Source organism: Sesamum indicum, linkage group LG1 (genome assembly GCF_026168435.1).
Source record: "Sesamum indicum cultivar Baizhima isolate 11 linkage group LG1, ASM2616843v1, whole genome shotgun sequence".
NCBI classification, from domain to species: domain Eukaryota; kingdom Viridiplantae; phylum Streptophyta; class Magnoliopsida; order Lamiales; family Pedaliaceae; genus Sesamum; species Sesamum indicum.
The window spans coordinates 4,057,286-4,190,941 of record NC_142657.1 but is presented as its reverse complement, the minus strand read 5'-3'; the positions used below and the strand labels follow the sequence as shown (position 1 = coordinate 4,190,941).

At 35.4% G+C, this 133,656-nt stretch overlaps 4 protein-coding genes, 1 long non-coding RNA gene and 3 pseudogenes across 11 annotated transcripts; 5 read left to right on the top strand and 3 right to left on the bottom strand.

The window, feature by feature from the left end:
* Positions 1–19,675: 19,675 nt before the first annotated feature.
* LOC148789347 (uncharacterized) lies at positions 19,676–20,494 on the bottom strand. The gene has a single exon (XM_088879782.1). It carries the CDS (start codon positions 20,492–20,494, stop codon positions 19,676–19,678), a length of 819 nt encoding a protein of 272 aa, XP_088735908.1.
* A 4,058-nt stretch (positions 20,495–24,552) lies between these two features.
* Positions 24,553–47,944, bottom strand: LOC148789346 (NADH-ubiquinone oxidoreductase chain 1 pseudogene; annotated as a pseudogene). 6 transcript variants are annotated; one of them, XR_016066756.1, is made up of 2 exons: positions 47,527–47,944; positions 24,553–24,699 (listed from the first exon to the last, which is right to left on the bottom strand). The product of XR_016066756.1 is annotated as an NADH-ubiquinone oxidoreductase chain 1 pseudogene, transcript variant X3 (transcript). The 6 variants fall into 6 exon arrangements; XR_016066754.1 differs by lacking the exon at positions 24,553–24,699 and adding an exon at positions 24,716–25,022 and having other exon boundaries at positions 47,527–47,910; XR_016066758.1 differs by lacking the exon at positions 24,553–24,699 and adding an exon at positions 27,161–35,486.
* A 14,009-nt stretch (positions 47,945–61,953) lies between these two features.
* LOC105156943 (geraniol 8-hydroxylase-like) lies at positions 61,954–62,694 on the top strand. The gene is made up of 2 exons (XM_011073218.1): positions 61,954–62,091; positions 62,170–62,694. Exons 1-2 carry the CDS (start codon positions 61,954–61,956, stop codon positions 62,692–62,694), a joined length of 663 nt encoding a protein of 220 aa, XP_011071520.1.
* Positions 62,695–77,074: 14,380 nt separating this feature from the next.
* On the top strand, positions 77,075–79,365 carry LOC105156935 (geraniol 8-hydroxylase-like). Its single transcript, XM_011073207.3, has 2 exons — positions 77,075–78,017; positions 78,537–79,365. The coding sequence occupies exons 1-2, from the start codon at positions 77,124–77,126 to the stop codon at positions 79,146–79,148; spliced, it is 1,506 nt and encodes a 501-aa protein (XP_011071509.2). The 5' UTR covers positions 77,075–77,123; the 3' UTR covers positions 79,149–79,365.
* A 25,410-nt stretch (positions 79,366–104,775) lies between these two features.
* On the top strand, positions 104,776–105,910 carry LOC148789345 (zinc finger BED domain-containing protein RICESLEEPER 2-like; annotated as a pseudogene).
* Positions 105,911–108,717: 2,807 nt separating this feature from the next.
* Positions 108,718–109,800, bottom strand: LOC105156919 (PR5-like receptor kinase pseudogene; annotated as a pseudogene).
* Positions 109,801–119,213: 9,413 nt separating this feature from the next.
* Positions 119,214–120,149, top strand: LOC148789344 (uncharacterized). Its single transcript, XR_016062857.1, has 2 exons — positions 119,214–119,336; positions 119,467–120,149. It is a non-coding gene; the product is annotated as an uncharacterized LOC148789344 (long non-coding RNA).
* Positions 120,150–126,343: 6,194 nt separating this feature from the next.
* LOC105156908 (rust resistance kinase Lr10-like) lies at positions 126,344–127,504 on the top strand. The gene is given in 3 exon segments (XM_088879753.1): positions 126,344–126,393; positions 126,578–127,386; positions 127,389–127,504. Coding segments are annotated over 3 exon segments (975 nt in total).
* Positions 127,505–133,656: the final 6,152 nt, after the last annotated feature.

Below are 133,656 nucleotides of genomic sequence, written 5' to 3'. Positions count from 1 at the left end.
AAAAGGATTCGTCCCCGGTCAAAACGTAACAGAGGTATCTCCTATAGAACTGGACTTATTAATTAATAAAGGCTTGTTGGATTCATTTATTTAATTGAATTAAATATATGATGGACTTAATTAAGTGGACTTTAATTAAGTTAGATTTAATTAAAATTTATTGGGCTTTGTATTTTAATTGATTAAAATCGGCACAAACCCATTAATTAAGTCGGTGGAAACTTTCAAAAAAAGAAATTATTGACTAACAAATTCATTTCGGAAAGTGCCATGTTAGTCATCCTTTATTTGAAATAAAGGATTTTATTACCTTATGAATGGTAAAATGAACCTAGACATGTTTTAATGCATCCATACAATGTATATATATGTATTAGTTATTTGAAAAACTAATGAATGAGTACGTAACAAAGCAAGAAAATAATTTCCTACTATTAGGCCGGTTTAATTTTATTGTCGTTTATTTTTAACTACATCGAATGCCCGGAAAATCCAAAGTTACACGCTTGGAATTATAGTTTTATTTTGTTTTTGTTTTAATTTACACACTTTATTATCACCACTTCCGCTTGCGCGTTCCCGGCCGATCCACTTGCACCTCACGGTGCTTTGAAGTAGTATCAGAGCCCGCTTTGATGTAGGGGCTATAGTATTGTGTGAATAAGCATGACAATATGTTCTTTATTGCTATTGAAGCATGACAGAATTTTTGCTTATACTTGAACAACTATCTGAGAAAATTAATTTGCTTAATTTTTGCAATTTTGGATGATTTTAAGTATTTTATGAAAAAACATTATTATTCAATTTCAATTTTATGCGTGGAAATAAAAAAATTAGCACTGTAGCAGTGCATTGTCGACCGACAGTGCACAATGTGCGTGCGTGCGGCCTGCTGTGCAGTCGTTGGGCTGCCACTGCTGTTGAAGGCCAATCGCTGAGCTGTTTTTTTGAAAAAATAAATTTTTCAATTTCTGCAAATTTTCTAAAAAATGTTAATTATTGCTGATTTAATTTTGGAGAACATTGGATTTTTTCTAGAATTGAATTTCTTTAATTAATTTGATTTATTTAACGATGCTTAATTAATTAATTTGGTGTATTTTCGTGCATTCGATGCATGAGGCTTAATTAATTTATTTTGTTTATTAGCGCGCATTAGATGCACTAATCTTAATTATCCAATTGAGTTGTAAATTTTAAGCCTATTATTTTCTGCATATAATTGTTTGTTGTGATATTGGATATCGCAATACTTTTAGGATGTTCATTTTCTGTTCTAGCATGATTAATTGTTATTATGTGCTAGAATGAATGTGAATGGATGATCACGGAGCTCTAGGCAGCATTTATATTTTTCAATTTTTGTTGGGTGGGCTCGTGAACCCTTGTGATTTTATCTTCTCCCTGCTCCTCGTTTTAACCTTGGAATAATTAGGCTTGCTATCTCCCTCCTAATGTACTCTCCCAACTTCTGATCGGGGTTTCTTTTAAATTGTAATGAGAGTAGTATACGACACTTTTTGTGAGATTTTTTATTCTAAAAGCAAGTGCATGGAAAAGAAGGTCCATGGAGAAGAAGGCTTATGAAGGAAGAGGCCCACGGAGAAGGCGACCCATAGAGATATCACAAGGCCCATCTATATGTTGATGGGTAAAATATTTTGTAATAGCATAAGGCCACCCTAGACTGACCATAACTCACTGCGGGCTCAGTGGGTTGCATAGGTTGGGCTCGTGATCATCCAACAGGGGTATGCTAGGTTTATTGCATGTGATGCATTTATTTAAGTACTTTAAATATTTGATATTTATGCATGCAATGTTTTATATGTGATGAGGTCATGATCAAACCACTCATAATTAACTCTCACTTGGTTGGACCAAGTTGAAGTGTTAGGGGCCATAAATGGACTTGGATCAAAATGGTTTCATGAGTCGTTGGATGCAAGAATTGAGGAGTGATTTGATTGATGGGTTGAACTCAATACTAAACAAATATTAAGCCTATAAATGGAATTGGATCGAAATGGCGTTTCGATCTGTCCAGGCCTTCCATCCATAGCAATATGATGAGGAAGCTACTGCTATCCAAATGTGGTCTCACGAGTTGTGGCATATTTGGAGTAGTAGGCAAGCTGCATTATTGTTACGGACAAAGGAATACACTCATTATTTCCTGTCTCACGAGTCAAAGTGGCGAAAATTGAGGTATGCATTAGTTGATTGGTCGGGTTTAACACCGAGTAGCATGATTCGCTTGGACTTCTCAGGATCATGTGAAGACGTGAAGCAAAAGATCTTGAAAATCTCATGGAATGAGAATGGCATCGGATGCCTCCCATAAGGCTTTTTCCATATGAATGGTAAAAGCGGGGCATGACAAATTCGCTTGTGGATCCCAAGCCCAATAGGAAAGGATTTTTTGAAACCCCACATGAGAGTGGTGGTATTTTGTAGAAATAGTGAGAGAAGTTAATGACTGAAGATCGAGTCTTAACTCAACTCAATATTGCTATAATCTACTTACTGTTTTTGCTTTGCGCTTCGAATGCATGTCTAGCATACCGTTTTTCAATTTTTTTTATTTTGAGATTTATTTAAATAGAACACAATATATTATTTTAACTGCAAAAATTGAAGGATTGTTCTCAATTTTCGAACCTAGGCTTGTGTCATGGAAAAGCCACTTCCATCTGACTTGCGAAAAGAGTCCTTGCTTAAGGAACGTTTGACGTTTGGGATTAAGGCATAAGGATAATTGCAAGGTCCGCCAGCGACATACCTATTTCTGTGATTCATGAGTGGTATGACAGGTTAGACGTTGTTGGTTCAATAAGTGCTCCACATAAATCAATTTATGCGGGACTGAATCGGTATATTGGATATGGCATGATGGAAGCATTTTTTCAAGCCAAGATGACTGAGGGTCGTATGTACATAAACATTGGATTGAGATGTTGTTCCTTGTGGAAGAGCTCGATAACCTTAATGTCGATCTTGAAAGAGATGTACATTGACGTGATCCCTCAAGTCCCTTCATCCCTCCTTCGACCTATTTATCATAAACTCTAAATGGGCTTGAGAAGACCATTTCATAAGTCGTGATTGGACCAATGGGAGGAAATGATTGAAGAATCTGCGTCGTCTATATTGGACTTGGAGGCTTCGACCTCAAAAGCGAAAGTCAAGGGTGCCAGATACTGAATGAGAAAGAAGGATGAAGCAAAGCCAGCCGCTGCAAGAGCTTTGAGTGCTCCTATCGCCTTGATTGGGGAGGGTAAAAGGAAAAATAGAATAATGGTTCGGCTGACAAAATTTACTTATGATGTTTGCATTCAAGTGCCAAAGGGCCAGAAGAGGGAGTGTCGTTAACTCCTACCAACTATGGTATTTATTGAGCAAATATGATTACTATTCTTATTCCCCAGTGTTGGACACTTGCTCTTGAAATGCATTTCTGCAAATGGTTTATAGAAATAAAAAGGAATAGCACGCTAAGTCAAGTAGTTTTAAAGCTAAGGAATGGCTGGGCCATTACAGGAAAGGCAATAAGATTAAGTAAACTTAGCTGTTAGTATTCATGTTGAAATAGTATCCGATTATATAAACCAGCGTGATCAAGTTGTTAGTGAATTATTGGACAAATTAGACTGCAAGCCTGATCAATAGAAGATTCTGTTGAGTCTATTAAGTTATTAAATTATCATACTACATAATTGGATTATGGATGCTCAAAATAAATGACCAAATGGATGGTCAAGAATATAACATACAGAGACTGGCATGCATGAGTTAGGGCCATGTCCCTCTAGTTAGGATGAGTAGGTCGGTAGATTTAAAAGGTCTAACAGTAGATGATTTGAGTTTACTAACTTATGAATCCTTTCTGAGAAGGAAGAAAGCCATGAAAAGCTCTTTGTGGGACAAAGAATGCTTTTCAAAGGCTATCTATTGGATTGGATCCAAAATAGATATCTGTATGTTACTAAATATGCAAATACCAGTAGAAGGTTCACAAGTCTAAGGAGTTTTGGGAATTTAAAAGGAATTAAACTTGAGGTGGAGAACCAAATTGGTTATTGAGACAAACCCCGCGATGGCATCGAGGTGGTGCGTTTTTAGTGGGAGTTCTTGAAATATCCGAAAATGAGAATGAAATTCTCATTCAGTGAAATTCTTTCGAAAGAGACGATGTTGTACTATCTCTGATAAGGAAGAAATCGAACCTTATTTAGACATGGTTCGATTGGTGCTTCACTAAATTAATTGGGTCGTTTGGATGTGGACTATCCAAAAATCGTCCTGTTGTAAAACGTGGCCGTTTTCATAAGTCGCAATCCAAACACCATATTTCATATGGATAGGCAAACCTGTATATGAGGAATGGTCCTGCATATGTTAAAGGACTAGTATGAGGAAATTAGGCTTAGAGTTTAATTTATACAGGTTCGTTATGGAATGGAAAACCTGTGCCCTACAAAAGTCTTGAGTATGAGGAATGGTCCTGCATACGTAAAGGACTAGTGGGAGGAATCTTAGACTCGGAATCTGATTTATACAAGCTCATCATGGAATAATGCAAACATCACTAGTAATCGAAACTTTAACTGACCATGTCTAAGTTCTCCAAAGGACAATCAGAAAACTTCGGTTGCCTGAAAGGTACGAGTTTCTGAAACCAAACAAGGTGAAGGGATGTAGGACATCGATCCGGATGGTTTGGAGCCATAAAATCCGCTATGGAGTTCAAACTGGGTTTGAACGTCCCACATACTTTCTTTGACAAGATCATGAGGTACATGACTTGATCAAGAACAAAGTAGAAGGTCAGTGGGAGCTCAATTGTGTTCCAAGTGTTTTAGGTATTAAACGTCTTTGATCATTTGGAATGATAGAAAGATGTTGTGGAAGTCTAAAACACGAATTCATAAAATTCTCCATAATAGAAATTGGATTCCTATCTATGAATAAGCTGTCCAAAGTTCAGTTGTGGTAGACTGATGAGGAACTTAGATGTTTAACATCCCCTACGTCTTTGCTGTAAGCAGCATGGAATGTTGTTCGGTGGACTGAACCCGATGTTGCTTTTGCTTTTTGAGCATAACAACGGATATCGAGTGTACATTGACGAGGCAACAGACAGTTGTTGAGGGGCTATCTTTAATACCTGAATAAGGATTGAAGAAGAGCCCTTGACACACATTAATGGAGAGTTGATTCTGGATGGCTATTACGATAGTAACTTCTAGGAGCATATGAATAGTATTTAATCTCAAAATAAGCATACATTCGAAGGGTTCCAAGTGGAATACCACAAGGAACCTTGTCATAATTGAATATATGGTAATTTTAAAGTTATATTGAAAAACAGTTAGGACCAAGAAACAACGCCCAAGTGTTGGGGGTGCTACTAGCATAGCCGCGCCAGTAGTCATCTTAGGGGATGACAGTTGGGCTGTGGCACAAGGTCTAAGGAAAAATCATAGATATCATCATCTGCTTGGAGCGATAATAGAAAGATGTAATGTGCGGCTGGGCCGCAGGACATCGGCAGAAATGAAAAGTATACAAATAAGACCTAGCCGGTATTGCGGATTGCTCATAATCAGATTAATCTGAAAAACTTGAGTAATTGACTTCAGGGTCAAGTGGGAGATTATTGAAAAGGGTGACCAAAAGCTAATTGGATTAGCGGTTATGAGAACCATTCAAGCAATCTTTATTTAAGCAATATTATCCTGGTAAATATGGTAGGAATGAGTCGTTGGCACATGTTTTTTGGATGTCACAACAAATGCCCACAAACCACCTTAACACCGTGCAACAGTTTGACTGTGTATTGGATGACAGTCATGAAACCAACTATTTAGGGTTGGGTCTAAAATATTCTAAGTCGAGGACCTCGAGACTTGGCATCGAAAGTCCTACTGAGACTAGCATTAAGAGTTGCACTCATTTGATAAGTGTTGTGTTTCATCGGCGACAGCCGTGGGACGTCTATGCGATCTTAGTGGATCGATTGGCTAGATGGCGAATCGACTGAACTGACTCGCAGGGATATTCATGTGAAAGCCTTGGAGGCTTGGTTGGTATGACTTGCGTCCCCAGCATCGATAGTACGGGAGTAATCCTCAACCTTGAGGAATTATGACAATCACGTTCATGCGACGACTGTATCTTAGATTTGTGCGAGAGGTGATCGTGTCTCAGACATGATCATCAAAAACCTTGTCTAGTACATTCAAAGTATGTAGCGAGGACGGTGAGTTCCAAGGGTATCTCCTATGCACTTGGAGATGCGTTAACGCTCTAGAAAGTTGTGGCCACAGTCATTGGCCGAATAGGAAAAAGAGGTTCCTATGTCGAACAATTTAGCGTAACACGATCTCAAGTATTAAGCATAGTCTAGGATGGGAACCGAAGCTATTGACCAAGCCCTAGACTAAGGCCGGGAAACGGTAGACGGAAGGACCATACCCGTATGGACTCGGGAGCCTAAAAGTTCACATGGATTTTTGCCTAGTCTCTAGTGCAATGGATTGTTTCTAGACGGCAACCCATGATGATGGGCTTTTTTGATCAAGGGTTGATCAAGAATTATTATTTAAATTGGAGTTAATTAATAATAATGTTGGACACTAGCTCAAGTCTAGCTGAAAGGTAAACGTAAAGAGTCACATACAAATCACTAAATAGGGACGATGAATAAATTGAGAAATAATTCCGTAATAATTGAATTACTTATATATTAGAGGGATCCATTGGATGGATAAGCCCAAGATAAATTAATTGGATGTACCCTTATTATTTAATAAGTTGGACTTATTAATTAATAAAAGCTTGTTGGGCTCATATATTTAATTGGATTAAATATATGATGGACTTAATTAAGTGGACATTAATTAAATTAGATTTAATAAGATTTATTTGGCCTTGTATATTAATTGGTTAAAATCCGGCCCAAGCAATTAATTATGTTGGTGGAAATTGCTAGAAAAGGAAATTATTGACTAACAAATTCACTTTGGAAAGTGATATGTTAGTCATCCTTTATTTGGAATAAAGGATTTTGTTACCTTATGGATGGTTAAATGCACCTAGACATGTTTTAATGCATCCATACAAGGCGTATATATGTGTATTAGTTATTTGGAAAAACTAATGAATGAATATATAACAAAACAAGAAAATAATTTTCTACTCTCCTAATTTCCACTTGGCCGACCCCCCTCTTGAATACATACTTGTTGCGTAATTTTCTCCCTAATCTTCTTCTAGCAAAGGGAATTGAGGGATCCCAATTTCGGTCTGGTGTAGACGCAACTTTAGAGGGTTTCTGCATTGAAGCCTTGGATGAACGAATCAAACAAAGGAGATGCGAAATAAATTAAAGAGGTAATTTTGATTTGGAATTTTTTGTACCTCTCGTTTTCATTCAACCATCAGCCCCGTTAATCTTATTGTCGTTTATTTTTAACTACATTAATCGCCCGGGAACTCCAAGGGTACACCCCTTGGAATTATAATTTTAATGCATTTCTATTTTAATTTACGCACTTTATTATCACCGCTTCCCCTTCCGCGTTCCTAGGCCGATCCGCTCGCACCTTGCGCTACTTTCATGATCAATTATTTATTGGATAGATAAAATAAGATCAAGGTAAGTAAATAAATAATATTATCTATATATGTTCCCTTTATTTGTGGTGTTACTGTTGTATAAATCTGTGATTCATGTTGAAGTTGATTTATCTGAAAATATATGAGTGGTGGATGATTTAATTTGCTGATGATATTGTGTATGTGAAATAAAAATATACAGATATATGGTTTTACGTTACTAGTTGCTTACAAGAGTGATATGTGAAAATGAGAGAGTGGTGGAAATTGAATATAATTGTGATATGATTATCCCTTGGTGCTGTTGAAAAGCCTGTAAGGCGAAATGAAATGAAAGGAGCTATGATGCGATATGAGAAAGAAATGAAATGAAAAGAGATTTGACATTATATGAAAAAGAGCTATGATGTGATGTGGAAAGAGCTGTGAAGTGAAATGAGATTGATGAGCCGGCTGTCAAGAAGATTCACTTGAGCATACATAACGGTGAGATTGACTTGATGAGAGAAACACTATATCACATTCTGATAAGCAAACGAGGAAAAAAAAAAGAGTTCAATTGATTGTTGTATGGCGAGTCAGTTATGTGGTGTAATAAAGCTGATTAATGTTGAGATTAAATTGATTATATTCTATGCATGTTGCCTACTTATCTTGTTTGGGCTATATTTGATATACATATGTAGATAGGGCTGATTATTTTTATTGAGTTACAGGTTCATTCCTCTGCTGACATTTTATTTCAAGAATAGATCTTGAGGTGTCTGCCTATCGAATGCTAGGTCCAACCGCTATATTCAATCAGGTCGGTCCAATACGCAGTTTTCTCCTTATTGTTAGTTAAAATGCAAATCACATTTTGGTTGTAAAAAGAGGACTTAAAAGTATGGTGGTGTTTGATATGTATATATATATATAATGTTATTGATTATGCCTGTTATGACGTTAAGATTATGTATGCATATTGATTAGACGATTATGTGCATATATATACATATATAGATATAAGGGTTAGTTTAAGTATGATATTTAGGAAAGATATAACCGTAATAGCGATAAAGGGTGATATTAAACACTCCGGCTAGAGGAGGATACTTGTACTTCATAACCTTCACCGATGATCACTCACGGTATGGTTATGTTTACCTAATGAGGTACAAGTCTAAGAAAGCGAGGCCACGTCTCTAGGCACGATAGACCTACCAGTATCTATCAGAGAGGAGCCAAAATGAAAAAAACTGATGGTAAAATTTCTTGTAGTAGATACACCCTTCGTTTATAATGTTATTCTGGGGAGACCCGGACTTTCAGGGCGTTAGTCTCGACCTACCATCTGAAGATGAAGTTTTCGAACCGACATGGGATCGGAGCAGTGGTGTGCGACCAGATAGAGGCGAAAAGGTGTTACAATTTGTCCTTGAGAAAGGGTGAAGTTAGTGAAAAAAGGAAGTTTGAAGAATCAGGCAAGGTTGAGACGTAGAAGCAGAAACACGAGCGAATAGAACCAATTTAAGACCATAAGCAGATCGAGCTAGTACAAGGAGATCCCTTGTAGACAACTAGAATCAGATCGAAATTGGGGGAGTTCAAAACATTCATGATCGTGTTTCTAAGAGGTAATGTAGATTTATTTGCGTGGGACGCCTCTAACTTGAAAGGCATAAACCCAAAAGTAATCGTGCACCGATTGAACGTCGATCCCTCCATACGACCAGTTCAACAAAAGAAGAGGACATTCGGGGGCAGAGAAGAACTGCATTATTGAAGAAGAGGTCAACAAACTGTTGAGAGCTGGATATGTATCTGAAGTTCACTACACGGATTGGTTAGCAAATGTAGTGATGGTACCAAAAGTGTCGGGCAAATGGAGAATGTGCACAGACTTCACCGATTTGAACAAAGCTTATCCTAAAGACCCTTACCCATTGCCTAAGATTGACCTATTGGTGGACTCTACTACAGTATATGAGATCTTCTCCATGATTGATGCATATCAAGGGTATCACCAGATCTTCATGGCAATTGAGGATCGAGAAAATATCTTTTGTAACCGATCGAGGTATTTTTTGCTACAATCTAATGCCTTTTGGACTGAAAAATACAGGAGCCACGTACCAAAGGTTGGTAAACAAGATGTTTGCAAAACAAACCGGGAAGACAATGGAATTTTATGCAGACGACATGCTCGTCAAGAGCCAAAAGCTGGAAGAGCATCTTACATATTTGGATGCATTTGTGACTATGAAGAGATACGGGATGAAGCTGAACTCGAGCAAATGCACGTTCGGGGTCGGAGGTGGCAAATTTTTAGGGTACATGGTTAGTGATCGTCGGATAGAAGCAAGCCCTGAAAACATCGATGCAATCCTGAAGCTGAAGTCACCTACATCTGTGAAGGAGGTCCAAAACCTAATAGGTAGAATCGCATCCCTTAACCGCTTTCTCTCTAGATCAGCTGATCTCAATTTACATTTTCTTTAAAATTTTGAGAAAATCCAAAGGGTTTGAATGGCCTGATGAATGTGAACAAGCCTTCAAAGAGTTGAAGGACCACCTAAAATCTCCACCGTTATTAATGAACCCAAAAGAAGGAGACACTTTGTATCTCTACTTGGCAGTTTCAGCTCGGTATTGATAAAGGAAAATGGTAGAATCCAAACTCCGGTATATTATGTGAGTCGGAGGTTACAAGGTGCAGAGAAACGATACGCGGAGATTGAAAGATTAGCGTTGGCTCTGGTAGTAACTACTCGAAAGTTGCGACCATACTTCCAGTCGCACAAGATTGTAGTAATAAAAAATCAACCACTCCGAAGCATCCTCTCGCGACCCGAAGCATCTGGCAGAATGATAAAATGGGCGGTCGAATTAGGTGAGTTCGACATCGACTATCAGACTTGAATGACAGAAAAGGCACAAGTCTTGGCAGATTTTGTGACAGAAATATCAAACGAACAGGTCCAAGAACCAAATACTTGGATGTTGCATGTAGATGGGTCGTCCAATGCCAACAATGGAGGAGCAGGGATATTAATAGAGTGACCAGGAGGAGTTTAAATAGAGGTTGCAGTTCGGTTGTCTTTTATTACGACGAACAATGAAACTGAATATGAGGCCCTGATTTTGGGTTTGGAATTGGCATTTGAAGCTGGGGCACGAAATCTAGAGGTGTATACGGATTCACAACTGGTAGCCATGCAGATCGAAAGTACATAAAAAACCATGGCGGCCTACCAGAAGAAAGAAAAAACCTTGATGCAAAAATTCGACAAGTGTTCTATTCAGCAGATCCCGAGAAACGAGAACAGAAGGGCGGATTCCCTATCAAAATTTGGAGCCCTTTTCTCTGGAATTAAAAACAGAGGAATAACAGTGATGGTTAAAGAGCGACCGGCGATTTCAAAAAACCTGGAGATCAACACAATAAGCACCCCATGTCCCTGGATAGAGGAGATCACAACATACCTCCAGGAAGGAAGTTTATTAAGCAACCCTGCACAAGCTCGCAAGGTAAAATTCAAAGCACCTAGATTCACTCTAATCGAATCACAGCTCTACAAACGAACAATCGAAGGGCCTTTCTTAAAAGGCTTGGATGAGGCCCAGGCAAATTATGTCCTAAAGGAAATTCATGAAGGGAGTTGTGGCAATCGCTCTGGGGCCAGATCGCTCGCACAAAAAATAACCAGGTAGGGATATTTGTGGCCAACCTTGATGAAATATGCAAGGGAGTTCGTTCGTAAATGTGAGAAATCTCATAAGTACGCATCCCAAATACACACACCAACATTACCCATGACACCAATCACGACCGCATGCCCGTTCGACCAATGGGAAATCGATATTCTAGGACCATTTCCTCCAGCACGAGCTCAGAAGAAATTCATCATCGTTGCAGTCGAATACTTTTCTAAATGGGTGGAGGCGGAGGCCGTGTCTAGGATATCAAAGAAAGAGACGATCAATTTCACTTGGAAGAACATAATCTGCAGATTCAGAATTCCTAGAGTACTGATATAAGATAATGGAACACAGTTCCAAGGAAAACAGATCACTTCATGGCTCAAAGAATTGAAGATCCAACAGAATTTTAAGTTATGGGCCACCCCCAAGTGAACAGGCAAACTGAGGTAACAAATAGGACGATCCTCCAACACTTAAAAGTAAACTTAAGATCGAAAAAAGAGTGGGATGATGAACTTTCGGGAGTACTTTGGCCTTACAGAACGACCTCGAGATCCACTACAGGTGAGACTATTTTTTGTTTAATTTATGGTTCTGAAGTTGTGATTCCTGCAGAAATAGGAGAAGAATCACAGAGAATCCAGAAGTTCGACCATGACACCAACCGAGAACAGAGGATGTTCGATCTGGATAAGGTAGAAGAGAAGAGGGACGAAGCATGAGCCAGAATGATGCACCATAAAAGCTTGATGCTGTGAAACCATAACAAAAATTTGAAAGCCAGATCACTAGAAGTGGGCTATCTCATTTTAAAGAAAGTTGAGGTCTCTAAATACATAGGAAAGCTTGACCCAAACTGGGAGGGTCCATTCAAAGTAATCGAAATCGTGGGGAAAGGAGCTTACAAATTACAAGATATACAAGGAAGAAACCTGCCACGACCTTGGAACATTCTGAACTTCAGAAATGCTACGCCTAATAAGGTGCCTAGAAAAGGCCAAGCAAACGGCATCCATCTGTAAGATTGCTTAGTTGTCATTACCCAAGTACTCCCTGTAAAAGGTTGAATCTGAAAAAGATCAAAATAAATTTGAATCTGTAAAAGATTATTTCTACTCGTCTCGTATGATTATTTCTACTCATCTTCAGCAAATTCTGTGAAAGAAAATAGATCAAATCTGTGAAAGAAAATAGATCAGATCTGTGAAAGATCGAAATAAATTCCGATATGAGAAAGATCGAAATAAATTGCAAGCTGTGAGAGACTGTTTCCATCTTAGATTTATTCATCCTAAGCAGTCGTATATAGTTTTGCACAATAAAATGTCAAAAATTATATCTGAAGAGATCGAAGTAAGTAATCTGAAAGAGATTACAAGCACAATCAAAGATAGTATCCGCAGAATCGAATATCGTATCTGAGAAAGATCGAAATTCTATAATATGTGAAAGATTGTTGCCATCTTAAACATGACATAGAAGATTATATAAGATTCCATATCAGAAAAAGGACTTCTTGAACAAAAAAGTTCGACCAGACAAGCTTCTTCGAAATGTTCGACAACAAATTACATGAAAAAGGTTAAAATTCAATTATCTTCAATTTCTTCTAACAGCACGGCAAATTCATCATCCACTGTTGGGGAAACTCCTCTTCTGGAAAGGGTTGAAGGTTGGCATCAAGACCAGGATCAAGGCGTGACACGTCGAAATCAGGAGCGAACCCCTTCAAAGTGGTCACTTGGGACTTGCATCAATCAAAACCTTGCATCAAGTAGTCAGCTGCCTTCATCTCCACCGCCGACTCGAATGTAGGAGCTTTCCAGAAATCACGAGTGCCCTGTAGATGAGTTTCGGAAATGCAATTCGCGAATTCTTCAGAGTTCAAGAAAACCTCACGCCCCTCGATGGCACCAGCGATCTTCCCAGCAGCGTGTCCAGCCTCGAAGCCTACCTCCTTCCCAGCAGCAGTAGCCTTAGCCACTTTAAAGGCCATTTTTTCTTCCAAATCCTTTATGCGGGCCTCCAGTAACGAGCGCTGCCTCTCCCAATCTTCCTTCCGACCAGAAATTTTGGAAAATCTATTCCTCAACTCTCGATTTTTGCACTGTGCCGTTATCTGGTTCTGTCGAGAGCTGGAGCATTTCAGGGATATACCTCGAACAAAATTGGCGGCCTATTAAAAAATAAAATAAAAATGATCTTAGTATATGGTAGAAGTAAAGGAATAGAGTAAAGGAGGAAATTACCTGAATCAATAAGTGAGCACAGTGCTCCTCAATGCGGTGAAAGAAGTCTGTAGCAAAGCAGCTTGGTCGAATGGGAGGCAGCTCGCATCATACAACTTCCATGAATCCTGACCCGACTGAGTTTTGAAGACATTGCTGTTAGGAGATGTCTACTAATCTAGCACCCATTTGTCACCCTCTGGTTGAGCCACTTGGTGGTAGGGACTGCGGAGATCCTCCCGAGCTGATCTCCAGCATTCAGAGACACCTCGGAGTAGGTCCATATTCTTCTCCTCTTCGATCCTAGCCTCCTCTGATTGTTGATCTAGCCTAGCAGATCGGGATCGAACTATTCTATCGGGTCTTAAAGGAGACTTGCCGCGCTCTTTACTTTTCCTCAACCCTTGACTTGGACTCTCCTCGTCCGCAGGAGATCGTCCTCGCGATCTCTGACTACCAGCATTTATAGGAGAGTGATTCCTATGAACCAGACAATGAGATTGGGTATCTTCACTACCGACCTCGATAGTCACTGGTGCTCTAGGAATTGTTGCCTCAGGGGTTGCAGAGGCAGCAGGTTCATGTTGAGTAGAACCTGTAGAAGGTTGAACGACCTGGGATGCCCGAGCCATAGCTGCAGCCCTAGCTTGTGCAACCCTAATACGCTGAGTGATGCGAGCCTGGATCACCATATCGTCTGCATACAAGAGATTTAAGGTTAGAATTCTAACTACGAAAGAGAGAGAGAAATGCAAGAAAATTGCATCACCTAAAGAACCCTCCACTTGGAGGGGTGCTGGAGTTAAATGCGCGAGCCACAGTATCTCCTCTATCATAATTCTCTTTGGGTCATACCAGTAGGAAGTAAGGCTGCTTATTTGATCGCCTTCCAGCCCACTCCCTCTGTAACAAGTTTTGGCTTTTTTACGCTCAGTTAAGAGAAAAAAGCCACTCATGACCTGGAGGTGGTCGGATAAAAACATACTTTTTCTTCCAAGGGCCGACATTGGAGGTTAGAGGATCGAGGAACCTACAGTCCTTATAAGCGGATAAATAGAAAAACCCCTATCTCCAGATCTTTTCGAGGTTGTAAAGGAATATAGCGACCAGAAATTGTCAAAGCTAGCTCAAAGCGATGACCTCTCATGACAATAATGAAGAAGATTATATGACGAATTGAATTGGGAGACAGTTGCATAGGGCATAATATTAAACGACGTAGGATCTGGGCTACATATGGAGCTAAGGGTAAGCGCAACCCAGCTTCAAAATGGTGAAGTGAGAATGATCAAAAACCAGGAGGAGGATGGTGCATGCGATCAAACGATCGAGGCATAACAATTTCATAATTGTTGAGAATGAAGAACTTTACCCATCCAAGGACTACGCTCTAGCATCAATTGATAATTTTCGTATGTATAAGCCTCATTGGGGTCGGACCCCTCTACCTAACGATCTTGATGAGACCTAATCCTAGGACCTAAAGTATTGAGAGGCATATCCGAAGGAGGGGAGGAAGAAACAGATGCAGAATTGGAACCGATATTAGAATTCCTGGAAGAAGACATTGTACCTTGAGAGGATGAAGTCGAGTAACAGGGACGGCTTGACACGAAACTCCGGATCGAACACTTGAAGGCAACGACCACAAGCAGATGATGAAGTCGGTAGAATATTTTCAATTGAGACCCCTATATAAATAAGTAGAAAGCGGACTCGTACTTTACAGGATTGTCCATTCCAAGGGCAACCCGTGGCAATGCGTTGCAGTGCGCAGATCGAGACTCCCGTTAATAATCTACATGTGTCATCCCATATTTCGAGACGGTCTGTCTGTCAGTTGGAGCAGACTCTTCGACTTCTTCAGTGTAATTAATTTCACTCAAGAAGTGAGGAAAGAATTGCAAAAAGACCGATACACCCTTAATGAAGGGTAAAAATGGTATTTTACACTATTAAGTCAAACTTAATTCTGTACAAGGCAAGAAGGAAATCTCGTAGCATGATTGATGGGCAAGATCGTAGATATTGCGCTCTGGCGCGATCTTAGCGCAGGAATGTCGATGAGCTGTCTGATTCAAGGCTAAGGGCCCATAATCGCGACACGTGGCAACTCGACATGGTAAGTCCAAACCATATAAATATGCAGAAATCAGACCGATAGCGGTAATTGATGTTTTACGTGTCAATCTAGCTTTTCTTCATTATATATTTCGACCCATAAACTAACTTGAGCGTTTGGAGTGTCTTAGTCGAGGCCCAACCCGACTAACTTGACGTGTTTTCTGATCTACAGGAGTTCCTCGAGATTAGGAGAGAGACGTGATCATAATCGTACATCCGTATTGATGAGTGTCGAAGTCACCAAAAATAATTCCTATTACACTTATGAAAGTGGGAGTAGGGTCGATCCACAGGGATTGGTTTTAAGTTAATTTCTTTTGGAAAAATAGAAAATAATGGGGAAGGTTGTTGATAAAAAAGAGGTGATCGAAAATTAAATAATTAAAAATACCTGGTAAAAGTATGAGAGAGAGATTTTTTCCGGTTAAGGCTAGGATCAAGCTTGATTCTTGTGAGTTGATCATTGATGCAAGAATAACACATGTATGGACAAATAAACCAGTTATGGTCGTTGGTACGACCTAACAACCTCACCTTTCCTTACCTTTTCGTTAGTCAAGGTACGACCATTGACTAGATCTCTAATTTTTTTTCGGTAATGGTAAATTTCATTAATAAAAATATGGTACAGTACAACAATTAATTGGGTAGTCCCTCGACAGGCCAAGGGATACGCCATAGTCTATAAAGGGCCCATGTACTAATCGAACTGGAAAGATTAAGGCTCAGAATCCTCTGCCTAACATCATCAATAATATGAGAAGCCAATACATTAATTAACAGACAACCTTGGGAACGTCCACAAGATTTAATCTATTAACAGCATTAAGAATTAGAAAGGCCTGATTCTAATCAACAAACTCCTACGAGGACAATTCGTTTAAACTAGATCATGCATTCCCCATAACATAATTAAATACTGTGACATAACTAATCATGCTACGTTGCCACTAAGTATTGAACTAAATAAACAATTACACGGATTTATAAAGTTCAATTAGCTAAGCAAAACTTCTTGATAATGAACAACTGGCCGAATCATTCATAAATCAGACGTTGTAAATAAAGCACAGAGAATAACATGAATATTTGTTTGACAAGTGTAGAACGCAGATTAGATCTCACAACATAATGGGAATCAAGCAATCACCATACCTTAACCAGAAAATAAGGAATTTAGCCGGACATATTAATAGAAGAACACACTAGAAAGTGGAATTCCATTAATTCCGGTAGTAAAATAAAATAAAAGAGAAGAGATGAATAGAGAATTCTATAGAGTTCTAAGATAAAAACTGAATGATTTCTAATGAAGAGATCCCCCCTATTTATAATAAAAGTCCCTTACGAATCTAGACGTAGTGGGGGGATAGATACGTGATAAACTCTAAAAAGGTAAATAGATTACAAAAGATAAGCTTAAAAGAATCATTTCTAAATCTAAACACTTGATTCCTTTATCTCTTGGGGAAATCGCTCGTGCTTATCCTTATCCCGAGTTGACTTCTTCATTAAGCGTGGGTGCGCTTTGTCAATTTTGCAGAAATTTTCTTGTAATCTTCTTTTTTTGCTGAATATGCAATAAAATCACATAATTAGGAATATTTTGGATTAAAAAGGAAGATTAAATTGCTATAAAATCATTATAATTGCAGAGTTATCAAATACCCCCACACTTAGCCATTTGCTTGTCCGCAAGCAAACTCAAGATGCATTCAAAAATCCCTCCAAATTTTAAAGTACTCAAGGCAATTTGTAATCATGTGCAAAGTAAATGACATATTTTATGAAGGAGATAATTCAACATGTATCAAACAAGTTTTCACATGATAACCATTATCAAAACCAATCGCAAAAAACTAGTGGACTATTTTATCTCCACTTTCCATTCTCTCAAGTGTATATATGGCTCAAGTGTATCTCTCGACACTTACTACGACAATGCTTCACCATAGGCTTGCCTATACACCACATCTCCACCACTTTTGAAATATGCACATATAAGGGTCAAAAGGTCTTTTATTTTGGTTGTAATGGGGCTTTGGTTTGGGGTAGGATAAAAGGATAATGAGGTTAAATTCCAAGAAACTAATTAGAGCACCAAAAGAATTTGAGTGAACAATAATTTGAAGCTCTCAAAGTTTACTCATCTCCCTTCAAGATCTTTCGACAATTCCTTGAACTATGCCTTTCTTATTCCTTTTGGAGAGTTCATACATTTTTTTGATTTTTTCTTTTTTTTTTCATTTTTGTTTTCTTTTTCTCCTCTCCATTTTTGTGATAGGCATAGACCAAGAAAATTGATGTCGGTTCCCACAAAGTAAAGAAGAATATAATTTTGGAACCCCCACACTCATTTTGAGGTACATCTTTTAAGCATGTAAATCACAAAGATTTTGACGATCTCCTATTTTGAGAACTTGTTCTTTTGAACCTAAACCCATTTCCCTTGATGCTCTAGTAGTTCTTAGAGGGATCAAAATCAAGGTTTTAAACAAGCAAAGGATAGGTTTGTATATGACAGGTTATTCAACAAAATAGGTCAAGAGGCTCAAAGGGGTTCTCTAAAAAATGTGTTGGGTGGTTAAAGAAGGTCGAAAGTGGTTTCTAATGCCTTTATCATATCCAAATAAATGCACATTTGTGTGGCCTCGATGTGGTTCAAGGCAAGTTCTAGGAAGACAAAGCCATAAAAGTGTTATTAACTCAAGAAAGAATGAAGATTTTTTATGAACATATCAAGCTCAAAATCTCACGAGGTGTGTTTTAGTCCACTAATCCTATATCAGAAGGTTTTAACTCAAGTCATTTTGGTGAAGACAAGCTTTCAACTAGTGAATTATCCTCAAGCATAAAACATGTATTTTTCTTACACATAACATCATCAAATCAAGATTAGTCCAAAATTGAAAGGGTTTTATCATGCCAAGAATTATCATGTATAAGCTTAACAACCACACCCCCACACTTAAAATTCACATTTTCCTCAATGTGGACATTGACATGCAACTCAAGGATTAAAAATTAAAATGAGAGAGAGTTTAAGGAAGCGTCCCTGAGTGCATGCCGCGAAGAGTTCATGGCGTGGTTGGGCTGGTGGCAGATGATGGCGGCAACTTCCGGTGGATATGAGGGAGAGAGATCTTGGTGGTAGGTGAAGTTGCTGTGAGAGAAAGTGAGAGAGAGAGTTAATGAAGATAAAGATGAGGTCAAAGAAAATCTTGGTAAAATATATGAATAAAAGTGGAAAGATTTTCTTTTGATTTTTTTCGATTTTCTAATTTTTTTTTTATGAAAATGAAGAAATAAAAATAAATAAATAGATGAACGTAAATAACAGCCTACGAAGTGCGACTAAGCGTGGGCACGCTTAGTGGCATCTCCAAATTTGTTTTTGTGAGGTGAGGTGAAACAGTTTTGAAAGATCGACTAAGCGTGGGCACGCTTAGTGGGATCTCCAAATCTGTTTTTGTGAGATGAGTTGAAACAGTTTTGAAAGATCGACTAAGCATGGGCACGCTTAGTGGGATCTCCAAACCTGTCCAATTCAGCCATCCAAACAGAATTGAGTAAAATTTGCAAAAACTAAAATTAAACGAAAGATGAAAGGAAAGGATAGAGATTTCATGGGTTGCCTCCCATGCAGCGCCTTTCTTTAATATCTTTGGCTAGACATTGTTGTGCCTCAACTTGAATAAGTTGGACACTCTAAATCCACTTCTTCTATGTAATGCACCCGATGATGGTGTGGATTTAGGGGAACTTGGTAGTCCATGGATGACTTCTTCCTTGAACTTATTTTGTCATGAAAGACTTTTTTCTTGTAAGTTTTTCGACTCGATCTTTTGACTATTGTTGTCTTGAATGCTCCTCTACCATTGAACATAGCATTTTTTTGCGATAAAGGATCAATAGAATCAATGAAAAAAATAGAAGGGATAGAAAACGTACCCACGTTTTCCAATTTTGCAAGGGATAGAAAACGTACCTGGATCATTGCATTTTGGGGGTAATTTTCATTGGAGAATTGCGGAGACGTTCTCCCCCATACTTACCCGTTCGTTTTCCTTGAGTTTACCCTTGCTAGTGCACAATTCTTTGAGAAATTTCGCGTATCGGGGTATTTGCTTGATGGCATCGAGCAGCAGGATGTTTACCTCCACTTTGCGGAACGTTTCAAGGATTTCTTTTTCTTCCTCTTCTTTCTTTACCTTAGTGAATCGTTCAGGGAAGGGTGGTCTAGTTACCAAAGGCTTTGGATGGTCCGCTTCGGGTTTGGCTTGTTCTTGTTGGACCTTAATTTCCTTTTCCAGCTTTCTTTTGACACCGTGCCCATGTTTAGTGTCATCTTTGTTCACATGTTTCTGCAATTCTTTTCCACTACGAAGCGTAATAGCACTAACGTTTTGTCTAGGGTTAATGACAGATTGAGAAGGTAGCTTACCTTGGGACTCGAACTTACCAACAGATGACGCCAGTTGACTGATTTGAGACTCTAGATTTTGAATGCTCATCTGGGTCTGTTGCTGGAACTGCTGGGTCTGTTGTTGGAATTGTTGGAAGCTCGCCTGGGTCTGTTGCTGGAATTGTTGTGTGTTGGTCACTAGTGCTTTCATCATGTCTTCGAGGGATGTGTTAGGCGTGGGGTTAGGTTGTTGAGGTGGTCGGTATTGGGGTTTTTGAAACTGTTGGTTGCCGTAATTCAGATTCGGGTGGTCCCTCCATCCGGGGTTGTATGTGTTGGAGAAAGGGTCATATCTTCTCTGTTGTTGTCCGACGAATCCTCCTACGGCGTCGGGATGTTCGGTAGTTGATTCTTGAAGAGTTGGGCACATGTCGGTTGCGTGCCCCGTTAAGGTGCAAATACCACACGCTTTGACTTGTTGGTAAGTATCTGCAACAACTTTTTCAACAACAGTTGTTAGTTGATTTAAACGTTATTCAAGATTACTTACCTCGTTGCTCTTCCTAGGTGGATCATCGTGTCTAACCCCAAATTTTTGCGTGTTGGACGCCATAGTCGAGATTAGTTTACGTGCCTCGGTGGGGGTTTTGTCGAACAATGCTCCGCCACTTGCCGCATCTATTAGTTTCCTATCCATATTTGATAGACCTTCGTAGAAATACTGGATCAACAAGTGGTTCGGGATTTGATGATGGGGGAAACTTTCCACTAGTCGATTGAATCTTTCCCAATATTCGAAAAGACTTTCTCCCGCGAATTGTCGAATCCCGCTGATCTCCTTCCGGATTGTTGTGGCTCTTGAGGCAGGGAAATATTTCTCAAAAAACTGCTTTTTGAGATCGTTCCATCTTGTATGGATCCCGAAGGTAGGAGATACAACCAATCTTTCGCTTGATCGGCGAGAGAGAAGGGGAATGCTCTCAATTTGACTTGTTCCTCGCTTATGCCTTGTGGTCGCATTCCGGAGCATACCACATGGAATTCCTTCAAATGCTTATGTGGATCTTCACCTGCGAGACCACGGAAGGTAGGAAGTAAATGAATTAATCCAGATTTCAGTTCAAAATCTACCTCTAGATCGGGGTATTCAATGCACAGTGGCTGCTGGTTCAGATCGGGCGACGTCATGTCATTGATCGATCTTTCAGGGATTAAAGCCATTATTTCTTCTTCGGATGCGCTTAGAGATTCCTCAAACTCAAAAGTTAGGTCTTCTTTGTCTTCGTATGGAGCGGATGTTCCTTCCAATTGTTGCTTAGTCTCCTGACGAAGTCTTCGTGCGGTCTTTTCGATTTCGGGGTCGTATACCAATTTACCTGTACGAGAAGACCTTGGCATTAATGGTGATAAAAATCAAGTAACTAAAAATAAAAAAATATACTTAAAAACGCCAATCCCCGGCAACGACGCCAAAATTTGATGAGTGTCGAAGTCACCAAAAATAATTCCTACTACACTTGTGAAAGTGGGAGTAGGGTCGATCCACAGGGATTGGTTTTAAGGTAATTTCTTTTGGAAAAATAGAAAATAATGGGGAAGGTTGTTGATAAAAAAGAGGTGATCGAAAATTAAATAACTAAAAATACCTGGTAAAAGTATGAGAGAGAGATTTTCCGGTTAAGGCTAGGATCAAGCTTGATTCTTGTGAGTTGATCATTGATGCAAGAATAACACATGTATGGACAAATAAACCAGTTATGGTCGTTGGTACGACCTAACAACCTCACCTTTCCTTACCTTTTCGTTAGCCAAGGTACGACCGTTGACTAGATCTCTAATTAACAGACAACCTTGGGAACGTCCACAAGATTTAATCTATTAACAGCATTAAGAATTAGAAAGGCCTGATTCTAATCAACAAACTCCTACGAGGACAATTCGTTTAAACTAGATCATGCATTCCCCATAACATAATTAAATACTGTGACATAACTAATCATGCTACGTTGCCACTAAGTATTGAACTAAATAAACAATTACACGGATTTATAAAGTTCAATTAGCTAAGCAAACCTTCTTGATAATGAACAACCGACCGAATCATTCATAAATCAGACGTTTGTAAATAAAGCACAGAGAATAACATGAATATTTGTTTGACAAGTGTAGAACGCAGATTAGATCTCACAACATAATGAGAATCAAGCAATCACCATACCTTAACCAGAAAATAAGGAATTTAGTCGGACATATTAATAGAAGAACACACTAGAAAGTGGAATTCCATTAATTCCGGTAGTAAAATAAAATAAAAGAGAAGAGATGAACAGAGAATTCTATAGAGTTCTAAGATAAAAACTGAATGATTTCTAATGAAGAGAGACCCCTATTTATAATAAAAGTCCCTTACGAATCTAGACGTAGTGGGGGGGATAGATACGTGATAAACTCTAAAAAGGTAAATAGATTACAAAAGATAAGCTTAAAAGAATCCTTTCTAAATCTAAACACTTGATTCCTTTATCTCTTGGGGAAATCGCTCGTGCTTATCCTTATCCCGAGTTGACTTCTTCATTAAGCGTGGGCGTGCTTTGTCAATTTTGCAGAAATTTTCTTGTAATCTTCTTTTTTTGCTGAATATGCAATAAAATCACATAATTAGGAATATTTTGGATTAAAAAGGAATATTAAATTGCTATAAAATCATTATAATTGCATAGTTATCACGTATCATCTATTTTGTCCCCGATCAAGTCCTATATTGTGTTTAAAGTTACAATGGTCAAAATAACTTGTCTTAACCTTATTTTTAGTGATTTGTTTTTGTATTTCCATCCCTTCTAAAAATATATTTTTGTGTTCTTAACTAAATTTATTTAAGTATCAAAATACAAAAAAAAATATATAATTTTTTTAATAAATTTATAACTTAAAGTAAAAAATTAAACTAAAGTCACAATGAAAAATAATATATAAAAATTTATTTCTCAAATAAAAATCATATCAATATATATGTCAACCAATAATAAAAATAATAATAAATAATTGAAATTATTAATTAATTTAAATATATTGTAATAAATTATTCATTGTAATTATATTTAAATTTAAATTACTATTATATGAATTTAAAATGAAGATTTTAATTTTTTTTTATAATTTTTATATCTTACATCAATTTTCTAATTTTCTTTAAAGAAACATCTTAAAATTTTTTAAAAACTTTATTTTTTTAATTATTTTAAATTAAAACCTCAATTAAGAATTTTCTTTATTGAAAATTTGGCGCCGTCACCCCCCGAGAAGGACGATGGCAATGAATTTGGGTACAACGTCGTCGTCGCCCGAATCAACAGTCGCCAGCTCTACAGTGTGGAGGGGAGGGGGTAGGCAGAGAGGAGTGGGAGGGTTAGGGTTAGGGTTCCACCCCTCCTGTTACTGTTTAGTCTCCTTCATTTTGGAAGTTGTTTCTATTTTCACATCTCTGTCCTCCTCACTTTCCACCCTTTCTTCCGTTTTTGAGGTTTCTTTCAGTTTCTTAGTAAGAATGGGTACGGTATTCTTCCTAGATAATAAACGCAGATAATAAATAAGAGAATACTAAAATCCGAGCAATAAAATTTTTCAATTTTGATAGAAGGTACTTATTAGATCGAATGTACATATTCAATCTTATAGATCGATTTTGCCGTATCTGGACTAATACCAATCTAAGACATTCCATGAATAAAATATGCCCCGAGGAGTCAACAAAACCATGGGTAAGTTCTACTTTTGGTTCCATCCTTAGGGTCAGAATTGATTTTGATTCCTAAATTTTTTACCTATGATTTTGGTCTCTTATCTTTTCACATTATTACGTTGTTCATTCAATCATTAAAGTTGGAGTTAAAGTTAAAACGAACGGGAAACACATCCATATATATTCTTGAACACGACCAGACCATGTTCTTCGTAGATCGTAACATTGTCTTGTTGCGCAACATAGCCACATTGAGAATGGATAAGATAAACCATATTTGTTACTTTCTGTAATATTTGGTTTCCATAATCTTTTATTTAATTTTTATTTTTTATTTACTTTCTCTACATTCTATTTTCATTTTTATTACATTCTCTAATCTTTTATTATTTTCTCTAATCTATTTTTCCATTTTGTTATACTTCCACTATCTTTCATTTCCGTTTTTACTACTTTCTTAATCTTTTATTTTTGTTTTTATTACTTTCTCTAGTTTTTTGTTTTTATTTATATTATTTATATTATTTTCTGTAATCCTTTATTTCATCTATATGATTTTCTCTAATTCTTTATTTTCATTTTTATTACTTTTTCGAAATCATTTTTTTCATGGTTGCACAACACAGCCAGCCCGTGTTTTGAAACACGACTGTGCCAATTTTATTAAATTTAACCCTTATTTTAATAATTGGATCAAAATCATAATAATTTAAAAAGATTAAAAATCAAAATCGTAGTCCAAAGTATTTAAGAGCCATAATCAATTTTTACATTAAATATAGGACGAAAAATATAATTTGGCCAGGAGACCATTGTTTACAGTTTGCCAGCTACATTGCCATATATATCAAGATGTCTTCATTTCCACCAATGAAAATGTCTTCCCTTTTCACCTGTAAATTGACATCAGCGGAAAAATATCCAACGGCCGCCCCCTAATTACTAGACCGATCTGCTATATTAATTCCATAAACACCTAGTGAAGATATAGCAAATAAATAAAGTAACCCTATGTTCGAGTCTGACAATACCATACCATAATCAAAAGGTACAAAGGTCCGAGCCACCAGACTTGGTGAAATAGGTTCTTTTAGAATCAATTTCAAACCATCTGGCAGAGGTTGTAACAATCCCAACGATCCCACTTCATCAAGACCCTTTCGACGTTGCACAAAAGTCATTACTTTACGGTCCGCTAAGAGTAAAGAGGCTAGTCCTAATAGAAGTGGTAGAATTATTGATATATGAAGACGGCATACACCAAACAAACACTCATAAAACAGAGCAATATATCTGATGATGCAGCGAGATCAACTCTCTCTCAGCTTTTATTCGTACTGGATAAAAAAGACCAAAATCTTGTGATTTCACTATTAAACTATTTTCTATACTAGTTTTTCTAGTTATTTATTTTATGTTTTTATAAAATTATTTTTATAAAGTATATACATCACAAAATTAACAAAATACTATTAATTTAGAAAAATATTAGACTTGAAATATATTATCATTAACTAAAATAATAAATATGATTAGATGGGATTCTTATTATTTTCAATTCATTTGTTTTAAATATAGTGAATTTTCAAATATTCTTCAATAATAGCGACCCAAGATTACATGATAAATTTAATGGCAATATTCGTAATTTAACCACCTCAATTGTTCTTGCGTGTTATCTGCCATAACACTTCTATCATATATCGGATCTTTATCCTTGTGCAATTATATTATTCTTTTTACTCCATATTTATTATGACCAATCACAATCTCACTTTCTGAATTAGTCTATAGACACTATACAAATTAGTTTAAATTAGTATTTAAATTATTTTCAAGTAATATAACGTTTACAATGTGACCGTCAATTTTATTGTGTCTGAAAAATCAAAACACAAATAAATTATCAAAAACATAAAATATTTGAATTAAAATATCTATTCGATACCTTGATTCTTTTCTTCAAAAGTAGTATTTGTAAAACTTGACAAATTCGAAGGATAATTACACGTAGATCTCCTTTGCACTTGAATTTGAATTTCTATAACGTTAATTCGAGGATCACGCCTGTAATCCAGAATTAAATGCTATCGTCTTCCTTGAAATTTGACGTTTAGAAGTGAATTTACCTCTTGGATCTTCTTGAGATTTATTTGAATATTTATAAAGTTAATTCGAGGGCTTAGCGCCTGAAATTTTGAATTGGATGCTATAATTTGGTGCACCTTTGACAAATGACTCGATCTCCACCTTGAGCGTCTTTGAATAGAACTCGAAGAAATTTGTAGAGAGAATCATTTGGTTTTCTTCCATTGCTTTGCTCTTCATTCTCTATCTTTGTGTGTTTTCAATGAGGTTCAACGACCACTTTATATATGTGTCGAAGAGGTTGAGTTGTGATTCACATGAATACTTTTTGTATTATCGCATGCGCCTGCGCGTTGTCTGGCCAGCACGCCTACTGGCTTACGTGCTGGCAGGAGCTACAACGCATGTGGCACTGTGCAGACAGGTTCAGTGTGCGCGTACCCTGGGCCGACTTGGAACGGCCAAACAACTAGGCCGTTTTTCGTCTTTTATTTTTTCATAAAATTAGATTTTCTGATTTTCTCTTTATTTTATAAAATTGATAATTTTGATTGATTTTAAATTTAATTAAAATTAGAATTTTTTAAAAATTAAATTATCTTAGATTAATTAGAAATAGTTTTTAAATAAAAAAAATAGTTTTACATTGGATGTACAGGTTACTGATATCCATTTTTGCATTTGTAGACATGTATTTCCTGCATATAATTGTGTTTATTTTAATCATACTGTATATCATCGGAATGCTAGTTGCATGGATTATACTATATGCTGAGCATGTTTATATGTGACACGTATATGCTATATCACCAAGAAGACATTTTCGCATATAGACAAAGTGAAAGGGAGGAGATCGGCAACTTTACTTGATACTCGGGACGTGTTTACATTACTAAGCCGATCTAGGTAACTTATCCCTAATTGATCAATTAATTTGGCCAACCATCTCAGACTGCATAGGAGATCCCACTGTCACATACAAACAGAAACAAAATCCGTTGTTGGAGTCCACCGTCCTAGGTACATACTCTAATTGCATTGTACAAGGTTTATGATGATCATGTCTTGTGACATAATGACCCCTCACCAAATCCAACATACAGTTTTTGCTATGCACGTGACTGCCATGATCCTCAAGTCCAAAGACTAATCTTGTACTATCTGAACTTAGAATCTAAGTCATACCGACCAAGCCCTCAAGGTTTTTATATGATGATTCCCGCGAGTCAGTTTACTCAATTGATTACATTGCCGACTGACCTACAAAAATTGCATAGATGATCTATGTTCCCAACCAATGAAACACAGTGTGACGTGCATAGAATTTTATATATAATTGAGAGATTAAATGGTAATTATTAAGAAATTTAAAAATAAATTGAACTAAATGATAATTATTAAGAGTTTAAATAAATTATAAGTTGAAAATGGAATATAATAAAATTTGAACGGATAAATTGGAATTCGTTTTAATATTTGAGAGCAAATTATATTAATTAGAAAATTAGGTAGGACGGCATGATAATTATTAAAAAAATTAAACAAAATAAAAAAATAATATGAAAAGGGGGTGCAGCCACATGCCAACCCACCGCCACTCTCTTTTAAATACATATATATATGTGTGTGTATTTGAGCAATTTGGTAAGTTGCAATTTTTCTCTCTAGCAAAGAACAGGGGTTAGAAACACATTGTTTTAAATTTTATATTAATTTTTATTATTATATTATTTAATTAGTTTGTTTATTAAATATTGTTTATATTGACCATTGTACAATTTAACTCAAACATTTAATGAGTTTAACTATCTAAATTAGAGTCAGATTAAATATTTCATTTGATATAAAAATGATATATTTGATTAATTAAATTGTTAGATTTGTTAGATTTAAATATTAGTATAGTTAATTTGTGCAATTTCATCAGAATTATTAACCAAATATGTAATTCTATATATTGGTGTTTAATTTAAATTAGGAAAAAATGCAATTTACCCTTTATGATTTGAGAAATGAGCAATAAAAAAACCTTTGTGAAAAATAAAATAGCAAATTACCCCCCTATCTAAACCATATATAAGGGGGTAATTTGCTTCATTTATTGAAACATAGGGAGGTAATTTGCTAATTTTTTTCATAGGGGGCTATTTGCACATTTCACATTTCACAGGGGGTTAAATTGCATTTAACCCATTTAAATTATATAGTAACGATAAGAAAATTCATAGAAATATTCTAAAAATTATATTTAAGAAATATTATGTTATTAAAGAGGGAGAAAGAGATTTTTAATGATAATCTAACTTAGGGATGTTATTAAAAATGATAGTTATAAATGTATAAGAGGTTTTTGATTAAATAAATTTTTATGAGTTGGTTGATAAATTAAACATATACCTGAGAGGTTTAGAAAGTCTAGTTATTTAAAAGAAAATGGAACAGAGGGTTGAACTTCAATGTAAATGAAATGTTAAAAGAGCGGTGGAAAACATATAAATATTATATAATAGTTTATTTCGAGTTTATGATATTCTATATATATTGATTATACGTATAATACCTAATTATAGGATGGGACGACAAAAAATAGAGGATTGAGTAGTTCCTTGTGTGATCTAAAGCACTTTGAGATTTGAGGTAAGTATAGCTAATTGATTTATATATATATATATGTATATTATTATGTATATATTGATTGCTTATATCAATATATATGGATATAATATATTGGTTGTTTATATATTTGACCGTGGACTATTTGCTGGGTTACCTTGACATCGATGAAATTGTTTTACGTGTTATATGTGGTTGTATTGTACGGAAGTGAGATGGATGATTATGTGGTCATATAATTGATTGGTGAGCGAAACCGAATAGAAAAGTTATTGATGAGAAAATAACTATTAAATAGAATTGAATGACGAAGTTAATGGTATTGTTATTGTGAATTAGAATAAAAGATGGCATATCTAACTAGGAAGGGGCATACTGCAATAGCTTATGATGATACAGTTAATGACGAGTTGGTTTGTTGTCATTAATCAGTGGAGATGATGTGACATATCATACAAATTGTGTGCTGTGTGATATGATTGGTGATGAGAATATAGTACGAGTTGTGTAATGTGTGGTATCAATGTTGATGGGGTATTATACGAGCTGTATGTTGTGTGATACCAAGCAAACAAAAATATTGTGATTGAGATGAGAATGATAGCCGGTAAAACTATTGAGTGATGCACTCAGTTTGGTCAAGTAGGGCCCAAAGGAAATAAACTAAAATGTCACTATTATGTCGGAAACTACTTTGTGATTATAAGCATTTGTGATTTCTTATATCGACTGGCATTATTTTTCAAATATTGGGAGGTTCATATGATTGTATTATGTTTGACTGACAACGTATATATATATATATATATATATATATATATATATATATATATATATAGATTACTTGGCTATACTTATTGAGTAGGTAGCTCGCTCACATCTTGCCACGTACTTTTTAGGAGATAGATCACACTGATTAATCATTGGAGTTTAAGCCTTACCATTTCTATAAATAGGTGGGTCAACTATGACATTTGAAATCAAGACTTTTGCTATGAGAATAGTAAATATGCCAGTCTCTAGACCGATTTGCATTAAAAATCATGTACAACTGGTTGTTGCATTATTTTATTTTGGAATTTTGCAAATGAGGACATTTGGGGAGAGTAAATATTATCTTTTGAACATACCTGTTATCTCATGAGACATTTATATATTATATTGATAACTGAAAATGTCTTATAAGAAGGGTTTTAATAAGGGAGTGTATGATAATTAGTGGTAATTAGGTATAACATTGTAGGGGGTGTTACATTAGGTGGTACCAGAGCAGGTTTACATTTCTAGGGTGATAGATTGATTGCGAGATGTGTCCAATGATTGAATTAATTAATATAGGATGTCTTCTCAAGGTACACTTGCTGACCTAATAGTCAGTAGGGAAGAGTCAGCGGAGTCCGTAGAGAGCTCAATGGCACCTGCGAGTGCAGGTGAGATGGAGGTAGATCGAGAGGTGTTGGTGCTAATGCTCCAATTCCTCCTAGTGGTGCTCTAGCGGTAGGACTACCACCAGAGTATGCACAGATATCCCAGATGGCCTTTCAAGCTCAAGCACAGTTACTTGCACAGGCGCATGCACCTGCTCCAACCCTAGCACCAATAGTTCTTACGATCGATTTTAATTATGAAAGAATTAGAAAGATGGAAGCTACTGAATTTGAGGGTACCCTAGACCCAGAGATTGCTGAGAGATGGTGGGAAAAAGTCGAAGATGTGATGAACTTAGTGAATTGCACTCTGGAGAATCAACTTAGTATGTTGTTTCTTTATTCGTGGGAAATGCACTGATTTGGTATAGGTCAGTTAAGAGAGCATATGAGCCAAGAGAGATAACTTGGGCTAAATTTCAGAAAGAGTTTGATGATAAATATAGACCCAAGAAGTACCGAGATAAGAAGAGGATGGAGTTTCAAATTTAGTGCAAGGGGATGAATAGTGCAGAATATGAGTGTCGTTTTGCTGCATTAGCTAAGTATGTACCAGAGGTAGCAGCGGCACAGGAGGACCGTCATTACCTTTTTGAGCAAGGGCTACTACCCGAGATAAAAAGGGGGCTGGCAGTCAGAACTACGAATTTAAAACTCTGTTTGAATCAGCAGTACGGATGGAAAAGGCGGTGACTAAGGACAAGAAGAAAAGGAAGAAAAGAGAAAGTCAACAAATACAATAGGGGAGTCGAGTAAGCCGACTAAGAGAGAAATCGGTAGTTCATTTTCTGCAGGAGGTGGGAACTTTTCGTGTGGTGGTCTTGGTTTTCGAGCAAATAACGGGCCGAGGTTTGGGGGTCTAATGGGCTCCAATAGAGGTTTGATTGAGCCCAGTCTATCTACTATGCCTTCTATTGGATCAGGTAGGGGAGTTGGACAGAGTTATCGGATGGGGCCAATTTTCACTCCGAGTTGTTCTATTTGTGGGAGACGACAATTGGGATAGTGTTGGGGACCAAGTGCTATACCCAGAATTTGCTATAATTGCAGGGGTAGAAGACACATGTCCATGGATTGTCCTAATCAGACTGCGAATTTATGTAAAAGTGCGTTTAGTGGGACCCAAATCCGAAGTAGTGTTGGAAGTAATGTCAGAGGAGCTGAGAGAGACAGAGGCAAAAGCAGAGGTAGAAGCATTGGCAACAGAAATAGTGACCACGCTATGGTAGCAGTATAAGGTAGGCCGGAGCATAAGCTACTCAGGCCCAGACCTAAGCAAAGATATATACCATGACTAGGGAGGAAACTCCAACATCGGATGAAGTGATATCAAGTACGATCTTGTTATTTGACGTTGAGGCTTATGTTTTGATTGATCCTAGCTCTACGTATTCATATATATCATCAGAACTTGCATCTAAAATACCTGGTGAGAATAGCCCCTTGGGATATAATATGATGGTTTATTTGCTCGTGGTAAAGGGTGTGGTAGTGAATAGTGTTAAGAAAAGGAGCTTAGTGAGAATCGAAAATGTAAATTTACCTACGGATCTTCTAGTGATGGATTTGAAGGAATTTGATGTGATTTTAGATATGAATTGGCTAACACAACATAAAACAATAGTTGACTGTAAAGAAATTGATGATCGAATATTTTGATGAACTGAAAGTAGTATTTGTGGGGGATCGTCAAGTAGTGCCATATATCGGGCATTGAGACAAGACAATTGATCCTAAAAGGTTGTGAGGCATATCTGCCCCATGTGATGGATACTGAGAGGGTTAATCCCACATTGCAGGAAATTTCGGTAGTGAGAGACTTTCCTTAAGTATTTCCTGATGACTTACTAGGTTTGCCACCACATAGAGAAGTAAATTTTGTCATAGAAACTCTCCTAGGAGTTGCCCGATTTGTATTGCGCCGTACAGAATGGCCCCGTTGGAATTACAAGAGTTTAACATGCGAATAGAAGAATTATTGGAAAAAGGGTTTATCATGTCGACTACTTCACGGTCGGAGCACCAAGTCCTATTTGTGAAGAAGAAAGATGGTGGTATGTGGTTGTGCGTCGATTACTGTCATTTAAATGAGGCATCAATTAAGAATAAATATCCATTGTCGAGAACTAATGGCCTACTAGACCAGTCAAAGGGGGTTACAAAATTTTAAAAGAATGATTTGAGGTCTGGGTATTGGTAGTTGAGGATAGCAGAGAAAGGCATACCATAAACAACATTTTATATTCGTTATGGTCATTATGAGTTTTTGTTGATGCCACTTGGGTTAACAAATGCACCAGCGACGTTCATGGCATTGATGAACCGTACATTTCAGGAATATTTGGATCAGTTTGTTATTTTTTTTATAGATGGCATCTTGGTGTACTCAAAGGATAGGGAAGAGCATGAGCAACATTTGAGAATAGTGTTGCAAATTTCAAAAGTGAAAGAACTGTATGCTAAATTAAGCAAATGTGAGGTTTTGGTAAATAAGGTGGTTTTCCTGGGGCACGTGGTATCTGGTGATGGGGTGCCTAACCCTTCAAAAGTGAAAGCTATTACAGAATGGAGAGTACCAAAGAATGCAACTGAAGTTCAAAGTTTCTTAAGGCTAGTTGGATATTCCAGCAGATTTGTTGAGGGATTCTCCATAATTGCTGGTCCTTTAACAAAATTAATGAGGAAGGGAGTAGCATTTAAGTGGACTGAATAGTGTAACAAAGCTTTGATGAGTTGAAGAAAAGAATAACCTCAACTCCAAATTTGGTTTGCCTTCCAGTGGCGGTGGATATGTGGTTTATATAGATTCTCAACAGGGTTTGGGATGTTTGTTAATCCAGAATGAAAAGGTAATTACTTATGCTTATGCTTATTCGTAATTGAGGACTCACGAGTTAAATTATCCCACACATGACCTGGAGTTGGCTATGATTGTGCATGCATTAAAGATTTGGAGACACTATTTGTATGGAGAAAAATTTCAGATCTTTACTGATCATAAAAGTTTGAAATATATCTTGACATAGAAAGAATTGAATTTGTGACAAAGAAGATGGATAGAACTGTTAAATGACTATGATTGAATTATTAACTTCCATCCAGGGAAGGCAAATGTGGTAGCAGATGTTAGAAATGGTGACCAGAAAGCCAATTGGATTGGCGGTTCTGGGAACTATTTAGCAATCTTTATGAATGTGATATTATCTTGATGAATGCATAAGCATTCATCAGTGGCACCATGTGTTTGTTGTGCTTACTATTTACGTTGAACGGTATTTTAACATCACAACAAATGCTCACAGACTGATTGAATAACCCATATAGTTACGCTGCGTATTGGATGTCAACTATCAAACAAATATTTGAGGGTTGGTTTGAAATGTTTCATGTCGAGGACCTCGAGACTGGACATCGAGAGTCCTATAGAAACTTGAACTAAATATTATATTTATTGGATGAATGTCGTGTTTCATTGGTAAAGACATGGGATGTTTATGTAATTTTAGTGGATTAGTTGACAAGGTTGTTAACTGATTGAACTGACTCGTGGAAATCATCATATGGAAGCCTTGGAGATTGGTCAGTATGACTTGAGTTCCAACACCAATAGTACAGGATTAGTTATTGAACTCGAGTAATCATGGCAGTCACAAGCGTATGATGGCTATATTTTGGATCTGGAGATGACGGTGTCTTCAATGTGGTTATTATAAGCCTTGTCCAGTGTTGTCGCATTATGTATTAAGGATGGTGGATTTCAAGATAGAATTCGTTCCCTATCAGTATATGATGGATATATCTCCTATGCGCTCTGAGATGGTTTAGACTCTCTAAATCTATGGCCATAGCGATTGGTCGAATAGGAAATGGTTTCCTTTATCGATCAATAGAGTAAATACATCTTAAGTATTCAACATAGTTTCCTAGTTTAGGATGGGAACCGACACCCAATTCCATACCTTAGATTAGGGGTGGGCAAATGGGTCGGATAAATTGGGTCCCGACCCGACCCGACCTAATTTAGGTAAATCGGGGCGGGTTTTTTGAATTTTTATGGTGGGTTCAGATAAATCGAAACTCGCCTATTTTTAATCGGATTGGGTTCGGGGTTTTAAAACCCAACCCGATTAAGCCGATCGGGTATTCAAATTCAAAAGGGGCAAAATAATTGGAGAGGGTTTATGAAATCAACCTGTCTTTTCTACTTCTCTAGTTCTCCCTCTCTCTCAGTGTTGCTGCCTGCTGTTGCTCCATTTTCAGCTGCCACTTCCATCTTGTTCTCAGTTCTCACCCTTCCCAGCCGCCACTCGCCGTCGCTATTCACCACGATCAATGTCATCTTTTCTCCTCTTCTTTTTGTTTCTCATTCTAGAGTTTTGATCCTTGCATCTTTGAAGTTATGCGACGTATGAGCAGTAGTTAAATCTTAATGTCAAAGTGACTTGGATTCTTCTAATTAATTGGGTTTTATGGCATTTAAGATTAGTTTTTAGTTTTAAACTTGGAATTTCGTTTGAGAGTGTATTGAGTTGGATTTTGGGATTAGGAATTTGTTCAATTGATTTCATTTTTCTCCTTTTCTTTCTGTTTATACATCTGAACCTCAAATACCAATTGCCTATAGTTCTTAACAAGTTACTAATAGGAAGAAGGTGAAGTTTTCATGATCGACATCATACTTGCATTGCTCAAACATAGCCCAACAATAATTTCGCACATCATAAAAAATTGTACTGAATTTTTCAATGTAAATTCAAATAAGATTACTTAGAATATAATTATATAATCACAGATGAGGGGATATTTATTGGCATGAGATGGTTGAAACTGTAAAATGTGATAGGTTTCTCTTAGTCACATTTTTGCTTGCAACTTGCTCTGTTTTCTCCTTTTGAAGTGTAGGCGGTTGTGCTTTTTGAAGTGATTCTTAGGCTATATTTTTGGAGTGATTCTTAGACTATATTTTTGAAGTGATTCTTAGATTATCTTGTCTATCTTACATGTGGATGTTTTAATCTTGCAGATGTCAAATTCTCAATCTTAATCTTCACCTACTGTAGATTTATCTGATGCTCAAGATTAACGCATAAATATGAACATGGTTCATAATCAAGTCAGTGATGATCATGTTGATAATCTTGATTTTGATGTTGACAACGGTATGATATGTCAAAGGATGAGAACGATATTCCACTTGATTCTAAGAAAAAAAAAAGAGGGTAGTGAGTTCTAGATCACCTTGGTGGGATAATTTTCATAAATTTTACTATGAAAAGATAAAGTGCAAAAGGTTAGATGCAAATATTATAATAGGAAAATCAAAGTCGATCCAAAAGTACATCGAACAAGGCCTCTAAAGAACCACTTTGGATCCTGCAAGAATATACCTCATTATGTTTCCACCAATCAGACGAGATTACCTTTTCAAACAATTCATTTAGGCGAAAAAGAGGCTCCTCTTGTCAATTGGAGATTTGATCAAGAGAAAATTAGAGAGGCTTTGTCTTATATGTTGGTTGTAGATGAGCTCCCATTTAAGACGGTTGAGAGTTCTGGATTTAGATATTTCATGTCAGTGGCTTGTCCATTATTTGCTAATCCATCAAGAAGGACAATAACAAAAGACAGTTTCCATATGTATGTCAATGAAAGAGCAAAATTGAAGTCATTTATTAAAAATCATGCTCAAAGGTTTGAATTATAACATACACTTTGACATCTATTCAGAAAGTCAATTACATGTGTCTTACTGCTCATTTTATTGATGATGATTGGAATTTACATAAGAGAATTCTGAACTTTTATCCAATTATCGGACACAAAAGTGATGAAGTTAGTAGAGGTGTTGAGAAATATTTTCTTCAATGGGTTATTGATAGGATTTTTACGATTACTGTTGATAATGCATCGTCTAATGATGGGGCTATGGTTTACTTGAAAACTGGAGTCAAAATATTTTAGGTGGAAAATATGTGCACATGAGGTGTATGACACATATAAGCAACCTTGTGGTTCAGGATGGTTTGAAAGGGAAGGATGAGCATGAGGTAATATCTCATATTAGAGAGGCAATTAGGTACATGAGAAACAAAAAAATAATTGTCTCTTGATATATCTACCAGATGGAACTCCACCTACTTGATGTTAGAAGCTATGATATGTCTTAAAAGGGCATTTGATGCTTATGAAGATATAGATTTTGCTTATAAGATTGATCTTTCAAAGAAACCATTTGATGGGGTTCCTATTGAATCCGACTGGGATAGAGCAAAGATGCTATTGAAGTTTTTGAAACAGTTTTACAATCTCACATTGTGCATTTCTGGAGCTTCATATGTTACATCTAATATTATGTTTCATGAAATATGTGAAGTTGATTTGCTTCTCCGAGATGGTTGAATAGTGATGATGTTAAATTAAGTGATATTGCAAGAAAAATGAAAGCAAAATTTGACAAGTATTGGAGATCAATTGAAAAGATGAATATGATTTTGTATTATGGTGTGATACTTGATGCACGTCACAAATTGGGGTTTATAGAATTTTCCTTTGGTAAATTATATGGTGGTATTGAACAAAGTGATGCAATAAAAGAGAGAGTAAGGGATGGTCTTCATGAGTTGTTCAATGATTACAAGTTAAGATATGGACACACTCTTCAAGGAACTTTAAAAAGCCCGGGTTCATCGTCAAGTAGTGTTTCTTCATCTTCTTCCTCATTAAAGAAAATGTTTATGCATGATGAAGAGAACGAGACTCGCAGGTTTTCTTTATAACAAGAGTACATATAGTACATGACAGGGGGAAAAGTTCACGTGAAATCAAAGTTAGAGAAGTATTTCAATGAGGATGTCGAAGAGTATAGAGAAAAGTTTAATATATTAAAATGCAAGAAATTGAACACTCAGAGGTTTCCGATTCTCTCAAAGATGGTTCGAGATATATTGGCAGTTCCTGTCTCAACTGTTGCTTCAGAGGCCGCATTTAGCACTGGTAGTCGTGTTCTTGATGCATTTAGGAGCTCACTATCTCCTAAAATTGTTCAAGCTATTTTTTGTACTCAAGATTGGATTTGTAAAGATTCCAAGCCAATAAGCATAGAAGAAGATTTAAGTAAAATTGAAATATTTGAGCAAGGTACTTCTTATTTTATTTTATTTTTTTTGCATTGTTTTATATTAAATTTTATATATTTTTATTTATATTAATCTCAATTCTTTTTTTTCCTTGTAGAGCTGACAAAATTGGGAGTTGATTCAACCATAATTGATATTTGACTGGACTACTTTGGAGCAATGTCTCTTGTGATTCTCTGTCATTGCAATTTATTTTATTAATAAAATTTCATTGCTTCATAATAAAAATAATAAAAAAAATTAAACTTCCATATAAAATTACCCCAACCCAACTGTCGGGTACCTAACTAACTGGGTACCTGCCCTACTCGGGTTGGAGATCGGGTAATGTTATACACTACCCAACGACTCGGGTACCCGACCCAATGAACCTGAGCCTAATTAACCAGACCTGACGCCCACTCCTACCTAAGACTAAGGTCGGGAGATGGTTGACGGAAGGAAAACACTTATATGGAACTCGAGAGACTAAACGTTTACCCCAACATTCACCTAGTCTCTAGTGCCATGAACCGTTGCTAGACAACCACCCATAGTGACAGGCGTTTCCGATTAATGGTTAATCGGAAATAATGAATTAAATTAGATTCATTAAATTAATACAAGGAGAATATATAAATAATAGAATCATTATTTAATAATTCTTTTGATGGATGGCTCAAGAATTATTTAATTGGATGAATTAATTTTGGGCTTAAGACCTTTAAATTAATTAGATTAATTTATTTGGTTTGGCTTAATTAATTGATTAGATCAATTAATTAGAGATTCAACTTAGATTTACTTAATTGGATTAAATGAATCTTTGAATTTAGTTGGGCTAAAACTAATTTAATTAATTATTGTCTAATGGACTTTGCTTGGGCTTAATTTAATTTGATTTTAATCAAGCCCGGTCCATACTTGAAGTTCAAGCGCATTTGAGGGAGGTTGAAGCAAGTTAAGGAGTTGAAACTCCTCCCTATGATGAAGATAATGAAGTGTTTATTTTGTCATGATTGAAGGTTATATACATGTGTGTGTATAGGTTGCCTTGGAGACAAACTTGGTACTTATTGAATTTTAAATTTAATTGTATGTAATATACAAAACTACACACATATCTAAGGAAAACCATGACATGATCCACAAAATTTGCTCTTTTTCTCTTGCAAAACATTCTCCTTTTTGTTCTATATTGAATTGAATTCAAATTAGAACATCAAACAATCCAAAAGCACTAAACATAGTGTTTGTTTTGAGTTGTTTTTCTTCTTGTTCTTTGTTCTCTCTAGCAATAGAAAAATAACTATATCTCTTCCTTTGTGTGGTATGGATAAATTAGAGGGATTCTAATTTGGATCCTAAAGTGAATGAAAGAGGAACGAAAATGAAAATATCGTACGTTGCTGTTCATTTATAGAAACAAAAGGTAAAGTTACATGTTGTCTTTCTATGCTTTTGTTTCATCCTTAGTCACATGTCTAGAATGCTTATATTTTTTTTATTATGCTTTTGACAAACACCGAATGCACTAGAATTTCAAAGGGAACACCCCTTTGAACCGTTTTAAATAATTTTTTTAGTTCACGCTTCTGACGAATTCCCGAGCCATATCGATTCTTTTAGCAGATGCCTTGAATAGAAAGAGTTCAAGTACATTAGCCAATCTGGGGAGTCATAATCAGATAATGCTATTGGAGATGAGATTTATGAATAGAAAATTGGAGATTGATCAGGTAGCACGTTTGTTGGCACCTTTGCAACTTAAGCCAGACTTTGTAAAGCAAATCAAAGAACCACATGCTCGAGACCCTTTCTTGTTATAGATGATGGAAAGAGTGAAATAGGGTAAGAAATCCAATTTTTTGCTAAGAGGAGATAGAATGATGGTAATGGGAAACGAGTTTGTGTGCCTGACATAGATGGATTACGAGAGGAGATTTTGCGAGAAGCTCATAATGCACCATATGCGATGCATCCTGGTGATGTAAAGATGTATCAAAATTTAAGAGCTTACCGCTGGTGGAAGACAATGAAGAAAGATTTGGCTGAATTTATGGCTAATTGATGACATATCAACAAGTAAAGGCAGAACATCAGGCACCAGCATGTAAAATTCTAACCTTTATCTATACCAGAATGGATATGGGAAAGATCACTAAGGATTTTATTGTAGGGTTACTGCGTACACTCGGGAAGCATGACGCTAGGTGGGTAATTGTAGATAGACTGACGAAAGACGCTCATTTCTTGTCGGTACAGATAGTTAACTCTCTAGATAAGTTAGCTGGGTTGTACGCTTCTGAAATAGTGAGATTACATGGAGTACCTCTATCTATTGTGTCAAATAGACATCCTTGATTTCACCTCATGTTTTTGGGGAAGTTTAGAAAAGTCGTTAGATATTTCAGTATTGTGTTTCATCCTCAGATTGATGTGCAGTCAAAATGAACGATTCAAACCCTAGAAGAGATGATGAGAACTTGTACAATGGAGTTAAGGGCAACTGGGATGATCATCTACCTTTAATGGAGTTTTCGTATAATAATAGTTTTCATTCTAGTATTGGTATAATCCCATATGAAGCTTTATACGAAATGAGATGCCGCAGTCCAATCTGTTGGATATAGAGGAATTAAGACAATTGGAAGGCTCTGAATTGGTGCAGGAAACAATGGAGAAGATACAAGTAACTAAGATGTGTTTGAAAGCAAAGCAAGATCGATAGAAGATTTGTGTTGATAAACATTGTAGGGAGATGGAATATGAAGTAGGTGATAAGATTTTCCTGAAGATATCTCCATGGACGGGAATCATGAGATTTAGCAAGCAAGGAAAGTTGAGTCGGAGATATATTGGAGCCATATGAAATTACTTAAAGAACTAGACAACTAGTGTATCCACTAGCATTACCAGCAGAGTTGTCAAAAATACATGATGTTTTCTATGTTCGATGCTGCGACGATATTGACATGATCCTAATCACGTTATCCATCAACCAAAGATAGAGGTTTCTGAAGAGTTAAAATATGTGGAAGAGCCAGCAGAGATTTTGGACAAAAATATAAGAAAATTGAGAAATAAAGAAATATCAATGGTAAAGGTGAGATGGAGTCATCATTCTCTGAGAGAGGCGACTTGGGAGGTTGAGGAGCATATGAGAGAGAGGTATCCCTATTTGTCAATTGAACAGGTAAGTTAGTTAATTACGGGGACAAAAAGTAAATTAGGAGGAGAGAATTGTTACGTCCAAAGGATTTTATATATAATTGAGATGTAATTAATTGGTGAACAAAATCGAATATGAAAGTTATTGATGAGAAAATAATTATTAAATAGAATTGAATGACGAAGTTAATGGTATTGTTGTTGTGAATTGAAATAGAAGATGGCTTACCTAACTGGGATAGGGTATAATGCAATGGCTTATGATGATACGGTTAGTGACGAACCGTATGTTGTCATTGATGAGTGGAGATTATGTGACATATCATACAAGTTGTGCTCTATGTGATATGATTGGTGATGGAGATATCATACAAGTTGTGTGCTGTGTGGTATTAATGTTGATGGGATATCATACGAGTTGTGTGCTGTGTGGTACCGAGTAAAAAAAAATATTGTGATTGAGATGAAAATGAAAGCCGGTAAAGCCATTAAGCGATGCACTATAATTCGGACAAGTAGGGCCCTAACGAAATAAACTACAATATCACTATTATGTCTGAAACTAATATGTGATTATAAGTATTTGTGATTTCGGTCAGTCGGTATTTGTTGTGACATTGAAATCCATTTTCAATGTAAGCACAATAAACACATGAGCTAATGATGAATACTTACTATATTGATCATAATATTTCTTTATAAAGATTGACGAATAGCAAAACAACCAATCTAATTGGCTTTCTACTCACCTATTCAAACATAAAGAGATACTCCTAAAACGTTCTTTGTTAGAAAATTTTTCATGATTGAAACTCGTAAGCTATGAGGTAAAACCTTAAGAAAATATTCAAGCCTCTCACACTGCCAACGGTAAGGACCTAAAAAACATTCAAAATAGGCAAAATTTCACTTTTGGTCCCACTAAATAGGGTCATTCTCACTTTTGGTCCTGCGCTTTAGGTGCTCAACACTTATAGTCCCAAAACCCTAATTTTTTAACACTTTTAGTCCCACACCGTTAAAAACTAACGGAAACGGCATGTGACACGCACGTGCCGTTAGTCAGCTGGTATGGTCCATGTTGGTCAACGGCAAAATATCACTTTTGGTCCCACTAGATAGCGTTATTCTCACTTTTGGTCCCAGGCTTTACGTGTTCAACACTTGTAGTCCCAAAATCCTAGGGCCCGTTTGGTTGTGTTTTCATTTTCATTTTCAATTTTCAACATTTAGAAATAGATAGAAATGCTTTATTGGTTTTTGTGCGAAAACTCATAATATATTTGGATTAGTTGTTTCCAAATATAGGTATATAGGTGTGAGAATGTTGAATATATGTATATGTATTTTTGATGTGACAGAAATTGGTTATAAGGGTTGACCAAATTGATTGAACATTTGTGTCTTTTTCTATTCATATTTATGTATAGATATATACATATATATTGTGAATGCCAAATAAAAATGTGAAAAATATACTTTATTCAATATTTTATTTAAATAAGTTAGGTCTAAATTAAATAAATAATTTAATATGACCAAGACATCAACAATATAATTCTGTTTATATTTTCAATTTCAATTAAAATATTTTTTTTGATTTTATATATATCAATAAAATAGTATTTTATATTAAGGTGCAATATAAATTTTTTAACACCTTTAGACCCACTCCATTAAAAACTGACAGAAACGGCATGTGACAAGTCACGTGCCATTAGTCATAGGGGTGGCAGATGAGTCGAGCCGACTCGACTTTGAGCTCGAGCTCATGTTTACTTGTTCACCGCTAGCGAGCTGGTGAATTTTTTTTTTATATATTGTTTTTATTTTTTTTATATATTTAATTTTATATCTAATATTTGATCAGTTTTATAATCTAAATTGATCGTATATTATAATTATTAATCAATATCATCTATTTTATTTTGTATAATAATAAATTATGATACTTTTATTTATATATTTAATCTTTATACAAAAATAAATCTAATCAACAACTTAGCAAATTATAATATTTTTTATAATTAAAATTATTATTTAATATGATATATAGAACTTTATGTTATATTTTAATATATATTTGTATTACGTTAATATTTTTTAAATTGACAAGTAATTCACTTATGATTCTTTATTATTTATAAATTTATGTCAAAATTTAGTAATTCTTATGAATTAATCTAAAAATCATAATAATAATAACAATAATAATAATAACAAAAATAATAATAATGATGATGATGATGGTTGAAAAATTCTAATTATTATTTTTATTAGATATATAATGAGATTAAAAAGTTTAATCAATAATTAAGATATCTTAAAATTTGGGCACCGGATTCATATGAAATTTAAAAATATACAAGATTGTGTCTATTAGATCTTATCAGACGGTATGATTTAAAATCACATGGTCTGATTCAACGATACATCGTCTTGAATGATTCCTCTTATATTTCGATATCAGATGGTTTGGGTGTGTTTTTAGCATCTTGTTTAATTTTTTTTCTTGGGTTTGAGTGTGTTTTCAGGGGACAATGATTTGTTTATTTCTTGTTGTTGTTGTTTGGTTTTATAAAAGAGTTGTAATGTTGTATGGAAGACCATTATCGATTAGCAAAATTTCTGAAAAATTTTGTATGTAATGTTGTAAAAATTCCTCTCCTTCCCACCTCTATTCTTCTGCAATTTCTGGAACAAAATCGAGCTCGAGAAAGCGAGCTCGAGTTCGAGCTCGAAAATAATGTATCGAGCTCGAGCTCGAGCTCAACCTCGGTGAGCTCGTCGAGCTCGAGCTCAAACAAAGAACCCTCTCACACTCAGTTTCTTTTTCCTTCCCAACCTCATTCATGGCGGCTCTTAGGCCTCTCTGTCTCTCTGTATTTTACCATACCAGTGATATTTGATTGAGAAGTTGCAGGATTTGGTCTAGAGGATGACTCAATGAACACAGCTCAAACAAAGAACCCTCTCACACTCAGTTTCTTTTTCCTTCCCAGCCTTATTCATGGCGGCTCTTAGGCCTCTCTGTCTCTCTGCATTTGAGCTTTCACTGCAAGGAACCGCCGAGAACTTGCCGTTGTTGTGCTGGAATGTCTCAGTCCCACTCTCCATTAGGGTTTTGGGACTACAAGTGTTGAAAACGTAAAGCGTGGGACCAAAAGTGAGAATGACCCTATATAGTGGGACCAAAAGTGATATTTTGCCGTTGACCAACATGTACCATACTAGTTGACTAACGGCACGTGACAAGTCACGTGCTGTTTCCGTCAGTTTTTAACGGCGCGGGACTAAAAGTGTTAAAAAATTAGAGTTTTGGGACTACAAGTGTTGAGCACCTAAAGCGCGGGACCAAAAGTGAGAATGACCCTATTTAGTGGGACCAAAAGTGAAAATATTCAAGCCTCTCACACTGCCAACGGTAAGGACCTAAAAAACATTCAAAATATTACAAAATTTGTATCTGAAATGTTTTAATGGCGCACACGCCACCAAATATAAATAGAGTTTAATCATCTGAAGGGAGAACATTACCCTCAATATATTCAGCAACTGGCAAAGAATTCGAACCAACAACATTTTCAAGAGCAACAGTTAAAGAGGATAAAGGGGTCTCAGGTTCTATAACAGGCTCTTTTGTAGCACGTACCTCAACCCTTTGAATTTGGACCTCAAATTCAGTTAATGTTGGGTGGACAACTTCTTTGATGAAATATTCCGATGGATAATTAGGATCAAGAACAGGGTCATGGACTGTCTCAACAATAGTTAGAACTTCGAAAGAGGACCCCATTTGAACAGATTGGATCAAGTTTTGAGCGGCCGCCTTGACATCTTTGTCCATAAGATGAACAGGAGAACTAGGTAATAGAGCATAGAACTCATTATCTAAATGAATTTCCACAGCCCCACGGTAGAAATTGCAGTTTTGATCCTTTGAAGAGTCCAGGATCCAGACATTGAAGTCCTCTTTGAAGCCATTCAAGAACTGGATCTGAGCGGTGCACTTGTCCCACATATTCAACAATCAAATCAAAGACTGGGGATTTCATAAAAGCCCTGACTCCTTGAATCCTATTCTGTGCAACAATTTGCTTATATTCGTGACTGTTGTGGAACTACTCTTACATTAAGCTATTCCTTGTTGATGAGTGCAATTAAGATCATTGTACTGAAGTTGAGTCTCGATCAGTTTTGCTTTAGCCTCCTCCTTCATCTCAATCAAAAGTTTTATCTGACTCTCTCATTCCTGCTTTCTTGAGCCACGGGTTCCATGTAGCTCTAGTCTTGGATAACCAACAACTCATATTTCTGTTGCACCTCCTGGACCCCTGCAGCAGCAGCTTTCGTTTTCTTCTTAGCATGAGCAGCTTAATCATGAAAATTCGCAGCTTGAACGGGCAACTCGTGGACAATTTGATTGAACTAGATACAAATAAGTCAGAATTAGAATGTGAACAACAAGAAAATTGGAAAATGATAGTTGAATTACCTACGCTTGTTAGATGCTTGGAAGCATAAGTGTCGATTTGAGGAGCAGAGCTTATAGCCAGTTTCATCTGATTAAGATGCAGAAGAGTCCCACGATATAAATAAAAATACACCCCACCAGTAATTGAACTTAAAACTGAGGAATTTTCTCACACATTCCACTTGAGGCGGAGAATTGCCCTAGGGTTCTCAGGTTCAGAAGCTAGCTCTCGTGTCGCTAGCCAAATGGCCCTCTACTCATTAAGCAATTTTTCTTGCTCCTCCAGTTGTTTCTTCATAGGCACATATTTATCTACCAAAACAGAAACAAAGCTCTCCTCCAGCGCAAGTTGGTTAAAGGATCCAGATAAGAATCCACTTTGCCCTTACCTTTGGTGGCACCACTGTTGGGGTACCTGCTCACTTTCTTGTTTGGAGCTTAAGCCTTGGGTTTAGAAATGGAAACCCCCTTTTTGGAAAGCAAACATACAGAAACATAGATAATTTCATCATCGTCTTCTTCATAGTCATCTAAGCTTATCAATTTCCTCTGCGTTGAGATGGAACAGAAACAGTAGTGGGAATACCTTCGACATCCCTAAAATTTATCTCAACAGGGACCAATTAGACTACTGGATCACTTTTTAGCATTGATACCGGGCCAGGAACAATAGCAGTATTGTGCAGCCTACTACTAGGTGCTTGGGAAGTATTAGAAAAATTCCTAAAAGGAGCTGAAGTACTAGTTGGGGACGGTAAATGGCGTGATGAAAATGAGGCACACGTAGAAGCGGATCTCTTCTGCTGAAGAAGGTTCCCCATTTGCACACTATGAGAAGCTATGATAGTATGTGCTGAGATAACACGAACAAAGATTAGGAAAGATATCATCCACAGGACAAAGATCATAATCTCAACAAAGAGTAATACACCAAAATAAGAAGAACTAAGATCAAAATATGCAGGTGACAAGCTAACAAGTGAAAAATTTCTTCTGTCACGAACATTTCATAATCATACTAATGTCGAAGGAGTATGTTTTTTATGAAATGATCATCCCAAGTGGTAGGACCTAAAAGCTCGAGGGAAATCTTCTCTAGGCACCACTTGTTGGGATTATTCCAAGAAGAGTTTGAGGCAGCACGCACAAAGAAAAGTTGTTTTTCTTCCAATCGGTATATGAGACGTTTTACAGGTTACCAACTTACAACCCCTTTTAAAAGTGAGATAGAACAGACCATTTCCCTAATCCTAACGTTCAATTGTTGAAGAGCATAGAAGTTGTTGTAATTAGGCTCAATACGAAAGTGGGCCATTAAAATTATGAAAGCAGAGATATTCCTGAAGGAACTAGGAAATGCAAAGACCCAAGTTTCTAAGAATTTCTTCAACCAAGGGATGCAAACACAACCTCAATCTTGCTTCAAAATAGGCAACAAAGAGAGTCTGGCATTGGAAGGGAGGAAGGTGTATCCTACTGTCCAAGGAAGGGGAGTACGAGCTCATAATCATTCAAAATAAAAAACTTACCGAAGGGTATTAAGATAGTTGGCAGTTAGCGTCGAGGAAAGACCTAGACAAGGGCATTCTAGATTTAGAGCTCCTTAAAAAATAAATCTACATTCTCATGCCTCATATTAAAAGGCTTAGAAGCTTCACCTATGAGCACTAGAGTATTATCAGCACAAGGAGAAGGAAAAGATTTACATTCATGTTCTAAACATATTGCTGAGAGTCCTCTTGCTGTAATCATTCAAAAGATCCACGAGACAACGATGATGCTACAAAATCAACGAGAGCAGATAGAAAATTCACTAGCCTAGAAAGTGAACAAAGGATAGGTGCTTTGACAAAAATAAAATTCCACAACAGGGGAAGTTCATGGGACAAAGGGTTCTTGGATAAGATTTGGTATTTAACCTAAGAACCGGGTGCGAATATCTAAGAAAGCACTTCATTCCTTATCGGACGCACCCAAACATAATTTGAAAACGTGATGAGGTCGCAAGGTGAAATGCTCTCCCAGAGGTCAGCAAACTTGAAATTACATAGGACCACTGGACGATGAGACTGCAAACAGAATTTTGAAGGTCTCATTAATTCAACTTACTCAATTTTATTGCATAGAAACTTTATAAATGGGGGGACTTCTGATGTGGGATATTTCCATTTACCACCTTAGAGAGCTTCATAAGATCAAAAAGACCTTAAGTCATGACACCTTAGCAGAATGATGGTTGAGACCTCGCTAATGGGTATCAATATATCTTACAGATCTCCATAGTTAGTGAAAAGGACATCAGTCTGGTACAGGCAGTCCTACAAGAACTTTTTAACCGTATAACAGGTTTTGTCCATTGGACCACATTCTATCATTGTCTTAAAAATATGTTCGACCCACTGCGCACCTTTAGATCACGTTGTTGATCTAGGGTGCACGTAAGTTGTATAATCCAACGGCACCATATATAGTGGTTCTCCATCATCAGGTACAACTTTTTTTTTCCCAACTCCAACTCTTACGGTCTTTCTCTGAGAGACTTTGAATCTTTACCAACTTGAGCGTCAGAGAAACATTGCTAGAACCCATTTCAGATTGGCTCTAACCTGGTGTTCTTTTGCAAGCTGATTCTATATTGAAGGAAGTGGATAGGCCCAAAAATGATGCAGAAGAGCAAAATATTCAAATTAACGATATTAAAGCAATAATTAGACCTGACCAAAGGTTATGCCTTCAATCTATCCCAGGCGTTTGATAGTACAATAAATAAAAAATATAGGCCAAGATTTAAACGAGAACCGAGAGAGTGCAAGAATGTAAACATAATCTTACCCTCATCGTGTTTTTTGATCGGCTTCGTGCGGTGTTTCTCTCCAACCCAATTGTTCGTGTCTAGATTTCAACCTTGAGATCCTCCAATGATATCCACTCTAATCATCTGAGACCTTCCTTTTCTCGTGCTAGCAAGATAAAGGAAAGGAAAGGGAGAATCAAACACTCGTTATTGATTAAGGGCTTTGGGCCACTTCTCGTTTCTCCTTTGATCTAAGAGAACCAAGGTGGATCAAAAGTCAGAGAGAGAAAAATCGAGAATGGGGAGAGGCGAGTTGGTGTGCAAGTGCGTAAATAGGAGAGAATGGGAGTTGATTGTGTTATGACTTAGTCACGGCACACTAGGAGAACCGTAGACTATCCAAACTCTCCTATCTCTCTTTCCACCTCACCTTAGCCGAATTTTCACTCTCCAAGTCCTGAAAGTTTCGGCCCCACCTCCTCCAAGCAAACTGAACTTCTCTTTTGACATAGACAAGATCAAACTACATCTTGGGTTTGGACTTCAATGGACTAGGCTTTGAATGATCAAGCCTATGTCCAATAGACCTTAAATTAAATTCAATTTAATTATAAGCCCATCATTTTAAAATCAATGTCATTTTATCCAATTAAAACACCAAAGTCCAGTGTCTCTCTTAATTTATAAATTCAATCTATAAATTAATCCAAGCTCAATTAACTTAATCTAACTAACTTAAAAGACTAAAAATTCTAAATAAACAATACAATTAATTAAGCTTTTGAAAATCCAACCCATGGATTTTTTATAAATGATACAATTATTTATTCTCTCCAAAAAATTAATTTAGTCTAATATTATTAATCTCTACCTTTCGAAATTAATTCTAATTTAATTTCATCACATTTTGGTGATTAGAGTGTGACTGTTTAGGTTCATTCTCATCTAGTCTTAGGCTTGCGTGATGATATAATTGTTGAATAGAATTAAGTAATATATGTTTTTATTCATCGATAATAAGAAATAGCCCGTTACTAGGGGTGATCGTCTAAAAATATGTCACTCAAGACTAGGTGAATTATGCATGAACATTTAAGATATGAGTTTCATATGAGTACGGTCTTTTGATCAACCTCCTCTTGGCCTTAGTTTAGGGCATTGAATCGGGCGTCGGTTCCCATCTTGGAATAAATAATTATACCTATAAATCAAGTCCTCGTTTACCCTATTGATTGACACAAAAAAAATATATTCCATTCACCCAGTCACTATGGCCATATATTCTAAGGGCTTAAATGGGTCTTAGAGTTTATAGGAAATACCGTTGTCGCAAGACTGATAGGAGATTGATACTATCTTGGAATTCACTGTCCTCGCTACATACACCAACTACACTGGACAAAGCTTATGATGATCGTGCCTCACGATATAGTCACCACTCGCCATATCCAAGTTACAGTCTTCATATGCACGTGACTATGATTATTTCTCAAGTTCGAGAACTAATCTAATACTACTGAAACCAAGAATAACGGTAATACCGACCAAACCCTCAAGGCTTCTATTTGACGATTCTCATAAGTCAGTTTATTCGTTCGACTACCTTGCCAACCAATCCACTATAATTGCATAGACGATTTATGTTTTCTGGTGGCGAAACACGGCCACAATACGTAATGCAAATTTTTATGGGACACTCGATACTCGAGATCCTCGATTTGAAACATTTTAGATCAACCCTTAGAAGTTGGTTTAATAGCTGCCAAACCTATTCGCAACCTAACTCCACATGTTTAACTTTTCGATTTGTAGGCATTTTATTGTGACATTGAAACACCATTTAACATAATTAATAAGCAAATGCGAGTTTGATGAACTCTTACTATATTCATCATTAATATATTATCTTAATAAAGATTAAAAATAAAAAAACAACCAATTTAATTAATTTTTTGGCCACCTATTCTAATATATATTTGAGAGGATATTCAAAATATTCGGAGTAATTAAACTGTCTAGATATCTTGCGATTATTTCTAGACATATCATTATGAATAGTTAGCCTCCTCCTATTTCTTTTTTTCTTGTGTTGATAATTGCTTTCTCTTCACCCTAGAAAATTAAAAATAAGTAGAAACAACGACATAAGTTTTGCAAGGATTTGCAAAAGTACCTAGAAATTATTTGTTCGAAAAATTAGCATTTGGGTTTTTTCTTTTCATTTTTATTTTCAATTCCCAACATTTTCAATAGGATGAAAATGCTTTATTCATTGTGCAAAAGATAAAAATATGTTTGAACTTTATATCTCCAAACTTATGTTTATAGGTTTGAGAAATGAGAATGAGCTTGGATTTGATTTCTCATATAAGGGTGGTTTGAGAAGTGTGTTATCAATATACTAGACTGCAAATTCTAGTTGAAAATAGACATTTTCACTGAGATTGAATAAATAATTAATCTTCTAAAAATCTAAAACAGTACAAAATTAAAAATGAATTTTTGAAAATAAAACCAAATGGCCCTTTTATTTTCTTCTCCCACAACACCACCTAGTTAAAGGAGAAATATCCGCAACAAGCTCCGCCTTCCTGTGCAAAGAAAACTTCAAAGTAACTTTCTTTTACTGTATGTAAAAGAAAAGGGCAAAGAAAGAGCTTTCCAAATGTAATTATTGGGTAAAATTCATACCATACTTGATATTATCGCCACATACCTCACAATTTTATTTTATTTTTTTAGAGCCCATATCTCACAACTTAAGAAACATAAATTGCGTGTCGACCACTTAAATAGTAAATACATTAGAACAGCTGACGTAATATTTACAAGAGATTATCACCACTTAGTTCAGCAAAATTTCTCTATGTTGACCCCTATCTTGTTAAATTGTTAATAAAAAGACAAATTGGATGAAGGAGCCGAAGAAACAAATGAAACAAAACAGGCATCCTACATTTATTACATAATGTTATCTTTGCTAAACTTTCAACAAAAAGACAAATTGGACGAAGGAAGCCGAAGAAACAAATGAAATAAAACATGGATGCTACATTTATTACATAACCTTATCTTTGCTAAATTGTCAACAAAAAAAGAGAAACTGGATGAAGGAAGCGGAAGAAATAGATGAAACAAAACATTCTTGGTATATTTATTAAGGAAAAAATGCAAGCAATCCTTGTAACGTTGCAAATGAACAAATTATAGTCCTGTAAAAAATAGCAATTTATCCCCCTATACTTTTTAAAATGAAACAATTTACGGAGGTAAATTGCTTCATTTTTTAAATCAAATGGGGTCAAATTATTGTATTTTAAAAAATATAGGGAGGTAAATCGCTATTTGTTTTTTCATAAGGGGGTAATTTGCTCATTTGCGATATCACAAGGGGGTTGATTGCATTTTTTCCTTTTTTAAAATATATCAATTTATCCACTTACGTGTTTTAAAATGGAGCAATTATCTAGGAAGATAAATTGCTTATTTTTTCATTTAGAGATAATCTACTCATTTATAATATTATAGAGTGTAAATTGCATTAAACCCTATTTATTAATTAAAGATGGGTCTCTGTATGTTTTCATGGTTCGTTGAATTTTAGCTCATCATTGCATCAACTTATACACATTTCCTTATTAAGAAAATTGAAAGTAAAAATAGACATGTTTGACGGAATATCCATTCAGTATTGTGTATTACGTGAGAGGGGCTCAGAAAATAGGTAATTGTGAGTTTCTCATATATATATGTTGGTATATAATCATTATTTTTTAAGAACTGTATAATAGGGGATAGGATCTAAAACTATGTAAATATATTATCACCATTTTGCCCTTCGAGCTAGAATTTAACCATAGTCCATTCTATACTCTCAATTAGGCCCATCAAACTTTCGAAATAAATTAAGACCCCATAAATTCGTACTTTGCTTTGACCGCTTGGTTTTCGGGTATTCCAAGTTCTCGATTTTACAGACTTCCTCCAACCACACTACCGCAGCAGATGATTCGCAGGCACTTGGCTCCTTCAGCTACCAACAACATAGTCCTATTTCGTTTCCTACCTTAAGGCGTGAAAGGGACTCTAATATAGGGACTTAATAGAATTTTGGATAAACAATTGGAACAGAAGCTTTGCTTTTATATATTGAAGAAATATAGAGATGATTACATAGATATTATTCCTCCGTTGGAGGAGACAACTATTAAGCCTCTCATGATGTAGAGACTTGACGTGTTAGGGAAACCCCCATAAACTGAAAAATTAAGGTATTACAGAAGATTGAAAAGACTCAGGAATCTAAAGCTTAGTAGGAGAAGTTTTTCTGATGTCCCCCTTCTACACCATTGCATCTTTATTTATAGGCATTTGTGGACTTCAAATTCGGACTCCAAACTTATTTTGTGATGACGTTATTGCATTCGTCATCACCTCGTGATTCCAGCTGTTGTTCATAATGATATGTCAGTCACATGATTTCCAATTGTCTTTCCTGCTTTTCTGACTGTTGGGCTTTGTCGTTTTCGGCCGATAGTTTTATCTTTGCTTTTTTACATTTTTCTAGCTTTTACTTCTTTTTGTAAAAATTTTTCTCTTTCCCTTGTCCTTGTCTGGTTCGGGTTTATTCGTGACCCGAATTTTTATTCCGAACAGGGGCTTCTCTTGTTTCTCACAGCAAGGGCATAAATGATTATGCCATTGCCCAACATGCAACATGTTGAATGTCTTCATCCTCGTTGCTTCGGTCGCCTACAGCTTATTTGCCCAAATTAACATCCTCTTCTTTTTAAATAAGCTTTTTACCAACTCAATGCTTTTTCCTATCATAGAGTTTAACAGGAACGATTCATTCACTTTGCTTGAGAAAAAATCTTAAATGGATACTTGACTTTGTCCATCTCTGTGAGACAGACCCATGATCCCTAAGCTCTCCTGGTATAGATACTGTCTTCGCTAATGGCCGATACCAAAGGAGCTTCTTCTGAGGCAGCTCCGATCTTGTTGAAAGCTACCATATCTGGCCTCTGCAACTTCATGAAATGAAATGCTGGATGAGACCCCTTTCCTGCAGTTTCTGGAGCTACTGAAACGAATTTTATCTCCAGAATGTCGCCTTTCTTTAGGTGGGGGTTATTTGCCATGAATCAAAAATCGCCCCACTAATCCACTCCTGAAGTTTTGAGATTTTCGATAAACTTGGTGACATAGTGTGAACTGAAGCAAGAGCTCCAAAATCATACCATTCTCGAACCTCTTCTGGTTTAACCCTTCTAACATCCAGACCCTATTATATTTTTCGGATGTTTCAATAATGGTCTTATTTGGGTTTACTCCTTTGCGGGAAATTAATTTTTCCCACATACACTGGTAGTCCTGCCAAGCAGAAGAAGATATTAACTCGTTAGTATTAACCATAGAGGTGTGTTTCATTGGCCTAAGGCTAATCTCTCCCACTTTGACCCCAGAGGTGCTGGGTTGACTTGAATCCTCAGCAGTTTGCACTTCCTGTGACTCAATTGTTGCCGTTACACCAAAGCTTGGTGATGGTCTTGTGCAATCGGTACTTGAATCCGACGCTACAGGTCTAGAGCCATGTAATCTAAAGGCATGTTTTGGGTATGCTCCCGTGAACTCGTGAGTCATCCCCGAAGGTGACGCCTTCCGAATTGGTTCTCATAGGTCGTTCCATAGCGAGGTGGATGCTACCAAGGAACTCCTTATTGCGACCTAGACAGTGTCTAGATCAGCTCTTTGGATTTGTCCAGCAACTTGGGCATTAACCGCTAGCTATTCGAACTTTCTGTCAAGCTCCTGGAGGTTTTCTCGGAAGTGCCTGAGTTTCAACATGATCTAGTTTGCCTGAGATGCCTTCATCTCTCGTCAAGAAATCTGCAAAAACGTTTCCATGAGATTTTATAACGAAAATATTATAAAAATAATATTGGCATTCAGCTTGTCATCTAATAATACGAGATTTCTCTATTTTTTATTCTAATTTATTCTTTAAGAAAGCTTTGACATTAGTATTATCAACTTTTAAAGTAAATTCTTTAGCAAGTAAAAATAAAGGCCATTTTTTAAAAGTCTTCCAAACCGCAAAGTATTCTTTCTTGTTGATGTGCCAAACTTTGGCTTGTTGTTCTGAGAACAACCCTCCTGTATATTTACAAGGTTCTTCCCCTGTAGTTGTCTTCTTCATGAGCACTATTGCCCATCTGTAATTATTAGCGTCTGTATAGACTACCAATTCATCCTCATCCTGCGGTATAGCAAGCTTTGGCAGGTTACTGCAAACCTATTTCAGTTCACGAACCATTTTTGTATTGATTTCTTCCCATTTTCACTTTGAACTCTCCGTTTGTTTCAAGAGTGGTCGGAAATCCTTTCTGTATCTTTCAAGATTCTTAATGAAGATACCTGCAAAATTAACAACTCTCAAGAAGCTTTGCAAATGCTTCTTGTCTTTGAGTACGTCTGGAAAATTGCGGATTTTCTCCACAATATGATCCTGTAACTCAATTCCTATTTCGTCAATAAGAATTTCTAGAAATTTAATTTTATTGGCAGCTATAGTGGCTTTCTTTTCAGAAAGTACTAATCCTTCTTTATGGCATGCATCGGAAAATATTTCAAGATGTTTAATATGTTCTTTCATATTTTTGGATGCAATAAGTATGTCGTCAATATAGACAAAGATGAACTCAAAATATTCCTTAAAAAGATTATCCTTTTCTTTTGAAATATCTAGGGTGCATTAGCTAAACTCATTGGAAGCACATTCCAGATATATTGTCCCTGTGGTGTGGAGAATGCAGTAAATTTTTTTGATTCATTCTCCATCTTAATCTGATAAAACCTAGATTTGCAATCAAATTTAGAAAATACTTTTGCCCCTTTAATGTAATTAATTAAGTGTTCTCTACTGGGAATGTAATAACCATCAAACTCTAATATCTTATTAATGCCTTGATAGTTAATTACCAAGCTGGGTTTACCTCTCTTAATCTCGCCATGGTTTCTTAGAAAAAATCTAGGGCTGCTGTAGGTAGAGATTCCAGGTTGGATAAGTCCAAGACTAATATACTCTTTGATAATCATCTGCATATCTTTCTTGTCTTCCATGTTCATTTGGATAGGTTTGTATCGAACACACTCGTACTTGCATTTTTCCTTGAGCTTTAGAGTAGCTTCAATCTTGTTCCTATCCCACCATGCCAGAGGGTTTTCACTGAAGCTCCTCTGGATGAGCCTCTTGACATTCTCAAGAGAAAGTCTGTTTTTCTTGCTAATATCTAGCAATTTTATTTTCAATAGTGCTTCATTAAGGTTCTCAATCTCCTCCTCGGATTTCTTATAGAAGCTATCGCTGTCTATGAGTCCCTGTTGCCTGAAAGACAAAAGGACCTTACCAAATTTCCTCTTATCCTGCATTTTTGGATGAGTTAATCTGGCATCAAAATTACCACATTTGTTGTGAAAATTTATTGACATTATCCTATTAAATGCCTTTTCTTTTCACAATGCCTGTATCTCACTACCACAGTTAGTAGTAAAGATTAACAGATTCCTTTGGTTAGCTTGCATATATCTTGCAAATGTTTGAATGAAATTGTTACCTAGCAAGATATCAGCAACTTTATCATGAAAGTAAATAGGAGGTATTTTTACCCTAAACCAGGGCGATCCGAATGCTCCTCCGATCATGATCTTGGCTTCTCGTATTCCTTTATTGAGTATTAGAATTTTTTGTGAAAAATCCCTTCCTGCAATAACGGGTAAGGTTTCCCTTGCTTCTTTAGGAAAACTCCAGGTTTTGTCGTACAAATTTCTGATCCTGAATCAATATAAACTGCAAAATACTCTGTCTTATATTGATCATACAACATACCTACAGATATTTATATAGAAAAGGGACTCGTCATTCAATCCTTATGGTAACACCATCAAGACTGAATTCCATTCCGTTACCTTCTCTTCCCCATAGTTTATGATCTTCGAGAAAACTTAATCTAAAGTCATACTCCCATTTTCTCGTCCTGCAACGCCTGTGACTAAAATTTTATGGCCCGCTATTTCTAGCATGCCTTCATATTTTCCAACAATAGGTTGTTGCAAATGATATAAGTCATCACAAGGAAAAAAAATTTCTTTCTTAGTGATGTTGAATATAACTAGTATTTCTTTCCATCCTTCAGAGCATCTAAGTTTAACGTTATCTACCCTAATCTCTTGAGGAGTTAAAGCTTTTAATAATTCTTTGTCTTTTCCTTTATAGCCTGTAATCCTATCTTCTGAAAAGGACATTCGACTACTAAATTCAGTTCTAGAGCTAAGTGTTCTATCTAAAATTAGATGATCTTTTATGATGATATCAACACCACCTATTCTAGGTATCCTACTAGGATCTGGGGCATGACCTTGGTGAATTCCTTGAAAATTCTGGGAATCTCAATGTACTCTTTCCTAAGAAACAAATCTGAGTGATGCGTGTTGGAAAGGGCATAAGCTATTCTATAGGTTATAGAATATCGTTTGTTACCTTCTTTCGTTAGATCTTTTCTTTTGAAATCTTAATGAAGGGTTAAAACTCTACTAAAATTTTGGTCCGCTAGGTTGTATGCAATCCTAGGATGAATATCAAACATTAATTTTCCTGCATACAAATTACCGATCATTGTTCCAAGACAACCATTCCTTTAGTTATTGATTCTTCTATCCATTATAGATAAAAATATTTCTGAATCAATTCCTTCTTTAAAAGTTGCTTTTATTACTAGTTAAATCGTTCCTATGTGGATCCATTTCATAGTAACAACTACTTCTTCTCTAAGCTTACTTAATTCTTCAAAAATCTCCTTTAAGAATTAATTGCATTTCCATCACATTACCAGTAAGTTCCATAGGTAGAGCAAACTCACCTGAACTTACTTTGTAGATTATGTGATGCTTTCTTTGGTTCAGGACTTTCCCGATTCCTCCGATCCTAAATCCATCATATGGGCTGAGGTTGGAGTCTTGTCTCATGATTCTTTCCATGGTTTTGTTTGACACCGTCATTTTGGAAAAGAATCCCGACAGGCTTTCGGAAGTTTGAAGCTTATCTCCCTCGTTGTAGTTATTCTGACTCGGCATCCATGATGTCATCCGTGGCTTCAAATTTCCGTAATTCACCACGTGTCTGCGGGCAGTCGGGAGATATATGCCCTTTTGCTCCGCAAATCTAGCAATTGCAGTCCTTGAAACTTTCATTGGCTCGGGTATGGACTCGTCTAAAAGTTCTTCTTGTAGGGGTTCTTCCGGTGGATCTTGCATCTGTTCGTCTAGATCCTTGGAATGAAGCCCTTGTTGGTCCTGTTCTCTTCCAGATTTGTATGTTCTAACTTTGGACTTGGACCACTATGATCTCCGCTTGGAAAAGGTTCTCTTGGAACTCCTGGGGTAGGAGTCACTATTTTGCTTCCTCCTTTTCCTTAGCTTGCTTGATTCTCCTATAATAGTTGAAAAATCGTTGAATCACAACAAAGAGGAGTACGTTTGATTTTACCTCTCAATCTTTTCATGTTCTTCTGGATGGATGCTTGATAACACTAATCCTTCAGTTTATCTTTAAGGAAAGACATTTTTCGCGCCACTGAATCTAGCTGTCCTCCAAGTACTTTGTATGACTGGATCAACATTTCCCTCCATGGATTGCATATCTTTCTGAATAACATTGGAGCTACTACTTCTGTTGCTACTCCACTTTGGAAGAAATACTTGCGAAACCAATAGATATATTCATTTACTGAGCCAATACTTCTTAATTCAAGGCTGAAGAGAGTTTGTGCGTATTCTCTAGCCTTTTCTGCTCTACTTCCTTCGAAGTATCCATCTCCGATGAAGTGCATCTTTATAAGTCTTCCTAGTCGGTCTGCTATCGCGCCTTTCGAGTCTCCGGCAAGGATACTAGCCTTAGTATCTTCTGGGGTATTATCCCATCCGATCTTCACCAATCCCTCCAAGCTCAACTTGACAAGCTTTATGAAGTTTTCCTTATCGAGCTCTAGGGTAGTTGCTGCTATCTTAATGGCTGCAACCCATTCGTTTATCAATTTCTCGGTATTTCGCAAATCGATGATATCCAGGTTCAATATAGGCGCCATATGGATGTAAGGGCTGGAGCATGGTCCTTGCCCAATGTGTATTTTCAGGCACTCTCTTTGGATTTCTTCCTGGACTTTTCTTTAGCCTTGTCCCTACAAACATTGGAGTGGCATTAGTGTTGAAATCCGCACTTTCTCTCATCAGTTGATCTTGTGGAGGATCATTAGAACATGTACTTTCCTCTGGCTGTGGTAATGCTGGAGTGATTTCATTGGTTTGGATATTGACTAAATCCACAATCCCGAGTTGGGAAAAGGATTCTGCCAATCTGCTCTCGTTAGCTCCATTATTTTATAAACTTTGGCTTTGGAATCTTCTTGGCCTTCCCCTTCTGGTGTAAAGAGGTACTGTTCCAAGGGCGTCCCTGATTCACTCTTGTCTGGATTTTGATGTCTCAGGGTTCTCCCTTTGATTTCTCTTTAGATTTGTAATTTATGCTCTCAAATTTGTAAGGCCTTTGTGTAGATCGGGAAGGATCTTAAGACCCTCGTCCACCTTTTGGCTCAAAGATTCTATTTTCATAGGTATATAGATTAACCTAAATCCATAGTCTTGAACCGTCTTTTGGATCTCCCTCAGATATTGAGAGATCTTTGATGTAATCGACTCGAGTTCCTTCCAATCAGTCATTATTTTTAGAGCTGCAATTGTGTAGGAATTTACCCATTCCACTTCTCCTGGTTGGGATTCTATCATGAACTTCAGTGGATTGTAGACGCCTCACTGCATTTTCTGGTAGCACTTGTTGAACTTCAGAATTTCTTAGCCATTCTTTTTCTTCTTCCAGCATGAGAAGTCTTGGATCAATCGTCTTGGGACCATTGTAACACTTGTCAAGAATTTGCATGAGAAATTCTCTTCTCTGTATTTCCAGAATCTAGAAGTATTACCTGTTTTCATTGTAACTCGAACTTTCGTTTGGTTCCATTTTCTCTTAAAGAGTCTCCTTCATTAGTAGATAAATAATATCAAAATACAATAAAATTATATATTTCATCAATAAAACTAGGCTTTAATACCATTCTTGGGGAGCATGCTCAAAAATATGCATTAGAATGCAAAATAATTGAAAATGGACTAAACTACTCATTTTAAAGCTGTTGACGGGTAAAATTGTCTAAATTTTGTTCAGATCTGGACGGAGGGCAGGAATTGCCTCATTTTTTAAAGTTACAGGGCATATTTTGCCAGGGTCTAAATTACAGTCCTTAAAATGCTACCCCCTTTAGTTACGGGTCAGTCTTTGCAATTTCACCAAATATATAATTTTGGTCCTCTAAGTATGGATTTGTCATTCTTAATTTTATATAAATTTATTTGTAATTTGATATATTTTTTATAATTCATGAATTGAGGACAATTTCAATTAATCTCTTCGAAAAATCACATGTATTGTGCATGTGATACTAGTTAGGGGATTTTCGATCAATTTATGAATTTTCAATCAAAATTTTACTCAAATTGTTAACTTTTTTAAAATTATATAATCAAATAGCCAAAATTAATTTCAGCAAGACCTAACTTGACTTCAAGAGAACCAAAATTGCCGCCCTTCAAGTTTACAGGACTAAAATTACTATTTTTTCAACTTTTTGGGAATAAATCATCAATTAAAAATTCAAAATAAATTGACTAATAATTGAGTCCTAAATTAAAGTTCATATCAAAATTTGATTTTATAGATTTCTAAGATAGATGGGTCTTGAATGAAATATGAAATTTTTTCTTTATTTGATTAACTAATTGAACAAAAATATGTTTAAATATGACCCATCAGAAAAATAATCCACCAGATGATTTTCATACCCAATACAAGTGTGCTCCAAGTCCAAAAATGAAAATAAAATAAAATATCAATGATTAGGTTATAACTTTAAATCACATCTTCTGATGAAGAACATAAATTTGATAGTTTTTATTTTTTTTTTAAAGTTTAACAACCCTATGTTGACATCAAATTTTTTTTTAAAAAATTATAATTTTAGACGTATAAGTATTTAAAGAGAGTGAATTTTTTTTTTGTCCTGCTGAAATCATTTTGGTAATTTAATCTTGCAAATAGAAAAGGGATGACTACACTCTCCTCCCATAGGTTTGTTATAATTAAATTTTGAATTTTCTGTGGTTTGAAAAATTACATCGAGTACCCTTAGGTTTCCTTCCGTATAACAAATAGGTCTATCTGTAAGTCAAAATTTACTAAATTTACTAATATTAACAAAAAAAATTGAACGAAAATTGATATTTACCCTCAATTGACTTATTATTGGTAAAATAATTTTTTTTCAATTAAAATACTTTATAATGGTGAAGATGTACTTCCTCACATACATAACATGTGAAGATGCATAAGGATAAAGATTAATTTAACTTGCAATAAATCAGTAATAAGTCAATATGATGTAAATATAGAATTTTATCCAGTTTTTTGTTAATATCAGCAAATTCAGTGGATTGTTACTAGTAGAGGGACTTATTTGTTAGCCGGAACCAAACCTTAAGAATACTAGATATAATTTATCAAACCACATAGGGTTTAGGTATAATTACACCAATTTTATTGGGGGTGTAATTATCCTATTTAAAAAAATGGGAATTTAAGGCTAATATTGGCTGAAAATCCTCAAATTAGCGTGTCAAATATACAACACATATGATTTTTTGAGTAAATTGGCAGAAATTGCCCTCAATTTCATAAATTTTGAAAACTTACAAGATGGAATTGCAACATCAAATTCTTACGGAATAAAAAATATCACCCTTCACATTTGCAAAATCAAAATTGCAATTTTCCCTAATACTCATACCTACAAAATATAACTTAGGATGTTTTCTATTCTAATAATATTGAGAAGAATCCACAGTATGAAATCAACTGAAACATGCATTGCATTGTTCAAATTAAAATGAGACTTCTATACATCACTGCGTTAAAATTATTACTGATTGGAAATTGCTCTATTTGGACCGAATAAAATGTAGATGAGAATAAATTGTAAACTAGCTTAATTTCAATTGCATTATTGTGATAGAGTTAGATAAATGTATTTGTTATTTTCCACGTGAAAGTATATATAATGACATTAATAGGGCACAAAAAATAGAAAAACATAAGGCTAATTAATATATGATCTTATTAGTATTGAGCATTTTACCAATTTTAATTTGTCACAACAATTTCCTTAAAGGTTGAAAAATTACAAAAAGTAAATACAAAAAATCAAACAGTTCATTTAAGCCAAAAACTATAAGTTCTTCCTATCAAAATTTTGCAACTTTTTAGTAAAACTCTAAAGATCAAACTTTTTACCCCAATTCCCCAATTTCAACTCTTTCTATTTTTCACTTATATTTGCAAACACTCCCTACTTTCACTATAACTTAATTACAATTTTTTCAATAACCAATTTTCACTACCAAATTAGAAGATGTTGCAAAAATTATTTATTACTTTCTATATAAATCAATCTTGAATTGTCTAATCTTCTTACTAATTCATCTAGTACTGAAAAACTTCTTATACAAATCCGTACTTAAAATCACTTTTAGAACTATTATATATTCTGGTCGGATTGGGATTTTTTATTACAATTTTTATTGCATTTTCTACTCTATTTCTTGTATACATACCATGCATGCAAAAATTACATTTTATTTAAGAAAAAATTTTTTATGCATGGTATATATAAAATTAAATAAAAGATGCAACACAAATATTACAATAGAAAATCCAATTCACCAGTTTGAACTTAATTCATGATCACCCTTCACTATATAAAGCCTTCACACGCATGGTGTAGAACCACTCAAGCAAGAGGCAAAACAAAGACCCTATTGCAAATGGAACTATATGGTCTTTTACTTGTGATATTTACCCTCTTATTAGCCATTTATATTTTGGGAAAGATGCAAGCAACCCCTTATACTATCGTAAATGAGCAAATTATCCCCTTATAAAAATAAATAGCGATCTACCTCCCTATACTTTTTAAAATACAATTATTTACCACCCTATGCTTTTTTAAAATTAAACAATTTACCTCCCTGTATAGGGAGGTAAATTGCTTCATTTTAAAAAGTATAGGAGGGTAAATTGTTATATTTTTTTTCATAGAAGGGTCATGTGCTCATTTTCAATATCGTAGAGGGTAAATTGTTATTCACCCCTTATATTTTCCATGAAATCTCGAATGCATTTCATCAAGAAGAAAAATCTTCGTCCTGGCCCTAATGGCCTCCCACTCATTGGGAGCCTTATCACAATTAGACACAGAACCCATCAGTCTCAAGCCAAGTTAGCCAAAACTTATTGACCTCTCATGACGATAAAGCTAGAATTTGTCAATGTCGTTGTATCTTCTACAGAAATGGCGAAGGAAATTCTGGAGAAACACGATGCTAGATTCCTGGGAAGGCCTATTCCAGAAGCTGGCACAGCAGAGAAGGGGTACGAGCTTGTGTTCCCTTGGCTACCGACAAGCCTATGGTGGAGGAAACTACGGAACATTTTCAACAGCCACATTTTCATGACGTAGAAGCTCGACTCGCTGAGACATTTGCGACATGATGTGGTGAAAATGTTGGTCGAACGTGTTGTTGAAACTGAGGAACGTAGCGAAGCAATTTACATTGGAGGGATAGTTTTCAGCACGATGATGAAGCTGTTGTCAAAGACATTGTTCTCTGCGGACATGCTTGATCCTACATCAGATGCCATGAAAGAGCTGCAAGTGCTTAATGCCAAAATCATTGTGCTTGTTGCAAAGTCTAATCTTTCTGATTATTTCCCTTTCTTAAGGTCATTTGATCTACAGTCAATCAGGAGCAAAATCAGGGTGTCCTATGATCGATTGCATGAGCTGATCGATGATATGATTGATAATTGGATGAAGCGTAGAAGTGCTACATCAGAGAGGAGTGAAGATCTCTTGGATGTTCTCCTTGATTATACTGCACATGAAGGGCCAGATAGACTTACACGTCTAGATATGAAGCTTCTTATTCTGGTAAATTTTGAAACATTCGGTATGGCCCATGAAAGCTGTGGAACCGTGAGATAAAAAAATTAAAACGGTTCAAAGGAGTGTTCCCTTTGAAATTCTCGCACGTTTGGTGTTTGTGAAAAGCATAATAATGAACATATAAGCATGCTAGACATGTGGCTAAAGGATGAAACAAAAGCATAGAAACATAATTTGCTTCTTTAGATGAGCACCAACGTGCTTTGTTTCCCTTTTTGTTCCTCTTCCGTTCACTTGAGAATTCAAATTAGAACCAATCTAATTTGTCCACACCACATTATGGAATCGATATAGTTTTTTTTCTATTGCTATATAGAACAAAGAATAAGAAGGAAAAACAACTCCAAACAAACACTATTGTTTAGTGCTTTTAGATTATTTAATGTTCTAACTTGAATCAAATTTAATATAGAACAAAAAGGAGAATATTTTGAGAGAGAAAAGGAGCAAAAAATATGTGGCTCATGTGTTCTCAAGGATATGTGCATAGTTTTGTATATTACATACATCTGAATTCAAAATTCAATAACTAACAAGTTTGACTCCAAAGCAACCTATACACACACATGTATATAATCTTCAACCATAATGAAATAATTACTCCATCATATTCATTATGATGAGGAGTTTCAACTCCTTCTTAACATGCTCCAACCTCTCTCGAATGGGTTTGGACTTTAAGTATGTACCGAACTTTGATTTAATCAAATTAAATCAAGCCCAACCAAAAACCATTAGAAAATAATTAATTAAATTAATTTTAGGCCAATAAAGTCCAAAGATTCATTTAATCCAATTATATAAATCTAAACTCAAACACTAATTAATTGATCCAATCAATTAATTAAGCCAAACCTAATAAATTATCCAATTAATTTAAAGTTGTTAAGCCCAAAAATTAATTAATTCTTGAGTCTCCATCAAATGCATTATTAAATAAATGATCCAATCATTTATATATTCTTCTTTAATTAATTTAATTCAATTAAATTAATTCGTTTCTTCTCGATTTAATTCCAATTCATTCCACCAATTTCATAGTGATTTGTGTGGGACTCTTAGGTTTACCCTCAGCTAGACTTGGACATTATGTCCAACACAAATAATTAATTAAATCTAATTTAATTAATATTTTCAATTAACCATTAATCAGAAACGTCCGTCACCATCGTTTAGCAACGCGGCATGGCACTAGAGACTAGGTGAATGTTGGAGAGAACATTTAGACTCTCAAGTTCCATACAGGTATGTTAATTCCATCAACCATCTCCCAACCTTAGTCTAAGGCATGAAATTAGGCATCGATTATCATCCTAGACTAGAAAACTATGCTGAATACTTGAGATTCATTTACTCTATGGATTGACAAAGGAAACCATTTCCTATTTGACCAATCACTATGACCATAAATTTAGGGAGTCTAAACCATCTCATAGCTCATCGGAGATATATACATCATATAATGATAGGGGACGGATCTATCTTGAAATCCACCGTCCTCACTATATATTCCAATTATATTGGACAAGACTTATAACGACCACATCGAACACACAGTCATCTCTCGCCAAATCCAAAATATAGCCATCATATGCATGCGACTGCCATGATTTCTCAAGTCCAAGGACTAATCCTGTATTATCGGAGTCGGGAATTCAAGTCATACCGATCATACCTCAAAGGTTTCCATATGATGATTCCCGCAAGTCAGTTCAATTAGTTAAGAAACTTGTCAACTGATCTACTAAAATTGCATAGACATCCCATGTCTGTTACCGACAAAACATGGCACTCATCCAACAAATGCAATACTTAGTGGAAGTCTCTATAGGGCTATCGATGCCCAGTCTCGAGGTTCTTGACTTGGAACGTTTTATATCACCCTCTGAAGTTGGTTTCACAGCTGTCATCCAATGCGCAACCCAACTACATGGGTTGTTCAATTGGTTTGTGGGCATTTTTTATGACGTTAAAACATCGTTCAATGTACAGCAAACACATGGTGCCATAAATGATTGCTTACTACATTCATCAAGATAATATTACATTCATAAAGATTGCTAAATAGTTTTCAAAACCACCAATCCAATTGGCTTTCTGATCACGTATTCTAACAATCTTCCACTTGACCTAAAGTCAATCGCCCATAGCCCTCAGACCTATCCGAGTCAGCAATCTGCAATACTAGCTCCGTTTCACTAGTCTATCATATTTTCAACCGAAATGATGTGGTCAACCACACATCACCTCTTTCTACCATCATTCCAAATTGATGGTGGCGTCTAAGGATATTCATTAGATCTATGATGAGATCTTGGCCTTTTTGCTTGTTCTATTTTCTAGTTGTTATCCTTGAAGCAATTTCTGACTTGGCTGTACTAGGCTCCATATTTCAACCATTGGATGTAGTTTTTCACCCAAAAAACTTCTTGAGCAACTATAAAGTCACTATACATTTGACTTCCATGGTGAAAACCATTGTAGCATCCTGTTTGAAACCATTCTAAGCAACCACATCCCCATTAAGTCTGAATGTACATTCATATTGAGATTAGTCACTATTCACATCTAACTGGAAGTTATTATCGCCATAGCCTTCCAAAATCAACTCTCCATTAACTTGCATCAAGATCATTTCTTTACTCCTTATTTAGGTATTAAAGAATAATCTTAACTGCTATGCAATGCCTTCTCTGTACACTCTCGATATCAATTGACATGCTTAAAGCACACATAACATTGGCCTAGTGCATCGGACCACATGCCCATGTTGTTAACGGCAAAAGACATAGGGAAAGTCAAACATCTTTCTAACTTCCTCACCAGTCCATGAAGATTGAGTCTTGGACAGCTTAACCCTATGACAAGGGAAAGAATCGAATTCCTTCATGGAGAATTATGTAAATAATGTTGGTGCTTCAATATTTCCCTACATCTTCGCATCATTCCAAATGAGAAAGACGTTCGCACCTAAAATACTAAGAACACAACTATGCTCCCACTGACCTTCCAACTCATTCTTAACCTAAGTCATATCCTTCATGACCTTGTCTGAACGAATATTCCAGATACAAGAAGTTTTAAACCTAGTTTACACTCCATGTCGGAGGCTCTATGCCATTCATCCGACCCAATGTCCTAAATCGCTTTTCCTTATGTCTTTGGATCATAATCCAATTGACTAGTCAGAATCATAAACTTGTATCTATTAGCTAACTAAGATGTTGTAGTCATGCTACGAAAGGTTGGAACATAGTGACTTAGTGGAAGAATTCAATTACAAATGATGTTTGCTACATTTGACTGAGGTGTCTCTACACTTGATTCCTCAAGGAGCTACTCCTAACGTCAATTATCTAATAAAATCCAATTTTCCTTAGGATAACAAATGAACCTGTAAAACGTAGTTAGCCTTCCACTAGCCGCTTAATGTATGCAGGACCATCCCATATACTAAAGTACGTTGTGGAAACAGGCTTGCCATGCCACATGGGCCAAGGTAGTTCAGTGAAAGAACAATCGAACCAAGTCCAACCAGGTTCGATCCTTCCCTTATCAGAGACACCATTCATTTATGGCACTCCAATGAAGAACTCCACTGAGTTATTCTCGTTAGATACTTCAAGAACCCCCACCAAATACACACTACCTCGATCCAATCGAAGGATTTAATTTTGTAACCAAATTGGTTTTCTAAAGTCTAATTCTCCGAATCCTCCAAAGGTCCTTAGACTTGTGAATTCCCTTCGAATTTGTGTATTCAATGGTTCACAAATGTCTAAGTGGATCCAATCCAATATATCATTGGCAAGCACACTTTGTCCTACAAAGTGCTTCTCAGTCCTCATCCTGCTCAAGATGGACTTGCAAGCTTGTAAACTTAACTTGTCTACTTTTGAACTCGTTGAACTCACCAATTTTCTTATCCTAACTAGAGAAATATGACCTAGCTTCGCATGCAAGATCTGTGAGTTTATCTTGAATATCTACTTTTACCATTTGTTTTGAGCACTCATAATTCAATTACAAGATATTGTTGAAATAATGACGTAAACAACCTAGCAGACAAGAATTACCATTCTTTGTCAAATGAAATAACCATCATTGATCAAATCATGTAATCCAAATTGTCTAACAATGAAAAAATATAATTTAATCATGCTAGGTTACATAATTATATCCTATCCATTTTATCATAACATGATCACTAATAGCTAAGACTATCTAGTCCTTTAACCATAATAGCAACAGCTCTGTTGTTGCTAGGTTTCAGAATCATTTGCCTCAGCCTTCTACTCCTTTTCACCACCTGCAAACCAATTGCAGATATGAGCTTTACAGCCAGTATCCAATACCCAAGAAGTATAGTAGTAGTCATGTTAAGGCTCAATAACAAATTATACCTTAATTATAGAGGATGGTCACTCTCTTTTCTATTGTCCCTTTTCATGGCAATTAATGCAAACATCTTTTAGAAACTAGGACTACGAACCGCCTTCCTCATCAATTTGCCCATGCCCAGCTAGGCAACAGGAGCGCTTGTAATAGTTGATTCTGTCTTACCCTTCTTCCTCCTTCAGCATCCGGCCCCTTTGCCTTTCGCTTTTGAGGTCGAAGCCTACCCTACCAATACCGATGATGTAGACTTTTCAATCGTTACCTCGTACTGGACCAACATGTTTATCAATTGATGAAGGTCTTTGTCAAGCCCATTCATATTATAGTTCACGATAAATGAGTCAAAGAAGGGAGGAAGAGACTGAAGGATCACGTCAATATACGTTTCCTTTTCAAGATCAGCCTTGGGCTTTTCCACAAGGAATAGCATCTTAACCCCATTCTCCTGTACAGAGGATCCCCCAATCATCTTGATACCGAAAATTACTTTTGTCATAGCATATAACCTGGCTCATGCAGAACATTATCGATTGGACATCATCATACCTATCGTACTGTTTTTGTATGTCATTGGTCATTGAGGCCAATACGATACTATGAACTTTCTGTTTATCCTCATGCCACTTCTCAAACGTCAAATGCTCTTCTCTTGTGGACCCTTCCGGAAAGCCCAAGGAAAAGACCTATCGAGAACATTTGCCTGATTCTCAAAATCTAGGACAATCCTAAGATTTTGTAGCCAATCATTGCAGTTTGTTTCGTTAAATTTATTAGCCTCAAGAATTGTAGTGAGTGGATTCTTAGACATCTACATCAAATGTAAACAGAAACTTAGTAAATTATTGTAATATTATATATCAAGTTTATGACTTGGTCTTCAGTCATTAACCTGTCCCACTATCTCTTCAAAAAGCCCAACACTCTCAAGTGGGGTTTTCAAAAAATTATTTTCTAGTGGACTTGGAGTCCACAAACGCAATTTTCCATGCCCCACTTTTACAATTCACACGGAAAAAAGTTTTATGGGAGGTAACCTATACCAATCTCATCCAATGAGATCTCCAAGTTATGTTGTCTCGCTTCTTCATGTAATCATGAGAACTCCAAGCGAATCACGCTACTTAGCATTAGGTCCAATCCATCAACCAAACGACTATCTCAACTATTGCCCCGCACGTCCTATGAGATAGGAAAAGAATAGTATATTCCATTCATGCACAACAATAGTGTAGCTATCTTTCTTCCAAACGTGCCACGACTAGTGAGACCACGAATGGGTGGAAGTAGCATCCACACCATATTGTTGTGGATGGAAGAGTTGGATTTAATCAAACTATTTGAATTTTAATCCATTATGTGCCTAATATTTAACTTGGGCCGTCCAAGTGAGAGTTAAGTTTGTTGTAATCGAAACCTGATCATTATAAATTTTTTGCATGTATCAGTTTTAATCATCGAGTATAAAAAGATGCATTCCGAACACATCATACTTCAAATATTAAAACATACATCACATGCAAAAACAAGCCTAGCACGCCCCTGTTGCATGATCACAAGCCCAATCCTAAGTGACCCAATGAGCCCTCAGTGAGTCTATGGTCAATCGAAAGTGAGCCTAAGTATTGCAAAATAGTAACCTATTATTATTTTAATGGACCTTCCTCTTTGTTCCGCTTTCATCGGAGCTCCGTCCAACAGGCCTAGGCCTTCATCTCCTTGGAAGCTTACATTTATTCAAAATAAATGAAATCTCGTATTTCTAACTACACTCGTTGCAATTGAAATTGAAAATCCCAATCAAACGTTGGGGGCAGTACAAAAAGAGGGAGAAAACACGCCTTATTATTTCAAGGCTAAAAAAGAAAGAAGGAATTAAAACAAGAGGCACGCAACGCTCACCCAACATAAAAATAAACCATGCATTCGGCCAATGGGCTTTCTGATCATCCCCATTGTTTATCCAATAAACAATAATTAACACATTTATATCAAATATAAACATGTTAAACAAATAAATATAATCCATGTATGTAACAATAAATTTCCAATATCAAAAGTATAATTAAATGCATAAAATAACATACTAATAACGTAATTAAACAAATGGATATTAACCATACATCCAATATAAGATTTTTGCACAAAACGACCTAACTGTTCGAAACCGCAGACGGATGTCTGCTACCAGCAAGGTGCGCGGGCCCCTGCCAGTACACCGGGCGCGCGCTGGGTGTGCGCGTGCAAGCAAAGTGCCAGTGTGCTGCCTTTCTGGCATGCACGCCAACGGGCGCACGCGCAAGCCACTGAAAGAATCGGTATGACCCAAAAACGCGGCGGAAGCGTGAAATAAAAAAGATAAAATAGTTCAAAGGGGTGTTTCCTTTGAAATTCTTGGGCGTTCGGTGTTTGTCAAAGGCATAATGATAAATATATAAGCATGCTAGACATGTGGCTAGAGGATGAAACAAACAGGCACAGAAAAATAGCATGAAGCTTTACCTTTTGTTTCTTTAGATGAGAACCAACGTGCGTAGTTTCCTTTTTCGTTCCTCTTTCGTTCAATTTAGGATCAAAATTAGATGCCTTCAAATTTGTCCACACCAAACTATAGAATAGATATAGTTCTTTTTCTATTGCTAGATAGAACAATGAACAAAAAGAAAAACAACTCCAAACAAACACTATTTTTTGGTGCTTTTGGATTGTTTTATGTTCTAACTTGAATCAAATTCAATATAGAACAAAAAGGATAATATTTTTTAGAGAAAAGGAGCAAAAAATTCGTGGCTCATGTGTTCTCAAGGGTATTCGCGTAGTTTTGTATATTGCATATAATTGAATTCAAAATTCAATAACTGACAAGTTTGCCTCCAAGGCAACCTGTACTCACACATGCATATAACCTTCAGTCATGATAAAATAACCACACCATTATGCTCATCATGGTGAGGAGTTTGGACTCCTTCTTAAGTTGCGCCAACCTCCCTCAAATGGGCTTGGACTTCTTCTTAACTTGCTCCAACCTCCGTCAAATGTGTTTTGGACTTCAAGTATGCACCGAACTTAATTTAATCAAATTAAATTAAGTCCAACCAAAATACATTGGATAATAATTAATTAAATTACTTTTAGCCCAACAAAGTCCAAAGAGTCATTTAAACCAATTAAACAAATCTAAGCCCAAGCACTAATTAGTTGATCCAATCAGTTAATTAAGTCAAGCCTAATAAATTAATTCAATTAATTTAGAGATGTTACGCTTAAAAATTAATTAATCCAATTAATTCTTGAGCAATCCATCAAATGAATTATTAAATAAATGATCTAATCATTTATATATTCTCCTTAAATTAATTTAATCTGATTAAATTAATTTGTTTCTTCTCGAATTAATTCCTCCAACTTCATAGTGATTTGTATGTGACTCTTTTGGTTTATCCTCAACTAGACTTGGGCAGTGTGTCTAACACAAATAATTAATTAAATCTAATTTAATTAATTATTTTCAACTAACTATTAATCAGAAACGCCCATCACCATGGGTGGCCGTTTAGCAAAGGTACATGACACTAGAGACTAGGTGAATGTTGGAGTGAATATTTAGCCTCTCGAGTTCGATACAGGTACGGTCCTTCGTTGGCCATCTCCCGACCTTAGTTTCCGGTATGAAATGGGCGTTAGTTCCCATCTTGGACAAGGCAACAATGTCGAATACTTGAGTCTAATTACTCTATAGATCAACAAAGGAAACCATTTCTCATATTCGACCAAAATGCTATTGTCTAGACTTATAGAGTCCAAACTATCTCAGAGCGCATAGGAGATATATCCATCAACTACTGATAGGGGACGGATTCTATCTTGAAATCCACCATCCTCACTATATGCTCTGATTATACTGGGCAAGGCTTATAACGACCACATCGAAGACACAGTCATCTCTCGCCAAATTCAAGACATAACCATCATATGCATGCGACTGTCCTGATTCCTCAAGTCCAAGGACTAATCTTGTATTATCAAAGCAGGGAATTCAAGTCATACCGACCAAGCCTCCAAGGCTTCCATATGACAATTCTCGCGAGTCAGTTCGATTACTTAAGAACCTTATCAACTAATCTACTAAAAATGCATAGACATTCTATGTCTGTTGCCGATTAAATATGACACTCATCCAATGAATGCAATATTTAGTGCAAACCTATATAGGACTCTCGATCAATGTCATATCATATACAACACAGGATACCCGTTGTATGTGATATCCCTACACTATCTATCGTAGTATGTAGCAATCAACACAGGATATCACAACAAATATGGCATCTCAACACCACCCCAGTATATAGCTAACAAGAAAGGATATTCTCCGCTATTTGGAATACCTCGATACTCTACGCGCCACGGTACTTAACTTAATTTATTTAATTTTCATATCACATCATCAATTGCATAGCTATCAATCACATTATCAGAAACCATTAACTATCTTCTTAACTAGGTAAGCACCAACTTTTATTTCAATTCACAATAGCAATATCACTAACTTAATCATTCAATTCTCTTCAATAATTATTTTCTGATTAATAACTTTTTCATTCGATTTCATTCAATACATTTAATTATTCGATCACGTACTCATTCATCTTACGCCCATACATTACAACCACATGTAACATATAGTAACAATACCATTGATATAGTAACAATTACGGATTTGCAAGTTCAATTGGCTAGGCAAATATTCTTGACAATAAATCAGATTATTTGTAATAAAAGCACAGAGAACAACACAAATACCAATATGAATAAAAGTAGAAAGCATAAATTAGATCTCACAACTCGTTGGATTTAAGCGTTCACCAAGTCTTCAACCGGAATGAGAGAGTTAGCTAGACATGCTCATGGAAGAACGCATGAAAAGAAAAATAAGAAAATATCATAAAAACGTATAGAAATAGAAGAGTTCAAAAGTTGTTCCTTAAAGTGAATTACATCAACTATTTATAATAGCTAGATACCTAGTTCTACTAGGATTAGAAGTAGATTCCCAGTTAAACTAAAAGACTTATAGTAGATAAAATTATAATCCTAGTTAAACTCTTCCTTCATCAGAGGTAGTCCAAGCAGCTCCGAATTCTTGCCAAAAATTGAGTTTGAGTCTTGTCCGGATTTTCATTTTGGTGCTTTTCTTCGTATTCCATTTCATTTGTCCTAATGTTATAAAATAATATTTAATTAGGAGCATTTTAGTTACAAAATAGGTCAAAATATTATATGAAATAAGCACAAAATGGGATCCTATCACAAACTCATTTATTTTCTCACCTGGAGGGCTCGTCAACTTGCGCAGCCTACTTGGAAGATTACAGAGCCCTTAAGTTCACTTAATATACAACGAAACTAAATAAAAAATTCTAAATTTTGAAAGTAACAATATTACTTAATATTTTCGGATTAGCTTTAGTGTCTCTCTCTCTAAATAATCAAGGTGACTTTTTATTTTTGCTTGCTCAATGCTTCATACTTGGTCTCGCTGTTGGTCACTCGAAAGGTCAGCTTTATTGCGAAATCATGGGTATCGCCCTTTGGGCTGGTGATCCATACCCCTAACCCTTTATTTTCGGACATGGAGGAACCATACATGCACCTCCCACCTGTCAACTTCCTACTCCACACTAAGTACTTCAAATTCATTGTTCTCCATCACGGGGCCATTTTCCAAGATGAATTCGCTAGCACCTGTGCCTTTAGAGCCTTTCTTGCTTTAAACTCGGTCGAAAATTTTCCCAAATCTATTGCCCACTCGACTAAACTTCCTGATGTTTGGGTTTCGCCACTACTTCATCCAAAGGTTGGTTAGTTAAGACTATAATACGATGTGCGTGGAAGTATGGCATTAGCCTTCAAGCCGTGATAACCGGGGCCAGTACAAATTCTGTAACCAGGTACCTCTATTCCGCTCACTGTAACATTTTACTTACATGATAGACTGGTTTGTGCTTTACATTTTCTTCTTTCGCCAAAATGGTACTCAACGCCACCTTTGACAGTGATATGTAAAGTAGTGATGCTTCCCCAACCAAAGGTTTTGCTAATAGTGGGCCGGGGGGGGGGGGGGGGGCGGCAAAATATTCCTTAGCTGTTGGAATGCTTTCTCGCATTTGGGCGTCCACTCAAAGCTCTTGTTTTTCCTTAGCGTCTACAAGAATGGCAAACTTCTTCCAGCTGATCCCAATAACTTTTCGCCCTTTACCCCAAATGTATATTTACTGGGGTTAAGTTTCATAACATATTTTCCTACTACTCCAAAGCATTTCGTAAGATGTTCTAGGTGATCCGCTTCTTTGGCAACTTTTACTACCATTTCGTCCACATAAGCCTACATCGTCTTGCCAATGAGTTCCTCGAACATCCTATTAACCCTTTGGTAGGTGGCTCCTACATTTTAAGCCGAAGGGCATAACTCTGTAGCAGTAAGAAAGTTTTGTCTTGGCCCTCTTCTGCCATAAAAATTTATTGGTAGTCCTAGAAGGCGTCCATTATACTTAGTAAGACACACCCTGCTGTCAAGTCAACCAACCTGTCTGTTCTTGGTAACTGGTAAGGAATTTTCAAGCAGGCTTTGTTTAAGACCATGAAATCAATACACATTCTCTGTTTCCTCCTCCTTTGGGTACCACCACATTATTGGATACCTAGTTCGTGTACTGGACCTTTGCTACATATCTAGCTGCTAACAGCTTCAAAACTTCTTGTTCTATAATTTTGTTTTGGTGATTCCCAAAACTCCTCTTCTTTTGTTTTTAGCTGATGAACAATCACATTCGTGCTTACCCCCCCGAAATCCCAGGGACTCCAAGTGAATACATATATGTGCTGTTTCAAGATCATTACCATGTCCCTCTCTGCTTCCGTTGTCAATTTAGTCCCGATATTGGTGGTCTTACTCGTGTCTCTTTCAACCAATTGTATCTTCTTATGGTCACTTTGTCCTATTCTTAGTTCCTCTCTCTCTAGGGGCCCTGCATCCAAGCCGACAGTTACTTTTCTTCAATCATCAAGATGCTTGCTGCTATATTGTAGCATTCCCTCACTAGCTTCTGGTTTCCTTTCTATCTAACATAATATTCCTCGTGGAGGTTGACTTTAGCAAGTTAATGAGTGATGAACCAAGTGCCTTCCTCTAGCTAACATGGTCATTCTCAGGTGAGAATAATATTTTAGCAAGTGAACCAAGTGGCCTCTTTTAGCTAACATAATCTTCCTTGGGAAGGTTCACTTTAGTGAGTTAACTAAGTGGTTTGTTCTCAAAACTTCATATGCCATCACATATGAAATGAAAGAAGAAATCTAAATGCATGTCAAGTAAAAAAATGCATTTAGGATAGATAAGCCAAAAAAAAAAAATTATTCTAAAAAGTGCTTTCAACTCAATTAGACTATATCACGTTACTAGTGCCTTTTGCACAACTCTTTAATGTAGCTCCCTTGCTTTTTACATGACTCTTAAAGAGTAGAGCTCATATCGATTAATGAGCATGGGCTGACATTTAATGTTTCCTCTTCTGCACTATGTCATAATTTTCTTTACTAGCACACAATACTGATAATAGTCATTTTTGCTGAATCTCTAATTATTTGCTTAGTCTTACCACGTCTGTCATCCATCTATGAAGAAATTTAGAGACTCTAGCCTAATAAATAAGAAAGCTTTTACTTAGTCAAACTTCCTCTCAGTCCAACTACGAGTGTGGTGAATCATTTCTCATAGCATTTTGACATTTGTTAGTGTCATTTTGTATACAAAAGTGATACAATTATAACTTCTTGCATCAATTTGCACTTCTCATATTACTCTTTATTTAATCCAACAATACTTTAGTTGGTTCAACATAAGCAACAAGTGCATCAATTTTAACTCTAAAAAATCAACCATAAATGTGGCAATTGTTTTAGTTGAAGACAAAAATAGATGTTTATAAGTCAGCTCAATTAATAACCTAAGAATGAGAGAGCTCATATTTAAAAATAGAGCTTCACTACTCTCTAATCATATTTTCTAGTTTGCAACTTAAATAACAAAGTACAAATTTTACTTGATCCATCGTTAATTGACATTGTCCAAATCGTGATAATGTTAAGTAATTATCGATTCTCATCATTAATTGACATAAATAAAATGGTGAATAAATCAAAAATCTCTAAAGTTTGCGCAAAACTTAATATTTAATGAAGTTATAACCATATCACTTTTATAGACATACATATTAGATCATGAATCCACAGAACCAACCAAAGATTCAACACGTAGAATATGAGAGAGTACAAGGCAAGACCAGACTTGTGGAATATGTAGAGAGATAATGGGAAGACTCACACTTGTAGAATATGACAGAGGATAAGGACAGGACCAGACTTGTGGAATATGACGAAAGATAATGGGAAGACTAGACTTACAAAGTATGAAGAAAAGACCCCAGCTTGCTGAATATGCAGAGAAGATAATGGGTCGTGTCGCTGATAGATTTTTGTACGTTATTAAAGATTAATTGATAATTATGAAAAAATTAAATTTATTATAAATAAATTATAGATTGAAATTTGAAATTAAACTTGGAGTTTATTATAATATTTAGGAGCAAATTATATTAACTACCAACAAAATATATAGTGATTTTCTTTTTATAACTATTTTAACAAAACATCCAGGTTAAATGGTTTTTAGCCTTGTTTTTTTTTTTTTTTTCCATTGGGTTCTAAATTTTTAGCTCTGAATTATTGAGTTGAAATGGGACGAATGTGGGGGCATCAACTGTTAATATCATCAGTCATTACTTTATTTGGCTTCAACTTGCAACCTCATTTTCTTGTGTTATTGCTTTCAACTTCAACTTCAATTTATGTTATTGCTTTTCAATTTGTTTTTTGTGTTTTAGTTTATCATTTTGCAAAAAGGCATCATGTGGGATGCTTTATTGTGTTTCCAATTTATCGTCGTTGATTGGTAAATGGATTATTGGTAAGGTTGAAAAGTATTGTTTCTGATTATTGTATAATAGTTTTTTTATTAAATTATATGATTAAATTGTCAAAATTGATTTCAACACCGCCCAAATTCATTTTAAGAGAATCAAAATTGCCACTCTATATACTTAGAGGATTAAAATTGCTTTTTTTTTTTTTTTTTGAATTTTTTGGATAAATTGCTTCTTAATTTTCGATAAAAGTTTCAGTAATATCGAGTTAGTAATTGATATTCGTCATAACTTCATTTGTATGCATTGATAGTGATAGTTTTTGGCCGTCGAAATAATCAGTCACTATTAAATTATTTCTTATAGGGAACCTAACCTAAGTGTTTATTTAACATTTTCGTCAAAATAAATTGGGAATGGTGTCTTGATTTATAAATTATTTAAATTAAATTCATTTAAGCCAAAAACTATAAGTTCTTCCTACCAAAATTTTGCAATTTATTAGTAAAACTCCAAGATCAAACTTTTTCCCCTGATTCCCTAATTTCAACTCTTTTCTATTTTTCAATAACCAATTTTCACCACAAAATTAAAAGATATTGTAGACACCCTCTATCTAAAAGTTATTTATTACTTTCAATATAAAATAATTCTGAAATGATTAATATTCTGACTAATTCATCCAGTATTGAATTTGTTTTTACACAAATAAGTATTTAAAATCACTTCTAAACCTACTATATATTTAAGTGGGATTGAATTTTCTATTGAAATTTATGTTACATCTTTTATTCTATTTTGCACACATGTCTTGTATACAAAGAGTACGTCATTAATTTTATTTAAAAAAAATTATATACATTTTGCGTATAAATACAATAAAAAATTCAATCCGTAATTCGGTGCTTAATAAGATCAAAAAGTGGACAAAACTTTATTGCCGTACTTCCAAAAGTAGTTAGGTTCTTTGACTTCAACACAACGATGACATACCCTTTTGAGCAAAAATCATGATCATCCTTCACTATATAAAGCCTTGACACGCATGGCATAGAAGCACTCAGCAGAGGCAAAACAAAGACCCTATTGCAAATGGAACTGTATGGTCTTTTACTTGTGATCTCTACCTTCTTATTAGCAACTTATATTTTCCATGAAATCTCAAATGCACTTTTCATCAAGAAGAAAAATCTTCCTCCAGGCCCTTTTGGCCTCCCACTCATTGGGAGCCTCATCACAATTAGACACGGAACCCATCAGTCTCTAGCCAAGCTAGCCAAAACTTATGGACCTCTCATGACTATAAAGCTCGGATTTGTTAATGTTGTCGTTGCATCATCTGCAGAAATGGCCAAGGAAATTCTGCAGAAACACGACGCTGAATTCGCGGGACGGCCTATTCCAGACGCTGTCACAGCAGAAAAGGGGTATGAGCTTGCGTTCCCTTGGCTACCAACCCGATCGCAGTGGAGGAAACTACGAAAGATTTTCAACAGCCACATTTTCATGGCCCAGAAGCTGGACTCACTAAGACATTTGCGGCATGATGTGGTGAAAACGATGGTCGAACGTGTGGTTGAAGCTCAGGAATGTGGCAAAGCAATTTATATTGGAGGGATAGTTTTCAGCACGATGATGAAGCTGTTGTCGAAGATGTTGTTCTCTGCAGACATGCTTGATCCTGCATCTGATGCCATGAAAGAGTTACAAGTGCTTAATGCCAACATAATGGTGCTTGTGGCGAAGCCTAATCTTGCCGACTATTTCCCTTTCTTAAGGCCTTTTGATCCTCAAGGGATCAGGCGCAAAATCAGGGTGTCGTACGATCGGTTGCATGAGCTGATCGACGACATGATTGATCAACGGATGAAGCGTCGGAGAGCTGCATCAGAGAGGAGTGGAGACCTCTTGGATGTTCTTCTTGATTATACTGAACACGAAAGGCCTGATGGACTTACACGTCTAGATGTGAAGCTTCTCATTGTGGTAAACTGGACTAACTTAATTTTGAAAAATTTTAATTTTATCAGATTCCATGGGACAAGTAAAATGCACTTGCTACATAATTGAGTTAAAAAAAAAGAACCAATTATGTAACAATTATATCACACTTGCTATATAATTGATTTGGTTCGACTAAACCTGATTTGATAAGAATTTTCCCTTAATCATCCTCTTTTCTGAGTTTCTAAAATCTCACATACAAACCCTTTTCATTTAAGCAAATAGTAATACTTAGAAATAGATGGGATATTATATTTTATTTTGAAAACTAAAGGAATGTAATTTTTCTGTATATAATTCAGAAAGAAAGTAATTAACATTTTTTTGTGAATATGAAAATTAATTAGAAGAGAAATCTTTGTATTCGAAAGGAAGAAACAAAAGGTGGAAAATTACACAACTTTTGAGAAAAACTGTTGTAATTAACTCTAGTAATTTAACTATCTTAAATTATTGCAAAAACACAACCATCCTAAAGAGCTTGTGTAAAATAAATGCTAGGAAATATTCATAGCAGGCACAGACACCAGCACCTCAACGGTGGAATGGGTTATGGCAGAGCTCCTTCACAATCCAACCATTCTCTCCAAGACAAAACAAGAACTCTCCGAGATAATCACACCTGGAGGAATAGTTCAAGAACAAGACATCGCTCGACTTCCATACTTAACTGCAGTGATAAAAGAAACAATGAGGATGCACCAGACATCGCCACTCCTCCTGCCCCATCAGGCCGAGCAAGATGTAGAGATTCAGGGATACACCATCCCAAAACACACTCGAATTTGGGTGAATGCCTGGTCGATTTCCAGGGATGCTACATACTGGGAGAAGCCGACATGCTTTATGCCGGAAAGGTTTCTCAATGTGGACATTGATTTCAGGGGCAATGATTTCAGGTTCACGCCGTTTAGTGCTGGAAGACGTATATGCCCTGGAATGAATCTTGCTGTAAGAATAGTGGCCCTGATTGTTGTTAACCTCGTTAAGACGTTTGACTGGAAGCTGCCGAATGGGATGGCACCTGAAGACATGGACATGACGGAGAAATTTGGTGTGACTCTCCGCAAAGCTGAACCACTTGTGGCCATTCCTGTGAGAATTACAACCTGATGCAAAATCTAAATTTCGTGGTTTTGATAGAAGAGTAAACAGTCTTCCTCTTCTTCATGTTGTTGCTATTGTACCAAAATAGGCTCGTTCTTATGGTTACAAATAAATGTTGTTGATCATACAAACTGGGTAATTTGATTTTTCCTTCTGAAATCTGGCTGCAAGTTCAACATATCCAGATAGTGTTTGCAGAAACCAGAGGGCAGAACTTTTTCCATTTCCGTGGTGATGTTTTTTTTTCGGTAAAGGTAAATTGCATTAAAAAAAATCATAATGTACAGTCATATGGCTGATGTTGAATGCCATGGAATTTTTCATAATCTATACAAGGCTATCGTGCTACTTGTATTCGGCAATTTTGTACTAAGTATACGTAATCTAATTTCGTCTAGAAAAATATTTGCCAATACCGACGGGTCACGATCCAATTGTTGAAATTTCCTCCTGTTGCGCTCCTGCCAAATGTGATATACTAGAGATGCTAAAAGGTCTCGATAGGCGGCGTTAACTACGTGCTTTCCCCCCACTTTCGCGCAGAAACCATCCCATCAATCATCTATCCTCTGTTTGTCCATGATACTTCAAATAGGTGATGTTTAGAGACTAGGATACTTCAAATAGGTGAAGAGTCTACATCGTCCTCAGAAGTCTATCCTCCTGGATCTCCTTGCTACACTTGGATGCACTGGTCCCTATCCACCTAGACAAGTGCCTAGTTGGCTGCCACTATGGATCTGGGCTTACCGATTCATTTAGGTACCATCTCGTTTGGGGCTATCCTTCATTTTGGAGCACACCAAATACAACTATTTCAATCCGTTGCACATTCCGATTCAAGTTTGCAACGGAATTTGCCTGTGGCAAACTATCGCTACGATACAATGACTTATCACAATTGTTGATCATCCAATAGTTGACCAAATTTCGCACTGGAATGTTATGATCACTAATCCGTTGCAAAAGTCTATCATAAGTTTGCAATGGAATTTGCCACAAAAATTCAAAAAAATTGAAACTCTGTTGCAAAGTCGTGGCAAAAGTCATTGCAAATTTACAATGAAAGTATCCGGTTGCAAAATTTCTATTGCTATAACTATGTTCTTTTGTAGTGACATAAGCAACGACCAAACAAATTCGAGACACTTACATGGGACAAAGTGCTACACGAGGGGGAGCAAAACCGGGGCGTAACAGTATGAGTATAGCAATAGAATTTCTGTAGTTACGATTATAAAAACTGTTAAATATTTGCAACGGATATTTCATTATTACTGTAACGAAATTGGCCACAAAACCTTCATATATAGTATATACCTACAGAAAGGCTACAGAAACTCGAAGTCATGAGTTAGGTGCAGAAATTAAAAGGATTGTAGCTAAAATTAGGTAAAGAGTTATAGTTTTTAGATATAGGTACAACTATTTTTATAGCTATAGATAACAATATATGAGCATCTGTTACGATTAGGACGAAGCAGCTGCCTTGTTTTTCCTAGTGATTTGATTCTTTAAATAATAAGTTAATAAATAAAACTCTTCTTCAATAAGCCATCAAAATCAATAAGAATTCGTTTAATCAAATAAAATATAATATGTATGAAAATTAAGTTAATTAATTTGACTTTAGCCAATATTCGATCCAACTTCATTAAATCAAATTCATATTGAATTTTTGTAATTTGACAAAAGTTGAAAAACTTTAATGACAATGTATTTGGCTCCACTTAGTTTCTTCTCTATTTCAAGTATAACTTGGCCACATCTCACATTTTTCGATTTAAGTTCTTATCATTTACAAAATGAGCCATTATTCTAATAGTTCTGTGGGTTCCTGTAATTGCCTTCTGAGGCATCCGTCGAATGTGTATCCTTCGTGCTGATGTGGCTGCTCAATGGATTGTTCTCTGAGTGGGCTGCAAATGATTTAGGCACGCCACATGAATATCAGGTTTTGGATTATATTTTTTTCTAAAATAAATAAATCTGATCTCACATATATTTCACATAGGATGAAAATATTATACCGTTATCCACTGAGTTATGCCGTCATAAAGGTTAAAGTTAAAAAATTATTTAAACCTGTGATATGTGTCTTATTCATATATTTCCCAGTAACGTTAAAATATATTTGAGTTTAGAATTTTCTTTTCTTTTAGGTTTGTTTACTTTGAGAATTATATTAAATGAATCATATGATTATTGTTTATTAAATGAATATAAAAAAGTTCTGCATAATTAGTCAGGTGTTTATTTATATGTACTATGAAAATAGGATAAATTCTATCAAATATTTATTTTGATGTGTCTACATGCTCTTGGCAAAGTTTCCTTTAAGCCCTTGTAAGCATGTAAGAAAACTACCTTTAAGCCCTTGTATACGAAAACATATATCATTATTATTATTATTGGTTAGATGATTGGTTTCAATTGGCTCTATATATATCAAATCAAACACAAGATTATTTTTCACAAGTACATCTTGACCTTGATCTTGGTATTAATCAACCATATACACCAGGATACAATATTTCACGAATTTCATTTTTATCGTTTAGTGCATATCGTGATAATGTGGATTCTAGTTGTGCAACAACATCAAGTCGGTTCGGTGGTGATGATAATGAGGCGCAAAATGAGCCAATGCACAATGTGGGCGAAAAAATAAGAAGATCTCATTGTCAATGCCACATACACAATTGTGGGACGGGTGGATATTTTTGACATTTGCATTTTTTACAACTGTACAAAAAATATACACTAGTACATTTGTATACTTAATCGTAATTTTTTAAATTAATACAATGAAGTAATATCATCAAAAGAAAAGATACAATTTACCCCCCTATAATATGAGAAATGAGCAAAAAATTCTTTGTAAAAAATAAAATAACAAATTACCTCTTGTGTTTTGAAAAATGGAACAAATTACCTTTCTATCTAAACCATTTATACGAGATAATTTATTTTATTTTTTGAAATATAGAGAATAATTTGCTAATTCTTTTTTCATAAAAGAGTATTTACTCATTTAACATGTCATAGGTAAATTATGTTTAATCCTATAATCAAATTATATATGACAATTAAACCTGTTTTTTCTTAGAGCAGGCGCGGATACGATCAAAGTGGCACACGGCCCACAATGCAAGGTCATATGAGCTGAGTTATTTAATAATTTATTATTAAAAAAAACTATATTATTATAATTTTATTAAATAATATAATAAAAACATGACGATTCGCGATTTTCGTCAAGAAATAAAGCCAGAAAAATGGAAAAGTGGCCAAGTGGATTACAAATCACGACACCAAGTCGTGATTCTGAATCCCGACTTGACTATTTTCCTTTTTTTCGTTTAAATAAATTTGTATAATTTAATTATGTATAATTAATTTTTAACAACATATTAAAATACAAAAATTATAAAATTAACATTGCATTAATTTAAAATATTACAATTAAGGGTACAAATGTAATAGTGTATTTATTTTGTACAATTGTTAAAAATTACAATTTTGCACTCGCTCACATTTTGTACTTCATTTTCATCACCACCGAACCGATAGTTCGCTTACCAGGATACACCAAAACCATCAACTGCAACAGGAGTAACAAAAAACGAATCTTTCGAGCACTATAAGTTCTTTCTTCATGATGGTCTTATCCATCGATCACTCGAGGCCCTAAAATCGTATTCATGGATAGGGCTTGGAACATGTGGCCATCACACTTGGACGAGTTTCCGCACCGTTGAAGTTGTTCTCCTGATATTCAAGAGTACTAGATATTCAGATGCGTTAGCCACTCCTAAAATACGTAAAAACTTCCTTATATTCAAGAGTACAAGATATTCAAATAATATGGACACTCTAAAAATACACAAAAACTTCAATGCGATAAGAGATCATCCATCGCTGCAAATTCACCACCAAAATACAAAAAAAATTGAATTCGAGAAAATGAAGTAGACATAGTTAGCGAGAAACTGAAAAATAAGTCATCATGTTGTTTGGCGAAAAATGAATGAGTTGATGCCTGCTATTTATACACGAAGAGGTCAACTTTCTTTTTAAAAAAGAAAAATTAAAGAAGGCTAGCAGCAGCCTTTAATCAATGGTTGTTGTACCAGCCTTGTCATCACTAAAAAGGCTGACCGTGTGGTCAGCCTTTTTAGTATACATATATATATATATGCATATATATACATATATTTTAATTTATATATATGTTATAATGTATATATGTATATTTATATAATATATATATATTGTAACTTATATATATGTATATAAGTATAGATAATTTAATTATATATAATTAATTTTTAACAACATATTAAAATTAAAAAAATTATAAAATTAACACCGTATTAATTTAAAAAATTACAATTAAATGTATAAATGTAAAAGTGTACATTTTTGTATAATTATAAAAGATACAAAAAGTATATAATTAATCCTAACAACCCGGTACTGACACATCTGATCGTGTTGAAGAATTTCTTTGTTGGGTTGTTGTCGTGCATGCGTTTGTGCCCAATCCATCTCGTTGTGAATACGTGCTGTTTGATTTCGACCAAGGTGCGAAGAGATGCGAATAGTAGGATCGTGGACCAACTCAAATCCCGGTACATCCCAATAATCTTCGGAATGCACAGGTTCAAATGATTTAGAATATGTATTCTTATAAGCCATTATATCGTAATAATCCTTCACTGTTGATGCAGCATTAATCATGTATGCAACGCATACCTTAGGCCGATGAATTGAACCCCCAGTTGTGGAGGTCATCATATCCATTGATATTCTACGCGATAGTTGAAATGCATCGTCCCGAACGGGTTGTTCGCCAATTCGGGAAGAGACAAAATGTACCAAAATCGACGGATACCCGGGATATGAGCCTCCATCAGATTTCCTGTAAAAATCACACGGGCGCAGATTGGTCCCTGCAACACATACAATATATCACTAGATGACAAAGACGATATGACACGATTGTACAGAGGCAACCCATTTCGAATAGAAGGGAAACAGAGCGAGATTATTGGGAATGGTACTACAACATAATAAGAAATTTCGTATCGTCATCTACTGATAGACGTGTGGAAAGCGGGGTACCAACCTGGAGAAGCACCTATGTCGCAAGTTGTGGTAGGCTGTTATATAATATTACATATTTTATTTTAGATTTTTTTTAACAACACAAGGCTCATTATTTTTCTACAATTTTCAGGCAAATGAGGTGAATGTCCTTGAAACTTTATGTCGATTTAGACCACCAAATATTGAAGGATATAGTCAAATAGTGGATAGATTTGAACATGGGTTATATATTATCAAGGAAGCTATAACCCAACAGTCACAACAAATTGCTTCTCCATCTGATGATGCTCCTACAACATCCCACAGGCAAAGAAGAAGCTCTAGCCGAATGTCTACTGGTTCAGTTGAACGTCATGATATTGGCGTGGATATAGCTGGTCCTTCTATAGTATATCCTCCTCAAGATTATTACGTGTCTCAACCGCCTCAAGATTATTACATGCCTCAACCGTCTCAAGACGAATGGTTTCAATCGACTCAATATATGCCAAACCAAATACAAGATTATTCTCTTGACTTTGGTCTTGGTATTAATCAACCATATACAGAAGGATATAATATTTCACCAATTTCATTTCCATCATTTGGTCCATATCGTGACAATGTGGAGTCAAGTTCCACAACAACATCAAGTCGGTTCGGTGGTGATAAAAATAAGGGGCAAAATGAGCCAGTTCAAAATGTGGGCGAGGAAATAAGAAGACCTCGGCGTCAACGCCATAAACGAAATTGTGGAATGGGTGGACATTTTTTATATTTGTAATTGTATAGTTCATTGTAATTTTTTGCAATTGTACAAAATAAATACACTATTACATTGTACCTTTAGTTGTAATTTTTAAATTAATGCAATGTTAATTTTATAATTTTTAGATTTTAATATATTGTTAAAATTTAATTATATATAATTAAATTATACAAATTTATTTAAACGAAAAAAATAAAAAGAAAAAATGTCAAGTCGGAATTTGTAATCACGACTTCTTCCTTTATTTATTGATTAAATCACGACTCGTCGTGTTTTTATTATTATATTAAAAAAATTATAATAATATAATTTTTTTTAATATTAAATTATTAAATAACTCCATATGAGCTTGCATTTCTGATATTGTCAGAAGACTTGGCGGGCTGCTGGGCGCCCTACCTTTCTTTGTGCCTCTTAGTTCATCATGATGTCCCTTTCTTCATTAAGATTGACATATACAACTAAAAATAAGAATAAACAAATTATCTTTATAATTTTTTCATCTGCTATACTTCTTGAGTAATCCATTGATCTATTAATCTTGGCTTTTCTTAAAACAATTTAATTTTAATAACATAATTATTGTATTAAAATGTGTATTATGTTGATAGGAAAATAGTAAATTTTTATTTATGCAGTCATTTTATATTGATTGCAAACGTTAAATTTAAGCAGTTTATAAATTTTAAGATCTCGTTTTTCTAACAAAATACATTTTAGGAAAGAAATATAAACCTCATATAAAACTAAAATGAACAGTACTTCATGCAATGAGGGTCGATCAAGCTGCAAGTCATATCGTTTCTGAGCATGGATTTTTTTATATATATAAAATTAGATAAATAAATAAGTTTTATCAAAAATTTCAAATATTTTAAGAGAAGCTGCAATGAATTTTGCCTAAATCATAAACGAAATTAATGTGGTTACCAAATTTACTTTTACTCCTGGTAATTAAATATTGGGATAAATCACAACGAATTTCCATAAAATTTGCTATATTTATAAATATTTATTTTGTTTGAAAAATTATAAATTTCTCGTAAAAATTAGTAGATGTTTAACAAATATTGCCTACAACAGAATTATTATAATTGTTTAATAAAAAAAGACACTTATAATTATAATAAATCTTACAAACTTAATTGTAATTTACCCTAATATTTACTATGGAATCATTTATAATATTTTTAAATATTTGTTTTGTTATATAAATAAAACCAAAAATATTTAATTAGTTAATCTTCTGGCAGTACGAACCACAAGTTACTAGTATTTTTGTGGAGATATTATTATATATTTTTTAATTTATGATGATAAGCTAAAAAAATCAACAATAATAAAACAATATTTGGTTAAATTTATTTATTTAAAAATTATTTAGGTTTACATATTTTCTAAAGGTATAAAAATATAATTATGTATTACTTTAAAAATAATTTTTCAAAGAGTTTTGATAAAATTAAATCATGATATTTGTGAAAGCATTAATAACAATAATTTTGTAATAAATATGATAAAAGAATTTTAAATTTTTTTAATATCTTATAATATATTAATAGTGGTGAGTTTTAAAAAGATAATAGAACATTACTCTGAAATATCTTTTTTTACTTACATGAAATTAATCTTTCACCAAAAATAAAATCAAAGATAGGACAGAAACAGAAACACTGGAAAAAAAGTGAGTGGTAAATAGTATTTGAGAACTATAAGCACAAAATTTAAGTATGGCCTACAAAGCATTGCTTCTTTCATTCATTATTGGCCGAATAAAGTGAAAATCTGTATACACAAGTCATCAGCAACCACATCACTCACTTCTTTTAACACACACACACACACACACACACACATTCAGCTTCTGATTTCTCTTCTTCATTATTTGCTGCAAAATGAAGGCGAATTTGATAATCAAAGACTTAGATCTATAAATGTCTAATGTTGAAGCATGATGGGAATTGGTAAGAGATGAGAGGGGCAAAATTATAAATTTGGAGAACTTGACTTGAACTTGAATATCTTTTGGTGGATTTGACGCTTTGATCTTCCGTAGAGATGGACTAGTATCTTGACAACGTTACTTCACAGGTTCTTTGACTTCTTTACGAATCAGATTTTGATTTTGGATGGTTTCTGTGACTAACACCTCGATTTTGCTTTGAAAGTTGTGGATCTTTCTTGATTTGTGCTTTAGAGGATTTTGAGACTTTTTGAACTCTCTCTTGCTTTTTTCTTAGATTGTTTCTTTAATTCTATTTTGAATGACCTCTTGACCCGTCTTCACTTGTTCTTGTCTTATACCTCGAGTTGTGTCTGTTGAGTGGTGAAACATCCCTTATTTGTAGTTGTAGGGTTAAAGACTTTTATTAATAGTTAAGACAAAAAAAGAGAAAACTTTTATATATCACTAGCTACTATTCAACATAGTACTTGCACGAATATAATCAAATAGATACGACATGGGATTTAAAAATAAAATTTAATATATAACTAAAAGCATATCAAGTTATTAACATGAATGAATGTGCATGGAGAATAAATCATGGACCATTATATTTAATTAAGAGTACAACAGGTTTTATAAAATTTAGTACTATGATGCCATAAGCCGCCAAATTTTTATATGGATGGTGCAAGAAAAATAAATGATTAAATTTTATACGTTTACGTTCTACAATCTATCGTGTTTACCTGCCATTTTTTATAAAATTTGGCATCGATCCGATGTTGGTGCTGTTAGGAAATGGATCAGGTTAAGATGGATAACAGGTGGAATATGAAGGCGATAAAAGACACACGAATTTGTTAACCCAGTTTGGATATAAATCCTACGTTTGGGGGCGATACCAAGCCAGGAGAAAATACTCAAAGAGGAGGAAAATTGAGGAGTACAACACACACACACTTGTATGCAAGTCTTCACCACACGTGAAAGACAACACTCACCCTCGTCTCAACTCTTTCTTTTCTCTCTACTCTATTCTACTCTACTCTGCAAAACAATGCTAATAAGAGTAGTATATATATAGCCATGACTTATCCTTTTTCCAACTCAACTTGGGATTTCTAAGTTGAATCAGGTTATCCTTTTCTTCTTCAAATCAATCTTCACAACTTAACAATCTCCCACTTGAAGATTGATTAGCTTTTCTCCACTTCTTTCTTGGTACCGCCGAGTTTGTCCACTCTAGTCATCAAGGCCAGTCGAAGCCGCACACAGCTTCAACTTCTTCATCGCAACCGCCTTGGTCAGCATGTCCGCAGGATTCTTTTCTCCTTGGATCTTCTCCAACTGCAGTGCCTTCTTCTCCAGAAGTTGTCGGATGAAATGGTACTTGATCTCGATGTGCTTTGTCCGCGAATGGAACGCGGGATTCTTTGCCAGATGGATCACACTCTGGCTATCGCTATGAAGAATCACATCTGCCTGAGGTTTCCCTAATTCACCCAAGAAGTGTTGCAGCCAAATGAGCTCCTTAACCGCCTCAGTAACTGCCACGTACTCAGCTTCCGTCGTGGACAGTGTGACAACCTTCTGCAGCTTTGAGACCCAGGATACGGCTGTATCGCCATATGTGAACACGTACCCTGTAGTGCTCCTCCTTTTGTCATAGTCACTCGCTGCAAAATCAGCGTCAACAAACCAAAACAAGGTAAGCTTGCCCTTACCAAACACTAATGCTCGGTCCTTAGTACCCCTTAGGTACCTAAGAATCCATTTCACAGCTTCCTAGTGCATCACTCCTGGATTGCTCATAAAACGGCTACCTACTCCCACTGCATGTGCTATATCCGGTCGAGTACAGATCATAGCATACATCAGGCTCCCAATTGCTGAGGCATACGGTGTGACTCTCATCTTTGCACGTTCGGAGTCAGTCTGGGGCGAATCACTGTTGGATAGTTTGAACTGATTTCCCAATGGCGTTCCAACCAGTTCTGCATTTTCCATCTTGAATCTGCATAATACCTTCTCAATATAATCAGATTGAGATAACCATAATTTACCAATACCTTTGTCCCTTGTGATTTCATGCCCAATATCTCCCTTACTTCGCCAAGATCTTTCATGTCAAACTTCCTCGATAACTGATCCTTGAGCCTATTGATCTCCTTGACATTTGATCCTGCTATCAACATGTCATCAACATACAGGAGTAGAATGATAAAAAACTCATCGAACCTCTTTACGTAGCAGCAATGATCAGTATTGCATCTAGAGAAACCTATCTCTAGCATGAAGTTGTCAAACTTCCTGTACCACTGTCGTGGAGCCTGTTTCAATCCATACAGGCTTTTCTTCAGGCGACACACCTGCTGATCATCTCCATTATACCCCTCTGGCTGTACCATGTATATCTCCTCCTCAAGATCCCCGTGTAGGAAGGCTGTCTTCACATCCATCTGTTGTAACTCCAAGTTCTCTGCCGCTACCATGCTCAACACAAGACGAATAGTAGGTAACTTGACAACAGGTGTAAAAACATCAGTAAAGTCAATACCGTATCTTTGTTGGAATCCCTTTACTACGAGTCTTGCCTTGTACCGCTTCTTCCCGTCTGGTTCTTCCTTAACCCGATAGACCCATCTGTTCTGTAGGGCCTTCTTTCCTTTTGGGAGCTGACACAATTCCCATGTGTTGTTTTTCTTTAACGAGTTCATCTCGTCGTTTATCGCAAGCTCCCACTTGCTCTTGTGGACATCATTGACTGCCTCTGCAGGTTCTCCACAATAAGACAAAAGCAAGTAATAAAGAGAGGGGGAATACCTATCTGGGGCCCTTCTCAGGCTCGGTTCTCGACCCAGTGCCAAGGGTGTGCTGCTTTCAGTAATCGGTTCCTCCGGTACTGGTTCTGGCTCTATCTCTGTCTGTTCGGTTTCGTTCGTCTGAACTCCCACTGAATCCGTATCTGCTGGTCTCATGATCCCGGAATTTGAAATGTCGAGATCAGCAAATTCCCTTTCCTTCTTGTCATCATCCGGGCTTACCTTCCTGTCGTTGTACATTACATCCTCATTGAATATAACATTCCTGCTACGAATTATTTTCCAGTTTTGATCATCCCAGAATCTATACCCAAATTCGTCAGTCCCATACCCAATGAATGTACATTTAATCGACTTAGCATCCAGCTTAGTCCGATCATCGTTCAAAATATAGGCTGAACAACCAAATGTACATAAGAAAGAAAGATCCACTTTCTTACCACTCCATATCTCTTCTGGTATCCTGTTGTTCAACGGGACAGAAGGCTCTCGATTGATCAAGAAAGCAGCCGTGTTGACTGCATCTGCCCAAAACATCTTTGGTAGTCCGCTCTTCAATCGCATGCATCTCGCATGCTCATTCAGTGTTCTGTTCATCCTCTCAGCAACGCCATTTTGCTGAGGTGTTCCCGGTATTGTTTTCTGCATTCGGATTCCATGGTCGGCGCAGTAATTCTTGATACCTTCACTGCTGTACTCGCTACCGTTATCCGATCTGAGACATTTCACTTGTAGACCTGTCTCATTTTCCACTAGTGCCCTCCATCTCCTGAATGTATCAAAGGCATCAGATTTTCTTTTTAAGAAATACACCCATACCTTTCTAGTGGAGTCATCGACGAATGTCATGTAGTACGTTGATCCACCAAAAGATGACACTGGTGCTGGCCCCCACAAATCGGTGTGAACAAGCTCCAACTTTTCTTTCCTCGGAGTTCTTCCTGTGGTCAAGAAGCTCACCCGCTTCTGCTTTCCGAACACGCAGTGTTCACAATAACCCACCTCCACCGTTTTAACTCAGGCAACCGTTCTTTCGACTTCAGCACGTTCATTCCTTTCTCGCTCATGTGGCCCAAGCGATTGTGCCACAAGTTAGCCTGCGATACAGTTCCTGCAAAGGGGATGTTTGAATTGGATCCTCCCGCCATGTAGAGCATTCCCGACTTTAGTCCTCGTGCCAAAGTCATTGCTCCTCGACTGATCTTCCACTTTGCGTCTCCAAACGTCGTGTGGAATCTATCACTGTCCAGCTGTCCGACTGAGATCAAGTTCCTCTTCAGTCCTGGTATGTGTCTCACATCATGTAGGGTCCAGCATGACCCATTCGTTGATTTGATCCGCACATCTCCATTTCCTACAATCTTGAGGGGTTTGTTATCTGCAAGATAAACTAAGGCAAAATCACCTGAGGTGTATGGCTCCATGATGTCTTTGTTGCTGCATGAGTGGAATGAGGCCCCTGAATCCACAACCCAATCATCGGAAGAACAGCTCACACTCAACAAGAGTGCATCCGTGATCTCTTCCGTCGTGACATTCGCTGTTCGGCCCTCCTTTTCCTTCTTTGGTGCCCGGCATTCGCTTTTCATGTGTCCGGGTTTCTCGCAGTTCCAACACACCATCTCCTTCGTGCCCTTGTTTTTCCCCCTAGACTTTGACCTTCCACGGTATTTACCCCGTGTGTCAGGTCTCGCTCTGGACTCTGTATGTAGTGCAGAGCCAGATGATCCACCCGTTTGCCTTCTACGGGTTTTTTCATTCAACATCATGTCCCTGATGTTGTCGAACTTCATCTTCTCCTTCCCAGACGAAGTGCTTACCGAAGTAACAACCACATCTTAACTGTCAGGTAAAGATGAAAGCAAAATTAACGCTTTTACCTCATCATCAAACACGATATCCACAGACGCCAGCTGTGTCGTGAGTTGGTTGAAGTCATTGAGGTGATCGGCCACCGACTTCCTCTCCTCCATCTGCAACCTGAATAGTTTTTTCATCAGCATAACCTTGTTCATTGTTGAGGGTTTCTCGTACATATCGGCAAGAGTCTGTAGGACGTCCTTCGTGCTCTTTGCTCCCTTCACATGATAGGCGACATTCCGAGAGAGCGACAGGATTATTGCGCTCATCGCCTTTCGATCGAGCACCTTCCATTCTTCATCACTCGTCTTCTCAGACTTCTCTGCAAGTGGTTCGTAGAGGTCCTTCCCGTACAGGTAGGCCTCCATCTGCATACGCCAAAACCCAAAGTTGGAACTATTGAACCGTTCGACTGGAAACTTTCCCTCCATCTTAACTCCTTGAACCAGGCTCTTGATACCAGTTGTTAGGAAATGGATCGGGTTAAGATGGATAACAGGTGGAATATGAAGGCGATAAAAGACACACGAATTTGTTAACCCAGTTTGGATATAAATCCTACGTCTGGGGGCGATACCAAGCCAGGAGAAAATACTCAAAGAGGAGGAAAATTGAGGAGTACAACACACACACACTTGTATGCAAGTCTTCACCATACGTGAAAGACAACACTCACCTCGTCTCAACTCTTTCTTTTCTCTCTACTCTATTCTACTCTACTCTGCAAAACAATGCTAATAAGAGTAGTATATATATAGCCATGACTTATCCTGTTTCCAACTCAACTTGGGATTTCTAAGTTGAATCGGGTTATCCTTCTCCAACTCAACTTTGAAGTGGGTTATCCTTCTCCAACTCAACTTGGGATTTCTAAGTTGAATCAGGTTATCCTTTTTTTCTTCAAATCAATCTTCACAACTTAACAGGTGCCGGAGGTCATAAGTCCTTTTTTGGTTTGTGACATAATGGAGGCTCCTCCTGTATCATGAGTTGGAATGACAACGTATTGGATTTGGGAGATACTTGTAAAAAATTGGAGTCGGCCTACTAAAATTTATGTTGACCTATGACTTGTCAAGAACCCATCTTACTGTGTTTTTACACCAATTAAATATTCTTTGTAACTTTAAGAAACTATTTTATTAAATTTTTCCAAATAAATACTAATGTTATAAAAAATCTAATTATTAATGAATATATATCTTTTTCTTCAACTATTTGTAAATTCACAACATCGACAAGTAATTTTTTGCACACTCAATTTGGAGGAGTTTTGATAGATTTCTTTGTTGTTGTTCACCTGCTTTACCCTAATTGTGAGTCTCAATATCTATATTATATATAAAAGTATAAATATTTTATGTGTTTGCTCTCATTGTGAAAAGACTGTCTCATAAACGTTGGGGTAAAGTTAGTCATGTAGCAATGAAACTTGACATCAACAATGCCTACGACAACGTGGAATAGTATTTTCTTGAGAGAGTTTATATATACTACCGTTTCAAGAGAAACTTGTGAAACTTATTATGCTCCTGGTTTCAACTGTGTCTTGTACTTTTTTGCTTGATGGATTGAGTTTGGCTTGATCTGTCCGGAATGAGGGCTCCACCAATGAGACCCTCTTTCCCTCGATTTATGTTTTTCTCTATGCAGAAGCTTTTCACTGTATGGTTAGGTTAGGGCGTCTTCAAGGGGTGGCTTTTAGCGGGGAAGCTCCAACTCCTTTCTCATTTCTTGTTTGCAGATGGTACGCGGCTTTTCTACCAGGCTGACAAGTGAAGCAATGGAGTGCATCAAACACCTCTTGACTTGATATGAGAGCAGCTCAGGCTTGAGGATTAACATGCAAACGTCGGCCATTGTTTTCAGCAGCAACACGGAGGCCACAGTTAGAAATCAGCTCGCCACTGTCCTCGGGGTCGAGTTTATGGAGAAGCACGACAAATACCTTGGATTTTCGACGATTAAGGGGAGATTGATGCAAGAGGTTTTTGCATGCTTGAGAAATAGGGTGTGGGTAAAGATGCAAAACTAGTGCGCTAAATGCCTGCTATAGTCTGGACTAGTGGTGATGATCAAAGCAGTCGTGCAGGCCATCCGGACATATGCGATGAGATGTTTTTGGATCCCAATTTGGTGCTGCGGGAGCTTGAGAGTATGCCATCAAGCTTCTCTAGCAGTAGCGGAAGAGTTATAGCATTCATTAGTTGGTTTGGCGAAAGTTGTGCAAGAGCAAACATGCAGGGGGTTTGGGGTTCCGGAGTTTGCAAGCTTTTAATCTAGCCATGTTGGCTAAGCAAGCATGGACACTAATTTCATCTAAACTCATTGCTTAGTCGAGTTTCGAAATGCTAGTACTACCCAGAGAAGGAGTTCCAGAGAGCTAAATTTTGGTGGACAATTGTACATCTTTAACGTGTAGCTCTCTTAATTATTAAACAAAGTATATATATAATATAATTATTCGAAAAATAATTAAAATCATTATTACACAACAAATAAAAAATCCCCTCCTCTTCGATGGTTCTTGGCCGCCCTCTCTCATTTGCACTAGGGTGAAATTTTTTTTCTCTTCTTCTCTTCTAGCAAAGAGGACGTAGAGATCTCGACTCTGATGTGGTGTGGACGAATTAGAGGGCTGCTACGTTGGAGTCTCAAGTGAAGAGCATTCGAAGAGATCATGAGAAACGAAGTATCGTTTTTCACCCTCATATTTTTTGATTTCCATGGATTTTATATCAGCCCCATGTTTGTTTTTATTTTAGTACATCGAACGCTCGGGAACTCCAAAGGTACACCACTTGGATTCGTTTAATTTCTGTATTTATTTTTTTGTTATTACGTGTTTTTATTTATCTCTTCCACTATCGCGTTCCCGAGCCGTACCACGCGATCCCTTCATTTACATATGTAATGTGAATTATGATTTTCTTGTGGCATTAGTTTTTGAAAATGACAAAACTAATATGTGGCATAAAAGTTTAGGCCACCTTAGTTATAAAGGACTAGAATTACTTAAGAAAGAAGGAGTACTAACGCATAAACTTGAAAAACTAAGGGCCCGTTTGGTTGTGTTTTCATTTTCATTTTTAGTTTCCAACAATTGAAAATGTGTAGAAATATTTTATTGGTTTTTGTGTGAAAATTGAGAATATGTTTGAATTAGTTGTTTTCAAATATAGGTATATAGGTGTGAGAATGTTAAATATAGGTATATGTATTTTTGATGTGACAGATGACCAAATTGATTGAACATATAAAAATTATAAAATAATCAAAGTGAGTCTTGCCATTTGAAACAAGAAAAGACATGTTGACAAGATAAGACAAGTATGACAAACCCATGTGACCTATAATTCAAAAAATTGAGAATTAAAATAGGAATGCATTCTCAATGAAAATGACTTGACCAAACAAAATCCCAACTACCCAAATAGTGAAAAGTGGAAAAAATCTCATTGAAAACACAACCAAACGGGCCCTAAAGTTTTGTGATGGTGTTAAGTGAAAACAGCATAAAGTACATTTTCCCGCATCACCTTCTCCAAATCCTTCATCATCATCTTGCATTCTTATTTATGTGTATGCGGATATTTGGAGACCAGCTAACATTGCTACTCATGATGGCAATAAATATTTCTTTTCTATAATAGATAATTATTCTAGAAAGGTTTTTATTTTCTTGATAAAACTTAAGTATGAAGTTTTTGATAAATTTAAGAAATGAAAATTTTGGTTGAAAACCAAACTGGAAAGAAATTAGAAGCTTTCCGAACTGACAATGGTTTGGAATTCTGTAACCAAAATTTTACTAATATTTGTAATGAATATGTCATAAAAAGGCATAAAACAAATATTTATACCACTCAGCAAAATGGCGTTGCTGAACGCGTGAATAGGACCTTATTAGACAAAGTTAGATGCATGTTAGTAAATTCTGGTCTATCCAAACCTTTTTTTTGGGGGGGGGGGGGGGGGGGAAGGCTGTGTTAATTGCCGTATATTTAATCAATAGGTCTCTTTGTGTTCCTTTATCTGATAAATTCATGAATCAATGTGGACTGTTAAAAAAGTTGATATTTCTTCCTTACGTATTTTTGGTTGTTCTTCTTTTGTGCATCAAAATTATGATAAACTTGATCCTCGTTCTTGAAACTGTATTTTTATTGGTTATCGTGAAGGAGTAAAAGGATATAGTTTATGGCTTAAAAGCCAACCAGATTTTAAAGTTATTATAAGTAGAGATGTTGTTTTCAATGAATCTTAAATGCCATGCCTTGTTCACTTAAGTAAGAAAGATAAAGAACTTGATATAGATACCACCATTAATAAGATGGGGGGATTACCTAAGGATAACTAACAGGGGAAGGTTAGAGGAAGAAAATCAACAAGATCAACAAATCCCTGAATTAAATAATGAATCTTCTGAGACTTATGATTAAGAAAACAGTTTAGCACACTACTAGTTGGCAAGGGATTGAGATAGACGTGAATCTAGGATCCCTTCTAGGTACAAAGATTTTCATATTGTTCTAAGTGTTGAAAACTGTGAAACCAAGTACATTTGAAGAAGTTTCAAAATCTGAAAACTCTAAACAATGGTTGAATGCTATGAAAGAAGAAATGAAATCCTTATGGGATAATAAAACCTGGATTCTTGTACCTAAGCTTAAAAACTGTTCTGTGGTAGACTGTAAATGGATTTTTAAAATAAAACAAGAAAATAACTCAAATCATTTTAAAGGAAGACTTGTAGCAAAATAATTTACCCAAAAAGAAGGTAATTATAATTGAAATTTTTCCACCTGTTGTGAAATTTACTACTATGAGAATTATGTTTGCTCTTACTGAACAGTACGAGCTACTGTCCGAGTGATAAGAGACATATTGGACGAGATGCGGGTGGATCAAGTAACTTATATTTAATATTATATGTACATTTATACCGTGAATTAACTGCGCATTAATTTACATCTTTTTATTTATTACAGTTCATCTGGCAGCGATATGATATGAACTAGGATGTCATTATGTTTATGCCGCTGATTTGAATCCCCAGTTGTAGAGATCATCATGTCCATTGATATTCTATCTAATAGTTAAAATGCATCGTCCCGGACGGGTTCTTCGCCAATTCGAGATGAGGCAAAATATTCCAAAAGCGACGAATACTTGGGGTATGAGCCTCCGTCCGATTTCTAGAAAAAATCACACGACCATAGATAGGCACCTGCAACACATACTATACATCACCAGATGGCAAAGACGATATGACAAGATTGTACAGAGGCCACCCATTTTCAATAGAAGAGAAACAAAACAAGGTTATTAAGAATGGTACTACAATATAACAAGAAATTTCGTATCATCATCTACTGATAGACGTATGGAAAGTGGGTACCAACCTGGAGAAGTACCTATGTTGCAAGTCGTGGTACGTTCTTATATAATATCACATACTTTATTTTAAATATCTATTTTTACAACAAAAGACTCATTATTTTTCTACAATAATCAGGCAGACGAGGTGAATGCCCTTGAAGCTTTGTGTCAATCTAGACCACTGAATATTGAAGGATATAGTCAATTGGTGGATAGATTCGAACACGGTTTACACATTATCAAGGAAGCCATAACCCATCACCAACAACAAATTGCTTCTCCATCCGATGACGCTACCACAAGATCCCACAGGCAAAGAAAGAGTTCTAGCCGAATGTCTACTGGTTCAGTTGAACGTCATGATATTTTGGTGGATATAGCTGGTCCTTCAACAATATATTAACCTCAGGATTATTACGTGCCCCAACCGCCTCAAGATTACTACATGCCTCAACCACCTCAAGATGATTGGTTTCAATCGGCTCCATATATGCTAAACCAAATACAAGATTATTTCTCACAAGTACATCTTGACCTTGATCTTGGTATTAATCAACCATATGCACCAGGACACAATATTTCACGGATTTTATTTTCATCATTAGTGCATATCGTGATAATGTGGAGTCTAGTTCTGTAACAACATCAAGTCGGTTCGGTAGTGATGATAATGAGGCGCAAAATGATCCAATGCAAAATGTGGACGAGAAAATAAGAAGACCTCGTCGTCAATGGCACAGACGCAATCTGGAACGGGTGGACATTTTTAACATTTGAAATTATATAGTTCATTGCATTTTTTACAATTGTACAAAAAAATATACACTATTACATTTGTATACTTAATTGTAATTTTTTAAATTAATAAAATTTTTAATAATTTTTTGGACTTTAATATATTGTCAAAAATTAATTTTTTATAATTAATTTATAAAAAAATTAATTAAACAAAATATAAAAAAATAAAAAATAACCAATTCGTGGGTAGGAACCACGACTTGGTGTCATGATTTCGAATCACGACCCCATGTCGTGATTTCAGACCACGACTTCAGCCTTTTTTTTAAAAAAAAAAAAAATAATTCGAATCATGGTTTCTAATCGTGACTCGTAATATTTTTATTATACTATTTAAATAAATTATATTAATATAATTCACTTATTTTTTATTAATAAAAAAATAATTAACCCCACAATTATGTATCTATTTATAGGTATACTCAACCTTTTCCTTAATAGGAGTTCATGTCCCAATATATAATATGGAAGACTATAAATTCTATCTCAGATAGGATTTATTCCAAATGAATCTTTATCCTAATATATATTTGAAAAATTCAAACTATATTTTAAATATAAATGCATATTAGATCATGTCTCTACAAACCCAACCAAATACTAAAGACGTTGAATATGAGAGAGGATGAGGACAGGACCAGACTTGTGGAATGTGAAGAGAGATAATGGGAAGACTCAGACTTGTGGAATATGAAGAGAGTTAATGGAAAGACTAGACTTGCAAAGTATGAAGTAAAGACCCCGACTTGCGTAATATGAAGAGTATATAATGGGTTGTGACATTAAACTAATTTTTGCACATCATTGAAAGATTAACTGATAATTTTTAAAATATTTAAATTCAATTATAAATAAATTATAGATTGAAATCCGAACTAAATTTTAAAGTTCTTTATAATATTTAGGAGCAAATTATATTAATGAAAAAATTAGAGAGAACGTAATGAATATTATAGAAAAAATTAAAATTAAATAAAAAAAATATAATAATATATAATATACAAAAGGCAGGACATGCAGGATGCGTGGAGAAAATAATGAAAAGACTCATGTTTTTACTTTCTACTATGAGGGATAATTTCATTTTTCGTACTTTAATTATGTTATTATATTAAATGTTTTAGCATTTTATATTTTAGCCTCATCAATTTGATCCCTTACATTTCTTAACTACAACAATTATGTGTGTATTGAACTTTTATTAAGGACTTAGACCAAAGTAAATTTAAAAAGAAGGTTTTGGGCATGTCCTGATTACGGGGTAAATATGAAATTAATAGATACTAGTTATTTTAAGATTCACCCAATAATTAGAGCAGGCCCAAAACTTTTTTTTCGAATTTATTTTTGTGTAAGAAGGTTTGGATCAAAGTTTAATTCCATACTCAGATATATTTTTTCCATGTTCACATCCTCATTCCTCTCAATTTTGGCTAATTTTTCTTTAATTCAACTCTCTCAGGCCTCTCTTATTTATTAATGTTCCTACAAAATATGGCCTTTTATTGTTAAAGTCCTTCCTAATTTCCCTTTAAATTATTCTTTTTCGTTAGATTTTACGGTTAAATTAATAAAGATTGCTAGAAAACTAATGAAAATAACAAATACCAAGGACTAAAATTAATGGAGTACCAAAACTAATTTAATGGTACAATTAGAAATTATCCATTCTAGTGTCTGTGATTTTTTTTTTTTTTTATTTCTTTCACTTTTAATTAATACACATACTCAACTCATGCACACACCAAAATTCAAACATAAAATCTTTTGAAAAAAATTTGAGACCGAAACGTTGACTGTCCCAAAGAGACGTGTTATGACTTCTTAAGTCTTTGTCCCAATTATGGAGGAAGATAAAATCGTCAAGCTCTTGGGTTGTGAATCATTCATAAAATGGAGAGAAGCTTGTGGTCTCAACCTCAGAACCCCATCTTAGGGGGAAAAAATACTCATTTAAATCCTGTCATTTGATCTAGGCTTGGTTAAAATCATTCTTGGATGATTGCTTCTTATAACTGTGTCAATTTCAAGGAATGATTTTACAAAGGAAAAATTCTAGTCACCATTAATTTTGCTGTACACAAATATATTTGGATTTTGGCTTGATATCAATGATATGATTACAATTTTGTTTTCTTGAGAGTCATCCTAAGGAGATACAGAGATGTATATTATATTTATGTCTGAATTTCTTTCTTTTTTTTTTAATTTGAATAAAATAACCTTATATATTAGTTTTAAGGTTAGGAATATTTATTACCTTCCAATAACGTTACCTTACCTCATATTAATTATTTTTTTTATTTGTTGATGTGTATTAGTTATTTTTTAAACTATTTTAACAGTACAAATATACTTAATGAAAACACCAGGATAAGTGGATAATAAACTTTAGTATTCAATACTTATTTTTTTCATTACTTCGATCTTGTACAAGAAACATTATATAACAGAATTTTTATGAAGAATTTTAGAGTATGTTAAATATTAAAATTTATCTAGTAATTCTTCCTGCATGGGAGTCTACATTCCCTTTGCTTTGAGGGGTCCGTCGTTTTGACAGGAGCCGATGCCAGTGTACTGTACCGATGATCGAACCAGTGAGATTTGAGCCGTCTTCTCCATCTGATCTTAGTTTTACTGTTGTTATCCTTTTCGGTGCCTGTAGGTCTTCTCTGTCTTCGTGTTATAGTTAGGGATTAGTGTTAGGATTTTCTCTAGTTTCGTTCGCTTTGCTCTCGTATCGTTCCTTTTGGTTATACTAACTTGCTAGGGTTGTGTTTCTAGTTTCCTTACTGTTTTGTTCCTTTTTTTTCTCTGTCTAGTTTGTTAGTGTGGTCTTCTTGTTATAGTTCTGCTTCTTGCTGGTTTTTCTGGCTTTCAGGTGTCCCCTCTTCAGCTTTCGACGATGTCAGGATTCATTCAGGGCTTATGTTGATCGTCTTCTTTCTTTTTCTACTACTCCACGTATCACTGATCATGGAGGATGTGGAATCGATCACTAACAGATTGAGATATGCTCTTAAGTTAGGGGAAGAGGAGGTGGATGAGTTGGACATTCCAGATGTTCTTTTGGCAATCTAATTTAACATATTATTAGCTTTGCCTGGTGGGTTGTCTTTTATCCAGGAGAACGGTGAACTTTGAGGGACAGTGCGCATCATTACGGAGCACAATTTTGTCGGTGAAGGGTATGGAGATCAAACAACTCCCTACCGACCAATTCCTCCTTAGGTTTAATCATGTTCCCATGGAGTTTTGAGAAGAACGTGTTAGTCTTGAGCGGCATTGACGTGAATGAGAATCTGATGCACGTCGACCTTGGTTGGTCTGATTTCTATGTTGATGTACATGATTTGCCTCTGACTAAGATTAATCTTGGGATTGCAGCTTTTATTCGCAACAAAATCGGGAAATTTAGAGACTTGGAGATGGAACTATTATGGTCTGCATGGGGGGCAACATTGTGTAATCAGGGCTGCAATCAACGTCACTCTCCCGCTACCTCGGGCACTTAAACTTAAGACTACATGGGAGAGGAGCATATGGTGACGTTTTCATATGAGAGGCTCCCCAACTTCTACTAGTTATGTCGATGCTTAGGTCACATTGTGAAATACTGTTTGAAGCACTTCGAAGAAGGCTTTCAAAACCCAGGCACGAATACTCCCTTCGGCCCCTAGCTGAGAGCCACAATTCCAAATAGATTTCATCCTAAAGCAGCATTAAGTTTTAATAGACGAAAGAAGACGTTATTGGTGTCTACTCAACGAGGTTCAAATAGAAAAGGAGCTAAGACTTTTGGGGTGTTTGTTGTACATGATGGTGCAAGTTCCCAACCAACAATGTTAGGCGCCAGTGTGGATAGTGAGAGAGTGGTAGAGATCAATGTTTAGGCTCCTAGGTGCAATATGGACATGAACGCGTCGAACCGTGGTGAGGTGATGCCCAGGGGCAAAGGGATCGTGGAAGAGAGGGAGTTGTGTCACATTTTTAGCTAATCAAGAATATGGTGGCCTATCATGCTTCGATGGCACTATCAGAAACAGTTCTTATCAATATTCATCTCATGTTTGCAGCGAGAGGTGGTGGTAGGAGAGGCACTATTAGAAAAGGGGGAGGCGTATTGGCTCCAAGGCCATGATGGCCGTTCGGAAAAGGGAACGAGGCATTACTATAATTGATTGGGTGCATGGGCGAGTAACGTGGTAAAAAATGAGCTTAGTTGGTCGATGAGGATTCAGATTTTTTATTGGCTGAGACTACGGAGCATCTCGCCAGGAGTTATGAAAATCCTTAGCTGGATCTGGTAGGGTCTGGGGCCCCATGGACAGTTGAAACCTTGTTGATCTATTAAAACTCCATAGCCTCAGCTTGATTTTCCTCTCCAAAACTAAGTCCTAGAAGAGGAGACATGACAAGTTGAAGGAAAGATTGAATTACTATGGAGTGGGGGTAGACTCCCAAGGTAAATCTGGTGGTCTTATATTGCTTTGGGATAAACATGTTGAGGTATGAATATAATCATACTCTCAAAATCACACAAATGCCTCGATTAAAGTAGATAAAGAGTCTAACAGTGGAGGTTTGCTGGTGTGTATGGGCATCCGGAGGTGTGGAAATGTAAAGAAACATGGAAACTGTTACGCTACTTAGGTTAGAGCTATATTCATTCGTGGTTGTGGTGGGCAATCGGGTCAGGTTCATTGGGTCCCAACCCGACCCGATCAGGTTCGGGTAAAACATGGCAGTTTGTTCGGGTTTTTATGGCGGGTTCGGATAAACCGAAACCCGCCTATTTTTAGTCGGATCGGGTTCGGATTTTAAAACCCAAGCCGATTACCCCGATCGGGTACCGACATCAAAAGGGGGAAAATTTTAATAGGGTTCCTGTCTCCATCTCTCTCTCAGACTCTCTTGCTCCTGCTCCTGTGTTTCATTTCTTCCTCTCTCTCACCGTCGCCGTCGCCGTCGCCCGAGACTCTTAGCCTGCCAGCCACCACTCGCCGCCTGTCCTGTTGCCGTCGGCCCACCCCTACACACGGTAATGGCATCTTTATATTATATAGTGTTTCTGCAATTTTGGTGTAAACCTCTTCTTCCTTAACTTGCTTCTCTGTTTTTTTCTATTTCATTTTGGTATGTACAATTGATTTATACCAAAATGAAATCAGGAATTGTTAAGAAATAAAGGGTTAATATACTTTTTGTCTATTAAGAAACTTTAATTCATGAGATACAGCTCAAGATGTAATTAAAATTGTAGAAAGCAACATAGATATTAAAATTTCCAATTGCTTCTACACGTATGACAGGGAAGACTCTGAAATTATTTTCATCTCCTATCTCAATGTGATAGGACTTTACAGAGGCTGCCTAGTTAGCCCAAGGGAATGAATGTTTAAGTGACATAAGTGTTATAACAAGAGCTCTCACCTTTTCTCCAGCAGCAAGGATAACTAGTTGACCATCCTCAGCAGGTTTTTTGCTACCTGATACTGGAGTTTCTAGGAAATGACCCCCCTTTGCTGCGATTGCCTGAAAACATTGCAAAAGATACAAGTCTGAAGTTCACCTAGAATAAACATGAGCTCTCACATTTAATCACATCAAATTTCCCTTCATATAAGCTTTTCACCCTAAAAATTTGTTTCATAATTTGAACAGTGAAAACTCATGCATAATCAATGTGCTTCATATTAAAATTGATTCTCATGAATTCTTAGGGTTAATATACTTTTCGTCCATTGATTACGGGATCTTATGTATCTTACATGTGGATGTTTTAATCTTGCAGATTTCAAATTCTCAATCTCAATATTCACTTACTGTAGACTTATCAGATGCTCAAGATCAAGGCATAAATATGAACATGGTTCATAATTAGGTCAGTGGTGATCATGTTGACTTTGATGTTGATAAGGGTATGGATATGTCAGAGGATGAGGACGATATTCCACTTGATTCTAAGAAAAGAAAAAAGAGGGTAGTGACTTCTAGATCACCTTGGTGGGACCATTTTCATAAATTTTACTGTGAAAAAGATAAAGTACAAAAGACTAGATGCAAATATTGTACTAGGAAAATCAAAGCCGATCCAAAAGTACATGGAACTAGGCATCTAAAGAACCACTTTGAATCTTGCAAGAATAAACCTCATGATGTTTTCACCAATCAGACGAGATTGTCTTTTCAATCAATTCGTTTAGGCGAAAACGAGGCCCTCTTGTCAATTGGAGATTTGATAAAGAGAAAATTAGAGAGGCTTTGTCTTATATGTTGGTTGTAAATGAGCTCCCATTTAAAAAGGTTGAGAATTCTGGATTTAGACATTTTATGTCAGTGGCTTGTCCAATGTTTGCTATTCCATCAAGAAGGACAATAACAAAAGACATTTTCCATATGTATGTCAATGAAAGAGCAAAATTGAAGTCATTTATTAAAAATCATGCTCAAAGGGTTTGCATTACAACAGACACTTGGATATCTATTCAAAAAGTCAATTACATGTGTCTCACTGCTCATTTTATTGATGATGATTGGAATTTACATAAGAGAATTTTGAATTTTTGTCCAATTATCGGACACAAAAGTGAAGAAGTTAGTAGAGAAATGTTTGCTTGAATGGGGTATTGATAGGATTTTTACGATTACTGTTGATAATGCATCTTCTAATGATGGAGCTATGATTTATTTGAAAAAGAAACTTGAAAACTGGGGTCAAAATATTTTAGGTGGAAAATATGTGCACATGAGGTGTATAGCACATATAATCAACCTTGTGGTTCAGGATGGTTTGAAAGGGAAGGATGAGCATGAGGCAATATCTCGTATTAGAGGGGCAGTTAGGTATGTGAGAAACTCTCCGCTAGGTACAAAAAATTTCAAGAATGTGCTGAATTTATGGAAATAAAAAAGTTATTGTCTCTTGATGTACCTACCAGATGGAACTCCACCTACTTGATGTTAGAAGCTGCGATATGTCTTAAAAGGGCATTTGATGCTTATGAAGATATAGATGTTGCTTATAGAACTGATCTTTCAAAGAAACCATTTGATGGGGTTCCTATTGAATCTGACTGGGATAGGGCAAAGATGTTATTGAAGTTTTTGAAGCATTTTTAAAATCTCACATTGTGCATTTCCGGTTCTTCATATGTCACATCTAATATTGTGTTTCATGAAATATGTGAAGTTGATTTGCTTCTCCGAAGATTGTTGAATAGTGATGATGTTGAATTAAGTGATATAACAAGAAAAATGAAAGAAAAATTTTACATGTATTGGGGATCAATTGAAAAGATGAATACGGTTTTGTATTATGGTGTGATACTTGATCCACGTCACAAATTGGGGTTTATAGAATTTTCCTTTGATAAATTATATGGTGGTATTGGACAAAGTGATGTACTGAAAGAGAGAGTACGAGATGGTCTTCATGAGTTGTTCAATGATTACAAGTTAAGATATGGACACGCTCTTCAAGGAACTTTAGAAAGCCCGGGTTCATCGTCTAGTCGTTTTTCTTCATCTTCTTCCTCATCAAAGAAAATGTTTATGCATGATGAAGACAATGAGACTCGCAGGTTTTCTTTACAACAAGAGTACATGATGTACATGACAGGGGGAAAAGATCATGTGAAATCAGAGTTAGAGAAGTATCTCAGTGAGGATGTCGAAGAGTATAGGGAAAAGTTTGATATATTAAAATGGTGGAAAGTGAACACTTAGAGGTTTTCGATTCTCTTAAAGATGGCTCGAGATATATTGGCAGTTCCTATCTCGACTGTTGCTTCAGAGGCCGCATTTAGCACTGGTGGACGTGTTCTTGATGCATTTAGGAGCTCACTATCTCCTAAAATTGTTCAAGCTATTATTTGTGCTCAAGATTGGATCCGTAAAGATTCCAAGCCAATAAGCATAGAAGAAGATTTAAGTGAAATTGAAATGTTTGAGCAAGGTACTTTTTATTTTTTCTTTTGCTTTGTTTTATATTAAATTCTATATACTTTTATTTATATTAATCTCAATTTTTTTTGTTTGTTTTCTTGTAGAGCTGACAAAATTTCGAGTTGATTCAACCATAATTGATATTTGATTGGACTACTTTGGAGTTTGGACTATTTTAGATCTAGTACTTCACATGTAATTGTAAATTGATGATTAGAAATTTAGAATGTAATGACTTGATGGATTATTTTGTTCATGTTGTTTGCTAATGATGTTTGCAAAAATTGAATGTCTCTTGTGATTCTTTGCCATTGCAATATATTTTATGAATAAAATTTCATTGCTTTATAATAATTAAAAAAAAACCTAGAGTACAACTACCCGAACCCGACTGTCGGGTACCCGACGGCTAACCAGGTACCCGCCCTACTCGGGTTCGGGGTCGGGTACCCGACCCGACCAACCCGAACCCAAGGAACCCGACCCGACGCCCACCCCTAGTTGTGTGTAGAAGATATCAACGAAATCATACACCAACATGGAAAGAAAGGCATGGGGGCTCGAGCTCATTAGCAGATTGCGGGTTTCAGGATCAGCAGTGGTGGAGGTGGAACGCCAAAGCTTCTATGATCTTGATCTTCACGGACATTCATTTGTGTATCCTGAAGGTTGTGAGCAGGTAGGGTTCTCTTGGATGTTGTCTATGTACACATGGTTCTCTCCTCCTCCTTCGAGCTCTGCGTGTCCCACATTCCCACTCCTAGCTCGTGAACAAGTACAGTAAAACCTCTATAAATTAATACTCTATAAATTAATAAACTCTCTAAAATAATAAAATCTTCCGGTCCCGACTTGGGCCTTTGTAAAAAATCATCAAATTCGATAAGATAATAAAATAATAATTTTTTGAAAAATTCCTTTATAAATATTAGGTCCCATTAAAACTCTAAATTAATAATTCATAAATATTACAATTATAAATATTGTGGTAATTTACTAAAATGTGAAGTTTGTAATGCTTTACGCATTTGATCATTCATGGATGATTTTGCGATGCCTTTTAGATGAGAAGACATGGTTGGGTGTTATGATTTATTTTATTATCATATTGAGATTTATGTAGTATGCATGATGAATATATTTAATTGGGTATAATAGTTATTTAAGTGCAACGAATTAATGTAAACATGTATATTTAAGTTATTCCAATGAATTGATACATGTGTCTATGAATATAATAGTTAATTGTGAATAATGAATTGATATTATACATGAATATATTTAATTAGTTATAAAAAATTAATTGATGCATGAATATAATCAATAAAACATATATGAATTCATTTATTTTCAATACATATGTACTAAATTTATTGAATTTAAAAAATCTCTCTTTTAATTAATAAAATATTAATTTATCGATAAATTAATATCTCTCTAAATTAATAAAATTTCATGGTCCCAAGGTTATTAATTTATAGAGGTTTTACTGTATTCATCTCCAATGCTTAGATCAATTTTCCCATAGACGGGGCCAAACTTGATGGGGAACAAATTAAACTTGCGATCTAAACACACCAAACTCTTGCGCATGCTAGAAATTAGTCTTTTTCCCTTCAATTCTTTTTTTCCTTTCAAAAGTTCTTTTTACAATGAAATTTGGAGATATTTATTCTACTCTAGCAATAAATGCTAGGGGGTGTAAAATCAATTCTACCCTCTTACCTACCACTAATTTGTGGATACAATTCAACGCCAGGATTAATCTGACAAAAATAAAATAACTTAAGTTGTATGGCATTGATCTCTTGTTGCTACTTATAGAATGGATTTAATTTCCTTTTATGTTCCACTTTAATTTAGCTTCTTGTCTCCATCAATAGGGTATCTTTCGTCCATGTTTGTGTTGTAAACATTAGAAGAAAATATCGTTTTATTGATGTGAATTCTAGAAAGACAGTTTGCAACAGGGTATTACAACATACAATCTATTTAGCACCTACTACTTGGTTGGTACATTGTGTACTATCCTATTGTGTATGAAACAATCTACATCACCAAAATCTATTTTTTCAAGAAAACCAGAACAAATATGTCATCAACTAAGTACTATAATTTTAAACTTAAATGATTTTGGTTTTATAAGTTATAACTAAAATCATTGTAAGTGAGATCTATAATTCATGTCGACAAAATATTACAAGAAATTATATACTTTTCTCAATGATGTTACTTTTCATTTTTTATTGGAAAAAGCCAATTTTTATTTAGAATTAAATTAAAATTTGTTAAGAAATATATATATATATATATATATTAGTCCAACCTGTATTTTTTCAATAAACATCTGATGTTTTTTAATAAATTATTAATTGAAACCTTATTCAATCATAAACATTAACTTTGAAAATCTTGCATTCATATGATAGGACACTTTCAATTTTCTTAAACTAGTTTTGGAACTATGTAAGTGAATTTGAAATGTTTTTAATAAGTTGGTCCTAATGCTATATTTTAATTTTTAATGTTTAAAAACATATGGAATTCATATATAAACAAGTGGATTGCTTTCTTATTTAAATATTTACATTTAATAATTTTAATTGAAACTTTTGTTTCATGCTTTGCATATTAAAATTTTAAAAATAAATAACAACAAGAAAATGAGTTAAAATTACTAATAACATTTTTCATTAGCTTATTCTAATGATAGTAGTTATTGGTAAACACAAGAATAAAACTTTGAGTTTATTCATTTGCATACATTTTATGTTCAACAGATAAAATATTTATTAATCTAACTGTTACGAATACGACATCATTGGTCCTTTTAATGGAGATTATTCAACTCCATAAATCATATGATAGACTAATTTTCTACCACCATAATTACCTTTGTTCATTGTTGGAAGCATTATCATCCAGTAACGCAATTGAATCGGTCAACATTGTTTCTCAAGTTTGATCATCGTTCCATGCAACCTGAGGTGATTGAGAAGGCGGAGGAGGAATTTGCAAATTCTCGTTTCCATTTTCAAGCATCTTCACTACTTCACTCATAGACGGGCGATCAACCGGACTCATATGCATGCACCATAGTCCAACAATCGTCATATTTTTGGTGATTCTCCTTGCATGCTCATCATCATCAACATCATCATTGCCAATTTCATCAGCATTTCCAGTTTCAATGTCCTTGCCTTTATTGAAGTGGTCGTAGATCCAATATGGGAAATATCGGCTAGATTCATCTTTATATGCCACGATATCCCTCTTTAGGCCTAGCATTTCCATCAGCAACATTCCAAAGCTATAAACGTCTACCTTATATGATACTTCAACAATGTTTCTGTTGATCAGTTCAGGAGCCACATAGCCTATCGTTCCTCGAGCAGCAGTTAAAGTCACTGTAGCTTTCTCGGTGGAGTAAAATTTAGCAAGCCCGAAATCAGAGATTTTAGGGGTGAAGTTATCATCAAGAAGTATGTTATGAGGCTTGATGTCAAAATACAAGATTTGGATGTCACAACCTCGATGCATGTACTCAATCCCACGAGCTACTCCAACCGCAATCTCATACTTCTTCTCCCAGCTTAACGAATTAGTTCTTTCTCGACTCATGATATACTTGTCAAGTGAACCATTAGTCATGTAATCATATACAAGGGCACGTTTGGATCTTTCTGCACAGTATCCTACGAGGTTAACAACATTTACATGGTGGATCCTTCCAATGGTTGCAACTTCATTGATGAAATCTTGCCCATTTTCTTTGGGTTTGCTGAGTACCTTAACTACAACATCACGGCCGCTGCGGAGCTTTCCTTTGTAAACAGAACCATAGCCTCCTTCACCTAGTTTTTCTCGAAAACCTCTTGTTGTTTTCTTTATGTTTGAGTAGGAGTATCGGATTGGCAGGAGGTTGTTGTTACTTTGTAGGAAACATTCTATTACATCAAACTTTGACAAACGTTGTGTTTTCCAAAGTTTACGAATTAGAAGCGCCAACGTGCACATTCCAGTTACGACCCTTAGTGCAACTCCACACACTAAAAAGAATAATCTTGGCATGATCAACATACTTACACTCAAAGTGCATATATAGGGAATAGTAGTTGTTGAAGAGAAGAGTTCATGGGAACTAATTAATCCAACAAAATCAGGTAAACAGTGCATCCCCAAGTGTTGACAGAATCCAAGTGGGTTTTTCCTTGTTCTAGATTTAACACTCTCTTCTAATCTAATATAATCGTTGAATCCATCAAATCCACAAGACAATGGAGTTATCAAGGGTAGATTTATCAGATCTATAGGAGTTAGTTGAATCCTTTTCCCAACTTGGGATTGTGGATCTAGTCAAAGTCCAAAACAATAAAATAACTCCAGCATTACAGTACTGGAAATACAGGTTCAAATGATCCCTCATAGGGTCATTCAATGAGAGAAAACACGAATTTCCACACCAATGCTACCCTATCTTTTATTTCAACTAGATTAATAGAAATTCTAGGACAAAATCCATTAAGAGTGTCTGAAAATACACATTTGGCAAGGACAATTCTCTAGCCCCTGCATCTATAAGGCACTATAACTAACCTTGATATTATCGATTTCCAAAACATCGTGATGTTGATAGATGAATTAGTTACAGCCATGAAGATAGTAGCAACTGTACTGTAACTCGATGAGGAAAACTTCATATGACAATTGGAGTTAAACTTGGAAGGTTCTATGAAAGTCGGATAGGATTATACCCTAGAAGACACCAAAGCGAGTACCCTAGCCGGAGAGTCCAAAAGGCCAAAAGACTCCCAAAGATACATTTTATAGAAGATGGATACATCGAAGGAAACAGAGCTGAGAAGGCTAGAGAATATGCATATGCTCTCTTTGGCCTTGAATTAGGGTATATTTGTGCGGTAGATGAATACATTTATTAATTCCGCAAGTATTTCTAGCAACAAATACAGTTGCCACTATGTTTTTTGTAAAGATCTACAGTGTATGGAGGGAAATGTTAATCTAATCATACAAAGTATCCGAAGCACAACTGGATTCAGTAGCAACGAAAATGTCTTTCCCTAAAAACAAGCTGAAGAATTGGTGTTACCAAACATCAGCCAAAAAAAAAGACTGAGATGTATGATTAAAGAACCCCTCTAGGAGTATCAAATAGTTCTCTTGCCGAAAGAAATCATGGTGGTCCAAATCAAAGGCCAATGATCATATAGATATGGACATAAAACATGATTAATAAAGGCTTCATCTCAAGAATCTAGAGGAACAGATGCAAGATCCATAGGAAGAAGCTCTATGAATTAAGAGAACCTCCAGACGAGTCTATTCCGGAGCCAATGAAAGTTTCAAAGACTATAAATACTAGACATGCAGAGCAAAAGGGCATATATCACAAAGCTCGCAGAAACATGGTGAGTTATGAAAATTTGAAGCCAAAGATGACATCCTAGATGCAATATATTATGGAGATTTTGTCCCAATTGACCAATTTGAAGACCTTCCCTTAAATAAAACCATCTACGAGGAAGACATAGAGAGTCATTTGGATGGATCTTCAAATGAATCAGGTTAATCACAACAAATAAGACAGGCTTCAGACCTCCGAACGACTGTCAGGATTCTTTTCACAGATGAAGGTGTCAAATAAAAATCATGAAAAGAATCATGTGTCAAGACTCAAATCTCAGCACATGTAATAGATTTAGAATTTGAGGGATCGGGAGAGTCCTCAACCAAATCGGGTTAAACTAGAAAGCATCACATAATCTACAAAGTAAGTTCAGAGAGTTTGATTTTTCCTATAGAATTTACTAGTAATGTAATGGAAATGTAATTTATTCGTAAGGAAGAAATTCTTGAAGAATTAAGTAAGCTTAGAGAAGATGTAGTTGTTATTAGGAAATAGACTCACATAGAAACTATTGAAGTAGTAACTAAAGCAACTTTTAAGGAAGGAATTGATTCAAACATTCATTTACCAATAATGGATAGAAGAATTAAAAACTTAAGAGATAGGTTTTTTGGAACAACGATAGGATATTCACCCTAGAATGTATAACCTAGCGAATCAAGATTTCAGTGGTGTCTTAAACCTTCATTGAGATTTCAAGAGAAAAGAGTTCATGAAAAAATGAAAATAGACCATATTCTGCAATATATAGAATAGCTTATGCCATTTCAAATGCACATCATTCTGATTTGTTTATTAAGAAAGAGTATGTTGAGATTCCTTGAATTTTCAAAAAGTTTGAGAAGGTATTGACACTCTATCCTACTAGAATATCTAGAATAGGTGATGAAAGAATATATCAATATTCCTTAAATTTTCAAATAATTTACTAAGATACTAGTACTAGATCCAATTAGGATACCTATAATAGGTGGTGTTAATATCTTGATAAACACCGACTTTTAGATCAAACACTAAGTTCTAGAACTGACTTTAGTAACAAGATGTCTTTTCGGAAGATAGGATAATAGGGTACAAAGATAAAGACAATGAGCCATTATAATTCCTCAGTCAATTAGGGTGGATAATGTAAAACCTAGATGCCATGGAGGCTAAAAACAAATTCAAGTAGTATTTGCATCACTGAGAATAATAATATTTTCCTTGTGATGACTTATATAATTTGCAGCAACATGTGGGAAAATTCCAAGGCATGCTAGAAATAGTAGGTCATAAAGTTATGGTTATATATGTTGCAGGACGAGAAAATGGGACTCTAACTTTGGGGTTAAGTTTCCTCGAAAATCATAAACTATGGGGAAGGAAAGCTAATGTTATGGAATTCAATTTATATGGTTCCACCATCAGAATTACTAGTCCATTGTTTATATACATAACTATTGGTATGACATGTGACTAATATAAGTTAGAATACTTTGCAGCTTATATTCATTCAGGATTAGGAATTTGTATAACAAAACCTGACATTTTTCCTAGCGAAGTTATGAAAACTTTACCCGTTATTGTAGAAAGAAATTTTTCACAAAAAATCCTATTACTTAAAAACGAGATTCGAGAATCAAAATTATGATTAAAGGAACATTTAGAACACCTTAGTTTAAGATAAAAATGCCTCCTATTTACTTTTATGATATGGAAGAAGATATTTTGCTAGGTAATAACTTTATCTAAATCTTTGCAAAATATGTATAGGATAACCACAGAAATCTGTTGATTTTTACTACTAACTGTGGTAGTTAGATATAGGTTTTGCAAAGAGAAAAAATATTTAACAAGATAATGCCCATAAATTTTTGTAGCACATGTGGTGATTGTTGTGATGCCAAATTAACTCATCATAAAATGTAGGACAAAAAAAATCTAGTTAGACTCTTTTATCTTTCAAGTAACAGTGTTTGAGCAAGGCTTCCAAAGAAAAACTTAGGATTTTCAAAGAAGCTATACAGGCGTATAACTCATTAGACATAAACGAAGAAATTAAGTTTTCTCTCAAAAATGTCAAAAGACTTATCCAAAAGAATTTAAGTGAGAACCCTCTGGCATGGTGGGATAGAATAAGATCGAAGCTACTGTGAAAGTCAAAGAGGAATGCAAGTACGACTATGTTCGATACAAACCTATCTAGATGAACTTGGAGGATAAGAAGGATATGCAGAAGATCATCAAGGAACATATTAATCTTAAATTCATTAAGCCTAGAGCCTCTACTTATAGTAATCTTGGTTTTCTGGTAAGAAATCATGGTGAGATAAAAAGAGGTAGACCTAGGTTAGTAATAAACTATCAAAATATTAATAAAATACTAAAATTTGATGGTTATTACATCCCACGTAGGCTTGTCAATGAGTAGGGTATTACCCTACCCAAAAAATACCTTCATCTCATACCCTACCCAATGGGTAAGAGACCCTACCCTACCCTAAACCCATGAAATTAAATGACTGGGTATGAGTAGGGTCTAATACCCTAAAATACCCAAATGTATGGGTCATGGCTTAATACCCTAAATCCCCATGGTATAGATATAGTCTGATGCCCAAAGATGTTCATTTATCCATTACTTTAAAATTGAATTTGTAAACTTTTAGTAAATCAATCAACTATATTTATTTAATATTTAAAAAAAATAAATAGTATATAATTACTCCATTAGAGATTTTATTTATGTTAATCTTAATGTAATTTTGACCAAATATGCTAGAGCTTTTCATATTGATTTTGTAATCACTCAAAATTAATTTTATGATCAAATTAAGCAAAACTTAACTTGACATGTAGCAAATAAAAGAATACGGACGAACCGTAATTTAGTTAAATTTGAGTAATATACGGAATAAATAAAATTTGTTTAAGTCAAATTATTAAAAATTCATCAAATCAAAGTTGACTGAAAATGAAAATTCAAATGATACTTTAGAGATTTAAATGAAAGTTAGATATATTATACTTAATTTCATTTATTTTTACCAACTCTTGTGTCTTCATTCTTATTTTGAACTTGTCTCTATTTAATATTATCGGTCCATTATTTGAGCAAGTTTAAGATTCTTATCTAAAATAAATATTGGTCTATCATTTGGAAAAAATCAAGTTCATTATTTAAATTTCAAAGATTATCAATTTGCACCTATTGAAATTTAAGTAATTAATTTTATTTTAACAACCTACAGGTTATGAAAATCTGCTAATAAGTCAATTTAGTAACATAATTGTTTGGCTTGAATGTAAATTTAAATATATTGTAAAAGAGACAAAATTAAGTGGACCTCAAATGGATAAGATCGAAACTCTACCCAATTCTTTTTGGTATAATTTGGGTAAGACCCTATGAGTATATTATAGGGTACGGTATTGGTTGGGTATGAAGAAACTTCTATGGGTATTTGTTGAGTTTGGGTCCAGGTAAGGCGATACTCGCCCATTGACAAGCGTAATCCCCAGTAGAGAAGACTTAATTGACTGCAATAAAGGTGCTAAAGTGTTTTCCAAATTTGACTGCAGATATTGGTTTTATTAGATTAAGATGCAAAATAATTCAAAGAAATATATTGTATTTTCCACACCACAAGGACAATATATATGAAATATTCTTCCTATAAGACTTGCTAACGCACCCCAAATATGTCAAAGGAAAATAGATAATTTTTTAAAAGATTATCTTGAGTTTATGTTTGTCTATATAGACGATATTTTTATTGCATCTAAAAATATACAGGATCATCATAAACATCTTGAAATATTTTATAATGTATGCCATAGAAAGATCTTAGTGGTTTTTAAAAAGAAAACCATTATAGTTGTCAATAAAATTGAATTTCTAAAAATTCTTATTGACAAAACAGGTGATGAGTTGCAGGAACATATTAGAAAATTCGGATTTTTTCTTATATTCTTAAGGGTTAGTTATATTTTGCTATCTGAACTATGATCATTTTGCACTTTGTCATCTAATATTATTATTATTAAATCTCATGAATATATTCTTCTAGGTTTCTTAACAAAGCATGGAGGCATCTGAAGCAAACTCTATTATCATAAGGCTTAGACATCTTACGGAGAATCCTAAAGAGTTTGATAAGAAATTTGAATAGTTGACGATTAAAGCCCAAATTGCTGACTAAGTCCAACAAGCTGATCTTGACATTGTCTAGATCATTATCCGAAACCAAACTTGCTTCTAGGTTGCTATGGAACAACTTACTAGAACCAATTCGAAAGACATCACCTTCGATGATGACCCGATAGCATGGCACTAAACCAAAAGTTAGAGAATAGGGCTCTAAATTTCTTGTGGTAGATTCAAGTATTGCTTGCACGAGGCCATTGCCAGACTCAGCTGAAGGGGCAATAATTGAATTACACGAAGTGCAAACTCATGATAATTCAAGTCAAACCCAACACTTTTAGGGTAAAAGAGGGAGAGATTAACCTAAAATCGATGACAGACACATCTAAGGTTAGTAGCAATAATTTAGCATCTTCTGCTTTTACTTGACAGGTGTTCCTGAGAATGTGGAAAAACTTGTTTCCCGTAAAGGAGTCAAACGAAGCAAGACCGTAGTAGAAGGATTCGAAAAATATAAGCGGATTTGATGCCCGAGGGATCGAAACCAGAAGAAGTTCAAGAATGGTATGATTTTGGAGCTCTTACTTCAGTTCATATTATGTTTCCCGGACTTTCAAAAATCTTAAAAGTTCCCAAATGGAATAGTGTGGCGGTCTAGAACGCATGGTAGAATAATCCCCTCCTTAAATGATGAAATATTTTAGAACTTAAGCGGCTTCAAAAATTGAAGGAAAAGGATCTCATTTGGCATTTCTTTTCATTAAATTGCAAAGACATGACATGGTAGCATTCAATAATGTTAAGGCTATCACAGGAGAAGTTCCCCTAATATCATCCCTCAACGAAGATGATATATACACTTGAAGAGTTTGGGAATATTGGGTCTATCTCACTGAGATGGACAATGTGAAATATTCATTTTAAATATTTTCAAATTAATAAAATGGATCCTTCTTGTTAAACTCTATGACAGGGAAAAGCACGAAGTACACAAAAAGCTTGTTTGAAAAGAAAAGGACGTTCATTTTGGAGAATAAATATTTCTAATAGAGGCCGCAAGGAATAAGGCATGCAACATGATGCATGGTGGACAATGGCACAATCACATATGCCCTTGTTGTGAAAAAAAGGAGAAGCCTTTGTTCGGCATAAAGAATTGGGTAACCCAAAAGAAACCCAAATCAAAATCAAAAAAGGGTAAAAGCAAGAATTTTTGCACCGTGAGGTAAAAACCTCAAGATATAAAAAATCAAAAGGAAGACTATCGGTAGAAGAGGACAAAGACGCCAACTGTCAAATGTGAGAAGGACACCAGCTGGCTAGCACATGACCAACAAGCCATGATGACCGCAGCTTGAAGAACCAAAATAGGTGACAAACGTAATGACATCATCTAAACTAAGTTTGAAGTTCGTGATTGAAGTCTACGGGCTATTATAAATAAAGTGATAGGAAGTAGATGATATTAACTTCTCTAACTCTTCAGAAAATAAGTCGAGTCTTTACAATTTCAGTTGTTAAGATTTGCCAGTGTATGGCAATTTCACTAAAGAGTAAAGTTTTCTTTTTCCTGAGAGGTTAAATAGTTGTCTACTCCAATAGAGGAATATATATCTATATAATATTTCACATATTCCTTCAATAAATTAAAGGTTTCTTTTTACTTGATTATCCGAAATTTTATTAAGTCACTATATTGGAGTGCTTTTACGCTCTAAGGTAGGAAATGAAATAAAGTTGTGTTAATTATTGTTGAAGTAACCAAGTACTTGCAAACAATCTGCTACAGTAGTGTGATTGGAGAAAGTCTGTAAAATTGAGAATTTGAAATTTTCAATAACAAGGTAGCCAAAACAAGGTATGAATTTATGGAGCTAGGCTTCATTTTATTTTGGAAGTATATTTGGCCAAATTGATAGCATAGAGATGGAGGAATTGATTTTTGCTTTGAAGGACAAATGACCACTAGTTGTGAGATCTATATAAAAGATGAGGGGCTAATATGGTACATTTGGAAATTGAGGGACTAAAATAGGATGAAAAGTGAAGATGAGAGACTTATAAAGAGATTTGAGAGCACAAGTTAGAGAAGAATATAAATAAATATGTATATATATATATATACATATGTCCTAATAAAATATTTTTGTATAGAATATAAATCCCCTCTTTAGAATTGTATTTGCCTCTTTATTGTATTCTAATTGAAAATATTGTTTATCCTAAAATTATATGAAGATAGTTTGAAGAAATTAGAACTACTAAATAGTTTTCTTAATTTTCAATAAGGATTGTCTATTTATAACCGATTCTTAATTATTAAAATTTTGTTTTGTGATAAATTTTTATTTATATTATTAAAAGAGTATTAACTGAAGGATAAAAATATATTTCGGCAATAAGAACAAAAAGAGGAATTACAACTGCTAAAATAGTTTTATTTTTAATTAAAAATTTATTTTTTTACGCGTAACATTTATCTATATTATTATAAAAGAAAACCTTTTACGCATGGTAGTTGAAAAAAAATGATGAAGGTAGTAATTTCGAACTTTTTTTTAATAATTTTACAATATTTTTCCTCTCACCAATTACTTCATGTTTTTCTCTTAGCAAACCTTTTCGTATTTGTTTTTGTTACGAACTTCTATATTTTCAGTAAACTTATAATTAGAATATAATTTTTCTCTGTCATCTCACCCCACATTTCTTTTCTCTCACATAATTTTCTTTTTCTTATCACAATTTTTTTTTATATGCTCGCGGGGAGCGCGTGCAACAACGACTAGTTTATTATTAAAAAAAATACTTTGTAAGGATACAAATGTCTTTCAACAATATGAAATAATGATAATGTTATTCACACTTTTATATACTATATAGACTTTAATTTTGTATTATTCTTTATGGTAAAGATACATAAAAAGACATAACATGAAACAAATGAAAATAGACAAATTAAGAACTCACCAAAGACCATCTGAAGAATCGAAGGAATGTCTGAATGCCAAAATACATTGTAATTATTAGAGTGGAAGAAAGAATTATGTAATATCTGAATTTAAAAGAACTGTCATCAAAACAGTTCATATCTCCCTCCGAAAAAATAAAAAATTACACTTGTTATCATATTACACTTTTGTTTCGTATTGCTTTACAGTTGAACTAAGAAATAGGAATGGATTGAAAATAGAATAGAATGTGCCACACTTACTAGTATAAGATAAAATAGGAAAAAGTATTATTTTAGTCCGCTAAGTATGCCTAATTTTAATTTTAGTTCGATAACTATGTCCATTTTTATATAGGCCTCGTAAGTTACGAAATTGCTTACTTTTAGTCCTTTGGCAGATTTTCGGACAATTTTACCCCTGTGCAACTTTTGAAAAGACAATTTTAGTCTATATACACTCATAGGGGTAAAATTGTCCGAAAATCTGTCAAAGGACTAAAAGTAAACAATTTCGTTAGTTACTGGACCTAAACAAAAATGGTCATAGTTATCTGACTAAAATTAAAATTAGGCATGCTTAGCGGATTAAAATAATACTTTTTCCGATAAATTATTAGTGTAATTGTAAGTCTGATGTCTATTATTGTTGAAAATCGATTGTTCAACTACCAAGAAAAGTTTGTTGATGATCGGACTTGGATATATTTGTAAAAGAATTTAGCTGCAATATATTAAGTCATCACTACGCGTTCTATTGTACACATATCCATTACATATGATGCATTCAAGTGACCGAACTTTACGTATGTTCGCCTTCTATTGGTAGAGTCGATGAAACTATTGTTTCTGCTGGCACAATAATCAATTTCCAGCAAACCAGAACTATTCACAGGATAAGGGCAGCTCATAAAAGTTATCTGGTAAGAGCTTACAAAGCTATGATAAGGATAACTAAAATCGAAATCGTATGAACCAAGAGAGTACTGAGGGAAAGAGCAACTCTCGTTCGCTATGCCAGCATCAACAAGGCGAATGGTGTAGTTGGAATAATCGATCGCTTTCACAAGGTATCTGTGGGAGTTAAGATATACAGAGGTGGTATTGTTTTCACATTCTAGTTCATAAATGGGTTTGCCGCAGTGTTTTGGATCATCTTTCAGTCTGAAAGGGTTGCTCATATTGCGAATACTGCCACAGGAAGAAGGTCGGCATTGGTGATTATGCTCTCCATAGGATGTATGAAGGAAATAGGCCATAATCAAGCAAGTAAGAAACATGATTTTGGAGGGGAGGTTTCAGAGCCTCAGGATGAATAATTGATGGGTTGCTGAACATGAATTATGAAGAGAAGATAAGAGAGAAGACTGGACTTGTGGAATATGAAGAGAAGATGCGGAAGGAAGACTAGTCTTGGTCGTCCACTCGTCCCAATAATTGAACAAAGTAGTCAAGTTCGTGAAAGTGAATCATTCCTCACCCAAAGGAGATACACAGAAGTTTTGCAAAATTCGAAATGTCTGTATTACTTATCTTGCGTTTTTCATTTTGTTCTTCCCACTGCTTGGAGTACGAACAGATGATTGTATGCCGACGTGATGTAGGATAGGTGGCCCGTTAATTCAGTCTCCTTTCAGGGATAAATATCAACACCCAGAATATTGTTGCTATCCAGGTTTTGATGTATATTGTGATGAGAAAAATGACACTGTGCTTGTACTGCCTCTCTCTTTAAAATTTGTAGTGAAGAAAATCAACTATGTGCATCAATTGGTTCAGCTTTACTATCCTGTAAAATGTCTCCCCCAGAAGCTGCCATCTAAACTTATCAGTCTCCCCGTTCCATTTTGAGGACATTTATAACATATATGATTTCAACCTATTCAGCTGTTCAGTTCTAAAAATTTACTTCCCGTCATTTCAGCCATTATATCTACCCATTCTATTTGGATGACTTTGATGGATGGGATTTGACTTCTTGCACCAGCATTTACAAAATTTCATCTATTCAATCTGCACTTGGCCTGGTCTGAACCAGTATGTGACATCTGCGAACGTCGCATCGCGGACAAAGATGCAATACAGAAGCGGACGTCCAATCCAGTGCATCGACAAAGTGAAGACCAATCCAAGTATGTCATTCATCCCAAAGCTAAGTTGGATGCTATCTTTCTTTCCAGGAACATAGTTCTGAAGCAAACTTTATGTTTTGCTTCTGTGGTTCACAGGAGGATCAAACAAGCCACTGATTCCAGGTGACGATTTCCTTTACCACTCAAAGCTTTAAATTTTCCTGATTTTTTATATTTTCCTTCTAAAGGATGTGCTGAAAATCTTTGATTTTTATCATTTTGTTATACAGGCGCAACGTTAGCTTCTGTTCTTGTTGTTACAATATTCGCAGCTCTCTTGCTGCTTTACATATCAATTAGAGTGAACATCGAGAAGTTTCTGGAAGATTACAGAGCCCTTAAGCCCGCTAGATTCTCTTATTCTGATGTAAGAAGGATCACTAATCAATTTAGTGAAAAACTGAGTGAAGGAGGCTATGGAATTGGTACTGTTAGAAGTGGATCGGTCTCCGGCACAATTACAATACCAATAATTACAGAACACTTAAATATTACAGGCTTTCTAAATGAATTACAAGAAAACCTACCGAATAAGAAATAATGCTTACAGAAAGTAAACTGAAACAATACAATTTCAGAACAAGAAATTAGTCGGCTCAGAGGCCTAAGACCCAGGGCCTAGAGAGGCCGTAGGCCGCAACCCTGCTCACGGTTGCACGGATATAACCGAGGCCACAAAGGCCAACCACAAAGGCTGTTCACAGTAATCCACCGAGGATCGTGCCACAAAGGCTTTAGAGTCGGAAACCACTAAGGTGTTTGCCACAAAGGCTTTAGGGTTTTTCACGGAGGAAGAAAGGGGGAAGAAGAGAATCTGTTCGTTAACCTCAAACCAGCAAGCCCGAGCCATATATGAAGGCTAGCACTTAATGGCTCATTTACGGCCATTATCTGGAGAACAGGAGTTACAGAAGACGAAGTAAGGGTGAAGAACCCGAAGGGTTCAGAGGAGAGGAAGGGATAGTGAAGACGGCGGAAATTAGGGCTGAATGAGAGAGGAGAGTATTTAAAAGGGAGCTGCCGGGTCAAACCTTAGAGTGGACCGGGTCGGTGGGTTAGAGGAATTGGGCCCTCGGGTTTTATCCGGCCATCCAGTGAGCAAGGCCCAATCATATTGGTTTGGGCCATCATTTTATTAATATTTTCCACCTTGGTCCAAACCAAGATGGTGGGTCAAAGGCTGTCATCATTGCCATAGCTTCCTTTTCCTGCAAGAAGAGAGGTTAAGGAACAACAGTTTATAGATGTAGCATATCAAGACAGTTTTTAAACTTTTCTATTGCTAAACATTTAGTTCCCATATCTGCAGGATTCTCTTCTGATTTTACTTTCTCAAGATTGATTATTCCATTGTTAATAACATCCCTAATAAAGTGATATCTAACATCTATGTGTTTGGTTCTGTAGTGGAAGACTGGGTTTTTACATAGCTGGATACTAGACTGACTATCAGAGTAAACAACAAGTTTATTCTTCAGAAATCCAATTTCAGAAATTAAGCCTTTTAACCATAATGCTTCTTTTATTGCTTCAGTTGTTGCTATATACTCAGCTTCTGTAGTAGAAAGAGCTACAATACTTTGAAGTTGTGATTTCCAACTTATGCAGGCATTACACAGTGTAAAGATATAGGAGGTAGTTGATTTTCTACTATCTTTGTCATTAGCATAGTTAGAGTCCACAAATCCTTTAAGTTCCACACCATCAGAATTTTTAGAAAAGGTTATTCCAACATTCTTAGTACCATTCAAGTATCTAAACAGATATTTCACTGCTTCCCAGTGGGAAGTACCTGGATTGGACATATACCTACTTAAACAGCTAACTGCATATGCTATGTCTGGCCTAGTACTTACCATTAGATACATGACAGAACCTATAGCATTTGAGTAGGGCACATTTTTCATTTTATCTTTTTCAGATTCTGTTTTAGGACATAGATCTTTGCTTAACTGAAAGTGTGCTGCAAGTGGTACAGAGGATGGTTTGGAGTTTTCCATTGAAAATTTTTCAAGAATGCTTTGAATATAAGAGGTTTGATTTAAGAAAATAGTTGACTTGGTTCTGCTTCTTTCTATGTTCATACCAAGTATTTTCTTTGCATTTCCTAAGTCTTTCATTTCAAAGTTCTTGCATAAATGATGCTGTAAGTTTTTAATCATATCAAGACTAGGACTAGCTATTAACATGTCATCCACATATAAGACAAGAAATAGTGGCACATTGTTTTCATGCTTGAAATATAAACATGGATCATAAGCACTGTTTTTTAAATCCAAAGAATGCATGAACTGATCAAACTTTTTATTCCACTGCCTAGGGGATTGTTTCAGACCATATAAGGATCTTTTGAGCAAGCATACATGTTTTGGATTTTTCTTATCAACAAAACCGTGAGGCTGAGACATGTAAATTTGTTCATCTAGATTTCCATGCAAGAATGCAGTCTTTACATCCATCTGTTTTAATTCCCAGTCAAAGTGAGCAACCAAAGCAAGCAAGATTCGAACAGTAGTAAACTTAACCACAGGAGAGAAAATTTCAGTAAAATCTATGCCTTCTTTTTGAGTAAAACCTTTTGCTACAAGTCTTGCTTTAAACCTTTTGACATTGTTTTCTTCTTTTATTTTGAAAACCCATTTACAGTCGACTATAGAAGCATTTTTCGGTTTTGAAACTAGAACCCAAGTGTTATTCTCTTTTAAGGCTTTTATTTCTTCATTCATAGCAGTTATCCATTCTTTAGAGTTTGTACTTTCTAAAGCCTCTTCATAAGTACTTGGTTCTAAGTTTTCAACATTTAGAGCTAAATGATAATCTTTAAGCCTAGAGGGAATCCTACGTTCCCTAGGTACTCGATCTCTAACTAGCTGATAGGTATTTGGATTTTCATTTTCATTTTCTTCATTGTTTTCTTCCTGATTTTCTTGATTTTCTTCTCTATTTACTATTTCTTCCCCTTGTTGGTTATCCTCATTACTAAGTTCCACCTTATTAAAGGTATTTTCAATATTAAAATCTTCGGAATTTTTAGAGGAAGTGTTTAAGCATGGCATTTCTGATTCATTGAAGATCACATCTCTACTTACTATCACCTTAAAGCCAGGTTGATTCTTAAGCCATAGCCTATATCCTTTTACTCCGGGTGGATAACCAATAAATACACATTTTTGGGACCTAGGATCTAGTTTATCACCATTATAATGACAGAAAGCAGCACAACCAAAAATGCGCAGAGAAGTAAAATCAACATCAGAATTTGTCCAAACTTTTTCAGGAATATTTCCAAGTAAAGGCACTGAGGGTGACCTATTTATCAAATATGCTGCAGTTAATAAAGTTTCTCCCCAAAAAGTTTTAGATAAGCCAGAACTGATTAAAAGACACCTTACTTTATTTAACAAAGTCCTATTCATTCTCTCAGCTACCCCGTTTTGTTGAGGAGTATATGGTGTGGTTTTGTGTCTTTTAATACCATACTTTTCGCATAAATCAGAAAACTGTTTGTTACAAAACTCCAAGCCATTATCAGTTCTTAATGCTTTAAGCCTATGACCTGTTTGGTTCTCAACCAGATTTTTCCAACTCTGAAATTTTTCAAAAACATCAGATTTTTGTTTCATTAGAAAAACAAATACTTTCCTAGAATAATTATCAATAATTGATAGAAAATACTTATTGCCCCCATGAGTACTAATATTAGCAGGACCCCACACATCTGCATGCACATACTCTAAAATGCAGTTTGAAGAAGTGGGTGACGGGTATGAGGAAGTAGGAAACTTAACTTTGTGTTGTTTTCCTAATATGCAATCATCACAAAAATTTAAAGTAGAAGGTTTTTCATGCAAAAAACCATTTTTGTGTAACAACTCAAGCCCTCTAAAGCTGATATGACCCAGCCTCTTATGCCAAATTTCAGATTTATTTTCTGTGAAAACATTTCCAGAAAAGGAATCATACTTAACGGTGCATAAATACAGATTTCTCTTTCTGATTGCTTTGAAAATAGTCATGGAACCCTTAGAAATTTTCATGATCCCTTTCCCCCATTTCCCCTCTAACCCTTCTTCCTCTAGGGCAGAGCATGACATTAAATTATGGGCAAGATCAGGGACATACCTAACATTCTTAAGGGTTATTTTCGAACCATTTTCAAAAATAAGACAGGTATTACCAAAACCGAGCACATCACATAATTTTTGGTTTGCCATTGACACAGAACCTAGTCTTTCAGTTTTAAAATTTGTCAAAATGTCTTTATAAGGTGTCATATGAAAAGTGCATCCAGAATCCACAAGCCATTCAGATTTATTCAAGGAGTTTTCAACAAAATTTACATCAGACACCATATAAACTTCATTAGTTGTTTCTTCAGAAACATTAGCAGATTCATTTTGTTGGTTCTTTTTAGGCTTTTTACAGTCTTTAATGAAATGACCTCTACCCCCACAGTTGTAACACCTAAAATCCTTTTTGTTTTTATCTTCATCTCTTTTATTATTATTGTTGTTATAATGCCTATTTCTAGACGGACTTCTTCCCCTACTTCTACTCCGACTTTTACTGTATTTTCTGAATTTCGAGTTATGGTTATTATTCCTATTTTTAGGTCTTCCCCTTACCAAGTTTACTTCATTGTTGTTATTACTAGGAGTATTGGTTTTTAAATCCATTTCTTTTGATTTTAAGCCACTAATTACAGTTTCTAAAGTCACATTATCTCGTCCGTATTTTATTGCAGCTTTAACATCACTATAAGACTCAGGAATAGCATTTAATAAAACTATGGGTGTATAATCATCAATATTTTTATCCCCTGTCAATTTTATGTCTTGTATTAATTTAGTAAAATCATCAACATTTTCCTCAATATTTTTCGAAACATCCAGTTTATATCTGAAAAATTTTTCTAAGAGAAACAGTTTGCTAGGAAGTGAAGTTTCAGTGTATAGTTCTTCTAACTTATTCCATAGCTCTTTAGCAGTATTCTGTTTTCCTACTTTCCTAATTACAGAATCAGATAGATTTAAAATAATAGAGCTGTAAGCATACTCATCATTTTCAAGCCGTTTTTCATCAGAAACAGTTTCAGAATATTTTCCTTCAATAGCTTTAAAAACTTTTTGTTGTATTAAGATGCCTTTCATTTTTTGTTGCCATATAGAAAAATCAGTTTTTCCGTCAAATGGTTGTAAATTATAACCAGACATTTTAGCAAGTTTCAGTAATATCACAGAAATTCACAGTTCAAGTAATAGAGGCAAATATTAAGCAGCAGCAAATTCCCAATCACAGAAGATTCAACAGTAAACTAAAACAGTTAATAAAGCTAGGGCCTTAACTACGCCTCCACTAGATACCCGACGGCTTCAGGAGCCCGGCCAAGGGAGGTAAGCAGTAAGGGGTCGGGAAACTGGGACCGAAAAATAAAGAGAGAGAGAGTTAGAGCGATGTTACCGTGAGTGGCCTCAGGCCAGAGACTTAACCCCGCTCTGATACCACTGTTAGAAGTGGATCGGTCTCCGGCACAATTACAATACCAATAATTACAGAACACTTAAATATTACAGGCTTTCTAAATGAATTACAAGAAAACCTACCGAATAAGAAATAATGCTTACAGAAAGTAAACTGAAACAATACAATTTCAGAACAAGAAATTAGTCGGCTCAGAGGCCTAAGACCCAGGGCCTAGAGAGGCCGTAGGCCGCAACCCTGCTCACGGTTGCACGGATATAACCGAGGCCACAAAGGCCAACCACAAAGGCTGTTCACAGTAATCCACCGAGGATCGTGCCACAAAGGCTTTAGAGTCGGAAACCACTAAGGTGTTTGCCACAAAGGCTTTAGGGTTTTTCACGGAGGAAGAAAGGGGGAAGAAGAGAATCTGTTCGTTAACCTCAAACCAGCAAGCCCGAGCCATATATGAAGGCTAGCACTTAATGGCTCATTTACGGCCATTATCTGGAGAACAGGAGTTACAGAAGACGAAGTAAGGGTGAAGAACCCGAAGGGTTCAGAGGAGTGGAAGGGATAGTGAAGACGGCGGAAATTAGGGCTGAATGAGAGAGGAGAGTATTTAAAAGGGAGCTGCCGGGTCAAACCTTAGAGTGGACCGGGTCGATGGGTTAGAGGAATTGGGCCCTCGGGTTTTATCCGGCCATCCAGTGAGCAAGGCCCAATCATATTGGTTTGGGCCATCATTTTATTAATAGGTACAAAGAAAAGCTGTCGAACGAAATAAATGTTGCAGTGAAGGTACTCAACAATTCCACGGGAAAGGGAGAGGAGTTTGTCACTGAAGTATGTACAATTCGGAGAATACACCACATCAACGTAGTCCGGTTGGTGGGCTTTTGTGCTGAAGGATTCAGAAGAGTTCTCGTATACAAATTTCTGCCAAATGATTCACTGGAAAAGTTCATTTTCCAAGCAGATCTCAAGAGATATTCCGTTGGTTGGCCAAAGCTCCAAGATATTGCACTAGGCATCGCCAAAGGCATCGAATATCTTCACCAAGGATGTGATCAACAAATCCCCCATTTCGACATCAAGCCCCACAACATATTATTGGACCACAACTTCATTCCCAAGATCTGTGATTTTGGCCTAGCCAAGCTGTGCTCCAAGGAACAAAGCGCAGTAACAATGATGGCTGCCAGGGGAACGATGGGCTATATTGCACCTGAAGTATTGTCGAGGACTTTTGGTAGGGTGTCGTATAAGTCGGATGTGTATAGTTTTGGAATGTTGTTGCTTGAAATGGTAGGAGGCCGGAAAAACGTCGATCATGAAGCAAATAGCAAACAAGTGAACTTTCCGCAGTGGATTTATAATCATTTGAATGTAGGAGAAGATCTTTGGCAAAACATTGAGCAAGAAGAAGACAGAAGCATAGCAAGGAAAGTTACTATTGTTGGACTTTGGTGCATCCAGTGGCATCCAACAGATTGTCCGTCCATGAAAGTAGCGGTTCAAATGTTGGACATAATCTCGATATGCCTCCAAACCCCTTCCCAGCTACAAATGCGACCAGTTCTGCTGCAGGAATACGCGGAACACAGTATCAAAATGCGTTGCCACTCATATTAGAATCAGAGTGAAATGCTTGTTTTCCTTCTTTTTTCATATACTAATAATTAACACCCGCGTTAAAATAATAATATAATTTTTAAATTTAATATTAAATCTAAAATATATCGATTGATTCAAAATACACGGAAATGCAAGTTTCAAAATATTGACCCAACTTGAAAATTTGTCCTACTATACAGCAAATCTAAATAAAAAATACTAAAAATTTAAATAACAATATCACTTAATATTTTGTAATCCAATGCTTTAGTCTCTCTCTCTCTCTCTCGAAATAATCTTGGTAACATTTTATTTTTGCTTGCCCGGTGTGGATTTTGTCATTCTCAAGTTTTTAAAGAATCTATTAATTCATCATTGTTTGAAATTTAAATCTCAAAGTGTTCTTTTTCTTTTTGGGTTTTTCTATTAACTTTATTCAGTAGTGACCTCCTCATCTTTGTCATCAATATCAACTGATGTATTGACTTTGCGACTCATAAGTTCCAATCTCCGTCCCTCATCCTTCATTGGTTTAGCAAATGTCTTTCTTTTCTTTCCTCTTTTTTGATTTTCTAATAGTCGTTTCTTTTCAATTACCTTTTGTTATGACATTCTATCTGTCATTGATCACTTCTATCTTTTTGTTGAGTACAATAAGACATTAAAACACTGGCAAAGTTCGTTGACTTTGTCATCTGTAGTATTTTGAATGATCTTCTCCTTAAAAAAATTAAATGAATTACATAATTAGATGATCCTTAGTATATAAAAAAGGGGTGAATAGCAATTTATCGCCCTGTGATATTAAAAATGAGCACATTACCCTTTTATGAAAAAAATATAGCAATTTACCTCGCTATACTTTTTAAAATGAAGCAATTTACCTCCTTATATAGGGAGGTAGATTGCTTCATTTTAAAAATCATAGGGGGGTAAATTGTTGTATTTTAAAAAATATAGGGAGGTAAATCGCTATTTATTTTTTCACAAGAGGTAATTTGCTCATTTACGATATCACAAGGGGGTTGCTTGCATTTTTCTCTATAAAAAAGTGTCCATATGCTTATCATGTTCTTTATAGATGTACTATCCATTGGTTGTTGAGCTATGCATTTTTGCAGACTTGAATTTGTCAATCTATGTATTCTCTTTTTGTAGATCGGATTGCCATATTTAAATTTATTGATGCGAGATAATTTTAATGTAATTATTTATTAATTAACTATTGCTTGTAAAAGTTTAATCTAATTAGACATATCCATATTATTAGTATTCATTATATTTCAGCGTCCTATGACTATACTAATTAGAATTTAATATCAATTTTAAATTTTGTCAAAATAGTGTTTACATTCGATGTTAAGTTCTAAATTTGAAGTAATATTGCATAAAATCTTATTATTTGCAATTTTTAACTTCATCATACTTTTAGTGTGATTAATTATTCATATATTAATTCATTAAATTTTTTTTATATTATCTATTTATTATTCAGTAGTATCTTATGTTTTTAAGAATTTAATCTTTCATGTATATACAAGATTATCTAATATCGAAAAATCAAATTATATGAGATTCACTTTATAATTAAGTTTTTATACGCAACTTCAACTTAATAGCAATTAGTGCTTTTATTTGGCGATGTTTTTATTCTAAATATTTAGTTCACTTTTGTTAATCTGAACTTAATTTTTTTAGTAAATTTATTCTTAAGAAAAATATAGTACTCTTTTGCTTATTTATTTATCAGTTTTCCCATTTCAATCTTCAATATAATAACTCATTTTTCATTTAATTTTACTAAGTTGATTCCTACATATTCCCCTTACTTGATATGAAAATATAATTATGCGATTAATTAAATTTTAATTTACGTCTAATATGTTAGTATACAGTTATTTCTAAATTCTTACTTTTAATTATTATCAATGTTTATTTTTTATGTTATATATAGAGCTTTACTTTAGTAATATCAACTATACATCATTATGTTTTCTCTATTGCAATTCTTTTATTGTTATCTATTTATTTATAAATATTATATTCAAAATTTTCATACAAAAGGATAACAGAACAGTGTACGGGTCCTCGTGATCGGAGTGTGTTATCTTAATAAGCCCAACACAAGTCTGATGATATTCCGAAGGTGACCTAGACGCCGTACTAAAGGCACGGCATGCGGATAGTACTTTCTGGACCCATTTTCAACAATATAATCTTTCTGTCCGTATACAACAAATCCTACACCAAATAGGATTTTATGGAGTATATACGTACGGTCGCCTTCAATTAAATTGCCATCTCGTCACTGCATTGGTGGAGAAGTGGCGATCTGAAATACATATTTTTATTTTCATGTAGGGGAAGCCACAATTACCCTATATCCAAATAATATGGACACTCCCAATAGATGGCGAGCCGGTGACAAGAGTTGATTTCGACCGAACAACACAATAATAGCAGGAATATTGCCTGACTTATTTAGGATTTAGCCCAGATGGAAATGCGTTTAAGGGTTCTAGGCTGCAAACGCAGGCAATTACATCCCATTTAGCGGCGGTCGAAATTACTCATAACAGTCCCCATGAAATCGTGGTCCAGTACGCCCGCGCTGTTGCGTTGCTTCTATTGGGTGGGATGATGTGCCCAGATTAATCAGATAACCTGGTATCATTACTATATCTTTCAAAATTAGATATATAGAAACGGTCAGGAACTAAAGTTGGAGGAGTGTTGTGCTAGCATTTTTATATTGTGAATTATACAATGCCAGCATAAAAGGCAAAGCTGCAATTAGTGGCGCGCTGCAATTGTTGCAGGTAAAATTTACTTATTAACGTATACACAATTTTTTTTGTTATGAATATTAATTAATAACACATATTTGTATTATTCGTACAAATTTGGGCGTGGTCACGGATCACTCCACTTTGCCCTAGACTTGGTGCGGAACGACTATTTATGGGCCAAGTCCAAACGGACAACAATCTTTGGCTCCCAGCAGCACCATATGGTACTACATGGAATTGTGAGCACACGTTCATCCGAACAGTACGAGCCACTGTCCGGGTGATAAGAGACATATTGGATAAGATGCGGATGGACTAGATAACTTATATTTAATATTATACATACATTTATACTGTGAATTAACTACGCATTAATTTGCGTCTTTTTATTTATTACAGTTCATCTGGCAGCCGTATGACATGGACTCGAATGTCATTATGGCTTTCGTCGCTGATTTGAACCCCTAGTTGTAGAGATCATCATGTCCATTGATATTCTATATAATAGTTGAAATGCATCGTCCCAAATATGTTCTTCGCCAATTCGAGATGAGGCAAAATATTCCAGAAGCGACGAATACTCGGGATATGAACCTCCATCAGATCTTTAGAAAAAATCACACGGGCATAGATTGGCACATGCAACACAGACAATACATCAGTAGATGGCAAAGATAATATGACACGATTGGACAGAGGCCACCTATTTTCACTAGAAGAGAAACAAAGCGAGGTTATTAGGAATGTTACTACAAGATAACACGAAATTTTGTCTCGTCATCTACTGATAGATATATGGAAAGTGGGTACCAACCTGGAGAAGCACCTATATTGCAAATTGTGGTACATTGTTATATAATATCACATACTTTATTTTAAATATTTTTTTTACAACATAAGACTCATTATTTTCTACAATCTTCAGGCAGACAAGGTAAATGCCCTTGAAGCTTTGTGTCAATCTAAACCACTGAATATTGAAAGACATAGTCAATTGGTGGATAGATTCGAATACGGGTTATACATTATCAATGAAGCCATAACCCATCAGACACAACAAATTGCTTCTCCATCCGATGATGCTCTCACAACATTCCACAGGCAAAGAAGAAGTTCTAGCCGAATGTCTACTAGTTCAGTTAAACGTCAAGATGTTGGGGTGGATATAGCTGGTCTTTCAAAAATATATTAACCTCAAGATTATTATGTGCCCCAACCGCCTCAAGATTATTGGTTTTAATCGGCTCCATATATGCCAAACCAAACACAAGATTGTTTTCCACAAGTACATCTTGACCTTGGTCTTGGCATTAATCAACTATATTCACCAGGATACAATATTTCACGAATTCCATTCTCATCGTTTAGTGCATATTATGATAATGTGCAGTATAGTTCTGCAACAACATCAAGTTGATTCGGTGGTGATGATAATGAGGCTCAAAATGAGCCAATACAAAATGTGGGCGAGGAAATAAGAAGACCTCAGCGTCAATACCACAGACGCAATTGTGGAATGGGTGGACATTTTTTACATTTGTAATTGTATATTTCATTGCATTTTTTTCAATTGTACAAAAAAATATACACTATTACCTTTGTATACTTAATTATAATTTTTTAAATTAATATAATTTTAATATTATGATTTTTTGGACTTAATATATTGTCAAAAATTAATTTTATATAATTAATTTATAAAAAATTTAATTAAACAAAATTCAAAAAAATAAAAAATAACCAATTTGTGGTTAGAAACCATGACTTGGTGTCGTGATTTCAAATCACGACCCCATGTTGTGATTTGATATCACGACATGGAGTCGTGGTCTGAAATCACAACACGGGTTCGTGGTTTCAGACCACCACGACTTCAGCCTTTTTTATAGAAAAAAAATTAATTTGAGTCACGGTTTCTAATCACGACTCCTAATATTTTTATTATACTCTTTTAATAAATTATATTAATATAAATTTATTTATTTTTTATTAACAAAAAATAATTAACCCACAATTATGTATCAATTTATAGTTGTACTCAACCCTTTCCTTAATAGGAGTTCATGTACCAATATATAATATGGAAGACTACAAATTCTATCTCAGAATCCAAATGAATCTTTATCCTAATATATATTTTTGAAAATTCAAACTTTATTTTAATTATAAATGTATATTAGATCATGACTCTACAAACCCAACCAAATACTCAAGACGTTGAATATGAGAGAGGATAAGGACAGACTAAAAATGTGGAATGTGAAGAGAGATAATGGGAAGGTTTAGACTTGTGGAATATGAAGAGAGATAATGGGAAGACTCAGACTTGCGGAATATGAAGAGAGATAATGGGAAGACTCAAACTTGCAAAGCATGAAGTAAAGACCCCGGCTTGCGGAATATGAAGAGTGGATAATGGGTCGTGAGGTTAGACTGGTTTTTGTATCATTGAAAGATGAACTGATAATTTTTAAAAAATTAAACTCAATTATAAATAAATTATAAATTGAAATCCGAACTAAAAGTTAAAGTTCATTATAATATTTAGGAGCAAATTATATTAATTAAATAATTAGATAGGACGCAATGAATATTATAGAAAAAAATAAAATTAAATAAATAAAAATTAATAATATATATAATATACAAAAGACAAGACTTGCAGGATGTGTGGAGAAAATAATGCAAAGATTCATGGTGATAATTTCATTTTTCGTACTTTAGCTATGCTATCATATTAATTTATTTAGCATTTTATACTTTAGCTTCATCAATTTGGTCCCTTACATTTGTTAAGTCTAATAATTATGAGTGTATTGGACTTCTATTAAGGATTTGGAAGAATTTAAATCTGAAAAGAAGGTTTTTGGCATGCCCTAATTATGGGGTAAATCTAAAATTAATACATACTAGTTATTTTAAGATTCATCCAGTAATTAAAGCACGCCCAAAACCTTCTTTTCGAATTTATTTTGGTGTAAGAAGGTATGAATCGAAGTTCAATTTCACACTCAGATATATTTTTTCCACATTAACATTCTCATTAGAACGGACATGTACTCAAATTTGAGATGATGGAACTTGATTTCTCCTCATTCCTCTCAATCTTGGCTAATTTTTCTTTAATTCAACTCTCTCAACCCTCTCTTATTTATTAATGTCTGAACCTACAAAATATGCCCTTTTATCATTAAAGTCCTTCATAATTTTTCCCTTAAATTATTCTTTTTCGTTAGATTTTACGTTCAAATTAATGAAGATTGCTAGAAAACTAATGAAAGTAACAAATACCAAGGACTAAAATTGATGGAGTACAAAACTTATTGGGAAAAGTATCATTTTAGTCCGCTAAGTATGCCTAATTTTAATTTTAGTCCGATAACTATGTCCAT

What these genes read in the sequence shown, in the direction of transcription:
- LOC148789347 (XM_088879782.1), bottom strand. Translation starts at nt 20,494, where the DNA reads ATGTGCCCAACTCTTCAAGAATCAACTACCGAACATCCCGACGCCGTA.
- LOC105156943 (XM_011073218.1), top strand. Translation starts at nt 61,954, where the DNA reads ATGACGATAAAGCTAGAATTTGTCAATGTCGTTGTATCTTCTACAGAA. An exon ending in CAGAGAAGGGGTACGAGCTT is followed by an intron (nt 62,092 to 62,169) that starts GTGTTCCCTTGG and finishes TTCATGACGTAG; the next exon opens with AAGCTCGACTCGCTGAGACA.
- LOC105156935 (XM_011073207.3), top strand. Translation starts at nt 77,124, where the DNA reads ATGGAACTGTATGGTCTTTTACTTGTGATCTCTACCTTCTTATTAGCA. An exon ending in ATGTGAAGCTTCTCATTGTG is followed by an intron (nt 78,018 to 78,536) that starts GTAAACTGGACT and finishes AATAAATGCTAG; the next exon opens with GAAATATTCATAGCAGGCAC.